Source organism: Coregonus lavaretus, assembly GCF_964263955.1.
Source record: "Coregonus lavaretus genome assembly, chromosome: 12".
Classification (NCBI taxonomy): domain Eukaryota; kingdom Metazoa; phylum Chordata; class Actinopteri; order Salmoniformes; family Salmonidae; genus Coregonus; species Coregonus lavaretus.
In genome coordinates, this window is record NC_139999.1 from 59,788,595 (window position 1) to 59,932,773 (window position 144,179).

The following is a 144,179-nucleotide window of genomic DNA, read 5'->3' on the forward strand; positions in this document are numbered from 1 at the left end:
TAGGCTACATATGTTAATATGGGCAATGTTTTGCACTTTTCTGGATTGCTTGATTGTTTTTAATGCTTTACTGGGAAGCTTATCAGAAGTAGACTTGCTCATGTTATTTATATTGGAGCTGATGGTGTACGGTGAGCTGCACACAGTGGACTTCCTACTAGGGTACACCGCCTCAGTGCTAACAGTGTAACTCTGGTTCATAGGCACATGATTACTGCATACAATAGCTGTAGGATCAACAGAGTTATTCAGGGCAGGTAGGGGGACATAAATTAAGTTACTTATATTGTGTCTGCCCCTGGGATAATGTACATTTGCAGAAGCATTATGACAACTCAGCGACACAATGGTAGGGATTAAATCAGCTGGGCTTTGGTCATTGATAAGTCATTGTCTCAACGCAGCCTTATAATGCTGTGAAAGGATCCAGGAACCCAAATGAGTTGGTTGGATCCCATCCTCCTTATAATACAAGCTTTGTTTCCAGAAGGTAATTGTCAATATATGTTACACCCACAGAGCTGCAATAGTCTCGTAGCCAGTTATGGAGGGCTAAACGTCTGCTGAACCGTTCAATGCCACGATTTAGGGAGGGTAGAGGGCCAGAAATTATGGGGAGTTTGTTGGTGTGAAGTAGTGACCCAATCAGTTCTTTAAAATCCATCGTCAGCTGTTCTGAGCTGCCCTTCATAATGTCATTGAATCCCACATGGACTATGATAGACTCAATTTCCTGATGCTGGTTTAAAATGTTTGGGAGCAGCTTATTGATGTCCTGCACTAGTGCTCCTGGATAGCACAACATTTTTGCTCCAGGGACTGAGGCATTTCTCACCATTGAACTGCCCAATACAATGGCCAGAGAATGGAATTGAGAAATCTGCCCATTCTCACCCCTCACACAATTTGTTCAACCTTTCACGGGCCCACGAGAAGCAGGATAGCATACACCCACTGCTCCTGGCGATAGGTCCAGACCTCCCACAGCAGGCAGTGCCCCTTCAGATCCAGAGAGAAGGAAAGGAGCTGAACTCGACGACGAAGCCGCTGCTGGAGTCAGCGTAATTGGAGTTAGCACCGCTGTCACAGACACAGGCAGTCCCAGCGATGAAGGTGCAGGTAGATCAGGCACTAGCTTCCAGCGAAGCTATTTCAATCTGCTCCAAACCTCTCGCTGTCACTCCCGTCCGCTTAGCAATATGCAGCTGCCTTCGGTTTCCACGACTTGTGACATGGGACCAGTGCTGATCGTAACACTCTTCTTGCTGTTCTCCGTCTACTTCACTACAAGATGGAAGAGGAGAAGCAGATGGAGACGATTTCCTTGCCAGGCAAGTTCCAGGTTGCACAGGCCATTCGGATAGGGACAGATGACAAGGCGGGGAAACATCCATTAGGCTCGAGCGGCGTCCTGCCATAGGAGTTGAGAACGAGAAAGTTCACATTTGCATTTTCCCCATAAGTTCGGGCAGAATCGAGATTTGTTTGCTAAGCATAGCCACCTCATTCCTGTAGTCCTCCACTTGCAAACAATTGCCACATTGGAACTCCGGATTGTCAATATTGTCCCGGACAAGAGCGTAATAAACACAGCTTCTACAGCGCTGGAAACTTTTGTTAGCTATTCCAGGCGAAGAGGGCTCCATTGCAACCTAGCTAGCTAGCTGACTAGTTGGTAGCAGGTGTTGACACAGGTATCCGAGTTCTTGAGTTCCAAAGTTTTCGCCGTCGAGTCAGTGTCTCCCGACAGCAGCCCATGGCATCCCTGTATGTCGGTGATCATCAAGATGTGACCGAAGCCTTGCTATACGAGAAATTCAGCCCCGCCGGAGCCATCCTTTCAATTAGAGTCTGCAGTGATATAATCACCCGTTGTTCGCTCGGATACGCCTATGTCAACTTCCAACAGCCAGCTGATGAATTAGAGAACAACATATATTTAGGCTTGCCCACATTAAGTACACGTTTTAAATACTTTAAACATTAGCTTTTTATCCAGCTCATTTATGTTTTTTAAACGTCAAATCCATATAAATCCAAATGCCTAAGCATTTATACACAGGAACACGTTCGATTGGAGAACCATCTAATGAGTGAACAAGTTCATTAAAAACAACATGTATTTCGTTTTCCGTATTAAGCACAAGTTTTAAATCAGCAAGGGATTCCTGCATAGCTATAAAATCTGACTGTAGATTTGACACAGCCAGACCAACAGTCGGGGCAATAGCATACATAATAGTATTATCCGCATATAGATTAAGTTTACAATTTACCAATGGTGTTTCTATAAATAGTGAAGAAAACAGGTCCCAAATTCGACCCCTATGGTACACATGGACATCAAGAAATTCAGACTTAACCCCATCAATCACGATGGCCTGAGTTCTGTCACTAACATAATTATAAAACCATGAACAGGCGTCAGAGCTCAGGCCTATCAAGGACAACTTATTAAATAAAATAGCATGATCAACAGTTTCAAAAGCTTTTGACAGGTCCACAAACAAAGATGGGTCTAAAGCATTGACAAGATCATTAACAACTAAAGTGGTTGCTGTAATAGTGCTATGCCCAGGCCTAAACCCTGATCGGTTTACATTCAAAATACATTTCTTAGCTAAAATAGAGTAAAGTTATACATTAACTAAGGATTCAAGAATCTTAGCTAGACAAGGAAGTCTTGAAATGGCCCGATAATTATTAAGATCACTACTATCCTTGTCATTATGGTGTGGCAGGGCTCGTGCAGTGGAGGAGATCTTTGTGGACTATACTCAGCCTTGTCTCAGGGTAGTAGGTTGGTGGTCTGTTAATATCCCTCTGGTGGTGTGGGGGATGTGCTTTGGCAAAGTGGGTGGGTATCATCGGACGGTTGGCCCTGTCCGGGGGTATCATCGGACGGGGCCACAGTGTCTCCCGACCCCCTCCTGTCTCAGCCTCCAATATCTATGCTGCAATAATCTATGTGCCGGGGGGCTAGGGTCAGTCTGTTATTTCTGGTGTTATTCTCCTGTCTTATCCGGTGTCCTGTGTATTTAAGTATGCTCCCTCTAATTCTCTCTCTCTCTCTCCCCTCCCGGAGGACCTGAGCCCTAGGACCATGCCTCAAGACTACCTGGCCTGATGATTCCTTGCTGTCCCCAGTCCACCTGGTCGTGCTGCTGCTCCAGTTTCAACTCTTCTGCCTGCGGCTATGGAACCCTGACCTGTTCACCGGACGTGCTACATTGTCCCAGACCTGCTGTTTTCAACTCTCTCTCTCTATCGCACCTGCTATTTCAACCTCTAAATGCCTGGCTATGTAAAGCCAAGTGACATTCACTCCTGATATACTGACCTGTTGCAACCTCTACAACCACTGTGATTATTGGTTTCTGGTTTCTGCCTTTTCCTAGCCACCGCGCTTCTACATCTGCATTGCTTGCTGTTTGGGATTTTAGGCTGGGTTTCTGTATAGCACTTTGTGACATCTGCTGATGTAAAAAGGGCTTTATATAAATACATTTGATTGATTGATTGAAGAGCTGATGTCAGTACTTTTTGAATATTTACTGATAATAATGTTAAATAAAAAATGTGGGTTATTAAGCCAACAATGATGGGCACTGCACACTTAAGCAGACCGGGATGCAATTGGTAGGCCCCTGTGGATTTCTTGTTGTCTTTTGCTAGCAAAACATCCAGGGCTTCTTTTTCTGTAAATAGCCTAAAAGAAAAGCTTTGACTATAATTTCTCAGATCATTCAGCAGGTTTCCCCTATCAGTATCCAGCCCAATATCATTTACAAAAACACCACTAGCCAAATACTTATGGGGACGGTTAGTCAAGATAAGGTCAATTCATGAGGAGTTTGCTAAGTTTTTTACATTAATCTGAGTGGGTTTCGTTATCAGCTGATCTCAAGACAGATATTATTAAATTGATCTGAGGCATGTGTAAGCCAATCAATATTTAGATCTCCTAACACAACCAGTTCAGATACCAGAAAGGGTTTTAAATAATCAGAAATAATACCAACAGCCTCCGCCAAAGTGGCTGGGTGGCGGTAGACCGCAGCAATAAATATATGCATATTTTGGCTTACGGACAATTTTATAACCAACAGCTCACACATTTTGGGGACAGAGATGCTAAGAGAGCATGATGCCATAAGAGAAGATAGCCACCCCTTCCCCTTTTTTTAGTCTATCACATCTGAAAATGTTGTAGACGGCAATGGCAACATACTTATCCAGAATCGAATTATTCAGTCAAATCTCTGAGATAACCAGAACGTCTGGGCTAGTGTCGTGCAGCCAGACATCCAGAAAGTCCAGTTTAGACATCAGGCTTTGCACATTTATATGTAACAGTACAAGCCCTATGCAAGATTTGAAAACAGCAGGAGGATCCATGGTGACACAACAGTCAATACATAGGATGAGCTAGCCACAATAGGCTTCCTGATTGGATTAAAAGTTGCAGAGCTAATAGTACATTTCAGGTTAATGTACACAGTATTACTATTGACAATAGCCCTATGCTTATGAGCACATGTATCTTGATATAAAACTATTAATAGCATAGGTGGAGCTAACAACAGTGGGTTCCTCAAGGGAGCTAACAGAGCTATCAATGGAAATTAAATTAACAGGCACAGAATTGCTATTTACAATACCCATATCAACATGGGAAGCTGTGGCGGAATGATATTGCTGCGATTTAATGGGAGTGAATACATTTTACATTTTAGTCATTTAGCAGACGCTCTTATCCAGAGCGACTTACAGTTAGTGCATACATTATTATTTTATATATATTTTTTCATACTGGCCCCCCCCCCCCCGTGGGAATCGAACCCACAATCCTGGCGTTGCAAACGCCATGCTCTACCAACTGAGCTATATCCCTGCCGGCCATTCCCTCCCCTACCCTTGACGACGCTGGGCCAATTGTGCGCCGCCCCATGGGTCTCCCGGTCGCGGCCGGCTACGACAGAGCCTGGATTCGAACCAATACCTTTGAGGAGCGCTACCTTGTAGTGTTTGGACAGGATCCAGGCACCCAAATGAGTAGGGTGGATCCCATCCTCCTTATAGACCATCCTCTGCTTCTGTGTAGTGTGATTTTGCATAATTGTATCTTATTGTTGACCATTTAGGGAATACATTAGTCATAAAGACATTCCAGCACTGGTTCATCTGATTCGTCAGCAGAGTGGATATCATAAAGCATTAATGGTTTGTTTATTGAACAGTGGCTTTTTATGAGGTGAATATGAAATTTGACATATTCTAGTCGAAAAAGCCTGAGATTCAAACCAACGCCTTCAGATGTAGGCTACAATCAATTGGTGAAGTCACCCACTCTGAGACATTGTATGCAGTTCAAAAGAATTGGCCCAAAATAAAAGAATTATGTAAAATATATATTCTTTATTGTAAGCGAAAGTGAAGTAATGCATACAAAGAATGTAAACCAGAAATATTGATTTCTCTGAAAATAATTTTGAAAGCATTCAGTTGATGTTTGCATCCAATCTGAAAGTTTCTTAAAAAGCGTATTTTCACTCTCGGTTCTTGTCCTTGCGATGACAAATTTTTTCCACCGTCCTTCAAGTCATCTTTTCTCTGCACCAAGTTTTTGTTATTCTTTTCAGGGGGGATGGGTGAGTTTTTCTTGGTAATAAAGGTCATGGCGATCTGCTTCTGGCAAACTACTTCCTGTTTTTAGCCGTTGGTCACCTGTGTTAGTTTTAGCTTGCAATTTCTCTCTGGTCCTTCTCCTATTTCTATTGTTTATATACAGTTGAAGTCGGAAGTTTACATACACTTAGGTTGGAGTCATTAAAACCCATTTTTCAACCACTCCACAAATTTCTTGTTAACAAATTATAGTTTTGGCAAGTCGGTTAGGATGTCTACTTTGTGCATGACAGAAGTAATTTTTCCAACAATTGTTTACAGACAGATTATTTCACTTATAATTCACTGTATCACAATTCCAGTGGGTCAGAAGTTTACATACACTAAGTTCACTGTGCCTTTAAACAGCTTGGAAAATTCCAGAAAATGATGTCATGGCTTTAGAAGCTTCTGATAGGCTAATTTACATCATTTGAGTCAATTGGAGGTGTACCTGTGGATGTGTTTCAAGGCCTACCTTCAAACTCAGTGCCTCTTTGCTTGACATCATGGGAAAATCAAAAGAAATCAGCCAAGACCTCAGAAAAAAAATTGAAGACCTCCACAGTTCTGGTTCATCCTTGGGAGCAATTTCCAAACGCCTGAAGGTACCACGTTCATCTGTACAAACAATAGTACGCAAGTATAAACACCATGGGACCACGCAGCCGTCATACCACTCAGGAAGGAGACGCGTTCTGTCTCCTAGAGATGAACGTACTTTGGTGCAAATCAATTCCAGAACAACAGCAAAGGACCTTGTGAAGATGTTGGAGGAAACAGTCACAAAAGTATCTATATCCACAGTAAAACGAGTCCTATATCGACATAACCTGAAAGGCCGCTCAGCAAGGAAGAAGCCACTGCTCCAAAACCGCCATAAAAAAGTCAGACTACGGTTTGCAACTGCACATGGGGACAAAGATCTTACTTTTTGGAGAAATGTCCTCTGGTCTGATGAAACAAAAATAGAACTGTTTGGCCATAATGACCATCGTTATGTTTGGATTTATTTTTAATTTTTTGTCATTTAGCAGACGCTCTTATCCAGAGCGACTTACAGTTAGTGAGTGCATACATTTTTCATACTGGCCCCCCGTGGGAATCGAACCCACAACCCTGGCATTGCAAGCGCCATGCTCTACCAACTGAGCTACAGGAGGCCTGGATGAAAAGGGGGGTGGCTTGCAAGCCGAAGAACACCATCCTAACTGTGAAGCACAGGGGTGGCAGCATCATGCTGTGGGGGTGCTTTGCTGCAGAAGGGACTGGTGCACTTCACAAAATAGATGGCATCATGAGGAAGGAAAATTAGGTGGATATATTGAAGCATCTCAAGACATCAGTCAGGAAGTTAAAGCTTGGTCGCAAATGCGTCTTCCAAATGGACAATGACCCCAAGCATACTTCCAAAGTTGTGGCAAAATGGCTTAAGGACAACAAAGTCAAGGTATTGGAGTGGCCATCACAATGCCCTGACCTCAATCCTATAGAACATTTGTGGGCAGAACTGAAAAAGCGTGTGCGGGCAAGGAGGCCTACAAACCTGACTCAGTTACACAAGCTCTGTCAGGAGGAATGGGCCAAAATTCACCCAACTTATTGTTGGAAGCTTGTGGAAGGCTACCCGAAATGTTTGACCCAGGTTAAACAATTTAAAGCAATGCTACCAAATACTAATTGAGTGTATGTAAACTTCTGACCCACTGGGAATGTGATGAAAGAAAAAAAAGCTGAAATAAATAATTCTCTCTGCTATTATTCTGACATTTCACATTTTTTAAATAAAGTGGTGATCCTAACTGACCTAAAACAGGGAATTTTTACTGGGATTAAATGTTAAGAATTGTGAAAAACTGAGTTTAAATGTATTTGGCTAATGTGTATGTAAACTTCCGACTTCAACTGTATATACAGTACCAGTCAAAGGTTTGGACAAACCTACTCATTCCAGGGGTTTTCTTTATTTTTACTATTTTCTACATTGTAGAATAATAGTGAAGACATCAAAACTATGAAATAACACATATAAATAATAATTGGTCATTTAGCTGACGCTCTTATCCAGAGCAACTAGGGTTAAGTGCCTTGCTCAAGGGCACATTGACAGATTTGTCACCTAGTCGGCTCAGGGATTAGAACCAGCGCCCTTTCGGTTACTGGTACAACACTCTTAACCACTAAGCTACCTGCCTGAATAATGTTGTAACCAAAAAAGTGTTAAACAAATGAAAATATATTTTATATTTGAGATTCTTCAAAGTAGCCACCCTTTGCCATGATGACAGCTTTGCACACTCTTGGCATTCTCTCAACTAGCTTCACCTGGAATGCTTTTCCAACAGTCTTGACGGAGTTCCCACATATGCTGAGCACTTGTTCGCTGCTTTTCCTTCACCCTGCGGTCTAACTCATCCCAAACCATCTCAATTGGGTTGAGGTCAGGTGATTGTGGAGGCCAGGTCATCTGATACAGCACTCCATCACTCTCCTTCTTGGTCAAAATAGCCGTTACACAGCCTGGAGGTGTGTTGGGTCATTGTTCTGTTGAGAAACAAATCATAGTCCCACTAAGCGCAAACCAGATGGGATGGCATATCGCTGCAGAATGCTGTGGTAGCCATGCTGGTTAAGTGTGCCTTGAATTCTAAATAAATCACTGACAGTGTCACCAGCAAAGCACTCCCACACCATCACATCTCCTCCTCCATGCTTCACAGTGGGGACCACACATGCAGAGATCATCCGTTCACCTACTCTGCTTCTCACAAAGACACGGTGGTTGGAACCAAAAATCTCACATTTGGACTCATCAGACCAAAGGACCGATTTCCACTGGTCTAATGTCCATTGCTCGTGTTTCTTGGCCCAAGCACGTCTCTTCTTCTTATTGGTGTCCTTTAGTAGTGGTTTCTTTGGAGAAATTCGACCATGAAGGCCTGATTCACGCAGTCTCCTCTGAACAGATGTTGAGATGTGTCTGTTACTTGAACTCTGTGAAGCATTTATTTGGGCTGCCATTTCTGAGGCTGGTAACTCTAATGAACTTATCCTCTGCAGCAGAGGTAACTCTGGGTCTTCCTTTCCTGTGGTGGTCCTCATGAGAGCCAGTTTCATCATAGCGCTTGATGGTTTTTGCGACTGCACTTGAAGAAACTTTCAAAGTTCTTCACATTTTCCGGAATGACTGACCTTCATGTCTTAAAGTAATGATGGACTGTCATTTATTTTTGATTATTTGAGCTGTTCTTACTATAATATGGACTTCGTCTTTTACTAAATAGGTGTGATGAGGTGGTATTGAAGGAGTCAGGCGCAGGAGGGTAAATCACAGAATAACATGCTTTAATCCGCAAAATACAGGTTTACGCAGAAATACTTCAAACACTCTCCAGGGCACAAAACAGGCGCATTGGAAAATACAAGGCACACGGGAAATACTCCCGTCGATACAAAATACACAAGCTCCACCGAGCTTCACTAACCTCCACAATAAACAATCACCAACACAGACAAGGAAGCAGAGGGAACACTTACAGGCTTTAATCCACAAAATGTTCTTCACTCTGCGGTCCAACTCATCCAGGCTCTGTCGTAGCCGGCCGTGATCGGGAGACCCATGGGGCGGCACACAATTGGCCCAGCGTCGTCCACGGTAGGGGAGGGAATGGCCGGCAGGGATGTAGCTCAGTTGGTAGCGCATGGCGTTAGCAACGCCAGAGTTGTGGGTTCGATTCCCACGGGAGGCCAGTATGAAAAAAAATATATAATAATGTCTGCACTCACTAATTGTAAGTCGCTCTGGATAAGAGCGTCTGCTAAATGACTGAAATGTAAATGTAAACTTACAGTGAGGGAAAAAAGAAAAAAAAAGTTGCCCACTGACAACAAAATGATCAGTCTATAATTTTAATGGTAGGTTTATTTGAACAGTGAGAGACAGAATAACAACAACAAAATCCAGAAAAACGCATGTCAAAAATGTTATAAATTGATTAGCATTTTAATGAGGGAAATAAGTATTTGACCCCTTCTTAATCAGAAAGACTTCTGGCTCCCAGGTGTCTTTTCTACAGGTAACGAGCTGAGATTAGGAGCACACTATTAAAGGGAGTGCTCCTAATCTCAGTTTGTTACCTGTATAAAAGACACCTGTCCACAGAAGCAATCAATCAATCAGATTCCAAACTCTCCACCATGGCCAAGACCAAAGAGCTCTCCAAGGATGTCAGGAACAAGATTGTAGACCTACACAAGGCTGGAATGGGCTACAAGACCATCGCCAAGCAGCTTGGTGAGAAGGTGACAATAGTTGGTGCGATTATTTGCAAATGGAAGAAACACAAAAGAACTGTCAATCTCCCTCGGCCTGGGGCTCCATGCAAGATCTCACCTCGTGGAGTTGCAATGATCATGAGAACGGTGAGGAATCAGCCCAGAACTACACGGGAGGATCTTGTCAATGATCTCAAGGCAGCTGGGACCATAGTCACCAAGAAAACAATTGGTAACACACTACGCCGTGAAGGACTGAAATCCTGCAGCGCCCACATTGAAAATGGGTCGTGGATGGGTATTCCAGCATGACAATGACCCAAAACACACGGCCAAGGCAACAAAGGAGTGGCTCAAGAAGAAGCACATTAAGGTCCTGGAGTGGCCTAGCCACTCTCCAGACCTTAATTCCATAGAAAATCTGTGGAGGGAGCTGAAGGTTCGAGTTGCCAAACGTCAGCCTCGAAACCTTAATGACTTGGAGAAGATCTGCAAAGAGGAATGGGACAAAATCCCTCCTGATATGTGTGCAAACCTGGTGGCCAACCATAAGAAACGTCTGACCTCTGTGATTGCCAACAAGGGTTTTGCCACCAAGTACTAGGTCATGTTTTGCAGAGGGGTCAAACACTTATTTCCCTCATTAAAATGCAAATCAATTTATAACATTTTTGACATGCGTTGTTCTGGATTTTTTTTATTTATTCTGTCTCTCACTGTTCAAATAAACCTACCATTAAAATGATAGATTGATCATTTCTTTGTCAGTGGGCAAACGTACAAAATCAGCAGGGGATCAAATACTTTTTTCCCTCAGTGTATACAATTACTAATGAGGGAATAAGGACCAGGTGTGTGTGATTGAAGACAAGACAAATGGAGTGATGATAAATGGATCGGCAGTAGCTAGTAAACCGGTGACGCCGAACGCCGAAACCTGACCGAACAAGGAGGGGAGGCAGCCTCGGCGGAAGTCGTGACAATAGGGCTATCTTCTGTATACCCCCCTCCCCTACCTTGTCACAACACAACTGATTGGCTCAAACGCATTAAGGAAAGAAATTCCACAAATTAACTTTTAACAAGGCACACCTGTTAATTGAAATCCATTCAAGGTGACTACCTCATGAATCTGGTTGAGAGAATGCCAATAGTGTGCAAAGCTGTCATCAAGGCAAATGGTGGCTTCTTTGAAGAATCTCAAATATAAAATATATTTTGATTTGTTTAACACTTTTTTAGTTACTACATTATTCCATATGTGTTATTTCATAGTTTTGATGTCTTCATTATTGTTCTACAATGTAAAAATTTTTAAAAATAAAGAAAAACCCTGGAATGAGTAGGTGTGTCCAAACGTTTGACTGGTACTGTAAGTGTTGAGACGGTGCATTAAATCCCTGACAAAGCGTTCTTATAGATTAAACGGAAAGCCAATGTATTCCATTGGACCCATTTCAGCCATTACCGGGATGTGTTTGACAGGTCATTACAAACATTTCCATGGTCGTGACGTTAACAGGAAAAAACGACAGGCACAAATAAGATTATGAAAGAGTCGTAAAAGGAAAGCAATCAATCCAGCGAGATTTAAGTGACAAGTGGATTTTGCACCCTTAGTTATTAGGACAGTAAAGGTTCTAGATAGAACCCCTTTGCCTCGTCTTCCAAAAAGGGTTCTTCAGATGATAACGGTTCTTGGTAGAACCCTATCTCACTCATCAGACTATTTTCAATTGAATCTGGTCTTCACAGATGGCCTACTAATATGTGGAATAATCTTAATTTAGAATGGCCCACAAAAAAAACATGTAATCCATAGGCTGCACTCGAATAGCAAATGGAAGAAGCACTTCCGGTTACGTTTTTGATAGCCTATGCCAGGTAAGCTACAACGGTTGTAAAGCGGATTAATATGCTTCATTTTAAGAATTTAGCAATGAATATAGCAGCACGAGAAAGTTGGGATCCTCTTTTAAATAGTGTCCAGTCAAAACTCTGTTTTCACACTCGATTCCGCAATGACTGGGATTATAAGAATTTATGTTTCACTTGGCTCTGTAGGCTATCGGCTCTCCAACCCTGTTCCAACCCTGTTTCTGTTTCAAGGATCCTAGGCCTATATGCTACGCTTAGAGTTATTTGGACACATATAAGCCTATGGGCTAGGCTACATGTTGCATGCGACTATGATTTTAAAAAGTTGCAAAAAAATTTGTAAAATGTACACTATTTTCAGTGAACATATATGAGCCCCCCAGAACTGGTGTTAAAATAACACTTTTGAAAGTGTTAAAGATTAAACTCTGTTGCAGTGTTCCCCATTCAACTCTTAAAGTGTTCAAATGAACTTGACTGTAGAGTAATACGTAACCCCTACAGTGTAAAACATAACACTTGATTTAGAGTAAATTGGACTCACTTTGCTTAGTGCTGAAGCAGTTATACTTTCTCAGTGTAAACAATTAACACCTATACTGTCACAGTAAATCATTTTTGGGTATTTTTTTAACACTGTTTGGTGTAAAGCCTAATTTACATATTTCCCAGGGTACCTTTTCTTTTCGAGTGAATTGTAGAGTTACCACCCATGACTGTATTTATTAGCGACAGAAAATGACTGTAAAAACGGTTAAATCCCAGTGGATTGATGACTAATTAAAAAATGGTATGGCTGAGAGGGATGAGGCAAAGAGTATGGCAAATAAGTCTGGCTGCACAGTCGATTGGCAAACGTACTGTAAATTCAGAAATCATGCAACTAAACTGAACAAAAAGAAGAAGAAACTGTACTATGAAACGAAGATAAATGATGTAAAGAATGATAGTAAAAAGCTTAAATTAAATTTTGGGCAAAAAGGCAAGCTCGGTTCATCACAAGATGGCTCATTCATCACAAATCCCACTGATATTGCCAACTACTTCAAATGATTTTTTCATTGGCAAGATTAGCAAATTTAGGCATGACATGCCAAAAGTAATTCTGAACCTACACATGCATGCATCGCTGACCAAAATATGAAAGACAAGCATTTACATTTTTTATTCCGTAAAGTGAGTGTGGAAGAGGTGGAAGAATTATTGCTGTCTATCAACAATGACAAGCCACCTGGGTCTGACAACTTGGATAGAAAATTACTGAGGATGATAGCGGACGATATTGCCACTCCTATGTGTCATCTCTTCAATCTAAGCCTACAGGAAAGTGTGTGCCCTCAGGCCTGGAGGGAAGAAAAAGTCATCCCACTACCCAAGAATAGCAAAGCACCCTTTACTGGCTCAAACAGCCGACCAATCAACCTAACAACCCTTAGTAAACGTTTGAACAGATACAATGTACAGTAAACAAATTAACAACAGATTTTCAGCACGCTTATACGGAAGGGCATTCAACATGTACGGCACTTACACAAATTACTGATGATTGGCTAAGAGAAATTGATAATAAAAGATTGTGGGAGCTGTTTTGTTAGACTTCAGTGCAGCTTTTGACATTATTGATCATAATCTGCTGCTGGAAAAACTTGTGTTATGGCTTTACATCCCCTGCTATATTGTGGATTGAGAGTTACCTGTCTAACAGAACACAGAGGGTGTTCTTTAATGGAAGCCTTTCCAACATAATCCAGGTAGAGTCAGGCATTCCCCAGGGCAGCCTAATGGGCAGCTGTCCCTTACTTTTCCCAATCTTTACTATACTGGCTCTAAGTAAAGCCTATGTGTCTATGTATGCTGATGATTCAACACTATATACGTCAGCTACCACAGCAAGTGAAATCACTACAACACTTAACACAGAGCTGTAGTCAGTTTCAGAATGGGTGGCAAGAAATAAATTAGTACTAAATATTTCAAAAACCATTGTATTTGGGACAAATCATTCACTTAACCATAAACCTCAATAAAGCGCTACTCTGCCTTCTTAACAACGCAATCAACAAGGCAGGTCCTACAGGCCCTAGTTTTGTCGCACATGGATTACTGTCAAGTCGTGTGGTCAGGTGCCACAAAGAGGTATTTAGGAAAATTACAATTGGCCCAGAACAGGGTTGCACGGCTGGCCCTTAAATGTACACGGAGAGCTAACATTAATAAAATGCATGTCAATCTCTCCTGGCTCAAAGTAGAGGAGAGATTGACTTCATCACTACTTGTATTTGTGAGAAATATTGACATGTTGAATGCCCTGAGCTGTCTGTTTAAACTACTAGCACACAGCTCAGACACCCATACATACCCCACAAGACATGCCTCCAGAGAGCTCTTCACAGTCCCCAAGTCCAGAACAGACTATGGGAGGCACACAGTACTACATAGAGCCATGACTACATGGAACTCTATTCCACGTCAAGTAACTCATGCAGGCAGTAAAATCTGATTTAAAAACAGATACAAATACACCTTATGGAACAGCAAGGACTGTAAAGAGACACATACACAAGGCACAGACACACGCATACACACACACGATAACATACGCACTATACACACATACACATGGATGTTATGTTGTAGAAACAGTGCATTCGGAAAGTATTCAGACCCCTTCCCTTTTTCCATATTTTGTTATGTTACAGCCTTATTCTAAAATTGATTAATTTATTTTTTTCTCCTCAATCTACACACAATACCCCATAATGACAAAGCGAAAACAGGTTTTTAGACATTTTGCTATGAGACTCGATATTGAGCTCAGGTGCATCCTGTTTCCATTGATCATCCTTGAGATGTTTCTACAACTTGATTGGAGTCCACCTGTGGAAACTTAATTGATTGGACATGATTTGGAAAGGCACACACCTGTCTATATAATCAAATCAAATCATGCAAATAGTCTGGGTAGCCATTTGATTAGATGTTTAGGAGTCTTATGACTTGTGGGTAGAAGCTGTTGAGAAGCATCTTGGACCTACACTTGGCACTCCGGTACCGCTTGCCGTGCGGAAGCAGAGAGAACAGTCTATGACTAGGGTGGCTGGAGTCTTTGACCATTTTTAGGGCCTTCCTCTGACACTGCCTGGTATAGCGGTCCTAGATGGCGGGAAGCTTGGCCCCAGTGATGTACTGGGCCGTACACACTACCCTCTGTAGTGCCTTGCGGTCGGAGGCCGAGCAGTTGCCATACCAGGCAGTGATGCAACCAGTCAGGATGCTCTCGATGGTGCAGCTGTAGAACCTTTTGAGGATCTGAGGAGCCATGCCAAATCTTTCAGTCTCCTTAGGGGGAATAGGTTTTGTCGTGCCCTCTTCACGACTGTCTTGGTGTGCTTGGACCATGTTAGTTTGTTGGTGATGTGGACACCAAGGAACTTGAAGCTCTCAACCTGCTCCATTACAGCCCCGTCGATGAGAATGGGGGCGTGCTCGGTCCTCTTCTTTATCCTGTAGTCCACAATCATCTCCTTTGTCTTGATCACGTTGAGGGAGAGGTTGTTGTCCTGGCACCACACAGCCAGGTCTCTGACCTCCTCCCTATAGGCTGTCTCGTCATTGTCAATGATCAGGGCTACCACTGTTCTGTCATCTGCAAACTTAATGATGGTGTTGGAGTTGTGCCTGGCCATGCAATCATGAGTGAACAGGGAGTACAGGAGGGGACTGAGCACGCACCCCTGAGGGGCCCCCGTGTTGAGGATCATTTACATTTTTACATTTTTAGTCATTTAGCAGACGCTCTTATCCAGAGCGACTTACAGTTAGTGAGTGCATACATTTTTTATATTGGCCCCCGGTGGGAATCGAACCCACAACCCTGGCGTTGCAAGCACCATGCTCTACCAACTGAAGTCCAGGATCCAGTTGCAGAGGGAGGTGTTTAGTCCCAGGGTCCTTAGCTTAGTGAGGAGCTTTGAGGGCACTATGGTGTCGAACGCTGAGCTATAGTCAATGAATAGCATTCTCACATAATTTAGGTGTTCCTTTTGTCCAGGTGTGAAAGGGCAGTGTGGAGTGCAATAGAGATTTCATCATCTGTGGATATGTTGGGGCGGTATGCAAATTGGAGTGGGTCTAGGGTTTCTGGGATAATGATGTTGATGTGAGCCATGACCAGCCTTTCAAAGCACTTCATGGCTACAGACGTGAGTGCTACGGGTCATTTAGGCAGGTTACCTTAGTGTTCTTGGGCACAGGGACTATGGTGGTCTGCTTGAAACATGTTGGTATTACAGACTCAGACAGGGAGAGGTTGAAAATGTCAGTGAAGACACTTGCCAGTTGGTCAGCGCATGCTCGGAGTACACGTCCTGGTAATCCATCTGGCCCTGCGGCCATGTGAATGTTGACCTGTTTAAAGGTCTTACTCACATCGGCTACAGAGAGCGTGTTCACACAGTCGTCCGGAACAGCTTATGCTCTCATGCAGGTTTCAGTGTTACTTGCCTCGAAGCGAGCATAGAAGTAATTAAGCTCGTCTGGTAGGCTCGTGTCACTGGGTAGCTCGCGTCTGATCTTCCCTTTGTAGTCTGTAATAGTTTGCAAGCCCTGCCACATCCGACGAGCGTCGGAGCCGGTGTAGTACGATACGATCTTAGTCCTGTATTGACGCTTTGCCTGTTTGATGGTTCGTCGGAGGGAATAGAGGGATTTCTTGTAAGCTTCAGGGTTAGAGTCCCGCTCCTTGAAAGCGTCGGCTCTATCCTTTAGCTCAGTGCGGATGTTGCCTGTAATCCATGGCTTCTGGTTGGGGTATGTATCTACAGTCACTGTGGGGATGACGTCATCGATGCACTTATTGATGAAGCCAGTGACTGATGTGGTGTACTCCTCAATGCCATCGGAAGAAACCCGGAACATATTCCAGTCTGTGCTAGCAAAACAGTCCTGTAGCTTAGCATCTGCTTCATCTGACCACTTTTTTATTGACCGAGTCACTGGTGCTTCCTGCTTTAGTTTTTGCTTGTAAGCAGGAATCAGGTGGATAGAATTATGGTCAGATTTGCCAAATGGAGGGCGAGGGAGAGCTTTGTACGCGTCTCTGTGTGTGAAGTAAAGTAGGTCTAGAGTTTTTTTTCCCTCTGGTTGCACATTTAACATGCTGGTAGAAATGAGGTAAAACGGATTTAAGTTTCCCTGCATTAAAGTCCCCGGCCACTAGGAGCGCCGCCTCTGGATGAGCGTTTTCCTGTTTGCTTATGGCCGTATACAGTTTATTGAGTGTGGTCTTAGTGCCAGCATCGGTTTGTGGTGGTAAATAGAAAGCTACATAGAATATAAATGAAAACTCTCTTGGTAGATAGTGTGGTCTACAGCTTATCATGAGATACTCTACCTCAGGTGAGCAAAACCTTGAGTCTTCCTTAGATATCGTGCACCAGCTGTTGTTTACAAATATACATAGACCGCCACCCCTTGTCTTACCAGAGGCTGCTGTTCTATTCTGCCGATACAGTGTAGCAAGCTGTATGTTATTCATGTCTTCGTTTAGCCACGACTCGGTGAAACATAAGATATTACCGTTTTTAATGTCCCGTTGGTAGGATATTCGTGCCTGTAGTTCGTCCACTTTATTATCAAGTTGGCCAATAGTATCGATGGCAAAGGCAGATTAGCCACTCGTCGCCGGCTCCTTACCAAGCACCCTGATCTCCTACCGCGATATCTCCTTCTCTTTCTACTGCGAATGACAGGGATGAGAGCCCTGTCGGGTGTCTGGAGCAAATCCCTCTCATCCAACTCATTAAAGAAAAATTATTTGTCCAGTTCAAGGTGAGTAATCGCTGATGTCCAGAAGCTCTTTTCGGTCAAAAGATACGGTAGCAGCAACATTATGTACAAAATAAGTTACAAACAATGCGAAAAAACACACAAAAGAGCACAGTTGGTTAAGAGTCCATAAAACGGCAGCCACCCCTCCGGCGCCATCTTCATGGAGGTCCCACGGTTGACAGTGCATTTCAGAGCAAAAACCAAGCCATGAGGTCGAAGGAATGATTCGTAGAGCTCCAAGACAGGACTGTGTCGAGACAGCATTGAAGGTCCCCAATAACACAGTGGCCTCCATCATTCTTAAATGGAAGAAGTTTAGAACCACCAAAACTCTTCCTATAACTGGCTGCCCGGCCAAACTGAGAAGGGCCTTGGTCAGGGAGGTGACCAAGATCCCGATAGTCACTCTGACAGAGCTCCAGACGATGGCCAGACGGAAGCCACTCCTCAGTAAAAAACACATGACAGCCTGCTGGTCTGATGAAACCAAGATTGAACTCTTTGGCCTGAATGCCAAGCGTCACGTCTGGAGGAAACCGGCACCATCCCTACGGTGAAGCATGGTGGTGGCAGCATCATGCTGTGGGAATGTTTTTCAGTGGCAGGGACTGGGAGACTAGTCAGGATCGAGGGAAAGATGAACGGAGCAAAGTACAGAGAGATCCTTGATGAAAACCTACTCAAAAGCGCTCAAGGCACATGAGACTGGGGCGAAGGTTCACCTTCCAACAGGACAACGACCCTAAGCACACTGCCAAGACAACGCAGGAGTGGCTTCAGGACAAGTCTCTGAATATCCTTAAGTGGCCCAGCCAGAGCCCGGACTTGAACCCGATCGAACATCTCTGGAGAGACCTGAAAATAGCTGTGCAGTGAGGCACCCCATCCAACCTGACAGAGCTTGAGGATCTGCAGAGAAGAATGGGAGAAACTCCCCAAATACAGGTGTGCCAAGCTTGTAGCTTCATATCCAAGAAGACTCAAGGCTGTAATCACTGCCAAAGGCGCTTCAACAAAATACTGAGTAAAGGGTCTGAATACTTATATAAATGTAATTTCAGTTTTTTATTTTTAGTGCTGTAGGGGCAACAGTGCTTGAGGATTACAATTCCAACAAAACAAGCACTGGTGACAAAACATTTTAGAACGTTTGCAGCACGTTGGTTTTCACAGCATTTATCTGTTATTTCGAGATGTGCTAAAGCTGCAGCAAGAGGGGTGAAATGGTCTATAATGCTGGACATTTCAATATGTTTAATTTTGACATTTCTGAAGTGATATTTGGCTGTAAAGGCTAGCATGGGGGACAAGTAGCTTGCCACAATGTTATTTTTTGGAAAATTCGGCTAACCTTGTAACCTACCTAAGTATAACCAACTAGCTAGCTACTAGCTAGTTAATTTTCTCTCACGATTATAAAACCAACAAACATTTTACAAAAACAGCGTATTATTGACCTAAAAGGTTAGCTGTGTAGCCCAGTCGCTAGTTTGTCCATGGTCAGTGATACATAGAGCAACCATGTACAGTCTATCTATGGGAACAACTGCAATCATTTTACAAGCAACATTGCTAAAATGAATAAAATAAGATGAACCTGTAATGCTCATCTCCTGTAGCCTAATTGTCATCTTATTTTCATACTGTACCTAAATCAAAAGGGTTGGATTTTCACATGTCAGCACTTAAAAGGAATGTACAAAATCTGGCATATGGTTTGCCTCATATACATTGTCTACTGGTATCATTTTAAATTGAGAACATACAGTGGGGAAAAAAAGTATTTAGTCAGCCACCAATTGTGCAAGTTCTCCCACTTAAAAAGATGAGAGAGGCCTGTAATTTTCATCATAGGTACACGTCAACTATGACAGACAAATTGAGGGGAAAAAATCGCATTGTAGGATTTTTAATGAATTTATTTGCAAATTATGGTGGAAAATAAGTATTTGGTCACCTACAAACAAGCAAGATTTCTGGCTCTCACAGACCTGTAACTTCTTCTTTAAGAGGCTCCTCTGTCCTCCACTCGTTAACTGTATTAATGGCACCTGTTTGAACTTGTTATCAGTATAAAAGACACCTGTCCACAACCTCAAACAGTCACACTCCAAACTCCACTATGGCCAAGACCAAAGAGCTGTCAAAGGACACCAGAAACAAAATTGTATACCTGCACCAGGCTGGGAAGACTGAATCTGCAATAGGTAAGCAGCTTGGTTTGAAGAAATCAACTGTGGGAGCAATTATTAGGAAATGGAAGACATACAAGACCACTGATAATCTCCCTCGATCTGGGGCTCCACGCAAGATCTCACCCCGTGGGGTCAAAATGATCACAAGAACGGTGAGCAAAAATCCCAGAACCACACGCGGGGACCTAGTGAATGACCTGCAGAGAGCTGGGACCAAAGTAACAAAGCCTACCATCAGTAACACACTACGCCACCAGGGACTCAAATCCTGTAGTGCCAGACGTGTCCCCCTGCTTAAGCCAGTACATGTCCAGGCCCTTCTGAAGTTTGCTAGAGTGAATTTGGATGATCCAGAAGAGGATTGGGAGAATGTCATATGGTCAGATGAAACCAAAATATAACTTTTTGGTAAAAACTCAACTCGTCGTGTTTGGAGGACAAAGAATGCTGAGTTGCATCCAAAGAACACCATACCTACTGTGAAGCATGGGGGTGGAAACATCATGCTTTGGGGCTGTTTTTCTGCAAAGGGACCAGGACGACTGATCCGTTTAAAGGAAAGAATGAATGGGGCCATGTATCGTGAGATTTTGAGTGAAAACCTCCTTCCATCAGCAAGGGCATTGAAGATGAAACGTGGCTGGGTCTTTCAGCATGACAATGATCCCAAACACACCGCCCGGGCAACGAAGGAGTGGCTTCGTAAGAAGCATTTCAAGGTCCTGGAGTGGCCTAGCCAGTCTCCAGATCTCAACCCCATAGAACATCTTTGGAGGGAGTTGAAAGTCCGTGTTGCCCAGCAACAGCCCCAAAACATCACTGCTCTAGAGGAGATCTGCATGGAGGAATGGGCCAAAATACCAGCAACAGTGGGTGAAAACCTTGTGAAGACTTACAGAAAACGTTTGACCTGTGTCATTGCCAACAAAGGGTATATAACACATTATTGAGAAACTTTAGTTATTGACCAAATACTTATTTTCCACCATAATTTGCAAATAAATTCATAAAAAATCCTACAATATGATTTTCTGGAAAAAAAAATCTCATTTTGTCTGTCATAGTTGATGTGTACCTATTAGGGGTGTAACGATTCGTTTTAACAACGATTCGATTTGTATCACGATTCGTGGTTGTCGATACGATTCAAGGACGATATTGGTTCATTTAGAACGATACGATCCGAAACGATTCAGTGACTTGAAATCGATTCAGTAACCTTTTAGCCAAAAATTCAACCAGTGTGACTGAAATGAATACCTGGATACTGGACAGTGCAGGTGAAGTTTCCTAGATTCCTGTTTCTTGTAAGGACCGCAATGGTGGCTTGATAATTTCTCGCTCGTCGGCTTCTCCTCTGTCGTCCGCCATGCTATGTTTTGTTGTCTTTGCGCCTTTGCGTTGCTGCTGGCGCGGGGCGATGACGTCACGGATAGGCAGACTGAATCGAGTAATGTTTAAAGCCTTTATCATTAAAAGTGCTAAGAAAAAACATCCATATAAAGTCTGACGTGCTTAAATCCAATGGGTTATTTCCTAGTATCGATACAATCGATTTATTACATTTTAAAACAATGTTAGATTGATATATGTTGTCCAAAAGGCCAACTCGCCGAGCACAGATCGATGTAGTTGGATCATAGGAATATAAATCGATACATCGATGTAGTAGATGGATCGTTACACCCCTAGTACCTATGATGAAAATTACAGGCCTCTCTCATCTTTTTAAGTGGGAGAACTTGCACAATTGGTGGCTGACTAAATACTTTTTTTCCCCACTGTATGAGTGAGCTTAGCTATTCATATGAGTGAGTTTAGCTAGTCTCTGCTTCAGATGACAGATGCCCATAAGGCCAGTAATGCCGTCATACTGTATGGCTGCATTGGTGATGCATGCCATATGATAAGCTGCAAAATGGATTCACATAACTGATCTACTGAGAGAGTGACAGTCAAATAAAACAGGTTGGAGATCTTACAACGAGACAAAAAGGAAATGTCCATTTGAGAATACAACACAGAAACACAGAGACATTACAGACAGAACCCCTTCCCCTCTTTATTGCAGGGTTGTAATGTGATTAATCAACATTGACACTAGTTCATTTTGAATAATTGTTTGACAAATAAAACAAGTTTAAACACTTCATCACTTGTGTGATGTTTAACTGTATTTTGTATACAACATTTGCTAACATAGGTATGCCTACACATATAATCCATGGCATACAATTTATGATATATCCTGAGTCTCTTGTGGCATTCAATGGGACCTTTCTCTTCATCTGCAAACAGGCTTTCACAGCTTTCCATATCTGAGGATAGAAAACATAACAGAAACAGGCTTCATTATACTCAAATTAGACAGCACTGAATAGTATGTTGCTATTATCTCTCTCCTCAATGTTTTCCCGTCTAGGGACTGGAACTGGAGAATCTTTTCATAATGTCCTCCCACAAAATGACCTGCCCTATCCAGTGGCCTACATTCTCCCTTTACTGACAGCTGGAGCTGCAATTTCACCCTCTCTTCCATGGCTGTTATCTACAAATGCATTTTGGGACTGTGTTTTTAGTTTATAATGATTACATCAAGATAAGCAGCTAAAAGGAAGTTAGCTAGCTGATGACATTTAATTCACTTAGCTAAACAGTGTGTAAAGTTAGATAGCAGCTCAGTTGAGCTAGCCTACAAAGTGGTCTACTGTAGCCAGCTAGCTAGCTAATAATAGGTTTATTTTTACATTTATTTTTACATTTAAAATATTTACTTAGTTCTCCCACTGCCTCTGTTTTCTGCCACTTTAAATCTTAGCTTCTTAACAAGCTTATTCGTATGCTTTTTAAACGTTAAATCATTGTCAATCCAAATACCAAGGTATTTGTATGCAGGGTCTTGTTCGATTATAGAACCATCTGATGAGCGAAGATGTATCCATCTGAGACAATCTTATGGGAACTTGAAAACATAATGTATTTAGTTTTGCCTGTATTAAGCACAAGTTTTAAATCAGTAAGGACTTCCTGTACAGCTGCAAAATTGGACTGTAGCCTTGTCATATCCAGGTCAGCAGTCGTGGCAATTGCGTACATAATAGTATCATCTGCATATAGATGAAATGTACAAATTTTTACATATTGATCAACAACATTTATATAAATGGTGAAAAGAACAGGTCCTAGTATTGACCCCAGCAGAACACCTTTATGTACTTCAAGAAATTCGGACTTAACCTCATCAATCACGATGGCCTGAGTTCTGTCACTAAGATAATCATGAAACCATGAGCAGGCGTCAGAGCCCAGGCCAATCGAGGACAACTTGTCCAACAGTATCAAATGCTTTCGACAGGTCCAAAAACAAGGCAGCACAAAGCAGTGTTCTTCAATTCCGGTCCTGGAGGGCCGAAGCACCTCTGTTTTTCATCCTCTCCTTCTAATCAGGGGCTAATTCAGACCTGGGACACCAGGTGAGTGCAATTAACTACCAGGTAGAAATAAAAAACAGAAGTGTTTCGGCCCTCCAGGACTGGAATTGAAGAACCCTGGTCTAAAGCATTAACAATATCATTAACAACTAATGTGTTTGCTGTGAGTGCTGTGCCCTGGCCTAAACCCAGATGTATTTATATTCAAAATACCATGCTCAGATAAAAAAAGAGCTTATTGCTTATTTACCAAAGATTAGAGAATCTTAGCTAGACATGGAAGGAGATGGGATGATAATTATCAAGATCACTACTATCCCCGCACTTGGAGTGGCAGTACATATGCTGTTTTCCATGCTTTAGGAATATTTCCTGATAACAAGGTTAGATTTAAGATATGGATTAATGAGCCAGCAATGAGGCAGCACACTTGAGCATACCTGGCTCCAATTGGTCAGCCCCTGTGGATTTCTTGGGCAACTTTCTGTGAATTGCCAAAATGCTAAAACTTCACTACCATTTTCCGAGTCAATCTGCAAAATTCCTAATCAGCATTTAGCCCAGATAGTAGGGATAGACGCGCTTTCAAAAAATAAAACTATGATTAAATGCATCAATGATGGCATTTTTGTCCGTAATGGGGCCAGAGTCTGAATGAATTTGTTGGGGCAGAGAGGAGGAAGCACAATCCTTCAGAGATTTGACAGTTTTCCAGAATTTAGCCGGATTCCCCTTACAATCAGAAAGAATGCTTACATAATAATCAGCTTTTCTAATTAGTCTTATACATTGATTCCTCAGTTGCCTAAAAGATTGCCTGTGTTCCTGGCCTTAGCCCAGGCAGCATTTCTCTTACGAATGACTTCAGATAATTCAGGAGTGACCAGGCATTCAATCTACTTTAACTCTCAGAGTTTTGAAGGGGGCATGGTTATCTACAATGTGTTGAATACATTTACAAAAAAGCTTAAAGCTAAATCAGGTTCAGGGATAGCTGACATATAATCAAGGTTACTAAATAAAGATAATGTAAAAAGGCTTGTTCACTAAAGTTTTTAAAGTTCCTCTTAGTGATGACACATGGCTTAGATTTATGCATTCTCACATCTCTGACAGACACAACTGTTTTTTCCAGTGGGGAAATCCCACTAGCAACATATTTATCTGGAGTATTCATCAGAATACGTTCAATCAAGGTAGATTTCGATGGAATAAATATCTTTCAGCGTATCTGACACAGGCCTCCTCCAATCAATATAAAAATCACCCATAATTAATAGTTCAGATTTACCATACTTCGATAGTAATTCAGAGAAATTGTCAACTGGATTCCAAATCATATTTTTGGAATAAGTTGCTCATGTTTACGTTCATATGCTATTTCTAGACAAGCTGGTGTAGAGACATTGGTCTTTTCAACAACAAAACTGATAGTTACGACTATGGAGTTTTGAGTTCATAAATAGTAAGACCAGTCCTACCTACAGCATTGCAACTAGTGACAAAAAAATGAAAGCAAAGGAAACCAGGCAAATCATTTTGATATATGTATTTATTTTAATATCATAATGCAAAAAACATGTTGCAAAAAGCTATATTTCAGAAAGGCTGATAGGAAAGCATTCTAAATATAATTGGCTGAATGTTGGTATGGTTAGGCTTAGACAAAAGGTATGGTCTCTTGGCTACAATTACAATGACGTATATATTTTTGTAATATAATTTGAGTTGGCTCTTTAAATTTAGTTTAATAAAATCTCATTTGAATATTAAGATAACACTGTTGACACCAACAAACTATGTACCTTTCTAAATATTTCCCCCCCCTGTAAACTAAACAAAAAACAATTGAATGTATACATTTGTGGTCCCAACAAGTTTAGCATATTCATAGCAGCACTGATTTGGCATTACAAGTTAGAAAGTGTGTTTTTTCTAATCTAAATGGTACATATGCTGCCATCACCGTCTCGCTGTATAACAAACACAAAATCAATCCCATGGCCCTATGTGTAACCCAAACAATGTGGGGCAAGAACAAAAAATTAAATGTTCAAATGTGTAGATTACACCCAAATCCACTTCTTTGGCCTCAAAAGCACATTACTAAAGCAAACCAGATACATGGCATACAGAGAACACACTCATTTTCGTAAATGGTATATTTGATAAAATAAAAATAAAATAGAACATTTGTCTTAATTATAATTGCAGACCACATTTAGATAATACATATACCCCTTTGAAAACAGCCGTCATTAGGTCGTCTCACTGTCTGAGTATGTTGTTTTATAATTTCTAGAAATAAAAAAAAGTATTTTATAATCTTTTATCTTATATTGTCAATAATCAATTATCAATAATTATTGTCAATTATCTAAAAACTCACCAACTCAAGAGTTTTTCATTTTCACATAATATTGCAGCCAAGATCCTATTTTACAAAAGCTGTGGTGTTAGTGTTGTCCCGCCATCAGTTGTGACACAGCACACTCTTGAATACAGGGAGGGTGTAATTTTAACCAGATAAATATAATTCATAGATTGGACCTATCCCTTCAGACCACTGCAATTTAGCTGGTACACCATTGAAATTGAATTGACATTTTAACGTCCAACTACTACCACAAAGACGGCTGCCGTTCCTCCCACCGTTGAATGTCAACTTGAATGGCACTGTCTATTCCTGCGGTCCTCAACTCATACCCTACGAGGTCACGAGCCTGCTGGTTTTCTGTTCTACCTGATAATTTACTGCATACACCTGGTGTCCCAGGTCAGAGTTGAGTTTGAGGGGTCTATTCGATCATCTATATTTCAACTCTGGACCTCGAAGCCAGTTGCATTTTTTCATTGTTCTAATCAGGGATTGATTTAGACCTGGGACACCAGGTGTGTGCAATTAATAGAACAGAAAACCAGCAGGCTCCGGACCTCGTAGGGTATGAGTTGAATATCCCTGCTATAGAAGATTTACAATATTATTTAAAACAATGGATATTCACGTTCTATTCAACATTCTCTGATGGGTGGATCTGCAACCATCTTTATGGTACCATTTGAAAGTTGACATTTAAACATTTTAATATTGTACTGTATTTAAGAGTATCCTGTGTCTCAACCAATGGTGGGCATAACACAAACACCTCATTTGATGTGAAATAGGGTATAAACTACATCACAAGAAAAAAAAAATGTATTTACATTTTTGTTGTTAATTGACTACAACGGTATAAAAAAACAATAACGGAAAAATGACAACCCTGTTCGTATGCTTTCAAATTACATAAAAATCAACATTTTGTCTTAATCAATGACCAAGATATGGATGTCTCATGAAGTGTGTGGGGGGGGGGGGGGGGGGGGGGGTCAAAAAAATTGCAAAATGGGCCAACTTTGTGGACCTGTATCTCTTGAACGATTGGTCATTCAGGTCCAATATTCATATTCTGACAATTTCTACCATGGGAAAATATGTACGCAAAGTTTTGTTTTCATCAACATTGGCACTTTTTGATTTAATTCATGTGGGACGACCCTATAATGTAAATACATATAAAACATATACATACCATCATACATTACATATACCATTCTCAAATCTATCATTTTAGTTTCCATTGTTTTAGGGAGGAAATAGAATAGGAGAAAGCATCTAAAACATCTGGATCAATAGCAATTTCCTAATAATTACATGGTTTTCAATGGGGGTGGTAAACAATTCATGAGAAGTTCTACAGCACTACTCTAATTAAAGGCAAGTCTTATTTCTCTTTGGTACAAAACTTTAGCAATCCATAGCATACATTCTATTGCAGCAGATAAAAATTATTTAGCATAATTTTCTAACTAATCTCCAGCATGAGAAAACCATTCTAAAGTGGATACACCACAAACATCAAAATGTGAACATTACTAGAGCCACAATATCAGTTTTGTTTCACAGTTAGCAAAGTTAGTTAACTAGCTAGAGTTTTATAGATTGATTTAGAATTAGTTAGCTATATTGCTATCTATACTGTAGCGTCTCTGCCTCCAAAAACGACTGTCTCCAGTTATGTTTACATTTTGGCATTTGTGACGTATATACTTTCCAAGCATATTAAGTGCAAGGTGGTGTGTAATATCAGCTCTCATAATGTGACATACACTATCATTAAAAACTCCATTGCATAAAAGATTAATAAGCAGTGCAAAAGGCCATGCACAAGTATTCAAGTTTGAGTGGTGGAATACCGAGTGATGGAGTGATAATGGTTATCAGCTTCAGAAAACCAAGATGTAATAAACACAATTAGAAAATGAATGTGATTGCACTGATAATGTAGAATCACCCTGCCTAACCTCGATAACGGAGGAAAGCTTCATTGAATTGAAAATAAGGATTAAATACAGTGAAGTATCAGCTGCATTTCTTTAAATGCATTAAAGCTCTCCTTTTCCACTATTTTGTAACAACCACTTCTTGAACTCCTTGTCACTTCCAGAGGAATGAAAGAAGAATATCTGAAGCAGCAAAGAATGAGAAATATCTATGACTGTAGAAAGAAAAAATTAAATGGTCATAATTGTCATAAGTTGATCAAAAGGCACAAAGAGCGTTGACAGTGTGAAATAATTATAGGATTTTCACATCTGATAGTGGGCATACTCATAACCCTGTGTGGTGTGCTGGCTCCCTCATGTGGCTAGGATTACAAAGTGCTGTAGTTCTGCTTGCGCCACTAAGCTTTGAGGGCAGGAACGTTGACTGGATCCAGTTTCAGCATCTTGAAGTAGGACACAAGTTGATTGGGCACTTCAGCCAAGACACTTTGGGCGAGGGCTTCCTTAGGGGCCTGCAGAGGGCGGAAGGACAGTGAGAAGGGAAGAGCTCCAACAGCAGGGCAACAAAACACACAAACAAACTCAAGATAGAAAAGTGTGTAAAATCTGTAAATATCTCGCCAAAGTGTTACGGAATGGTGCTACACTACCCACTGATACAATTACAGACTAAACTGATGTACACTCGTGAATCTTCTCAATTTCTCGCCAAAATGGTGTGGTACTGGTACTGACAACACACTTCACAATGACACAATCGCAGATTAAAATAAACATACATTAGCAAACTGTCTGAGGGGCACAAACTGCACAATATCCCTGGCCACGGGCTCGCCACTCAGGGACTTGAGTACACCGTCGTCTCCATCTAGCAGCTCCATGGCCTTGAAGTCTGCTTCGCCCACCCCGATGATGATGATGGACATGGGCAGCCGTGAGGCCTTGACGATGGCGTCCCGGGTCTGGTCCAGGTCCGTGATCTCGCCATCGGTGATGATTAGCAGGACAAAATATTGCTGAGGAAAGATAAAAGAGGAGGACAGAACGGTTTGTTAAATTGAATTCAGTTTGAAATTAACAAATGCGCTAGACACGGCAAATCCTTCTGCTTTCCACCGTGTGTTCATTCTGACCAAGACACTTTCTTTTCAGAACTGTTGAGTAGCCTGTATGGTAAATGTCTGATTTGTATCATCATGTTTGTACACTATACAGTGCATTCGGAAAGTATTCAGACACCTTGACTGTTTCCACATTTTGTTACGTTACAGCCTTATTCTAAAATTGATTAAAATGTGTTTTGTTTTTTATCAATCTACACACAATACCCCATAATGACAAAGCAAAAACAGGTTTAGAAATTTTAGCAAATGTATTACAAATACAAATCTGAAATATCACATTTACTTACAGTACCAGTCAAAAGTTTGGACACACCTACTCATTCCAGGGCTTTTCTTTCTTTTTTACTATTTTCTACATTGTAGAATAATAGTGAAGACATCAAAACTATGAAATAACACATATGGAATCATGTAGTAACCAAAAAAGTTTAAAAAAAAAAGAAAATATGTTATATTTGAGATTCTTCAAAGTAGCCACCCTTTGCCTTGATGACAGCTTTGCACACTCTTGGCATTCTCTCAACCAGCTTCATGAGGTAGTCACCTGGAAGGCATTTCAATTAACAGGTGTGCCTTCTTAAAAGTTAATTTGTGGAATTTCTTTCCTTCTTAATGTGTTTGAGCCAATCAGTTGTGTTGTGAAAAGGTAGGGGTGGTATACAGAAGATGAATAAGGGAGCCTACTTTGAAGAATCAAAAATACATTTTCATTTGTTTAACACTTTTTTGGTTACTACATAATTCCATGTGTGTTATTTCATAGTTTTGATGTCTTCACTATTAATCTACAATGTAGAAAATAGTTAAAATAAAGAAAAACCCATGAATGAGTAGGTGTGTCCAAACTTTTGACTGGTACTGTATTTATTTCAGACACTTTACTTTGTTGAAGCACCTTCTTGGGTATGACGCTACAAGCTTGGCACACCTGTATATGGGGAGTTTCTCCCATTCTTCTCTGCAGAGCATCTCAAGCTCTGTCAGGTTGGATGGGGAGCATCGCTGCACAGCTACTTTCAGGTCTCTCCAGAAATGTTCGAGCGGGTTCAAGTCTGGGCTCTGGCTGGGCCACTCAAGGACATTCAGAGACTTGCCCCGAAGCCACTCCTGCGTTGTCTTGTCTGTGTGCTTAGGGTCGTTGTCCTGTTGGAAGGGGAACCTTCGCCCCAGTCTGAGGTCCTGAGCGCTTTGGAGCAGGTTTTCATCAAGGATCTCTGTACTTTGCTCCGTTAATCTTTCCCTCGATCCTGACTAGTCTCTCAGTCCCTGCCGCTGAAAACATCCCCACAGCATGATGCTGCCGCCACCACCATGCTTCACCGTAGGCATGGTGCCAGGTTTCCTCCAGTCATGACGCTTGGTATTCAGGCCAAAGAGTTCAATCTTGTTTTAATCAGATCAGAGAATCTTGTTTCTCATGGTCAGTCTTTAGGTGCCTTTTTCCACCCTGGAGCCTGATCTTCCTGCACCTTTGTCGCTGGGGGTACCTGTGTCTGCGGTCGATGTGCCTACTCCTCCTCCTTCCCCTTGAAGTCGACGTCGGCAACCTTCCGTCACTGCTCTGGATCAAGCGGGGGCCTGGACCATCCTGTGAAGCGTGGGAGTATTTCCTCGTCCTTCTCGCCAGCTGTCATTTTGGGCAGCTCCATGGTAAGAAATGTGACTGTTCGTGGTGCAAAAACAATGTCCTATCCCAGAGCTCGAGTAAATTACATTACTAAGCTGCTCCCAAATGTACTACGCCAATACATGGATATTGATTCTATCATAGTCCATGTGGGTTTTAATGACATTATGAAGGGCAGCTCTGAACAGTTGAAACTCGATTTAAAAAGAACTGATTGACTCTCTGCTAGACACTAATAAAAGACCCATCAAATCTGGCCCTGTGCCCTCTCTGAATCGTGGTATTGAACGCTTTAGCAGGATTCTTTCTCTTCACAACTGGCTATGTGATTATTGCAGCTCAATGGATGTAACTTCTGTTGACAATTTCAATACCTTTTGGAAACAAAACACGTTTTATAAGGAGGATGGGATCCAACAAAATCATTTGGGTTCCTGTATCCTTTCACAGCATTATAAGGCTGTGTTGAGACAATGACTTATCAATGACCCAAGCCCAGCGCAGTTAATCCCTACCATTGGGTCGCTGAGTCATCATAATGCTTTAGCAAATGTACATTATACCAGGGGCATTGGTAGACACAATGTAAGTAACCTAATTTATGTCCCTCTAACTGCCCTGAATGCCTCTACTGATCCTACAGTTATTGTATGCAGCAATCATGTACCTATGAACCAGATGTATGCTGTTAGCACTGAGGCTGTGTGCCCTAGTAGGTAGTCCACTGTGTGCAGCTTACCATGCACTAACATGAGCATATCTATGTAGAAAAGGCCCATGGAGTTGGTGGAATCGCCATTTAATTCATAGCCACTTGCGCAGCTGGGCCAGAGCACTTTAACTCTCAACTCATTAAAAGGAGGAAATCACGAATCAACGTAAGTCCACCGAAACTGTTATCTTTCATCTGAACTATCTGTTGTGATCGGGAGAGCGGGCCATCAGTTATTGTTTATAGTTATTACCGCAGAGCGCAGCTTGGAGCGCACGCTTCAACCCTATTGTGTTATGTCAATGGACAATGATCACGGCCCTCCAGATCATCACCGGCCAATTATGCCATTGATATCTGGTTAAAATGTAACTAAATGACATGTACATATGAAGACAATCCTGGAAGGATGAAATATGAAACGTAATTATTATTTGCTAAATTGCTAAATCCTGATATTAAACAGAGATTATAGATTGAATAATTGATAACAGATCGATTTATTTGCATTATCATTCTCATGATTATGATAAATGGTTATGATCCTAAATGACTCAATCATGCTTCATATTGAATTCCTATTGAACTGAATAACCTCATGTTAATAATGTGACATTTGTGATTATGAATTGATTGGATACATGTTATTCTGTTTCCTTTGTTATGCAGCACAGACAATCTACCCAGTAAACATACCACTTTGTGGTTAAAGGAATTCCTGCCTCAGTCTCCTCCATTCCTCTCAGTCAGCTGACCCGTGACCACCTGTTCACCTTCACCATTGTCAGTCATCCTACCTGTCCAGCTACCCACACAGTTTCCAATAATCTTTCAACGGTCCTTCGAGCCGAATGATGACTGAACCAAAGACAGGTGAAAAGGAAATGGTGGAGAAGGAAGAATTGTCTCCACTGGAAGGAAGGAGAGATGAAGGAAGGAGAGATGAAGAAATAGCAGCTGAGGCTAAAGATGGGGGAAAAGTCCTGGAACAAATAAAAGATCCAGGAGCTAAGCCTAAAACACCAAAGAAGGCTTCATCCTCAACTGCCAGCAGCACCAGGAGAACCAGGCAACAAACGAGCAGACAACCACACCTGGTTATCTTAAGGATTATGTGGTGGAGTTTCCCCCCACCAAAGGGCAAGCCCACTAGGGCTCAAAGCAGCAATGGATCAACTGTACGTTTCAGCCATCAACCATCCCGTCCGAGGCAAGGACCGGAAACTGCTTTGGAACGGGAGAGTGGTCTACCGGAAGAACCCATGGAAGAGGTAACTCCCATAGCACAGGTCGACCAGCTCCCCTTAAGTCATGGGAAATCGGCAAGGCACTCTAGACAGAGTGAGAGTTCGACTGTTGGATACCCCTTTGGAAGTGGCCATGGCAGCCACCATTCACTAGCACACAGCAATTCACAGACCGCTGTCCTACAAGAGAGGATGAAACTACTAGTGCTGGAGGAAATTGAGCTGACACTATTTTTTTTATTTTTATGGACACTACACATCCAAGTACAGTGAGGGAAAAAAGTATCTGATCCCCTGCTGATTTTGTACGTTTGGCCACTGACAAAGACATGATCAGTCTATAATTTTAATGGTAGGTTTATTTGAACATTGAGAGACAGAATAACAACAAAAGAATACAGAAAAACACATGGCAAAAATGTTATAAATTGATTTGCATTTTAATGAGGGAAATAAGTATTTGACCCCCTCTCAATCAGAAAGATTTCTGGCTCCCAGGAGTCTGTTATACAGGTAACTTGCTGAGATTAGGAGCACACTCTTAAAGGGAGTGCTCCTAATCTCAGCTTGTTAACTGTATAAAAGACACCTGTCCACAGAAGCAATCAATCAATCAGATTCCAAACTCTCCACCATGGCCAAGACCAAAGAGCTCTCCAAGGATGTCAGGGACAAGATTGTAGACCTACACAAGGCTGGAATGGGCTACAAGACCATCGCCAAGCAGCTTGGTGAGAAGGTGACAACAGTTGGTGCGATTATTCGCAAATGGAAGAAACAAAAGAACTGTCAATCTCCCTTGACCTGGGGCTCCATGCAAGATCTCACCTTGTGGAGTTGCAATGATCATGAGAACGGTGAGGAATCAGCCCAGAACTACATGGGAGGATCTTGTCAATGATCTCAAGGCAGCTGGGACCATAGTCACAGAAAACAATTGGTAACACACTACGCCGTGAAGGACTGAAATCCTGCAGCGCCCGCAAGGTCCCCCTGCTCAAGAAAGCACATATACAGGCCCGTCTGAAGTTTGCCAATGAACATCTGAATGATTCAGAGGAGAACTGGGTGAAAGTGTTGTGGTCAGATGAGACCAAAATCGAGCTCTTTGGCATCAACTCAACTCGCCGTGTTTGGAGGAGGAGGAATGCTGCCTATGACCCCAAGAACACCATCCCCACCGTCAAACATGGAGGTGGAAACATGATGCTTTGGGGGTGTTTTTCTGCTAAGAGGACAGGACAACTTCACCGCAACAAAAGGGACGATGGACGGGGCCATGTACCGTCAAATCTTGGGTGAGAACCTCCTTCCCTCAGCCAGGGCATTGAAAATGGGTCATGGATGGGTATTCCAGCATGACAATGACCCAAAACACACGGCCAAGGCAACAAAGGAGTGGCTCAAGAAGAAGCACATTAAGGTCCTGGAGTGGCCTAGCCAGTCTCCAGACCTTAAACCCATAGAAAATCTGTGGAGGGAGCTGAAGGTTTGAGTTGCCAAACGTCAGCCTCGAACCTTAATGACTTGGAGAAGATCTGCAAAGAGGAGTGGGACAAAATCCCTCCTGAGATGTGTGCAAACCTGGTGGCCAACTACAAGAAACATCTGACCTCTGTGATTGCCAACAAGGGTTTTGCCACCAAGTACTAAGTCATGTTTTGCAGAGGGGTCAAATACTTATTTCCCTCATTAAAATGCAAATCAATTTATAACATTTTTGACATGCGTTTTTCTGGATTTTTTTGTTGTTATTCTCTCTTTCACTGTTCAAATAAACCTACCATTAAAATGATCATGTCTTTTTTTTCCTTTTTTATAATTTTTTTTGAGGGTAGGGGATGGATCAGCTTAATATTGCAGATAGATTGTATCTTCTATCAATGTAATTGTCTGCATCACTTCCAATCCCCCATGTTTTTTATATATATACTCCCCTTCATTACTTTTCAACCCCACCATCCTTTCCCTACTTGGAGTAAATTAGTGAACAACAATGCCCAGGGCTCTACTTCCGGTCTATACTTACTATCTACACCTTATGGACACAGTTAATTTTACAATAATTCTATATATATATATATATATATATATATATATATATATATATATATATATATATATATATATATATATATACACATCTTTTTTTTTTTTTTTTGCTCCTGAACTTCTTCTACTCTCAACCTCTCCGATCATTTTCATGATGTCCATCCGGTTTGCTTCTATATGCCATATCTTTCTAACTGTGCTCTTTCCCAAAAGCTCCCAACATACAACCTATATACTCATTATGGACACAGTATTCTTACATTATTAGCTATCTTTGTTATTATTTGTTGTTATTTGTTATTAGTCCCATCCTTCAACTCTATTCAATACCTTCCATCTATCTCTTAACACCATCCATATAGGATTTCTATTTGCCATATATATTTCAACCGTACTGTGATGTTTTACAAAAGTTCTGAACCTTTCTATTCTCATTGCTTCTACAGATTGTGAATTAAAAATAAACATTTTTTGCTAAAAGTATTTTTATATATTATTGATCGATTGACTATGACTTTTCAGATCACCCAGTAATGCTATCTGCAAGGTTAGCTCCAGGTAAATATTGCAATCCTTTAGCCATTCCTGGACCTGTGTCCAAAAACAAGCTACAAATTGACAGAACCAAAACAAATGATCTAATGATTCTGTCTCTTCACAGCAAAATCTGCAGAGCTGGGAAGATTGTATCCCCCATATAAATAACATTCTATTAGTAGCAAGAATTTTAAATAATAATTTAAAATGAAAGATTCAAATTTTTGAATCCGGTGTCGTTTTGCGTGTCAGTTCATAAACACTATGCCATGGGATCGGTACGTAAAAAATCTCTTCCCAACTATTTTGCAATCTATATGGGACGGCTGTCAATCCTTTGGTCCTTAAGTGAAACTGACATACATTTTTATTTATCACAGTTTTCCTTAACCAATGATGTTCTTTAATGCAAGGCCGACAGACAAGTTCCTTACTTTCTCCCCCTTCCACTTTCCTCTTCCACTTTTGCGTTAAGGCTGCAATTATTTGGTTATAATTTTGGGTAGAGCAGACATTTCCATATGTGTTTGTTAGCTGCATGTGCGACATTACTCCACCAGTCCTACCAATGATATCATTTACGAAGATTATACCTTTTTTAAACATTCTGTCAAAAAATAAAGGTTTTTTGTCAATTAGTATATTTGAATTTAACCACAATATTTGTTGCATTATTTGTTCTGTCTTTTCTGGAGGATTAAATTGAAATTGCAACCAACTTTCTGTGGCTTGTTTTAGAAATAGTGATATTTGGGAGATGATTTCCTTTTCAAATAACTGCAAATGAGTTGTTGTAATCTGAATAAAGCATTTTAGTGATAGGTCTAATGCTTTAATATTTAATAATTTCTGTCCTCCGAATTCATATTCATTATATAAATATGCCCTTTTAATTTTGTCTGGCTTGCCGTTCCAAATAAAATATATTTTTTTCTCATATAATTTAAAAAACTGTTCGCTAGGCGTAGGCAAGACCATAAGCAAATAGGTAAACTGGGATAATACTAAAAGAGTTAATCAGGGTGATTTTTCCACAAATTGACAGGTATTTTCCTTTCCATGGTAGTAAGATCTTATCTATTTTTGCTAACTTTCTATTAAAATGTATTGAAGTGAGATCATTTATTTCCTTTGGGATATGTATTCAGAGTATATCCACATCACCATCAGACCATTTTATTGGTAAACTACATGGTAATGTAATTTTTTTTATTTTTTAGTGATCCAATACGTAATATAGTACATTTGTCATAATTTGGTTGTAATCCAGAGAGGTTAGAAAATTTATCTAGATCCTCTATGAGGCTGTGGAGGGATTCTAGTTGTGGATTTAAAAGAAAAAATTAATCATCAGCGTACAATAACACCTTTGTTTTTAAGCCCTGGATTTCTAATCCTCTGATATTATTATTGGATCTGAATTTAATAGCTAACATCTCGATGGCCACAATAAATAGATATGCCGATACTGGACAACCTTGTTTCAATCCTCTTGACAGTTTAAAACTTTCTGAGAAATAGCCATTATTTACTATTTTACACCTAGGGTTACTATACATGATTTTGACCCATTTTATAAAGAGATTCTCCAAAATTGAAATTATTATTATATATTTATATATAAACCCCAGTCGAACTTTATCAAATGCCTTTTCGAAGTCTGCTATGAATAGCAGGCCTGGTTTCCCATAAATTCCATAGTGTTCTATTGTTTCCAATACTTGCCTTATATTATCTCCAATGTATCTTCCATGTAAAAAACCTGTCTGATTAGAATGAATAATATCTGCCAATACCTTTATAATTCTATGCGCTATACATTTTGCTAGGATTTTTGCATCACAACACTGAAGTGTAAAGGGCCTCCAATTTTGTAAATGGACTGGATCTTTATATTTTCCACTTGTATCCTGTTTCAGTAATAATGAGATCAGACCTTCTTCTTGAGTGTCAGATAATCTACCATTTACATAGGAGTGGTTAAAACATGCTAATAACGGTCCTCTTAGTATATCAAAAAAGGTTTGGTATACCTCGACTGGTATGCCATCCAACCCTGGAGTTTTCCCGGACTTAAAGTCTTTAACTGCATCCAGAAGTTCCTCCTCTGTAATTTCACCTTCACATGAGTCTTTCTGTGTGGCTGTTAATTTGACATTATCAATAGAAAAAGAATCTCTACAATTAGCTTCAGTTAGAGGAGATGGAGGCGACTGAAAAGAAAACATATGCTTAAAGTACTTTGTTTCTTCCTTCAAAATATCATTTGGTGAATTATGGGTGACTCCGTCAATTGTAACCAGTTTAATTAAGTTATTTTTGGTAGCATTCCTATGTTGAAGATTAAAAAAGAATTTTGTGCATTTTCCCCCATATTCCATCCACTTTGCTTTATTTTTTAAATATATTACACTTGATCTTTCTTGAATAAGTTTCTCCATTTCTTTTTGTTTTTCCTCTAATTTATTCTGAGCCTCTATGTTACAGTTTTTATTGCCATCTATCTGTTCTGTTAGACTTTCTATTTCCTTTCTTAGTATAAACTCTTTTGACCTAAATTGCGTTTGTTTTCGAGATGAGTACTGAATTGCATGGCCTCTAAAGGCACATTTAAAGGTGTCCCATACAATAAGGGGATTCCCTGTACCTATGTTATGTTGGAAAAAGTCAGTTATAAATTCCTTTGTTCTAATTATAAATAAATTATTATCCAATAAGCTTTGATTAAATTTCCAATATCCTCGCCCACGTGGAAATTCAGTAAGAGTAATGTATATGCCTATTATATAATGTTCCGACCGCATTCTGTCCCCTATCAACACTTTTTTAAAACTTTTGGTGCCAACGAGAATGAGATAAGAAAGAAGTCAAGACGACTAGCTTGATTCAGTCTCCGCCATGTATATCTCACTAGATCAGTATATTTAAGCCTCCATATATCTACTAGTTCTAATGTATCCATGACATTCACAATTTCCTTAAGAGCATGTGGGTGATTGTTTGTGGTGTGATTTCCTTTACGGTCCATTGAGCTATTTAAAACAGTATTATAATCCCCCACCATAATAATATTGTCTTGAATTGCTTGCAGGGTTGATAATTTATTATATATATTGTCAAAGAATTGTGGATCATCATTATTTGGTCCGTAAAGGTTAATGAGCCATATCTGTTTATGGTCCAATAACATGTTTAAAATAATCCATCTACCTTGCGTATCTATTTGGACAATTTGCACATTTGGATCGAAATTACTATTAATTAATATCATCACCCCTAGACTGATCATGTCTTTGTCAGTGGCCAAACGTACAAAATCAGCAGGGGATCAAATACTTTTTTCCCCTCACTGTATATCTGTTCAAATTATGAAAGAAGAGCATTGTCATTTTGAATTCCGTAAAGTGCGTGTGGCAGAGGTGAAAAATGTATTGTTGCCTGTCAACAATGACAAGCCACCGGGGTCTGACAACTTGGATGGAAAATTACTGAGGATAATAGTGGACGATAACGCCACTCCTATTTGCCATATCTTCAATTTAAGCCTACTAGAAAGTGTGTGCCCTTGGGCCTGGAGGGAAGCTAAAGTCATTCCGCTACCCAAGAATAGTAAAGTTCCCTTTACTGGCTCAAATAGCCGACCAATCAGCTTGTTAACAACCCATTGTAAACTTCTGGAAAAATTGTGTTTGACCAGATACAATGCTATTTTACAGTAAAACTGACAACAGACTTTCAGCACGCTTATAAGGAAGGACACTCAAATAGCACAGCCCTTACAAAAATGACTGATTGGCTGAGAGAAATGGATGATAAAAAGATTGTGGGGGTTGTCTTGTTAGACTTCAGTGCAGCTTTTGACATTATCGATCATAGTCTGCTGCTGGAAAAACGTATTTGTTATGGCTTTACACCCCCTGCTATAATGTGGATAAAGAGTTACTTGTCTAACAGAACACAGAGGGTGTTATTTAATGTAAGCCTCTCAAACATAATCCAGGTAGAATCAGGAATTCCCCAGGGTAGCTGTTTAGGCCCCTTACTTTTTTCCATCTTTACTAACGACATGCCACTGGCTTTGAGTAAAACCAGTGTGTCTATGTATGCGGACGACTCAACACTATACACGTCAGATACTACAGCAACTGAAATAACTGCAACACTTAACAAAGAGCTGTAGTTAGTTTCAGAACGGGTAGCAAGGAATAGGTTAGTCCTAAATATTTCCAAAACTATAAAGCATTGTATTTGGGACAAATCATTCACTAAAACACTAAACCGCAACTACATCTCGTAATGAATAAATGTGGAAATAGAGCAAGTTGAGGTGACTAAACTGCTTGGAGTAACCCTGGATTGTAAACAGTCATGGTCAAAACATTTTGATACAACAGTAGCTAAGATGGGGAGAAGTCTGTACATAATAAAGTGCTCCTCTGCCTTCTTTACAACACTATCAACAATGCAGGTCCTACAGACCCTAGTTTTGTTGCACCTATACTACTGTTCAGTAGTGTGGTCAGGTGCCACAAAGAGGGACTTGGGAAAATTGCAGTTGGCTCAGAACAGGGCAGCACGGCTGACCCTTAAAAGTACACAGAGCTAACATCAATGACATGCATGTCTATCTCTCATGGCTCAAAGTGGAAGAGAGATTGACTTCATCACTACTTGTTTTTGTAAGAGGTGTTGACAAGCTGAATGTACCGAGCTGTCTGTTTAAAATACTGGCACACAGCTCGGACACCCATGCATACCCCACAAGACATGCCACCAGAGATCTCTTCACAGTCCCAAAGTCCAGAACAGATTATGGGAGGCGCACAGTACTACATAGAGCCATGACTACATGGAACTCTATTCCACATCAGGTAACTGATCTTTTTTTAAAGGTAAAAATACACCTTATGGAATAGTGGGGACTGTGAAGAGACACACACGCATACATTGTGATATTGTTGTATGGTGGTATTAAACATTTTGTATTGTAGATTTGTAGTGGTGTAATAATGTTATATGATGTACTGTTTTATCTTTTTTGTTTTATTTGTAATGTAAGTGCTTTAATATGTTTGGACCCCAGGAAGAGTAGCTGCTGCCTTGGCAAATACAAAGAAGAGCTCTCCAGTAGGTGTACCAAAACATTCAAAGGCTATTTTCTCAAACATTATGTTAGAAGTTTATCAACTTTCAAAGCAGAATTACTTTCCCATTGTTCCTCAACTGTAGTGTATGATATTCAATTTTCTAGCTCGGAGTCTCTACTTTTACACACTACATTAGGCCCAGCCTATTACTAACAGTACGTTTTGACTTGCAATAAAAATAACTTTCTGACAAATTGAGAAACTTCTATCTGAAAATGTAGCTAGACTCTTACACGTATAAATGGATGAATGCTTCATGGCAGACTCAAACCATTTAACTCCGTTTTGTTTGTAGCTACATCTTGTTTGGCCAGCGTTGCGTCAAGTCACTCCGGATCACACTGACCGTGGCATGTGCAGAAAGTAGCCCATCACTTTTTCCAACTGATCTGTCGATCGCGCCTGCTAAATTCAGGGCATCAATGTTGTTGAGAAAAGAAGCAAACTTTTGTAGTTCTCGATGGCTAACGTTCTATCTTTCAAAAACAGCGCGATAGAAAGGACTGTCAACACATACTGAACAGCTCACGTTATAGACAGAAGCACATTACATAGCAGACCAATCCAAACTCATCTCCATGCATGTCCAGCCCATCCATTATCTCAACCAATCATGGCTAGCAGGAAGGTTCCTGTCTTTTTCCGTGGCTAAGCCAACTAGGCTCGTAATTTAACCATTTTATTCGTATTTATGGATGGAATACACTTTTTATTAAGGCACATGAAAGTTCACATGTTCCAGAAGGCATTTCTGCCAAAAAATGAATTGATAAAAAACACATGTTTACGTTCAAATGGCTCTCCTGTGAAGTAGTGATGTGCGACATACGCCTAGTTTCCTGAAACGAGTCACATATTTTGATCACTACATCCGATGGATATGGATACTGCTTTAAAGCAAATTTCTGCAGCATTAGTAAATATGTGATCAATACATTTCATTCCTGTGCTGTTTGTAACTACCCTGGTAGGTTGACTGATAACCTGAACCAGGTTGCAGGCACTGGTTACAGTTTTAAGCTTTTTCTTGAGTGGGCAGCTTGATGAAAGCCAGTCAATATTGAAATCGCGCAGAAAATATACCTCTGTTGATATCACATACAGTGGGGAGAACAAGTATTTGATACACTGCCGATTTTGCAGGTTTTCCTACTTACAAAGCATGTAGAGGTCTGTAATTTTTATCATAGGTACACTTCAACTGTGAGAGACGGCATCTAAAAATCCAGAAAATCACATTGTATGATTTTTAAGTAATTAATTTGCATTTTATTGCATGACATAAGTATTTGATACATCAGAAAAGCAGAACTTAATATTTGGTACAGAAACCTTTGTTTGCAATTACAGAGATCATACGTTTCCTGTAGGTCTTGACCAGGTTTGCACACACTGCAGCAGGGATTTTGGCCCACTCCTCCATACAGACCTTCTCCAGATCCTTCCGGTTTCGGGGCTGTCGCTGGGCAATACGGACTTTCAGCTCCCTCCAAAGATTTTCTATTGGGTTCAGGTCTGGAGACTGGCTAGGCCACTCCAGGACCTTGAGATGCTTCTTACGGAGCCACTCCTTAGTTGCCCTGGCTGTGTGTTTCGGGTCGTTGTCATGCTGGAAGACCCAGCCACGCCCCATCTTCAATGCTCTTACTGAGGGAAGGAGGTTGTTGGCCAAGATCTCGTGATACATGGCCCCATCCATCCTCCCCTCAATACGGTGCAGTCGTCCTGTCCCCTTTGCAGAAAAGCATCCCCAAAGAATGATGTTTCCACCTCCATGCTTCATGGTTGGGATGGTGTTCTTGGGGTTGTACTCATCCTTCTTCTTCCTCCAAACACGGCGAGTGGAGTTTAGACCAAAAAGCTCTATTTTTGTCTCATCAGACCACATGACCTTCTTCCATTCCTCCTCTGGATCATCCAGATGGTCATTGGCAAACTTCAGACGGGCCTGGACATGCACTGGCTTGAGCAGGGGGACCTTGCGTGCGCTGCAGGATTTTAATCCATGACGGCGTAGTGTGTTACTAATGGTTTTCTTTGAGACTGTGGTCCCAGCTCTCTTCAGGTCATTGACCAGGTCCTGCCGTGTAGTTCTGGGCTGATCCCTCACCTTACTCATGATCATTGATGCCCCACGAGGTGAGATCTTGCATGGAGCCCCAGACCGAGGGTGATTGACCGTCATCTTGAACTTCTTCCATTTTCTAATAATTTCGCCAACAGTTGTTGCCTTCTCACCAAGCTGCTTGCCTATTGTCAAATCCAAGATGGCGAAGTAGTGCAGTTCTGTTTTTGTCGTGTGTCTGTAAATAGCCTGTAAATACCCTGTTTTTGTTGTATTTTTCGTACATATTTCCCTATCAGACTTTTCATCCTTCTACAAAATATACTTTCCTGCAACCCGCCTCACTCAATGTGGAACGGATTCTATTATTGACTTACCTTTTATCTAGAATCTCCAGTTGAAACTAGCTAGCCAGCTAACTAGCTACTTGCTATTAGCCACAGTTAGCGGTATTTCACCCAGAACATTGGATTTTTTTTTCTGCGGGATTAATTTCATCACTGGATATTAATCACTGGATATTCGGCCAGTCTGCACAGCGCGTTATCGACCCAGAACATATCAGTTTTTCTGCCGGAATCACTGAATCACTGGACCTTTAACTCCGGATTCATCGCTACCAGCTAGCTGCAACTATATGGACGCTGTGGTCTGGCTAATCATCCTGAGCTAGGCCCATCTCCCGGCTATCTACCTCTCTGTCAACCGGACGGGACCACCTAGTGTTGACACGGAGCCCCGCCGATCCTACACGACTGGTCTGCCGACGAAATCGTCTGATGTGGTTACGACGTCGACCACCAAAATTCCATCTGCTAGCCCCGGCCCGCTAGCACACGCTAGCCGTGGCCTCTTACTCGCTAGTGCTTTAGCAGCCTCCGAACTATCCTATTGCTGTTCACCGGACCTTATGATAACTCAGCTATACAGCTGATGTCTGCTGGACTGTTCCTTTTTACGGTACTACATCCTGTTTATGTTTAGCCTCAGCCCAAACATGGTTAGCTTATTGTTGTTTCGGTTATTTCTAATTGTACTATTTCACTGTAGATCCCCCAGCCCAGCTAAACCTGCCTTAGATAGCTCCTTTGTCCCACCCCCCATACACGCGGAGACCGACTCAATTGGTGCCTCTAGTGATACTATCTCTTTCATTGTTACCCAACGCTTAGGTTTACCTCCACTTTACTCATATCCTTCCATATCCTTGTCTGTACATAATGCCCTGAATCTTTTCTACAACACCCGGAAATCTGCCCCCTTTATTCTATGTACCCAACGCACTAGAAGACCAGTTCTTAAAGCCTTTAGCCGTATCCTTATTCTAGTCCTCCTCTGTTCCTCTGGTGATGTAGAGGCTAACCCAGGCCCTGCAGCCCTCAGTATCACTCCTACTCCCCAGGCGCTATCATTTGCTGACTTCTGTAATCGCAAAAGTCTTGGTTTCTTGCACGTAAATATCAGAAGTCTACTTCCTAAGTTTGAGTTATTCATTGCGTTAGCACACTCCGCCAACCCTGATGTTCTAGCAGTGCCTGGCTCAGGAAGGCCACCAAAAATTCTGAAATTTCCATCCCCAACTATAACATTTTCCGTCTAGATAGAACTGCCAAAGGGGGTGGAGTTGCAATCTACTGTAGAGATAGCCTGCAGAGCTCTATCATACTATCCAGGTCTGTGCCCAAACAGTTTGAGCTTCTACTTCTAAAAATCCACCTTTCCAGAAATAAGTCTCTCACTGTTGCCGCTTGCTACAGACCCCCCTCAGCCCCCAGCTGTGCCCTGGACACCATATGTGAATTGATTGCCCCCCATTTATCCTCAGAGTTCGTACTGCTTGGTGACCTAAATTGGGATATGCTTAATACCCCGGCCATCCTACAATCCAAACTAGATGCCCTCAACCTCACGCAAATTATCAACGAACCTACCAGGTACAACCCTAAATCCGTAAACATGGGTACCCTCATAGATATCATCCTGACTAACATACCCTCTAAATACACCTCAGCTGTCTTCAACCAGGATCTCAGCGATCACTGCCTTATTGCCTGCGTCCGTAACGGGTCCGCGGTCAAACGACCACCCCTTATCACTGTCAAACTCTCCCTAAAACACTTTAGCGAGCAGGCCTTCCTAATTGACCTGGCCCAGGTATCCTGGATGGATATAGATCTCATTCCGTCAGTAGAGGATGCCTGGTTGTTCCTTAAAAGTAATTTCCTCTCAATCTTAAATAAACATGCCCCATTCAAAAAATACAGAACTAAGAACCGATATAGTCCCTGGTTCTCCTCAGACTTGACTGCCCTTGACCAGCACAAAAACATCCTGTGGCGTACTGCATTAGCATCAAATAGCCCCCGCGATATGCAACTTTTCAGGGAAGTTAGGAATCAATATACACAAGCAGTCAGGAAAGCAAAGGCTAACTTTTTCAAACAGAAATGTGCATCCTGTAGCACTAACTCCAAAAAGTTTTGGGACACTGTAAAGTCCATGGAGAATAAGAGCACTTCCTCCCAGTTGCCCACTGCACTGAGGCTAGGAAACACTATCACCACCGATAAATCTACAATAATAGAGAATTTCAACAAGCATTTTGCTACAGCTGGCCATGCTTTCCATCTGGCTACCACTACCCCGGCCACCAACTCTGCACCCTCCGCTGCAACTTGCCCATGCCCCCCCCGCTTCTCCTTCACACAAATTCAGACAGCTGACGTTTTGAAAGAGCTGCAAAATCTGGACCCCTACAAATCAGCTGGGCTAGACAATCTAGACCCTTTCTTTCTAAAACTAGCCGCCGAAATTGTCGCAACCCCTATTACTAGTCTGTTCAACCTCTCTTTCATAACGTCTGAGATCCCCAGAGATTGGAAAGCTGCCGCGGTCATCCCCCTCTTCAAAGGGGGTGACACTCTAGATCCAAACTGCTACAGACCTATATCCATCCTGCCCTGCCTTTCGAAAGTATTTGAAAGCCAAGTTAACAAACAGATCACCGACCATTTCGAATACCACCGTACCTTCTCCGCTATGCAATCCGGTTTCCGAGCTGGTCATGGGTGCACTTCAGCCACGCTCAAGGTCCTAAACGATATTATAACCGCGATTGATAATAGACAGTACTGTGCAGCCGTCTTCATCGACCTGGCCAAGGCTTTCGACTCTGTCAACCACCGCATTCTTATTGGCAGACTAAATAGCCTTGGTTTCTCAAATGACTGCCTCGCCTGGTTCACCAACTACTTCTCAGATAGAGTTCAGTGTGTCAAATCGGAGGGCCTGTTGTCTGGACCTATGGCAGTCTCTATGGGGGTGCCACAGGGTTCAATTCTTGGGCCGACACTTTTCTCCGTGTATATCAATGATGTCGCTCTTGCTGCTGGTGACTCTCAGATCCACCTCTACGCAGACGACACCATTTTGTATACATCTGGCCCTTCATTGGACACTGTGTTAACAAACCTCCAAACGAGCTTCAATGCCATACAACACTCCTTCAGTAGCCTCCAACTGCTCTTAAACACTAGTAAAACTAAATGCATGCTTTTCAATCGAACGCTGCTGGCACCCGCCCACCCGACTAGAATCACCACTCTCGACGGGTCTGACCTAGAGTATGTGGACAACTACAAATACCTAGGTGTCTGGTTAGACTGTAAACTCTCCTTCCAGACTCACATAAAGAATCTCCAATCCAAAGTTAAATCTAGAATCGGCTTCCTATTTCGCAACAAAGCCTCCTTCACTCATGCTGCCAAACATGCCCTCGTAAAACTGACTATCCTACCGATCCTTGACTTCGGCGATGTCATTTACAAAATAGCCTCCAACACTACTCAGCAAATTGGATGTAGTCTATCACAGTGCCATCCGTTTTGTCTCCAAAGCCCCATACACTACCCACCACTGTGACCTGTACGCTCTTGTTGGCTGGTCCTCACTACATGTTCGTCGTCAAACCCACTGGCTCCAGGCCATCTATAAATCACTGCTAGGCAAATCCCCGCCTTATCTTAGCTCATTGGTCACCATAGCAGCACCCACCCGTAGTCTGCGCTCCAGCAGGTATATCTCACTGGTCATTCCCAAAGCCAACACCTCCTTTGGCCGCCATTCCTTCCAGTTCTCTGCTGCCAATGACTGGAACGAATTGCAAAAATCTCTGAAGCTGGAGACTCTTATCTCCCTCACTAACTTTAAGCATCAGTTGTCAGAGCACCTTACCGATCACTGCACCTGTACACAGCCCATCTGAAATTAGCCCACCCAACTACCTCATCCCTATATTGTTATTTATTTTGCTCTTTTGCACCCCAGTATCTCTATTTGCACATAATATCTTGCACATCTAGCATTCCAGTGTTAATACTATTGTAATTATTTTGCACTATAGCCTATTTATTGCCTTACCTCCATAACTTGCTACATTTGCACACACTGTATACAGTGGGGAAAAAAAGTATTTAGTCAGCCACCAATTATGCAAGTTCTCCCACTTAAAAAGATGAGAGAGGCCTATAATTTTCATCATAGGTACACGTCAACTATGACAGACAAATTGAGATTTTTTTTCTCCAGAAAATCACATTCTAGGATTTTTAATGAATTTATTTGCAAATTATGGTGGAAAATAAGTATTTGGTCACCTACAAACAAGGAAGATTTCTGGCTCTCACAGACCTGTAACTTCTTCTTTAACAGCCTCCTCTGTCCTCCACTCGTTACCTGTATTAATGGCACCTGTTTGAACTTGTTATCAGTATAAAAGACACCTGTCCACAACCTCAAACAGTCACACTCCAAACTCCACTATGGCCAAGACCAAAGAGCTGTCAAAGGACACCAGAAACAAAATTGTAGACCTGCACCAGGCTGGGAAGACTAAATCTGCAATAGGTAAGCAGCTTGGTTTGAAGAAATCAACTGTGGGAGCAATTATTAGGAAATGGAAGACATACAAGACCACTGATAATCTCCCTCGATCTGGGGCTCCACGCAAGATCTCACCCCGTGGGGTCAAAATGATCACAAGAACGGTGAGCAAAAATCCCAGAACCACACGGGGGGACCTAGTGAATGACCTGCAGAGAGCTGGGACCAAAGTAACAAAGCCTACCATGAGTAACACACTACGCCGCCAGGGACTCAAATCCTGCAGTGCCAGACGTGTCCCCCTGCTTAAGCCAGTACATGTCCAGGCCCGTCTGTAGTTTGCTAGAGTGCATTTGGATGATCCAGAAGAGGATTGGGAGAATGTCATATGGTCAGATGAAACCAAAATATAACTTTTTGGTAAAAACTCAACTCGTCGTGTTCGGAGGACAAAGAATGCTGAGTTGCATCCAAAGAACACCATACCTACTGTGAAGCATGGGGGTGGAAATATCATGCTTTTGGGCTGTTTTTCTGCAAAGGGACCAGGACGACTGATCCGTGTAAAGGAAAGAATGAATGGGGCCATGTATCGTGAGATTTAGAGTGAAAACCTCCTTCCATCAGCAAGGGCATTGAAGATGAAACGTGGCTGGGTCTTTCAGCATGACAATGATCCCAAACACACCGCCCGGGCAACGAAGGAGTGGCTTCGTAAGAAGCATTTCAAGGTCCTGGAGTGGCCTAGCCAGTCTCCAGATCTCAACCCCATAGAAAATCTTTGGAGGGAGTTGAAAGTCCGTGTTGCCAAGCGACAGCCCCAAAACATCACTGCTCTAGAGGAGATCTGCATGGAGGAATGGGCCAAAATACCAGCAACAGTGTGTGAAAACCTTGTGAAGACTTACAGAAAACATTTGACCTGTGTCATTGCCAACAAAGGGTATATAACAAAGTATTGAGAAACTTTTATTATTGACCAAATACTTATTTTCCACCATAATTTGCAAATAAATTCATTAAAAATCCTACAATGTGAATTTCTGGATTTTCTTTTCTCATTTTGTCTGTCATAGTTGACGTGTACCTATGATGAAAATTACAGGTCTCTCTCATCTTTTTAAGTGGGAGAACTTGCACAATTGGTGGCTGACTAAATAATTTTTTTCCCCACTGTATATATTTTCTGTTGTATTTTTGACTTTATGTTTTTTTTACCCCATATGTAACTCTGTGTTGTTGTTTTTATCGCACTGCTTTGCTTTATCTGGGCCAGGTCGCAGTTGTAAATGAGAACTTGTTCTCAACTGGCTTACCTGGTTAAATAAAGGTGAAATAAAAAAAATAAAAAATAAAAAAAATTGTCCTGTAGCCCATCCCAGCCTTGTGCAGGTCTACAATTTTATCCCTGATGTCCTTACACAGCTCTCTGGTCTTGGCCATTGTGGAGAGGTTGGAGTCTGTTTGATTGAGTGTGTGGACAGGTGTCTTTTATACAGGTAACAAGTTCAAACAGGTGCAGTTAATACAGGTAATGAGTGGAGAACAGGAGGGCTTCTTAAAGAAAAACTAACAGGTCTGTGAGAGCCGGAATTCTTACTGGTTGGTAGGTGATCAAATACTTATGTCATGCAATAAAATGCAAATTAATTACTTAAAAATCATACAATGTGATTTTCTGGATTTTTGTTTTAGATTCCGTCTCTCACAGTTGAAGTGTACCTATGATACAAATTACAGACCTCTACATGCTTTGTAAGTAGGAAAACCTGCAAAATCGGCAGTGTATCAAATACTTGTTCTCCCCACTGTAAATAATCAAGCATTTCACACATATTATCCTGATACTGACTTAGTAGTCTATAGCTTAGTGGTCTAAAAGACACAAAGTTACCTCTGCTGCAGGGGATAAGTTCATTAGAGTTACCAGCCTCTGAAATTGCAGCCCAAATAAATGTTTCATATAGTTCAAGTAACAGACATCTCAACATCAACTGTTCAGAAGGGACTGTGTGAATCAGGCCTTCATGGTCGAATTTCTGCAAAGAAACTACTACTAAAGGACACCAATAATAAGAAGAGACCTGCTGGGCCAAGAAACACGAGCAATGGACATTAGACCAGTGGAAATGTGTCCTTTGGTCTGGAGTCTAAATTTGAGATATTTGGTTCCAACCGCTGTGTCTTTGTGAGACACGGTGTGGGTGAACGGATGATCTCTGCATGTGTATTTCCCACCGTAAAGCATGGAGGTGGTGGTGTTATGGTGTGGGGGTGCTTTGCTGGTGACACGGTCTGAGATTTATTTACAATTCAAGGCACACTTAACCAGCATGGCTACCACAGCATTCTACATCGATACGCCATCCCATCAGGTTTGGGCTTATTGGGACTATGATTTGTTTTTCAACAGGACAATGACCCAACACACCTCCAGGCTGTGTAAGGGCTATTTTACCAAGAAGGAGAGTGATGGAGTGCTGCATCAGTTGACCTGGCCTCAACCAAATTGAGATGGTTTGGGATGAGTCGGACCGCAGAGTGAAGGAAAAGCAGCAAACAAGTGCTCAGCATATGTGGGAACTCCAAGAATGTTGGAAAAGCATTCCAGCGGAAGCTGGTTGAAGGAATGCCAAGAGTGTGCAAAGCTGTCATCAAGGCAAAGGGTGGCTATTTGAAGAATCTCAAATATAAAATATTTGTTGATTTGTTCAACACTTTTATTTACTACATGATTTCATATGTGTTATTTCATTGTTTTGATGTCTTCACTACTATTCTACAATGTAAAAAATAGTAAAAATAAAGAAAAACCCTTTAATGAGTAGGTGTGTCCAAACTTTTGACTGGTAGTGTATGTTAATGTGGGCTATTTTTAGCACTTTCCTGGGATGTTTGATTTTTATTGCTTAACTGAGCTGGTCATTTTTAAGTCATTGTCTCAACGCAGCCGCGAAATGCGTGGACTGAGTCCAGGAGCCAAGATGATTTGGATTGACTCTGTATTCCTGTAGAGCATCTTCTGTTTCCAGAAGGTGTCAAAGTTATCTATAAAAGTGATTTCAACAGAGTACAGTAATCTTTTAGCCAGGTGTGTAATGCCAGTGGCCTGTTGAATCCTTCACACTCGCGGCCCAACGATGGTACCGGACCTGAAATATTTGGCTGCTTTTTGGAATATTTCAGTGCTAAAATCAGATCTTTAAAATCAATTTTCAGAAGTTCCGAGCTAGCCCTCCTGATATCGTTTGACCCCACATGGACTACGACAGCGTCAGCTCTCGGCATCTGTCGTAGAATGGTCGGAAGCAGCCTTGTAATGTCCTGTACTCGTGCTCCAGTATAGCACATGGTTTTTGGGTTTTTGCCCCAGGAACCAAGATGTTTCTTACAATATAACTGCCAATGACAAGAGCTGGTGCAATGGCTGAGGAGATCCGGCCGTTCTTTCACCTCGAGGATCTTAGGGCCCAATGAACCGGAGCCAGCTGTAGTATCCATCGTGGATGATGAATGGGCCGGAGTCTCTAGCAGCCTCACGGTCTGATGAGGGTGGGAGTTCTGAGGATCCTCCTTCTGACATACAAAGCCCTTCACCACTTTACCCACCTCCACCCACCTCTCAGACTTTCTCCCCTCCCAACCCACACGGGCACTCCGTTCCACCACAACAGGCCACCTTCTCATCCTCAGGTCGAAGCTCCAGAGCTTCGGCGACAAGGCCTTCTCCAGGGTTGCTCCTAGAACTCCCTCCCGGTAACCTAAACCGGGTTCGTATCCGAACCCCAACCCTACCCTCCCCATACACTGATACATCACATGCTTTCCCTTCATTGAGCCCACTCCTCTCTTTATTCACATTTATGTTTAGTCTCATGTTGTTTTGACTTTGGGTCCTTGAAAAGCGCAATATAAGTCCCATGTATTACATGTGTTTTAGACTATTTTCAGGTTAAGCTGAAAGAGAGAAGATATCCTTTAATGAGAGGAAGGAAGGGGAAGAGGTGTTGCATGTGGTCTAGACTCACCGATGCGTTTTTCTGCTGTGCCGCCCCTGACGCGATGCTTGCCACGTGGTTGATGATGGGGGAGAAGTTGGTGGGACCGTAGAGCTTCACCTGAGGTAGGGCCATGCGGTAGGCCTCCACAATCCCCTGTACCCCTGCAACATATCAAAACATAGGGCCACATTAGTTTGAGCTAAAACTGGTGTGTATACTGTAGGTCAGTGATACTCATTATCTGAGAAGGTTCAATCACACACATTTCCTAGGTGGCAACAGTCCGGATGTATATTGTAATTTATCGGCATAGTAACAAAATCTACAACTGTTTTTGCATAAAATGTTTTGAGGAATACTGGTAAATACATCAAATGAGACTAATTACATATTTCAATGAATTACTAAAAGGTGATTTTGATTGTGAAAATGTGCCTTACAGTGCAGGAATGTGTACAGTAGGCTACTGCTATTTCAGTACAACACATTCATTATTAAACTTTATTGAAAATATGAAGAAAAAGTGTAAAGTTGTGACATTGCTGAAGAACAAAAGTGGTTGCATAGTTATCTGTATGAAAAAGGTACACTGAACCAATGGCCTTCAATGAACAAGGACTTTAAGGGATAGTTCATCCAAAATGTATGTTTGGGTCAAATTCCTCTTACCTTGAGTTGTGTGTAGGACAGTAGTGACAGCATCCACAATAATCGGTTTTGCCACAGCCAGGAGCTAGCATGATTAGCATCGCCCACAAAAATGAATAATCCATGGTATCGATGTTAGCAAAGCTGCATTGCAAGGAGAAACTACCTAAAAAACACTTCAAACTAAATTCAGTAGTTGGTGGAGTTTGCAGGGATTTGTTTACGTGCATACTGATGAAATAATTGCTGGAATTTTGTTACTGAAAACAACACATTTTCTCCTGTAGTCTCACAGCCACATATGTTTCTGTTGTTTGCTTTAACATAGAAAATTAAGTTGTATTGCATTGTAATTTGAGTCTTCCATTGGGCACTCAAACATGGATTGACTACCAGCTGTGAACAAACTCACAGCTGGCTTGACTGAACTATCAGACCATTGGAATATTCAGATATTACTGCAAAAATAACTACATTCCCATAGGGAAAATAATATGAACAGGTTCTTCTCGAGTATCAACGCTACCAAACATAGTTTGAAGTGTTTTTGAGGAAGTTTCGGCTTGCAATGCAGCTTTGCCAACATCGGTACCATGGATTACATTCATTTTTGGACGATGCTAATAATGCTAACTCATTATGGCTGTGGCAAAAGTAAACAACTAATTATTGTGGATGCTGTCACTACTGGCCTACAGACAACTCAAGGTAAGAGGAATTTGGCCCAAACATTTTGGATGAACTATCCCTTTGTCAGTGGTAGTCAATATGCTTTGACATGATTGAAATGCATTAGAAAGGTATTGGAAAGTTCAGGAAAACATCAGGGATGATCATAAAACAATCTTTGTGTATTATCTTCTGTGGAGAATCAATTCATGTTCCCCAGTCATTCTCTGGATGCGTCACACTCCCTTCTAACGAGTCCTGCACAGCTTGTGAGTGTCATAGAGGGAAACAGACTAATAGTGGATATTGGAGGTTACTCACATAACCACGGTTCTAAGAACTAATCAGCGCATTCAGTAGACATTTGGTGTTGTTCGGTCCGTATCGAGTATGGTCCATATTTTACCGTATTGAGTATGGCAGCTGTAGGTTTATATGTAAAACATTTCAAATGGCAAATAAATTCATGAATAAATCATTATGCATCTAGGCCAACAACAGGCAGAGTATGGTTTCATTTTTTTATTTTATCTAAACAGGTTAGATCAATACACATGATGCAATAGTCATGCTGATGGACATGGATTATATTAACACACACACAAATATTTACCTTGACAGTAAGGATTACTTGGGTTGAAGTTCAGTGCAAATTCATGGGATACCTGCAGGGTTAATAACACACCGATTTACTAACTTACAAAACTTGTTTTCCTGAAATATTTACCCCTTTTATTTTATTTTATCTAACCTTGAAGTCTGGGGGCACTTGAGCTCCAAATCCAAAGGCAGGGAAGAGTTTGTCACTGAGGAAGCACATAAAACAATATGAGATTTGAGCAGACTATCACAATGACAGAGGCATCATGAAAACAATGGAGGGATGTTGTCCAGAGTAACAGGCCAAACCCGCCATGTTAGTCCATTTAGGTCCCCGCCTCTATAGAAATAACAATTTGTTAATGATCCTTACTTAGGGCTAAACATTTCCATGACCTAAATCTGCCCAACCAGGAAGTCAAGCCAAGTGCTCTTATTCATCTCAGTTGCTGTATTCATACTCCCTTTGCCTGTCCCCCAAAGTGTGCACTTCCCTCTTCCTCTCATAGATTTAACAGCATTGAACTGGTGTCAGCATTGCTGGAGAGAGTACCCACCGTATTTCTTACAACAGATTATTTATTTTAAATGCATGGGGGGTGAACAAGTGTACACTTCGAGGAGAAGGGTAGGGAATCTGAATTTAGCCATCTATTAATCTACTCACGGCCTCTCCCTCTTTGGCGTTCTACTGAGCAGAAAGAGTGTTCTTCTTACGTGTCATAGTCCTGGACCACCAGGCCCACTGACCATGTGGCCGAAAGGTACTGGTTCAGACCGTCAGGACTCAGGTAATGCAGGGACTGTGGAGAGCGAGGGTCGCCGTTTGACCCAGTGAAATCAATGCCCACCTTAGAGAAATGTAGGAACCATGAGTGATGGTGCAATTGGAACAAAAAGCTAAAAGAAATACTAATTTAAAGAAGCAATCCGGGAATGGTACATCCATTTTTGGAATTTCATAGATATAGCCATTGATTCTTAAAGAATACAACTTGTAAATGCCTCATGAGCTTAGTCTATTTGCCGTACCCCATTAGAACCCCAAACATAAGCTTGTTTTACTCAATTGTTTGTAATTGCAAACAAAGTCTGTACTCTGTCTATTTTGAGAGTGGTTACATTTCTCCAGCCCCATCCCTCAGCTGTTTACATTCGACATTTAAGTAATTTAGCAGACACTCTTATTCAGAGCGACTTACTTAGTGCTTTCATTTTAAGATAGCTAGGTGGGACAACCACATCACAGTAAGTACATTTTTCTTTAATAAAGTAGCTATCAGCAGTCTGAGCTTATTTCCATTAGTGCATTTTCAATCCATCAAACATATTGCTTGACTTTTGGACATGAGCTAGTTAGAAAGATATGGCATATAGAAGCAAACCGGATGGACATCATGAAAATGATCGGAGAGGTTGAGAGTAGAAGTAGTTCAGGAGCAAAAAAAAATATATATATATATATATAAATAATAGAATTATTGTAAAATTAACTCTGTCCATAAGGTGTAGATAGTAATTATAGACCGGAAGTAGAGGCCTGGGCATTGTTGTTCACTAATTTACTCCAAGTAGGGAAAGGATGGTGGGGTTGAAAAGTAATAAAGGGGAGTATATATATAAAAAACATGGGGGATTGGAAGTGATGCAGACAATTACATTGATAGAAGATACAATCTATCTGCAATAAGCTGATCCATTCCCCCCGAAAAAAGAAAAAAAAGAAAAAGAAAGATAAAACATAAATAAGATAAAAAACAACAAAATAAGCAAAACTTCAACCCCTTACATCTGATTGTGTCTGAAGAGCCTGCACTTACCGTAAAATTTATTTGGCATCCTCCCATGACATAGTCCAGGAATGTGTACTGTGCCTGTATCTAGGGGGAAATTACAATTTGCTTTAGAAGTATCAACTTTTTAAAAATAGGGTAAAATCTAAGGGCTAATGAAGCTTCTGTGCAATTATACTGAACAAAAATAGAAACGCAACATGTAAAGTGTTGGTCCCATGTTTCATGAGCTGAAATAAAATATCCCAGAAATGTTCCATATGCAAAAAAAGCATATTTCTCTCAAATGTTGTACACAAATTTGTTTATGTCCCCGTTAGTGAGATTTTCTCCTTCACCAAGATAATCCATCCACCTGACAGGTGTGGCATATCAAGAAGCTGATTAAACAGCATGATCATTACACAGGTGCACCTTGTGCTGGGGATAATAAAAGGACACTAAAATGTGCAGTTTTGTCACACAAAACAATGCCACAGATGTCTCAAGTTTTGAGGGAGCGTGCAGTTGGCATGCTGACTGCAGGAATGTCCACCAGAGCTGTTGTCAGAGAATGTCATGTTAATTTCTCTACCATAAACTGCCTTATGTTTTAAAGAATTTGGCAGTACGCCCAACCGGCCTCACAACCGGAGACCACATGCAACCACGCCAGCCCAGGACCTCCAAATCCAGCTTCTTCACCTGCGGGATGGTCTAATTGGCTGAGGCTGGCTCCCCAGTGGGTGGGCCTGACTCAAGTGGGTGGGTCTATGCCATCCCAGGCCCACCCATGTGAAATCCATAGATTAGGGCCGAATTAATTTATTTCAATTGACTGATTTCCATATATGAACTGTAACTCAGTAAAATCGTTGAAATTGTTGCATGTTGCGCTTATATTTTTGTTCAGTATATTTATAACCTACCTGGCAGCTCTTGACACTGATTACTCCAGAGTTTTTGTAACTCTTCTTCTTCTTCTGCTTCTCTGGATGGACACAGTCAAACTCCACCTGATCACAATGGGCAATATATACAAATTCCTCAAATACATCATGATTAGATACATGAGGCTGAAACACTTTACATTAAGCTGCTCAGCTCTTACACATGTAGTTAATATATAAAGCATATGGTAGCTATACTGTAAAGGCACAGAACAATGATTCAATTATAATCAGAAACTGGCAAAAATGTGTTTCAAATGAGTAATTAGTGAAGTTACTGTGTAGTTAGATGCAATTAATTACACAAAACAACTTTAAATTGATGTAACATGGTATCTTTACAATTTAATGTCAAGTGGGATCCATAAAAGAGACAGAAGGTTAACAGTAAGGTAAGCAAAAATGCAAGAAAAAAAGACATGGTCTCACCGGCGAACCATGGGAAGCTTTCTGCAGCTCAGACACATTAGTTTGGAAAACACCGATAAGGTCATGCGAACCATCACTATCATAATCAGAGCAGTGGACCTGGGGAAGGGGGACAGGATAGAGGGAGTTGAAGAGAGACAAAAGGACGGAGAGAGGTTCTCTTTGGCTCACCGCACGGTCTTTAGCGTCCAAAAGCTGGCGGGTAGTGCAAGTAAACTCTCCTATCATATCTGAACTGGTGTCTTCGTCCTTATCATAACAAGTGACCTGCCAGTAACGCAGACACATAGGTCAGCGGTCCCATAAGAATAGGGCTGTAGGTTATGTCAAGACAAAACACATAATTTAGTAGTCACAACATCTGTAATTCAACAGGTTCTATAGGACACCATAAGCTCTGAGAGGTCCCTACATGCTAGTGCTTGTGTAGGTCTGCTAAATGCCACGGTCTTTCAGCTATTCATACCTTGATTGGTTTGCTCATGTCACAGTTGCAGAATGTTTGCAAAGCCACAGTGAATTTCTTCCATGACGGACTCAGATTATTCTTCACAACCTAACAAAAAATACAAATAAATAAAAGAAGTGACAAATGGATGAGATCAACAAGTCACAACAAATAGAAATTACAATTGCACCATGCCAAAATAACAATACAGACCAATAAGGTGGTCATGCACGATACTCTCTCCATTAAACAAATACTACTTTATTAGAGAATGTTTCAAATGTGCTGTTCCGGTCAAAACAACTTCATCAGACAGAATTAATTATAAAAATAGGTAGCTGTATCCCGGACTGGTCTCGGAGTAGTGGTGTGGTGTGAGAAGCGGGTGTTTAAAAGAAATGCACGTGGCGTAGCCTATTTTGTTCTCTCCTTGAGGAAATGCATGGATGATAACTGCTAAATCAGTTTTAATCACATACACAACTAAACCTTTTATGAAAGCAAAACATGACAATTTATTACCAGTATTCTGTGTCATGAACATCCGATGAGTATTCAGTCTCGTAGTCATTTTCCTTGAGGAAATGCATGACTGCTAAAGCAGTTGAGTTCACATATACGCCCCAAAAAAAAGCAATTGTGATAACATGAAGAACTGCAACCAGTGTATACTAATTTTAATTTCCTGATATCATAATGTGTTGGTATCAGATGGGTATGAATGTAGACCAGGGGTGTTCAATGACAGTCCGGGAGGGCCAAAACACTGATTGGGTTTTCATCCACTCCTTCTAATAAGGGGCTCAGACCTGGTACACCAGGTGAGTGCAATTCACTACCAGGAAGAAACAAAAAAATTGAAGTGTTTCGGCCCTCTAGTAGCGGAATTGTAAAACCCTGCTGTAGGCCATTTCTGCCCGCTCACTTCGTAAATTGGCTGTCACCAGCTGTAGCCGGGCAGGCAAACCCATAAGTCGGCCCTTGAGCAAGCTTGCTATTGGTGTTCAGAAACTGGACATCGACAAGTTTTATCTTTGACCTTGCCCACAGTAGTCTACACAACCGAAATTAAACGTGATAGATGTAAAATGTTCACAACACGTTAAGATGTTAAGATACATGCAATGTTTTTCCAATGTATGAGTGATTTTACGACAAGTTCATTCTGAGTTTCACCAACTTCGATGCGCCTTCCTCTCTACAGCCGTGTCCGCCCAAATCTCTGCACTCACTGGCAAGAACTGACAGAAAGTCAAACCAATTACATGTGCGCAATTAGCCTACTTTCTTTTCGAAATAGCCAGTCTATACTCGACATATTGGGTTGCAGCTACTCCAAACAAATATGGTGATAAGTACCTCAGTTCTGTGAACTAGCTGCCACTTGCCGTCATCTCCTTGTTTAAAGAATTCAAGGAATGGATCAGATTTCCCAAACAAGTCCTGCAATAGAGACAACCATGAGCACTGGGGAATAAATAATGGGCGGGAGAGAATTCAGAACACTTTTTATTACTCCTTAATAAAGTAGGCCACTTTGCATTTGCAAAGACTGTGCACTGAGAAGTGCCTCAATTGTACCTTCTTATCCAGGCCTTTAGCCTCCACCTCCAGCACTATGGCCCTGTTATCCTTTATCTCCTCAGCAGTAATCTGTAAAACACACACACAATTAAACACAAATTAGAGAATTCATATGATGATCTCAAGACAATGTTTGCATTAGCCTTATGTTTGTTAATATTTACATAAGTAGGACCATTTTACATTTACACAGCCAGTTAAATACTTACAGTAATGGTGCCTTTGCCTGCAGGCTTCCCCTTCTTCAGTTGTAGAGGTCTGGTAATTTTCTTGCTGGACACAATCTGAAAGGCAAATGGTTGATCGTTGGAGGCACACCATAATTCGTAGAGCAGTTCAAGAACATTGGGTAAAGTTTATACTTGAGAAAATAAAAATGTACACAAATGTATAATAATGATGGCGGACTAATTGGTCCACACATTCATATATCCTCACCTGTCCCAGTGTGCACTCAAAACCCCCCAGGAAGTCATCATCATTCAGATTGACAGACTTGTTGTCTACGTCATAGACACCCAGCTTCAACTTCTGCACCTTCTCAAAGTGGTAGTCTACGAGCAGCTTCTTGGAGAACTCAGGGTCCTGGCAGTTTTTCACCTTCTCCGTGCGGTCCAACTGTATAGTGAACCAGAAAACATATTCATGAACAAATAGGCCATTTGAGTGTATACAGTGAGGTCCGAAAGTATTTGGAAAGTGACAATTTGTGTCTCTGTACTCCAGCACTTTGGATTTGAAACGATACAATGACGGAGATTACAGTGTAGGCTGTCAGCTTTAAATTTTAGGTTATTTTCATCCATATCAGGTGAACCGTTTATATATTACAGCACTTTCTATACGTAGACCCCCCATTTTAAGTATTTGGACAAATTAACTTATGTATAGTAAAGTAGTCAAATGTTTTGTATTTGGTCCCATATTCCTAGCATGCTACATCAAGCTTGTGACTACAAACTTGTTGGATGCATTTGCAGTTTGTTTTGTTTCAGATTATTTTGTGCTCAATCGAAATGAATGGTAAATAGTGTCATTTTGGAGTCACTTTTATTGTAAATAAGAATATAATGTTTATAAAACACTTAATGTGGATGCTACTAGGGATGTGACAAATGGAAACATTTACTTAGCCATTTTATTATCGGTTTTCCGTTAAAACAATAAGAAAGATTCATAAAATTCCATGTGAATTCACAATGCAGCTGCGCTGCTGCCAGCAATGGCATCAAACCATGTTTTATGTATTTGATACCATTCCACCCATTCCGCTCCAGACATTACCACGAGCCCGTCCTCCCCAATTAAGGTGCCACCAACCTCCTGTGGATGACGTACTGGTGGAGTGTTCACTCCAAAATAATTGATTCCTCCACTCCTTGCACATCGATCCCCGGTGTTGAGTAAAGAGTCCTAAGACTCAATATATTTGGAATGGAGGAGACTGATTAGTTGCAGTACTTCCGAGAACACAAACACTCACATCCTTCATAGCAACCTAGCGAGGGACGGAGAGAGAGGGGAGGGACACAGTAAAGGCAGGTCAGCCACCAGTCAGGCAGTCAGAACCGTGCACTACACCTATCCATCGGCAATCAAAAGCTGTGTCCAGCAATGGAATGCTGTATCTTTCCATTTCTTGGCATGCAATGTCTCGCAACTTCAGTAAAGCTTGGCCTATCATTAATGAAAAAGGCTATTATACACGTGTTACATTCCCCAGCAAGAAAATCAAAAATGCAGCTCAAACAGAAGAGGGAACTAACAAAGAGTCACTGACCAACAACTACAACGAAACAGGTGGGGTTTTAGGAGGGGTTCTGAAAGACACTCATGGGGGTGTCTGAAAGTTGACTAGCAACAACAACTGGAACCTAAAAGACCCACCATGAGCACCCACTACATTTGCCCAAGAAGAGGCAAACAAAAGAAAAACCCACACCAAAAGTTAGACAGGAAGCAAATAAAAAAAGGTGGTGCAAAACAAAATCAGATAAAGGATTGTTAGTCTATACAGTGGGGGAAAAAGTATTTAGTCAGCCACCAATTGTGCAAGTTCTCCCACTTAAAAAGATGAAAGGCCTGTAATTTTCATCATAGGTACACGTCAACTATGACAGACAAATTGAGATTTTTTTTCTCCAGAAAATCGCATTGTAGGATTTTTTATGAATTTATTTGCAAATTATGGTGGAAAATAAGTATTTGGTCACGTACAAACAAGCAAGATTTCTGGCTCTCACAGACCTGTAACTTCTTTAAGAGGCTCCTCTGTCCTCCACTCGTTACCTGTATTAATGGCACCTGTTTGAACTTGTTATCAGTATAAAAAGACACCTGTCCACAACCTCAAACAGTCACACTCCAAACTCCACTATGGCCAAGACCAAAGAGCTGTCAAAGGACACCAGAAACAAAATTGTAGACCTGCACCAGGCTGGGAAGACTGCATCTGCAATAGGTAAACAGCTTGGTTTGAAGAAATCAACTGTGGGAGCAATTATTAGGAAATGGAAGATATACAAGACCACCTGATAATCTCCCTCGATCTGGGGCTCCACGCAAGATCTCACCCCGTGGGGTCAAAATGATCACAAGAACGGTGAGCAAAAATCCCAGAACCACACGGGGGAACCTAGTGAATGACCTGCAGAGAGCTGGGACCAAAGTAACAAAGCCTACCATCAGTAACACACTACGCCGCCAGGGACTCAAATCCTGCAGTGCAAGACGTGTCCCCCTGCTTAAGCCAGTACATGTCCAGGCCCGTCTGAAGTTTGCTAGAGTGCATTTGGATGATCCAGAAGAGGATTGGGAGAATGTCATATGGTCAGATGAAACCAAAATAGAACTTTTTGGTAAAAACTCAACTCGTCGTGTTTGGAGGACAAAGAATGCTGAGTTGCATCCAAAGAACACCATACCTACTGTGAAGCATGGGGGTGGAAACATCATGCTTTGGGGCTGTTTTTCTGCAAAGGGACCAGGACGACTGATCCGTGTAAAGGAAAGAATGAATGTGGCCATGTATCGTGAGATTTTGAGTGAAAACCTCCTTCCATCAGCAAGGGCATTGAAGATGAAACGTGGCTGGGTCTTTCAGCATGACAATGATCCCAAACACACCGCCCGGGCAACGAAGGAGTGGCTTCGTAAGAAGCATTTCAAGGTCCTGGAGTGGCCTAGCCAGTCTCCAGATCTCAACCCCAAAGAAAATCTTTGGAGGGAGTTGAAAGTCCGTGTTGCCCAGCGACAGCCCCAAAACATCACTGCTCTAGAGGAGATCTGCATGGAGGAATGGGCCAAAATACCAGCAACAGTGTGTGAAAACCTTGTGAAGACTTACAGAAAACATTTGACCTGTGTCATTGCCAACAAAGGGTATATAACAAAGTATTGAGACACTTTTGTTATTGACCAAATACTTATTTTCCACCATAATTTGCAAATAAATTCATAAAAAATCCTACAATGTGATTTTCTGGATGTTTTCTTCTCAATTTGTCTGTCATAGTTGACGTATACCTATGATGAAAATTACAGGCCTCATCTTTTTAAGCGGGAGAACTTGCACAATTGGTGGCTGACTAAATACTTTCCCCCCCCCCCACTGTAAATAAAAATCGGGAGAGCCAACTAAAGGCATTAACCCTCTGCATCTATCATGACAACTGCAACACTGGGCCAGTCACTCTTAAATAGCGGTAGCAGAGAGAACAATCTATGACTTGGGTGACTGGAGTTTGACACATTTTTGGGCGTTCCTCAGACACCGCCTAGTATATAGGTCATTGATGTCAGGAAGCTTGGCCCCAGTGATGTACTGGGCTGTACGCGCTAACCTCTGTAGCGCCTTACGGTCGGATGCCAAGCAGATGCAATACCAGGCGGTGATGAAACCGGTCAGGATGCTCTCGGTGCTGCAGCTGTGTAACTCTTTGAGGATCTGGGATCCCATGCCGAATCTTTTCAGTCTCCTGAGGGGAAAAGGTGTTGTCGTGCCCTCTTCACAACTGTCTTGGTGTGTTTGGACCATGGTAGTTCGTTGGTGATGTGGACACCAAGGAACTTGAAACTCTCGACCCGCTCCACTACAGCCCCGTCGATGAGAATGGGGGCCTGTTCGGCCCTCCATTTCCTGTAGTCCACAATCATCTCCTTTGTCTTGCTCACATTGAGGGAGAGGTTGTTGTCCTGGCACCACACTGCCAGGTCTCTGACCTCCTCCCTATAGGCTGTCTCATCGTTGTCGGTGATCAGCCCTACCACTGTTGTGTCATTGGTGTTGGAGTCGTGCTTGGCCATGCAGTCTTGGGTGAACAGGAAGCACAGGAGGGGACTAAGCACACACCCCTTAGGGGCCACAGTATTTAGGATCAGTGTGGCAGATGTGTTGTTGCCTACCGTTACCACCTGGGGGCAGCCCGTCAGGAAGTCCAGGATCCAGTTGCAGATTGAGGTGTTTAGTCCCGGGGTCCTTAGCTTAGTGATGAGCTTTGTGGGAACTATGGTGTTGAACGCTGAGCTGTAGTCAATTAACAGAATTCTCACATTAGGTGTTCCTTTTGTCCAGGTGGGAAAGGGCAGTTTGGAGTGTGATTGCGTCATCTGTGGATCTGTTGAGGCGGTATGCAAATTGGAGTGGGTCTAGGGTTTCCGAGATGATGTTGTTGATGTGAGTCATGACCAGCATTTCAAAGCACTACCGACGTGAGTGCTATGGGGCGGTAGTAAATTTAGGCAGGTTACCTTTTCATTTTCATGGGCACAGGGATAATGGTGGTCTGCTTGAAACATGCAGGTATTACAGACTCGGTCTGGGAGAGGTTGAAAATGTCAGTGAAGACGCTTGCCAGTTGGTCCACGCATGCTCTGAGTACACGTCCTGGTAATCAGTCTGGCCCCGCGGCCTTGTGAATGTTGACCTGTTTAAAGGTCTTGCTCACATCGGCTACGGACAGCGTGATCACACAGTCGTCCGGAACAGCTCTCATACATGCTTCAAATAAAATGTTAAAATCACATTTTATTTGTCACATGCGCCAAATACAACAGGTGTAGACCTTACCGTGAAATGTTTACCTACAAGCTGTCAACCAACAATGCAATTCAAGAAATAGAGTTAAGAAAATATTTACTAAATAAAGTATAAAATAAAAAGTAACAATAAAATAACAATAATGAGGCTATATACAGGGGGTGCCGGTACCAAGTCAATGTGCGGGGGTACAGGTTAGTCAAGGTAAGTCGTACATGTAGGTAGGGGTAAAGTGACTATTCAGTGCTGCTTGCCTCGAAGCGAGCATAAAAAGGCATTTAGCTCGTCTGGTAGGCTTGCGTCACTGGGCAGCTAGCGGCTGGGTTTCCCTTTGTAGTCCGTAATAGTTTGCAAGCCATGCCACATCCGACGAGCGTCAGAGCCGGTGTAGTATGATTTAATCTTAGTCTTGTATTGACGGTTCGTCTGAGGGCATAGCGGGATTTCTTATAAGCATCCGGATTAGTGTCCAGCTCCTTGAAAGCGGCAGCTCTAGCCTTTAGCTTGGTGTGGATGTTGCCTGTAATCCATGGCTTCTGGTTAGGATATGTACACACGGTCACTGTGGGGACGACGTCGTCGATGCACTTTTGATGAAGCCGGTGACTGAGGTGGTATACTCCTCAATGCCATTGGATGAATCCCGGAACATATTCCAGTCTGTGCTCGCAAAACAGTTTGGCATGGGTCCTCAGATCCTCAAAATGTTCTACAGCTGCACCATCGAGAGCATATTCTTCTCGAGTATCAACGCTACCAAACATAGTTTGAAGTGTTTGAGGAAGTTTCGGCTTGTATTTTTTCCATATATAGACACACCCTGTGTTTTAATAAATGCATTAAGCTTGTCTGATTGCTTTAAGTTTATGGTTTGATGAAATAAGACAAATGCCTTGAGGGCGCCAGAGATCTAGAAAACCAGAAGAAAAAAAACCTTAACCTGACCCAATTATTCTCCTCCCGCTCTTGCTGGCTTTCGCAGATTCTGCCATTACTCTCCTGAAGTTGCCGGTAATAGGCTACACGAGGAGTCGGCAACCTTTCTCATATGGAATGCCAATTTATCTTACCATTTGTACTGATCTGCGTGCCAGTTATGATTTTCATATGCACATTTTCGTGAAACAGTTTCATTAAATTTGTTATAACTTCTTCATATCTCAAAATATCTCATTGTCATGTGGTTAATCAAAATTCTATCCAAATCTAAACAAATAAATGATACAAACCTAAAAAGTAACTTCTATTGCCATTGCCAACTATGTAAAAATAGCCTACATAAAGCCAACAAATAAAAACATTGCAGCCTGCAGGTAGAAAATATCCTGATAAAAATAAATATCCTATAAATCACATTGGCTACACATGGCCTGTCCGCAACGAACTTGAAACGTTGAATCAACTATTAACTTGGGTCCAGCGGGAAGCTTGCGCTAGCGAACTTTCAACATAAAATATTCTGGGACAGACACAGCTGTAGGCTATTTGCGCAAGGCATAAGAAGCAGTGCTTGACTTGGGCAGGAGCTCACCGGATTTGACATTTTGCCCGTTCACGCTGAGTGGTTATCGAAAGGGAGAGAGCTGGAAAGATTTTTCAAATACATTGAGGAACTATTGTAATTCTCAATGGATGTAAAAACAGACTTTGTTTGCTTGCTCTTTGAGGTGAAGAAAACATTACTTTGAGAAGCTCCACAGCTCATTAGTGGTGGTGCGTTAAGCCAATCAGAAATACTATCAGATTCCCAAATGGGCACATTTATATGCCTACAGGCCTACTTCTATGCGTAATCAGGTGCACATCCTTACTCAACATTGACAAGAGCGCTCCAAACAAAAGACAATGACTAAATTCACTAAACTCGTAAATGGAATGAAATAAACCAAAACTTGTTTCTCACAAGTGTAGCATAGGTTCTGCAAACAATGTGTCCACTCTGTCAATGATAACGGGAAGACTGTAATAATAATTGAATGTATTAACAGAAATTACCATAACAAACATTGTAGATTAGAAATTATAGGAATTAATGGTAAATGTACTACTGGTGATATATGTAATGGGGAATTGATATACACTAACAATCAAATGCAAACCATTCACACAATGAAGTTATGAAACAGTGAATGTGCACAAATTGGCGGGAGAGAGCGCATTCTGGAGAGAGAAGTGTATTGTGCATCTGGGCGCATGGTCAATCTGACGTCTGCATTGGCCATGCAGCATTTACGGTGATATGGCCTCAGCAGAAGTCAGGGCATTCATTCTTCTTGAGCTTCGCGGAGCAGTGCAGAGCTGTTGTCAAGGAAGGGAGTTTGTGTTTTCAACAGGATGTACTACTGTCAACCAAACATTTCAATGCGCATCGTTACAAAATTTGGGAGGCGCATGGCAATACGGTACGGAGCTCGATTTAGACTCTGCATGCCTCTGGAGGCTCCACAATTGCGTCACACCCTCCATATAGACCCTACGACCACATTTACGGATTTACGCATATATATAACTGCTCGACTAAAACAATCTAGGTCGACCAACAGCCTAACGACCAAACAATTGACAAGTCGACTAATTGGGGTCAGCCCTACCAGTGAAACTGAATTACATTCACTCAGAAATGTAATTCCTCTGCTGGAGGTTATAAACACAAAACAGGACATATTTGCATATGTTATGGTCTTGTGAAGGCTGGCTGAATTCTGCCAAAGACTATGCTATTTTATCTCAACATGTCTACAGATTCTCCCTTCTCCCTGTTTTTGTTTGCTTGGAAATGTTGAAACTGGAGACTTATCTCAAGAAACTGTGTAACCAAGTATTAATAGTGGCTAAGATATGCATTGCCAATATTTGGAAGGTTGGTTATCCTCCCACAAGGTCAAGTTATGCATCACTAGCTTTAATTTATTACCAGATTAAGGTTATACTGGGCAACTTTCATAAGGTCTGGATGCCCTATATGGAATACAGTAAAACTAAAGGAGTCTGTATTGAAAACATGACCACGTCAGGGGAGATACCTATTTAGGCAATCCCTAGCTGTTGGGCTGCTCAGTCCTGGCCCCGGGGGTCTGCCGTCCTGTGGGTTGTCACTTTGGTCTTGGCCTAACACACCTGAAACCAATAATGAATATTTCACTAAGATCCTAAAGCTGAGTGTGGTGGGTTGGGTTGGGGCGCTGCAGGGTGATGAACCCCTAGGAACAGGATGGGGTGACCCAGCTACATTGTGTGCAAGTAGAAAGAGCTCTACAGTACTATTAATCCTATGATATTTATTATATGAAGGGATTTGCTGTTTCTGTGTGTTAAATGTATTTTTGAGGTGTGTTTTTTTTGTTTCCAAATCATTCCCCTTCGGAACAAAAAAAATTAAAAGGTGGGAACTGGGAAGGAACTTGTGTTGGGAGAGAGTTGAGTTATTGACTAGACTGGTGGGGGTCGGGCGTACAGGCGGCTCGAGCAGGCTGGTCGGTCTGGCTGAATTTTGATATAGAGGATGTTTTAATAAAGACAATCAAAATTCTTTGTATTTTTTCAGGAGTTGTTCATTTGTTAGGGTATTGGTTGAAGGTGCAACACAATACGTATTATTGAATTACCTTTGATCTAGTTCAGTCTTATTAAAATCACTTAAACATTTCATAAATGATCTCTTACCTAGCTTGATGACTGTGGGCATTTTTGCTTACTTTTTGTTCTAAATAGTGACGGCATATTGGACTGTGTGAAAATGCAGGAAATTAGCTTAAGACCACCCCGCCAGGTTATGTTCCCCCCACTTCTAAAACCAAAGTGGCGCCCCTGAGATTCACTACACGGAACAACAGATAGTCCCAAAACAAAATCAAGGAAGTTTGTTCTGAAGAGTCTGTCCTATATATGAGAGATATAAGAAACATCAGGAAACTTTTATTTTTTTACATGTATTTAACGCCTTATATTTGGCACTAAACAGTCTCCATATATACTTCAGACGAGTCTTGAGGCCTGTGGGCGTCCTAGAGCAAAACAACATGTACGCACTCGTGAGATCTCACCTTTCCACAGGGGGGTCATATTAGTGTCTAGCCCAAACCGTTCGGACGTTACAGACGATTTTGTGAGAATAACGTTTTTTGGGATGTCTCATGGTCTGACAAACACCGCTCTAGCTCTGTCACCTTTCACCACAGATGCGGAAGTGCGACATATGCGGATGCGGTTGAGACACATCCAATGCAAAAAAAACATCTTTAGCTTAAACTGACAGATTTTTATAGGGATTTTTTTTAAACGCCAATTAGATTTCCGCGGGGCGCGGACACCGACCTTAGGGATTTAAACAGCATGACCATTACACAGGTGCACCCTGTGCTGGGGACAATAAAAGCCCACACTAAAATGTGCAGTTTTGTCATACAACACAAAGCCACAGATGTCTAAGGTTTTGAGGGCGCGTACAATTGGCATGCTGACTGCAGGAATGTACACCAAAGCTGTTGGCAGAGAACTGAATGTTAATTTCTGTACCAGAAGCAGCCTCCAACGTCGTTTCAGAGAATTTGGCAGTATATCCAACCGGCCTCATAACCGCAGACCACGTGTAATCACGCCAGCCCAGGATCTCCACATCCGGCTTCGTCACCTGCAGGATTGTCTGAGACAAGCCACCTGGACAGCTGATGAAACTGTTGGTTTGAACAACCAAAGAATTTCTGCACAAACTGTCAGAAACCGTCTCAGGGAAGCTCATCTACGTGCTCGTTGTCCTCACCAGGTTCTTGACCTGACTGCAGTTAGGCGTCGTAACCGACTTCAGTGGGCAAACACTCACCTTTGATGGCACAGCCATTGAAGGAGTGGGACAACATCCACAGGCCACAATCAACAGCCTGATCAACTCTATGCGAAGGAGATGTGTCGAGCTGCATGAGGCAAATGGTGTTCACACCAGATACTGACTGGTTTTATGATCCACACCCCTAATTTTTTAAGGTATCTGTGACCAGATGCAAATCTGTATTTCCAGTCATGTGAAATCCATAGATTAGGGCCTAAAATATTTTTTGAATTGACTGATTTCCTCATATGAACTGTAACTCAGAAAAATCATAGAAATTGTTGCATGTTGCGTTTATATTTTTGTTCAGTAGAGGTTGCTCTACCATAAGCAGCCTAGAACATCTAAGATCGAATCCTACTACACCGGATCTGACACTCGACAGATGAGGCAAGTCTTGCAAACTACCACGGATTACAAAGGGAAACCCAACCGAGAGCTGCCCAGTGATGCGAGCCTACCAGATTAGCCAAATGCCTTCTATGCTCGCTTCGAGGCAAGCAACACTTAACCATGTGAGAGCACCAGCTGTCGCGGATGAATGTGACTATGCCCTTGAAACAGATTAACATTCACAAGGCCGAAGGGCCAGACGGATTACCAGGAGGCGTACTCAAGAGCATGTGCTGACCAGCTGGAAAGTGTCTTCACTGACATTTTCAACCTTTCTCTGACCCAGTCTTGTAATGCCTGTTTCAAGCAGACCACCATAGTCCCTGTGCCCGAGAACGCCAAGGTAACCTGTCTAAATGACTACCGCCCCGTAGCACTCACATCTGTAGCCATGAAATGCTTTGAAAGGCCATCATCCCAGAAACCCTGGACCCACTCCAATTCACATACCGCCTAAACAGATCCACAGATGATGCCATCTCTATTGCAATCCACACTGCCCTTTCCCACCTGCACAAAAGGAACACCTGTGTGAGAATTAGGGCTGACCCAATTTAGTCGACTGGTCGATTGTTTGGTCGACCGAGATTTCTTTAGTCGAGCAGGCGCAATTCCTATTTTATTTTTCATGGTGCACTAGACACCTGTCTGATTCGCACCTGTCTCAATGGACTAATCCATTGCGGAGGCCACGGGGATGGCACAGTCCATCACTCCAAGATGTGATACTGAAATTGTATATGGTTATATTATGTGAAAATAATGGAACACTAATAAATCTAATATTTTATAACAAATGCACTTTCTCCCGCGTTGAATACGGTCGCTGTCAGCGGTTCCGAAACAATCTTGTGTGCCGTAGAATTGGTGCCTTTCCCTAAGCTGCTATGTGCATAATAGCAAAGTTAACCAGCATATTGGGATTGAGAACAATGCGGTGGAGGCAGCAGCAGCAGAGACAAGGAAACAGCCCTTGCCTTAGCCTAACTGTGTAAGAAAATTGAGGAGAGCGGAAACCCCAATTTAATTATGTCTATAAATCAATAGCCTAACTGTTAAATGTGCCTGGCTTTATAAATCATCCATATACAGCGCATTTGGAAAGTATTCAGACCCCTTCCCTTTTTCCACATTTTGTTACAGCCTTATTCTAAAATGGATTAAATTATTTATTTATCTCATCAATCTACACACAATGCCCCATAATGACAAAGCGAAAACAGGTTTTTAGAAATGTTTGCGCATATATATATATATAAATAAATATTTACATACACCACAAGTCAAAACTTTGGACGCACCTACCTCAATCAAGGGTTTCTTTATTTTCTTACTATTCTTTACATTGTAGAATAATAGTGAAGACATCAAAACTGTAGCTCAGCTGGTAGAGCACGGCGCTTGTAACGCCAAGGTAGTGGGTTCGATCCCCGGGACCACCCATACACAAAAATGTATGCACGCATGACTGTAAGTCGCTTTGGATAAAAGCGTCTGCTAAATGGCATATTATTATTATTATTATTATTATAAAATAACACATGGAATCATGTTGTAACCAAAAGTGTTAAACAAATAAAAATATATTTTATATATTTGAGATTCTTCAAATAGCCACCCTTTGCCGTGATGACAGCATTGCACACTCTTGGCATTCTCTCAACCAGCTTCATGAGGTGCTCACCTGGAATGCATTTCAACTGGCAGGTCTGCCTTGTTAAAAGGTAATTTGTGGAAAATTTGTTCTTTCTTATTGTGTTTGAGCCAATCAGTTGTGTTGTGACAAGGTAGGGGTGGCATACAGAAGATAGCCCAATTTGGTAAAAGACCAAGTCCATATTATGTCAAAACAGATAAAATAAGCAAAGAGAAACAGTACATTATTTTAAGAAATTAAGGTCAGTCAATATGGAACATTTCAAGAACTTTGAAAGTTTCTTCAAGTGCAGTCGCAAAAACCATCAAGCACTATGATGAAACTGGCTCATGAGGAACGCCACAGAAATGGAAGACCCAGAGTTAACTCTGCTGCAGAGGATAAGTTCATTAGAGTTACCAGCCTCAGAAATTGCAGCCCAAATAAATGCTTCACAGAGTTCAAGTAACAGACACATCAACTGTTCAGAGGGGACTGTGAATCAGGTCTTCATGGTCGAATTACTAAAAACAAACCACTACTAAAGAATACCAATAATAAGAAGAGACTTGCTTGGGCCAAGAAACACGAGCAATTGATATTTACTTGTGGAAATGTGTCCTTTGGGCTGGAGTCCAAATTTGAGATTCTTGGTTCCAACCGCCGTGTCTTTGTGAGACGCAGTGTGGGTGAACGGATGATCTCCGCATGTGTAGTTCCCACCGTAAAGCATGTGGTGTTATGGTGTTGGGGTGAGTTGCTGGTGACACTGTCAGTGATTTATTTAGAATTCAATGCACACTTAACCAGCATGGCTACCACAGCATTCTGCAGCGATACGCCATCCCATCTGGTTTGGGCTTAATGAGACTATCATTTGTTTTTCAACAGGACAATGACCCAACACACCTCCAGGCTGTGTAAGGGCTATTTTACCAAGAAGGAGAGTGATTGAGTGCTTCATCAGATGACCTGGCCTCCACAATCCATCGACCTCAACCAAATTGAGATGGTTTGGGATGAGTCGGACCGCAGAGTGAAGGAAAAGCAGCCAACAAGTGCTCAGCATATGGGAACTCCTTCAAGACTGTTGGAAAAGCATTCAAGGTGAAGCTGGTTGAGAGAATGCCAAGAGTGTGCAAAGCTGTGGCTATTTGAAGAATCTCAAATATAAAATACATATTTTGGTTACCACATGATTCCATGTGTTATTTCATAGTTTTGATGTCTTCACTATTATTCTACAATGTAGAAAATAGTACAAATAAAGAAAAACCCTTGAATGAGTAGGTGCGTCCGAACTTTTGACTGGTACTGTAAGTATTCAGACCCTTTGCTATGAGACTCGAAATTGAGCTCAGGTGCATCCGGTTTCCATTGATCATCCTTGAGATGTTTCTACAACCTGATTGGAGTCCACCAATTGATTGGACATGATTTGGAAAGGTACACCTGTCTATTTAAGGTCCCACAGTTGACAGTGCATGTCAGAGCAAAAACGAAGCCATTTGGTCGAAGGAATTGTCTTTAGAGCTCCGAGATAGGATTGTGTTGAGGCACAGATCTGGGGAAGGATACCAAAAAATGTCTGCAGCATTGAAGGTCCCCAAAAACACAGTGGCCTCCACCATTCTTAAATCGAAGAAGTTTGGAACCACCAAGACTATTCCGAGAGCTGGCCGCCCGGCCAAACTGATCAATCAGGCAAGAAGAGCCTTGGTCAGGGAGGTGACCAAGAACCCGATGATCACTCTGACAGAGCTCCAGAGTTCCTCTGTGGAGATGGGAGAACCTTCCAGAAAGACAACCATCTCTGCAGCACTCCACCAAATCAGGCCTTTATGGTAGAGTGGCGAGACGGAAGCCACTCCTCAGTAAAAAGGCACATGACAGCCCGCTTGGAGTTTGCCAAAAGTCACCTAAAAGACTCTCAGACCATGAGAAACAAGATCCTCTGGTCTGATGAAACCAAGATTGAAATCTTTGGACTGAATGCCAAGCGTCATGTCTAGAGAAAACCTGTCACCATCCCTACGGTGAAGCATGGTGGTGGCAGCATTATGCTGTGCAGATGTTTTTCAGCGGCAGGGACTGGGAGACTAGTCAGGAGAGGGAAAGATGAAAGGAGCAACGTACAGAGAGATCCTTGATGAACACCTGCTCCAGAGCACTCAGGACCTCAGACTGGGGTGAAGGTTCATCTTCCAACAGGACAACGACCCTAAGCACACAGCCAAGACAACGCAGGAGTGGCTCTGGTACAAGTCTCTGAATGTCCTTGCCAGAGCCCGGAATCGAACTTGATCGAACATCTCTGGAGAGACCTGAAAATAGCTGTGCAGCGACGCTCCCCATTCAACCGGACAGAGCTTGAGAGGATCTGTAGAGAATAATGGGAAAACCTCCCAATATAGAGGCTGTAATCGCTGCCAAAAGTGCTTCAACAAAGTACTGAGTAAAGGGTCTGAATACTTATGTAAATGTGATCTTTCAGTTTATTTTTATAAATTCTGTTTGGTGCCTAATGTTTTAAAAGTTGGGAGCAGTGTGTGTGTGTGGGAGAGAGAGAGTGGTGTGTGTATGTTTATGAGAGTGAGGGAGAAAGAGTGTGAAGAGTAAAGAAGGTTTCATGCAGTGTTTTCCCCTTACTGACAATGACATGCAGTTCATTATGCATGTATATTCCTTCCTCCCATTCCTCCAGCCAAATCACAGGTAGGCCTTTGCAAATATTAGCAAATCAGCCATTCTATGCAGCATTCAATTATACACTGAACAGTGTGAAGTTAAATTCAATGTGTTGTATTGAGTAGAAGTGTGAATTTCAGTGACAGCATTTTAGAGAACGTTTAGAAAACAGGAACAAGTGTGTGGGTGACGGGGCGAACAGGATATTAGGCCACTGATTTTTCTTTCCCCCAGCATGGTATGGCGATACTACTTGGTATCGTGGAACTTGGCCTGCTATCGCATCATTTGTAAAATGTTGGTATCGTGAAAACACTAATTTACATACTTAGGACACTTTGGATATGTCCCTTGACCCCACCTGACATCCCTTACTAAAACATTTGTAATGTTCTAGCTGTTGTGTCTATCAATCCCATTTTTCCCCAAAACGTTTTTGACATGTTGTAGAAGCCTTCTGATGTGTTTCCAGCTCTTTTCAGCAATAATTGACCTATAGCTTGTCCACGAAAGAATACTTTTAAAACATTGTTTCAATAAAAAAAAATTAATGGCTACTCTGTGTGTGCTTGATCTGAACTGTGCCATTTCCTATCCACGTTCTGACCATTTCCTTATAATCTCCCAGGTGTTTTCTTTCCAATGATACCAAGTTTATGCACGTCATTATCACACAGTTGAAGTCGGAAGTTTACATACACTTAGGTTGGAGTCATTAAAACTTGTTTTTCAACCCCTCCAAAAATGTATTGTTAACAAACTATAGCCTTGGCAAGTCGGTTAGGACATCTACTTTGTGCATGACACAAGTCATTTTTACAACAATTGTTTACAGACAGATTATTTCACTTATAATTCACTGTATCACAATTCCAGTGGGTCAGAAGTGTGCATACACTAAGTTGACTGTGCCTTTAAACAGCTTGGAAAATTTCAGAAAATTATGTCATGGCTTTAGAAGCTTCTGATAGGCTAATTGACATCATTTGAGTCAACTGGAGGTGTACCTGTGGATGTATTTCAAGGCCTACCTTCAAACTCAGTGCCTATTTGCTTGACATGGGAAAATCAAAAGAAATCAGCCAAGTGTAGAAAAAAAAGTGTAGACCTCCACAAGACTTGGGAGCAATTTCCAAATGCCTGAATGTACCACGTTCATCTGTACAAACAATAGTACGCAAGTATAAACACCATGGGACCACGCAGCCGTCATACCGCTTAGGAAAGAGACGCATTCTGTCTCCTAGAGATGAACGTACTTTGGTGCGAAAAGTGCAAATCAATCCCAGAACAACAAAGGACCTTGTGAAGATCTATGACCACAGTAAAACGAGTCCTATAGACATAACCTGAAAGGCCGCTCAGCAAGGAAGAAGCCACCGCTCCAAAACCGCCATAAAAAAGCCAGACTACGGTTTGCAACTGCACATGGGGACAAAGATCGTATTTTTTGGAGAAATGTCCTCTGGTCTGATGAAACAAAAATAGAACTGTTTGGCCATAATGACCATAGTTATGTTTGGAGGAAAGGGAGGTGGTGCTCGCAAGCCGAAGAACACCATCCCAACCTTGAAGCACAGGAGGTGGAGGCATCATGCTGTGGGGGTGCTTTGCTGCAGGAGGGACTGGTGCACTTCACAAAATATATGGCATCATGAGGAAGGAAAATTAGGTGGATATATTGAAGCAACATCTCAAGACATCAGTCAGGAAGTTAAAGCTTGGTCGCAAATGGGTCTTCCAAATGGACAATGACCCCAAGAATACTTCCAAAGTTTTAGCAAAACGGCTTAAGGACAACAAAGTCAAGGTATTGGAGTGGCCATCACAAAACCCTGACCTCAATCCTATAGAACATTTGTGGGCAGAACTGAAAAAGCGTGTGCGAGCAAGGAGGCCAACAAACCTGACTCAGTTATACCAGCTCTGTCAGGAGGAATGGGCCAAAATTCACCCAACTTATTGTGGGAAGCTTGTGGAACGTTTGACACAAGTTAAACAATTTAAAGGCAATGCTACCAAATACTAATTGAGTGTAACTTCTGACCTACTGGAAATGTGATGAAAGAAATAAAAGCTGAAATAAATCACTCTACTATTATTCTGACATTTCACATTCTTAAAATAAAGACAAAGGAGCTTATCGTGGATTACAGAAAACGGAGGGCCGAACACGGCACACATTCGCCACACACACACTTATCACATACGCTTCTGCTACTGTCTATCTATCCTGTTGCCTAGTTACTTTACCCCTCTCCCTACATGACCAGAAGTATGTGGACACCTGCTCGTTGAAAATCTCATTCTAAAATCACGGGCATTAATATGGAGGTGGTCCCTCTTTTCTGCTATAACAGCCTACACTCTTCTGGGAAGGCTTTCCACTAGATCTTGGAACATTGCTGCAGGGACTTGCTTCCATTCAGCCGCAAGAGCATGAGTGAAGTCGGGCACTGATGTTGGGTGATTAGGCCTGGCTCGCAGTGGGCATTCCAATTTATCCCAAAGGTGGTCGATGGGGTTGAGGTCAGGGCGCTGTGCAGGCCAGTCAAATTCTTCCACACCAATCTCGACAAACCATTTCTGTATGGACCTTGCTTTGTGCACAGGGGCCTTCCCCAAATTGTTGCCACAAAGTTGGAAGCACAGAATTGTCTAGAATGTCATTGTATGCTGTAGCGTTAAGATTTCCCTTCACTGGACTAAGGGGCCTAGCCCGAACTATGAAAAACAGCACCAGACAATTATTCCTCCTCTACCAAACTTTACAGTTGGCACTATGCATTGGGGCAGGTAGCGTTCTCCTGGCATCCGCCAAACCCAGATTCGTCAGTCGGACTGCCAGATGATAAAGCGTGATTCATCACACCAGAAAACGCGTTCCAATGGTGGCGTCTCCAGCAGACGCTTGGCATTGTGCATTGTGAGCTTAGGCTTGTGTGCGGCTGCTCGGCCATGGAAACCCATTTCATGAAGCTCCCGACGAACAGTTATTGTGCTGACGTTGCTTCCAGAGGCAGTTTGGAACTCTGTAGTGAGTGTTGCAACTGACCAGACCAATTTTACGCGCTACGCACTTCAGCACACGGCGGTCCCGTTCTGTGAGCTTGTGCGGCCTACCACTTTGCGGCTGAGCCATTGTTACTCCTAGACGTTTCCACTTCACAATAACAGCACTTACAGTTGACCGGGGCAGCTCTAGCAGGGCAGAAATTTGACGAACTGACTTGATGGAAAGGTGGCATCCTATGATGGTGCCACGTTGAAAGTCACTAAGCTCTTCAGTAAGACCCTTTTCTGTCCATATTTGTCTATGGAGATTGCCTGGATGTGTGCTCGATTTTAAACACCTGTCAGCAACGGGTGTGGCTGAAATCGCCGAATCTGCTCATTTGAAGGGGTGTCCATACTTATGTATATACAATGCATTCAGAAAGTATTCAGACCCCTTCACATTTTCCACATTTTGTTACGTTACAGCCTTATTCTAAAATGGATTATATTGAGTTTTCCCTCATCAATCTACACACAATACCACATAATGTCAAAGCAAAAACAGGTTTAGACATTTGTGAAAATGTATATATAAAAAAAACGGAAATATCACATTTACATAAGTATTCAGACCCTTTCCTCAGTACTTTGTTGAAGCACCTTTGGCAGCGATTACATCCTCGAGTCTTCTTGGGTATGACGCTACTAGCATTCCACACCTGTATTTGGGAGTTTCTCCCATTTTTCTCTGCAGATCCTCTCAAACGCTCAGGTTGGATGGGGAGCATCGCTGCACAGCTTTTTTTTTAGGTCTTTCCAGAGATGTTCGATCGGGTTCAAGTCTGGGATCTGGCTGGGCCACTCAAGGACATTCAGAGTCTTGTCCCGAAGCCACTCCTGCATTGTCTTAGCTGTGTGCTTAGGGTCGTTGTCCTGTTGGAAGGTGAACATTCACCCCAGTCTGAGGTCCTGAGCACTCTGGAGGAGGTTTTCATCAAGGATCTCTCTGTACTTTGCTCAGTTCATCTTTCCGTCGATCCTGACAAGTCTCCCTGCCACTGAAAAACATCCCCACATCATGATGCTGCCAACACCATGCTTCACCGTAGGGATGGTGCCAGGTTTCCTCCAGATGTGACGCTTGGCATTCAGGCCAAAGAGTTCAATCTTGGTTTCATCAGACCAGAGAATCTTGTTTCTCATTGTCTGAGAGTCCTTTAGGTGCCTTTTGGCAAACTCCAAGCGGGCTGTTGTGCTTTTTACTGAGGAGTGGCTTCCGTCTGGCCACTCTACCATAAAGGCCTGATTGGTGGAGTGCTGCAGAGATGGTTGTCTTTCTGGAAGGTTCTCCCATCTCCACAGAGGAACTCTGGAGCTCTGACAGAGTGACAATCGGGTTCTTGGTCACCTCCCTTACCAAGGACCTTCTTCCCAATTGATCAGTTTGGCCAGGCGCCCAGCTCTAGGCAGAGTCTTGGTGGTTCCAAACATCTTCCATTTAAGAATGATGGAGGCCACTGTGTTGTTGGGGACCTTCAATGCTGCAGAAATGTTGTTACCCTTCCCCAGATCTTTGTCTCGACAGAATCCTGTCTCGGAGGTCTACAGACAATTCCTTCGACCTCATGGCTTGGTTTTTGCTCTGACAAGCACTGTCAACTGTGAGACGTTGTGTGTTTCTTTCCAAATCACGTCCAATCAATTGAATTTACCACAGGTGGACTCCAAATCAAGTTGTAGAAACATCAAGGATGATCAATGGAAACTGGATGCACCTTAGCTCAATTTCAAGTCTCATAGCAAAGGGTCTGAAAACGAACATTACCAGTCAAAAGTTTGGATACATCTCCTAATTCAAGGGTTTTTCTTTATTTGTACTATTTTCTACATTGTAGAATAATAGTGAAGACACAAAAACTACGAAATAACACATATGGAATCATGTAGCAACCAAACAAGTGTTAAACAAACCTAAATATATTTTATATTTGAGATTCTTCAAAGTAGCCACCCTTTGCCTTGATGACAGCTTTGCACACTCTTGGCATTCTCTCTACCAGCTTCACCTGGAATGCTTTTCCAACAGTCTTGAAGGAGTTCCCACATATGCTTAGCACTTGTTTGCTGCTTTTCCTTCACTCTGTCGTCCGACTCATCCAAAACCATCTAAATTCGGTTGAGGTCGGGGGATTGTGGAGGCCAGGTCATCTGACGCAGCACTCCATCACTCTCCTTCTTGGTAAAATAGCTCTTACACAACCTGGAGGTGTGTTGGGTCATTGTCCTGTTGAAAAACAATGACAGTCCCACTAACACTTTTTTGGTTACTACATGATTCCATGTGTTATTTCATAGTTTTGATGTCTTCACTTTACTTCTACAAGGTAAAACATAGTCAAAATAAAGACAAACCCTTGAATGAGTAGGTGTGTCCAAACTTTTGACTGGTAGTGTATGTAAATAAGGTATTTCTGTTTATTTTTAATAAAATTTGCAAAAATGTCAAAAACCTGTTTTCGCTTTGTCATTATGGGTTGGTGTGTAGATTGATGAGGACATTTTTATTTATTTAATCAATTTTAGAATAAGGCTGTAACGTAACAAAATGTGGAAAAGGTCAAGGGGTCTGAATATTTTCCCAATGCACTGTATACGGCTAACATGAATGACGTTCAGCTCAAGCTTTGAAACACTCCTTTTTGGAAGTGAAGAATATTGCCATAAAGAAATATGCAGCTCCCCCCAAAAAATTGGGTGATCAATAATATTAACTGTTTACTTTGCAAGCATACCAGCAATGAGGCATCATGCAACATTTACTAGCATAGACCTATGGTCTTTTGGCATGTCACAATTGCTTAACACTTGCATTTGGAATTTGTTAAAATTAATTATTACTACATAATCAAAATATGTTTAGGACAAAATAATGATAACAACTGTCAGGTAGTCTCAATAAATAGACAAAGATCTGTAGTTGAACAAGTGATTGCATGTATAGATTATTTTTTACTTGACTTGAGAATTAACTTGAAAAGACTTTGCTCGAGACTCGACCCGTTCTACTTGGGACTCGACTTGAGACTCAGACCTTGTGACTAATAATATTGACTTGGTCTCACTTCTGTTGTAGCCATTGCGTGCTAGGAATATGGGACCAAATACAAAACTTCTGACTACTTTAATAAGTGAATTTGTCCAAATACTTTTGGTTCCCTAAAATGTGGACGAAAAGTGAAGTAATTTCTGAACAGTTCACCCGATATGGAAGAAAATAGCCTGAAATGAAAGCTGACAGTCTGCACATTAACCACATAGTCATTGTATCATTTCAAATCCAAAGTGCTGGAATACCGGGGCATTACACAAAAAGTGTCAGTGTCCAAATTCCTTTGGACTTCACTGTACGTTGCCAATTATTAAAATGTTTAAATTAGTTAGACTTGCTTCTCCCTACCTCGGTCCACTTGTCATCCCCGATGCTCTGCAGCAGCACGCAGAGTGGGTCGGACTTGGATCCAACGTCTTTGTCGAGGAGATTGCTGCACGAGATGGAGAGCTCTATTTTTGACACACATTGAGTAGCCATCTGAAAAATACAGGAAGAGAAAATTAGATTTCGGATCAACTATGACTGTATATCAAAAGCTACAGTCTGCAGCTAAAAACATTTACAACAACGGGGTCCCTGCCACTTGTTTTGGTATATACAGCTAAGGGATGGGGCCAGGGAAATTAAAATCCTCTCAAATTCATAGATGACGTCAAAGACATTGTTAAAAAAAAATATTTGAAGCCATTTACATTCTTGTTGTTTGTAAACAATTGAGTAATAAACCCTTATATGTTGGGTTATGATAAAGAAAAGACAGTTGAACTAAGCCCATGAGACATTTACAAATGTTATTCTTCAGGAATCAATAATATCAAGAATTGAAATGACCATTAACAGCTTCCATTATCCCAGGCTTTGCTATAAGGTATACTGCTCAGTAAAATGGCAATTTTGCAAATGAGAGAGTCTCACCTAGGTCGGCATAGAGAAAATGAAAACTGGACAGGTTCTTAGCTAGCAGATTGTAATGGGCTAATGTGATGCTCCATTAGCCGTTACAGGTTTGGTACTGTTTGGCGTAGCACAGATAATTTTATTTTAACCTTAACTTGGCGATACTTCCTCAATTTCCATTTTGGAAGACAACCAATGTCTTCTAAATGTCCATGTCTAGTCGCAGGGGGTTTTGTTTGAATTCAGAAAATGTGCCATTATTAAATTAAATAATTGTTGCACTGTAAATTAAAGGAATGGGTGTATTTTGGGTGTATTTTTCCCTTTAAGCATGTGGAGTAATGAGTAGGATTCTGTGTTTTCACATACAAAAGTGATTGCTTTTGAAAAACGTTTAATCTGCCTTCCCAATGAAAACTAGTTTGAAAATTCTAACATACATTTTATGGAAAAGAGATGTGTCTAGATGACGCACCATGCTGCCTCCCTCACTGCTTTTGCCCATTCACGTCACGGGCCATAGACTAGTGCCCCATGGCTCTAATCTTGTTTGGACCCCAGGAAGAGTAGCTGCTGATTGAGACAGGTGAGTGTCGTCATGACATGCGGCACACTTTGGGGTGAACACTCAATGTCTCAATCAATGACAGAACATTTTAAATAGACAAGATGGAGGCATACACATTGTTGGATTACTTCATGGAGCAAAACAAATATTTAATTTAATAACAGATCATTTTCAAAATTCAAACGAACTCCCTGCAAGTAGACATGGACGTTTAAAAGACAGTCGTCTTTCAAGTCGGGAATTGAGGAAGTTAAGGTTGGTCGAAAATTCTCTGTGCTACGCCAAACAGTACCTATCTAATAACGCTTATCAGCCAACTGGAACAGAGTAATGGTCTGACTAGGAGATATTTGTTGTGTGTGTGTTGTGAACAACATTAGCGTGAGCAACAATCGTGGAATCGGCGGTTCGCCCATTGAAACTGATGCAAACTGATAAACTTTGACAGGATTGACTGGTCCTTCTGCTACCACATGGCAAGCGGAGCGCGAAGTCTGAGACCAAAAGGTTCCTGAACAGCGTCTACACCCAAGGCATTAGATTGCTAAATAGTTAACCAAATTGCAAACTATTTTTGCCTCTGCACACACACTTGACTCTTTCCACACACTCACACATACTTACACTCCAACACATACATACATACACACAGGCACACTGTCGCCACACACATCACATACGCTGCTGCTAGTGTCTATTCTCTTGTTGCCTAGTCACTTTACCCCTACCTATATGTACATTTATACCTCAATTTGGGTCCATTAAATGGGGCAAGACTGTACATTGCAGTATGAATGTCCAATACGCAAAATAGACTGAATTGTGAGGTGATTTCCCCCAGTTAAGTCCCACAGTAAGAGCTACGACTCTAATATTTGTGTAAACTCTTCACAGTTGTGTTCTGTGGGTGTCACTGAGCAGGCTCATACCCCATTTAAATGGACCCAATATCTATAGGTAAGGCCCTACATTGCAATATAAGCATGCCCAATTGCAATTCTGAAGTCTATACATCCACAGTGCGATTTCAACTGATTTTTCTTTGTGTCAAATTAACTAATTTGTCTTTTGTTGAATTTATAACATTCCAAACTTGTTTAGCATTATTGTGTCATCATTCCACTATTTTCATCCGTTTGCATCCGTTTTTTATTTTGAAGGCGAACTGCAGATTCCACTATTGTTGCTCAAGTCAGAGATGCCATGTCCTGTTTTCCTGAAATTGGGCTACTTTGAAAACGATGTTGCGGGTGAAAATGTATTGGTCGCGGGCAATTTCTAAGTTTCACAGTAGCATTTCTCTTTAAAATATATGTTACTGTGACCTGCTGCTGACTGTCAGGCAGCGAGGCAGGCTGTTACTGAGTGTTTGGTGGGGAGGGCTGGGTGTGTGTTGAGAGAGCACTACAGCTAATGGCTGAGTCACATGAGCGAGAGGAGAGAGTAGCACGCGCACACGTCATCACAACGTTTTACCAGTTGTAGGTAGGCTATTTAGATTGTCATTATGGAGACAGCTACAGTACCAGTCAAAAGTTTGGACACCTACTCATTCCAGGGTTTTTCTTTATTTTTACTATTTCTACATTGTAGAATAATAGTGAAGACTTCAAAACTATGAAATAACACATATGGAATCATGTAGTAACCAAAAAAAGTGTTAAACAAATCAAAATATATTTTATATTTGAGATTCTTCAAAAAGCCACCCTTTGCCTTGATAACAGCTTTGCACACTATTGGCATTCTCTCAACCAGCTTCATGAGGTAGTCACCTGGAATGCATTTCAATTAACAGGTGTGCCTTGTTAAAAGTTAATTTGTGGAATTTCTTTCCTTCTTAATGTGTTTGAGCCAATCGGTTGTGTTGTGACAAGGTAGGGGTGGTATACAGAAGATAGCCCTATTAGTTAAAAGACCAAGTCCATATTATGGCAAGAACAGCTCAAATAAGCAAAGACAAATGATAGTCCATCATTACCTTAAGACATGAAGGTCAGTCAATAAGGAACATTTCAAGAATTTGAAAGTTTCAAGTGCAGTCTCAAAAACCATCAAGCGCTATGATGAAACTGGCTCTCATGAGGACCGCCACAGGAAAGGATGACCCAGAGTTACCTCTGCTGCAGAGGATAAGTTCATTAGAGTTAACTGCACCTCAGAAATTGCAGCCCAAATAAATGCTTCAGAGTTCAAGTAACAGACACATCAACATCAACTGTTCAGAGGAGACTGCGTGAATCAGGCCTTCATGGTCGAATTGCTGCAAAGAAAACACTACTAAAGGACACCAATAAGAAGAGACTTGCTTGGGCCAAGAAACTTGAGCAATGGACATTAGACATGTGGAAATTTTTCCTTTGGTCTGAGGAGTCCAAATTTGAGATTTTTGGTTCCAAACGCCATGTCTTTGTGAGACGCAGAGTAGCTGAATGGATGATCTCTGCATGTGTGGTTCCCACCATGAAGCATGGAGGAGGAGGTGTGATGGTGCTTTGCTGGTGACAGTGTGTGATTTATTTAGAATTCAAGGCACACTTAACCAGCATGGCTACCACAGCATTCTGCAGCGATACGCCATCCCATCTGGTTTGCACTTAGTGGGACTCTCATTTGTTTTTCAACAGGACAATGACCCAACACACCTCCAGGCTGTGTAAGGGCTATTTGACCAAGAAGGAGAGTGATGGAGCGCTGCATCAGATGACCTGGCCTCCACAATCACCCGACCTCAACCCAATTGAGATGGTTTGGAATGAGTTGGACTGCAGAGTGAAGGAAAAGCAGCCAACAAGTGCTCAGCATATGTGGGAACTCCAAGACTGTTGGAAAAGCATTCCAGGTGAAGCTGGTTGAGAGAATGCCAAGAGTGTGCAAAGCTGTCATCAAGGCAAAGGGTGGCTACTTTGAAGAATCTCAAATATAACATATATTTTCATTTGTTTAACACTTTTTTGGTTACTACATGATTCCATAGTATTGATGTCTTTACTATTATTCTACAATATAGAAAATAGTAAAAATAAAGAAAAACCCTGGAATGGGTAGGTGTGTCCAAACTTTTGACTGGTACTGTATGTGAGAATGCTGTCATTGACTACAGCTCAGCATTCAATACCATTGTCCCCTCCAAGCTTGTCACCAAGCTTAGGACTCTTGGTCTGAACACCTCCCTCTACAACTGGATCCTGGACTTCCTGACGGGCCGACCCCAGGTGGAGAGGGTAGGCAACATCACCTCTGCCACGCTGACCCTTAACACAGGGGCCCCACAGGGGTGTGTGCTTAGTCCCTTCCTGTACACCCTGTAAACCCACAACTGTGTGGCCATGCACGACTCCAACGCCATTATCAAGTTCGCTGATGACACAACGGTGGTAGGTCTGATCACCGGCGACAATGAGTCAGCCTACAGCGAGGAGGTCAGTGACCTGACAGTGTGGTGCCGGAGCAACAACCTCTCCATCAACGTCAGTAAGACCAAGGAGCTGATTGTGGACTACAGGAAACAGGGGGGCGAGCACGCCCCCAATCCACAGGTAGCAGTGGAGCAGTTAGACAACTTCAAGTTCCTCAGTGTCCAAATCACTAACGACTTAAAATGGTCCAAACACACACACCCACAGTCGTGAAGAATGCTCGACAGTGCCTCTTCCCCCTCAGGAGGTTTAAAAAGTTTGGCATGGGCACTCAAATCCTGAAAATGTTCTACAGCTGTACCATTGAGAGCATATTGACTGGCTGAATCACTGCTTGGTATGGCAATAGCACCGCCCTCGATCGCATGGCGCTACAGAGGGTTGTGCGGACAGCCCAGTACATCACTGGGGCCCAGGTCCCTGCCATCCAGGACCTCTATATCAGGCATTGTGAAAAGAAGGGCTGGAACATCGTCCAAGACTGCAACCACCCAAGCCATAGACTATTTTCTCTGCTGCCGCACGGCAAGAGGTAACGGCGCATCAAGTCTGACATCAACAGGCTCTTTAACAGCTTCTATCCCCAAGCAATACGACTGATAAATAGCTAACAAAATAGCTTCACGGACTACCTGAGTTCACCTTGTATTTCAATATTTGCCCTGTCTCTATGCACACTCACAGGGCCCTACATACTCACACACACTGTCACTCCAACACACACTCACTCCATCATTTGCTCACTCCCACATAATATGTACATACATTTATACTGACTCTACACACCCACTCACATACAAGCTGCTGCTACTGTGTTTATCTTATATCCTGTTGCCTAGTCCCCTTACCCTTATACATATCTACTTCAATCCCTCCAGTATCCCTGCAAATGTAAATATGGTATTTGATCTAACTTTTTAAATATTTCCTGTATATGCTTACTTGAATGTGTATTTCATATTTCCTATTCTTATTTCTTGTGGGGGGGTTTCTAGTAATACATTGTTATTCATTATTGCATTGTTGGGTTTTGAGTTAGCAAGAAAGGCATTTCACTGTACTTGTGCATTAAAACTTGAAACTAAACCAGTTCATAATATCAATAAGGCACCCAGGGGGTGTGTGGTATATGTGGCTGTATCAAGGCACTCTGCGTTGAATCATGCTTAAGAACAGCCCTTAGCCGTTGTATATTGGCCATATACCACAACCCCTTGTGCCTTATTGCTTAATCATAGCAATCAAACGAGTTAAATCCACATCAATTGATGGAAAATGATCTGGGGAGTTTAAAAAGAGCTAATTATATTTTATCTTGCAACATATTCAAATTCCTTTATTATGCCATAGCTCACAATTATTATGAGTGAAATCAAATTTTGTTTCTAACGTCGTTACAAGTTACTATGACATTCCATCTTAATTTCCTCGAAAACATTTCCTCGAAAACGTTATGGAAAAAGGGTTTAGTGTATAAATATGGCAACTCTCTTGCGGTGAAAAAAAATGTTGGGCTAGTTTTCAGGCCTTTTGGGTGGGTTTTGAGTAGTCATCGTGCTAAAAACCCTGGCTCACGCTAATGTTGTTCACAACACACTGGTACTGTATATTTACAATAAACTACATACTTCCTAGTTCACAGCAAAAGTTCAGCTGTGAATCAGACAACCTGCAAACTACCAGACGCTCATTTTACAGTAGAGACTCGACTTGGAGAGAACTTTCTATGAAGTTAACCAAACCTTTTTTCATAAAAACAAAACAAAAAAACATATATACATCCCAAGTGCCCATTACGCCCATAATACAACAATCAACGGATTTGCATGCTCGCCTCGAACTCAAATCTAGCAGAGGTTTACCTTAGAAAAAGAAGTACGCTACAAATATTACCTTGTAGCACGAAACGGAATATCGGGTCTCTTATGAAACAGTTGTACTTGTAACCGCACCCTGCTTTAACACGAAATGTATGTCGAGTCGAGCAAATATTTCCTTAATCTGCAATGACAAAAAGGTGTGGCAGATGGTCACGTGAGCTTGATAGCTCAACATTGGATGATCAGCCACCATAAAAAACGTTCCTATTGGACAAGAGACAACGTCACTCACGCTCTGCCCGCAGTGCAGGGGGAAGGGTCCGTCCTTGTGACGTCCCTACCCCCCATGGAAGTCGTTGAAGTTGAACATGTTTAAGGTAAATATTTGTATATCTGTAGTTAAGGTAAGGGTTAAAGTTAAGTAAGGGACGTCCTAAGGATCCCAGATAGCACATAGCACCGTGCAGGAAGTAACTACACACATTTCCCGGTTGTCACTAGTTACCACAGCCACAAAGGAAACATTGCCTGTATCGTAAAAAGTCATGAAAACCAACATTTGCTTTTTGGTCTTAATTTAAGGTTAGGATTAGTCATAAGGTTAGCAATGTGGCTAGGGCTAAATTTAGGGGTAGGTTTAAAATAAATTGTAGAAATAGGCGGTGTTTATCTATTTGTGGCTGTGGTAATTAGTGACGACCGCATACCCCTTGTTCAAGCTGCACACAGTGAGAGAGTGAATGATTTTGTTGTAGAAATATAAAAAATATAGCCATTTACAATTACCCTATACATCCGAGATACAATGTTAACGTATAAACTCCGTTCAATAAACAGCCATTAACCACCGTTGGAAACGGAGCTAACTAAACCAAGCGATACACATACATTTGTTAATCATTTAATATTATTATGATTTGCCTGTACAATATCTATTTTAGTGTCACTAGATCACTTATGCCTTGCGAATTTGCAAATGAATATGTTACTAGCAAGGCTGTATTTCCTATGTAGGCTAACATTCCCACTTCGAGCTGTAATTTTTGCTCTCAAATTCTGGCTATCTATTTCTCCACACCTATACATTTGATACATGCATTTTTACCCATATCCTTGGACAGAACGCCTATTCAGCTCAAATGATGATACAATCCTGTAGAACAGACAGTACAGCTCACTCTGAAGTTCAGCACATCAATTAATAAAAAAACAAGTATAGGAACTAAGTAAATGAATAGCCAGCAACACTTTAGTCTTAGCTGTTCACTGCATCACTGAATGATTCTTCTAGATGATAATAATGTAGCCATTTACAACCCAATACATCCGTTCTTCTAGTGTTGTTGGCCTATCAACTGCGCTCAATAAACAGCCATTTGTAGATTTGATTGAGACTTTGGGAACGACACAAATTAGGCAAATCAATCGGAGATACTTTTTACTGACAAAAAACATGCATCAAAATGAATTTGAAATTCAGTCAGTTGGAAGTGATGGAACCGTGGCTTATTCTGCACAAGGCTGTGCTAGCGTCCCAAGTCAGATTCACTCTGGATTTGGGATTGTGTGGTCCTCTATTATATCAACAAAGTCCAGCTATATGGCAATTTCTGATATAGCCTACTGCTTTAGATTACAATCCGGTTAACGGCTTGATTTCAAAAGTGTGAGATCAGATGGTAAAAGCAGGAATATCGTGAAGTCCAACCACAATAAATCATGTCCAGCAATACTTTGCCTAGATATTAGAAGCATAATGCCACAAATACTTAATCTATTACACACCATGTCACCTCGCACAATTCATAAATATAACTAGTACTTACCTTTGCATGCAAATCCAACAGTAAACCAAGTGGCTCTGCAAGTGGCTCTCATTGCCTTATACCTGACAGTTTGGTACCCAAAAAGTAGTGTAATGCATCATATTTAACAAGTAAAATCCAGAAGCACACTCAGTGACTTTTAAAGGAAGCAAACCAAAATAGGCATGTATGAATACTGAATGACAGTTAAGTCCCAACTTGCTTTGCATTGCAACTCAGCAGCTCTATCCATGTGCTCTCTTTAACAGACAAAAAGGCATCTTCCAGGCCATATCAGTTTCTAAATATGCTTTATGTTCATCAGCATGTTCAAACCAAGCCCTAGGTTGTCATGTATGTCCACAACACAACCCACCATTTCATCCCAGTGCAACTAGGCCTTTCTCAATCTGTGGACTCATTAGGACTAAGTGAGAACTGCAGATAACCCAAACATAAAAACACACAGCATTTCACTCTTTTTTAAAAATATTATGAAATAAACAACTTATTTGATGTGTAGCCTATAGAATTACTCTTCCTGATTCATAGAAACCATTTTTTTTTAAATAAAGGCTGTATACGTTTGACACCACTTCAAACCAAAATAAAATTAATGTTCAGAGAACTCATATGAATCAGTCAAAAACTTTCCATTAAACCGCATGATAAAAACAAGGTACATTTAGGTTTAGCGGTAGGCTAGCTTGTAAGACACAAGACACAGGTGTTATCTTAGCCTTCTAGTAGGCATGTTTGCCACTAGCATCTATAGTGGAATTGAAAGTGGGCCTTGTGACAGTACACATTTATTCCACTCTTAAAAAACACACACACAATTTATGAACATAATTATATGCAGTGCTCTATCTGGAAAATGTTTGTGCAGAATATTTTTTGTTGTTGATCATATCAACAGTGGACTACTGAACAAAATACCCCCAAAATAAATTGATTCAAGTGATCCTTAAAGGGACATTTCATATGTGAAAATGGCACATTTCTATGTTTTGTAGTAAAAAAGATAGAGCAAGATAAGTGTTTTGCAATGACATCATCAACCAATTAGTAAGGAATTAGGCAATGCCTACCTTTAATTGGTTAAAATCACACAATGCACTCCAATGATGTCATTGGAAACACTTATCTTCCATCTTTTTTACTACAAAACATAGAAATGCGCCATTTTCACATATGTTGGATGTTGGGGTGGTGCTGGAGATGATGACTATGAAGTTGAAAAAAAGTTTTACATTTCCTTTAAAAGGCAGGGGTGTCCAACTCAGTTCCTGGAGGGCCATGTATCTGCTGGGTTTTGTCCTTTCCTTTCAATTTGTTTCCAATTAAGATCTAGACAACCAGGTAAGGGGGAGTTCTTAGCTAATCAATTACCTTAATTGATCAATCAAGTACAAGGGAGCAGCGAAAACCCGCAGAACTTGGCCCTCAAGGACTGGCGTTTGAAGTGCTTTAAAGGCTGGTTTCCCAGACAGATTAAGCCTGGTCCTGTTCTAAAAATAATTATTAACAGAGAATTGCCATTGAATGGGCATTTTAGTCCAGTACTAGGCTTAATCTGGGTCTGGAAAACCGGCCCATGGGTTTCTTGGTAAACCCAATCAAATTTCCCATTCAACCATATATGTTCACTTGCAAAACCTAGATATAGCCTATATTACCCTTTAAGTAGATTAAACAGCTAAACGTAGGCCTAACTTAAAGGCCCAGTGCAGTCAAAAACGTTTCCTGTGTATTATATACACATTTCCACATTGAGGTTGGAATAACATTTGAAAATGATAATGCCCTTTTCCCCCGTAAGAGCTGTTTGAACAGATGGCCTGAAATTTCAACCTGTTTTGGTGGGATGGCGTTTTGGCCTGCCTGGGGTCATTCCCAGCCGGTAAATTAGTTAGACCAATAAGAAAGTTCCAAAACAGCTAGTTTTCATTTTTCCCCTCCCCACTCCCAGACAGTCCTAGCAGAATTATTGTTTGAGAAGTTGCTCTTTGTTAAGAAGCTATTTTTGTTTATTTTTTACCATTTTAATTGAAAACAATCACAGTAAGGTACTTAATTGTTACCCAGGAATGATTTGAAAACTGTTACATTGGGCGTACATGATTTCATACCTGGAACGTTTGGTAAAATCTGTGTGCCTTCCCAAAACTATTTTATTGTTCATACAGAAATTCAGCAAGCAAGTGAAAAAGCATTGGAGAAAAATAGAATGGCTTGTAAATCTATGTCAGGAATGTCATTTTATTGACAAAAGTGTAAGCTAAACAGTATATACACTTGTGAAATAAGTTGGAACGTCCCCAAAAATATCAAACATAAAAGTGTATCTTGTTAGACAACACTACAAAACTAAGACATTCCAAATAGTATTTACATCTTTGCAAAACAGCTCATATTCAAAAAGAGTATATCGCAGTGGGAGGGTTGACAGATACAGAAAGTTCTAAAGAGCACTGCAGACCATTAAACCAAATGCAATGTTCAACATCTTTTTCTCAGAAACAAGCAGTACAATTTCTCACACAACATAGCTAGCAACAACATTGACATTTGCATTTATTAACAGTGAAAAACAGCATAGAGCAAATAAGCAAATGCTTTACCCATGACACAATGAGTGTTCTCTGTACTAACACCATGCATGGCAGCATTTGGCGAGTACCCCCTTTAGAAAATCATCACAAAGAGAATGTTAAATCTATGGAAGAAATACACGAACACAAAACGTGTCAGGGCATTTGAAAATAATACATGCTTCCAAGTGAAAGTGACATCTCAGCACAGCAATAACAGACTATCCTCTTACTCCAACCATATCATTTAGCCTTTAGAAATGAATTTCAAGGCTCTTGCTCTAAATATGATTGGACTCAAGCTACATCAACATGGCAACAGTTGGCTTTTCGCCATTTTGAAAATTCAAGCATCCCACTTTAGTTATCATATTATACATCCAATCAATATAGCAGCTTTCCATTTTATTCCTACGCTACTAACAACTTTATAACTTTGGTAAAGGAACTAAAGATGGTTGGGAGCTTAAATGCTAAATCCTAAATGCAAGTTCTTTGCATTAATGAAACCGGCTGTTTCACTTCATTATTATTGGTAGAGGGGAACATTGGAGTCTTATCCTAGGGTTATTTTCACTTTCCTAGCCCCAATAGGCCTATCATTTAAATCCAAGACAGCAGATGATGCCTCCTCGTGTGACTCAAAGGCAACCATTGCCTCGCCAGTGGGCAGGCCCTTTTCACTGAACTGCTGACAGACTGAACCAGGCAGTACTTGATACCCATAAAAGAAATCTAGGATCTCATCGACTGTTACGGTGAAAGGCATGTTTTGGATCTTTACAATGGTAGGTCCACGAGGGTTACCCGGGCCTCCGGTTGACTGCCCTCTCAGAGGGTCAGGGCCAGGGCCCAAGGCAGACTGAGGGCCCCCTTCTGATCGCCCTTGGCCACCTCCTCGGTTGTTGTTATTGTCGCCTCCAATCTTTCTAGAGCCATTGTCAAAAGGTGGCATGCCCCTAAAGCCCTCTGGCCCAAAGCCAGGTGGGCCATGGTTGCTGCCTGGTCGGAAGCTTGGGGGTGCCAGAACTGCTCCAGGCAAATGACCAGCAACCATGGGTGGGGGAATGCTAAGGGCTACATTCTCTAGACTTGCTGCAAGTGGGGGTAGAGGAGGAGGGCCCACTAGTCCATTACCTGGGACAGTAAATTGAGCAAAAGGACCACTGCCTAAATTGCCTACAGTGTTTCTGAGGAAGTTGAACTCTTCTCCTGTCATACCAGCAAAGGGGTGAGCTTCGGCTTGAACAGGATTCTGTGCCTGAGCATGGCCGTGTGCCTGGCCTTGAGAGTTCCCTTGGAATTTCTGGCCTCTCTTAACCTGTGGTGGTGGGTTTCTCTCGATTTCCTTCATCTGCTCAAAGGTGACCAAATGCACAAAAGCATCTCTGCCATTTAACTTCTGCCTGTGTAGTCTCTCAGCATTTAGCGCATCCTCCTCTGCCCTGAACTGCACAACAGCCTGACCTAGACCGTTACCACAGCTGTCAACCAGAACTTTAAGACTTTCCTCAAATACCGCAATGCCTTCTAGAAACAGACGGACATCTTTCTTTGACACATTATATGGAATATTTGAGATGTGAGCACAGTTTCTAGGGATCTTGCCTGATTCAGAGTTGTTTTTCTTATCACCACCCTGCATCCTTTGACGAATGGAATCAATCTTTTCAAACATAGCTTTCTTACTTATTGGGTGAACTTGTATGAATCGGCTTCCCATATACTGCATGTGACAGCCGAGGGCAACTTTGTAGTCCATTTCATTTTTTAACTGGACAAATCCCTCACCTGTAGCTCGGCCAGTGGGTCCATAAGCAATGTAAATGCGGTCTTCCACAATGTCCAGGTTTTTGAAAAACTCACATATCTGTTTGTTTACTGCTTCGTAGGGCAGGCCTTTCAGGTAGACACAGAACTCCTTGTTGTGAGGGGAGCGAGACCTTGCATGATCTCTGGATGACGGAGACACTGAACTCATGTTGCCGCGGCGGTGCTGGTCTTGGGGCACGTTACTGGATTTTGAGTGGGCTTGCCCTCCAACCTCGTTGCCACCACTGCTGACACTCATCCACTGCCTCTCTGTGGCCGGAGAGATGTCCACGTACCTCTGCCCTAACATTCCGCTGCTTCTTTTGAACGCCTCAAAAGTGTCCTGAGGGGAAAAGAACTTGGCCAGGGCCCTGCCGCTACTCCGGCCAATGTTGTCCCTGACCAGTCGGATGGAGTCCACCCCTAACCCACAGAAAAACTCCCTAATATCCATTTCAGTAGCTGAGAAGGGCAGGCCTTGAAGGTGGACATATAACTCATCTGAATTACCTATTGCTGCCTTCATGTGTGCCTGGAGATTTAACAGAGGGTTCATATGGCCGACAAACATGTGATTTGGGGTTCCTAGAGGCAGCCCTGAGGCCAATCCACCAGGGGGTGGGACGCCTGGGTTGAATGGCGGCATTGATCCCATGTGGGACAGACTCATGGGAAGGACAGGGGGGCCATGGGTTAAAGGTGACACAGTGGGAACAGGAGGCACAGAGGACACTGGTGGTGGAAGTGGCATGGGGGGTATGGAAGGCATGGGTGGCAGGGATGGCATGGTTGGCAAAGGGGGGATAGGTGGTGGTACAGAGTTGAGGGAAGACATGGCTGTTGTCATAGTGGATCCCATGGTGAGATTTGGGCTGCTGAAGTTGTTGCTGAAACTGGGGGGCATGTTTCCCATGCTAGCGGTGGCAAACGTGGACACATTTTTGTTGCTTATAGTTTCATGTGCAGAGGCAGCTGTGGTGACTGTGGCTGGTGTGGTGTTGCTGAACCCTTGTAAAGTGTTGGGTAAACTGCCCCTCCCACATGTGTTGACGGTGGGGCCTGGTCTGCTACCGTTTCCTGCCACTCCCTCTACATTGCCCGTTTCAAAACGCCTGCGGCTAAGCTCGATCATATTCTGCATCTCGGTCTTGCTGCTCAGCAAAAGTGACACTTTAGAACCTTTGATTGCTCCCCCTGTACGCATCATGCCAAGCCTGGCATCTTCATCTGTGGCGAAAACAATAAAAGCCTCACCATGTTCACCCCCTACAATATGCACCCCACCATCTGGGATGGTCAATCCAGAGAAGAAATGGCGAATGTCCATGGTCCCCGCCACTATCGGGAGACCCTGCAAGCGGATGACCACAGCCATGCTGCTGAGGAGAAACAACACACACCTGCAGGTGAAAAAAGGCAACCACTGTAAGACTAGAGGAAAGAGCAATGAACACACAAGACAAAAAAAGCAGGAGAGAAACCATGATTTAGAAGATGGCTTATGTTTGGATATATTCGATGAGAGTCCAATGCATCAAGAGAAATTCAAAATACATGTGCAAGTATTAGGCTCATCACCACTCTTACACAGCCATCCACACATTGCTTCATTCACCACATACATCAGCCGGCTCAAGGACATTATGTAGGCCCTAGGTCTAACAAGAAAATCTTGAATGGAGAAATGTTGCTCATAGGCCTAAATCTTGCTCATAATTATACCCAGAGAACCACACATTTCAATGCAATTTAGGCTTGGGCGGTATACCGTATAGCCACGGGATGGTTTTTCAATACCGTCAAAACAATTTCTTTGACGTTTTTTTTAACATACATTTGAATATTTGTAGCTAGTTTACCTGCAGTCAACTTGTGCAATACGTTAGGAGAAAAAGAAGATTGCGTACTTCATTTCACCGGTCACATAATTTTTCATTATGAAGCTTACCGGTAGTCCCCAGTCACGTGGTGTTTGTTTACAAGCACAGCGACGAGAGACCGGAGCCTTGTGAGTCACTCACTGTTGTTAAGCACACGCCAGGTGATCTAGTTACTGTATGGAATTCACAACTAAATGTTTGCCAGCTAGATATTGTATAAATATTAAGTTAACTGTCTAAAATGTTGTAAATGCTCTGCAGTTGTGCATTTGGTTTGCTAATTTAGTAGCTAGTTAGCTATCTGTCGGATTACAAAGGCTCAGTGGGGTTTGAAAATAGCGCCCCTTGTGTTCAGTATTACCTAATATCCCAGTATGGTACAAGGTCGGTATAAAAAGGTATGACAATCTGGATACCGCTCAAGCCTAATGCAATTATTTTCATAAAACTACAGTGCATTCGGAAAGTATTCAGACCCCATCCCTTTTTCCACATTTTGTTACGTTACAGCCTTATTCTAAATTGGAAAAAATTAAATCCTCATCAATCTACACATAATACCCATAATGACAAAGCAAAAACAGGTTTTTATTTACATAGGTATTCAGACCCTTTGCTATGAGACTCGAAATTGAGCTCAGGTGCATCCTGTTTCCATTGATCAACCTTGAGATGTTTCTACAACTTGAGTGGAGTCCACCTGTGGTAAATTCAATTGATTTGACATGATTTGAAATGGCCCGGAGAAGATGGCTGCCATTTTAAAGCCCTCTAACCAATTGTACAATTATGTGTGATTTTTTCGCGTTATTTGTAATTTATTCTGTACATAATATTTCTGCCACCGTCTCTTATGACCAAAAAGAGCTTCAGGATATCAGGACAGCGATTACTCCAATTTTTTCTTCAACGAGTCGGACGCAAAGGATATCCTACAGACACCTGACAAGGCCCAAATCCCCGTCATTAGCATTAGAAAGAGACAGAGATATCGTGGACGAAGGTCGGGGTGCCTTGTAAGGATCCGACGGCGAGCGAGTAAACTGCCTCTTCCATCAATCCTATTAGCCAATGTTCAATCATTTGAAAAGAAATTGGACGACCTAAGATTAAGGTTATCCAACCAACGGGACATCTTATGTTTCACCGAGTCGTTGCTGAACAACGACATGGAGAACATACAGCTGGCGGGATATACGCCACATCGGCAAGATAGAACGGCTGACTCCAGTAAGACAAGGGGTGGAGTTCTGTGTATATTTGTAAACAACAGCTGGTGCATAAAATCTAACACTAAGGAGGTCTCGAGGTTTTGCTCGCCTGAGGTAGAGTATCTCATGATAAGCTGTAGACCACACTATTTTTCGTAGCCGTCTATTTACCACCACAAACCGATGCTGGCACTAAGATTGCCCTCAATGAACTGTATAAGTAAACAGGAAAACGCTCATCCATAGGCAGCGCTCCTAGTGGCCGGGGACTTTAATGTAGGGAAACTTAAATCCGTTCTACCTAATTTCTACCAGCATGTTAAATGTGTAACCAGAGGAAAAAAAACTCTAGACCACCTTTACTCCACACACAGAGACGCGTAAAAAGCTCTCCCTCGCCCTCCATTTGGCAAATCTGACCATAACTCTATCCTCCTGATTCCTGCTTTTCAGGAAAAACTAAAGCAGGAAGCACCAGTGACTCGGTTAATAAGGAAGTGGTCAGATGACGCAGATGCTAAGCTACAGGACTGCTTTTCTAGCACAGATTGCAATATGTTCCGGGATTCTTCCGATAGCATTGAGGAGTACACCATATCAGTCACTGGCTTCATCAATAAGTGCATCGATGACATCGTCCCCACAGTGACCGTACGTACATACCCCAACCAGAAGCCATGGATTAAAAGCAACATCCGCACTGAGCTAAAGGGTAGAGCTGCCGCTTTCAAGGAGCGGGACTCTAACCCGGACGCTTATAAGAAATCCCGCTACGCCCACTGACGAACCATCAAACAGGCAAAGAGTCGATACAAGACTAAGATTGAATCGTACTACACCGGCTCTGACATTCGTCGGATGTGGCAGGGCTTGAAAACTATTACAGACTACAAAGGAAGCACAGCCGCAAGCTGCCCAGTGACACAAGCCTACCAAACGAGCTAAATCACTTCTATGCTCGCTTCGAGGCAAGCAACACTGAAGCATGCATGAGAGCATCAGTTGTTCCAGATGACTATGTGATCATGCTCTCCGTAGCCGATGTGAGTAAGACTTTTAAGCAGGTCAACATCCACAAGGCAGCGGGGCCAGACGGATTACCAGGATGTGTACTCCGAGCATGAACTGACCAACTGGCAAGTGTCTTCACTGACATTTTCAACATGTCCCTGACTGAGTCTGTAATACCAACATGTTTCAAGCAGACCACCAGAGTCCCTGTGCCCAAGAACAAATAGTTAAACTCTCCTTTAACATAACATAACAGTACATTCAAAAAGTAGTTAATGTCTCAACCTGCCTAAATGACTACCGACCTGTAGCACTCACGTCTGTAGCCATGAAGTGCTTTGAAAGGCTGGTCATGGCTCACATCAACAACATTATCCCAGAAACCCTAGACCCACTCCAATTTGCATACCGCCCCAACAGATCCACAGATGATGCAATCTCTATTGCACTCCACACTGCCCTTTCCCACCTGGACAAGAGGAACACCTACGTGAGAATGCTATTCACTGACTACAGCTCAGCGTTCAACACCATAGTGCCCTCAAAGCTCATCACTAAGCTAAGGACCCTGGGACTACACACCTCCCTCTGCAACTGGATTCTGGACTTCCTGACGGGCCGCCCCCAGGGCGTAAGGGTAGGTAACAACACATCTGCCACACTGATCCTCAACACAGGGGCCCCTCAGGTGTGCGTGCTCAGTCCCCTCCTGTACTCTCTGTTCACCCATGACTGCATGGCCAGGCACGACTCCAACAGCATCATTAAGTTTGCCTACAAAACAACAGTGGTGGGCCTGATCACCGACAACGATGAGACAGCCTATTGGGAGGAGGTCAGAGACCTGGCCGTGTGGTGCCAGGATAACAACCTCTCCCTCAACGTGATCAAGACAAAGGAGATGATTGTGGACTACAGGGGGGAAAAAGAGGACTGAGCACGCCCCCATTCTCATCGACGGGGCTGTAGTGGAACAGGTTGAGAGCTTCAAGTTCCTTGGTATCCACATCCCCAACAAACTATCATGGTCCAAACACACCAAGACAGTCGTGAAGAGGGCACGACAAAGCCTATTCCCCCTCAGGAGACTGAAAAGATTTGGCATGGGTCCTCAGATCCTCAAAATGTTCTACAGCTGCACCATCGAGAGCATGCTGACTGGTTGCATCACCGCCTGGTATGGCAACTGCTCGGACATCGACCGCAAGGCACTACAGAGGGTAGTGCGTACGGCCCAGTACATCACTGGGGCCAAGCTTCCTGCCATCCAGGACCTCTATACCAGGCAGTGTAAGAGGAAGGCCCTAAAAATTATCAAAGACTCCAGCAACCCTAGTCATAATGTGACGAGTACTGAGGATAAGAAGAGGCAGGACGCAGATGCAGGAATCAACAAGGTAAAGGTTTACTTCACAACGAAAGAGAATAACAAAGAGCGAGTAAACGACAAAACGCTAACAAATTACACACAACAATGACTGAACAGTTCAGGGCTATATACTGGAATTCGGGAGCCTCACTGCGGTGGCGGTCAGCTTGGTCCATCTGCCGGCGAATGGTCCTCTGGAGACGGACATGGGCGGCGTCCCAGACCTGTCCGGCCCTGCAGAACCACTCGTAGACAGCGGGCGCATCGGTCTGGCTGGGTGTCCAAGGGGCCAGGGCCGGCTGGTACACCAGGACACATTGGAAGGGAGTGAGCCCAGTGGAGGAGTGAACGAGGGAATTGTGGGCATATTCTGCCCAGGGAAGAAACCTCGGTTCAAGACGATGTCCTGTTGGAATAGGACCTCAGCAACCTAGAGAGCAGAAGGAAGACCAGTTAGTGGCAAAAGACGGCATGATTTTGAGAACTGATCTACGACCACCATGACTGTGGTGAAGCCGTCAGAACGTGGGAGGTCTGTGACCAAGGTATGACCAGGTATGACCAAGGTCGCTGAGGCACTGGTAGAGGAACTAGTTTGCCTGCCGGGGCGTTTCGAGGTGTCTTTGTTTGGGCACATACGGAACAGGAGTTGACATCAGTAGCCAAGTTGGGCCACCAGTATTTTTGTGATAGAGAATGCAGGGTGCTCGTAACACCGGAGTGCCCTGCCGTAAGGGTGGTGTGCGCCCAGATCAGCAGGCGGTCACAGACACTGGTGGGTACATACACGTGCCCCGGAGGGGCGTTGGCAGGCGCTGGGTCCTTCTGAGCCGCCAGGCGGATGTCTTCGTCCACATCCCAAACGACAGGTGCAACGATGAGATACGGGAGCAGGATAGGACCCCCCAGATCCTTCCTTTCTCCGGTATGGTGCATCCTGGAGAGTGTGTCGACTTTCACATTCTGGGATCCTGGGCGGTAGGACAGAATGAACTGAAAGCAAGTAAGAAATTGGGCCCACCTGGCTTGACGAGAGTTAATCCGATTCCCTGCTCGTATGTGCTCCAAATTCTGGTGGTCAGTAAGAATCCGGAATGGATGGACTGCGCCCTCCAGCCAGTGTCTCAATTCCTCCAGAGCAAGGACCACCACCAACAGCTTCCCGTCTCCAACTCCATAGTTCCTCTCTGTGGAGGTAAGCTTTTTAGAGAAAAAGGCACAGGGATACATTTTCTCTGGCTTACCTTGTCGCTGGGAGAGGACCACACCCACGCCCTCCTCAGATGCGTTCACTTCCAGGATGAAAGCACAAGATGGATCTGGGTGTTTTAGGATGGGCGCTGTGGTGAACCTTTCCTTCAGCCTCTTGAAGGCAGCGTCAGCCTCAGGGTTCCAGGCCAGCTTCTGAGGCCCACCCTTAAGGAGAGAGGTGAGCGGGGTGGCTATGGAGCTGAAGGACCTGATGAAACACCGGTAGAAATTGGTGAAGCCCAGGAACCTCTGTAGGCCCTTGGTGGTGGTGGAGACTGGCCATGACCTGACGGCGTCAGTCTTCTCTCTTTCCATGAACACCCCCTGAGGACTGAACTTGTATCCCAGGAAGATGGCCTGTTGGTGGAATTCGCATTTCTCCCCCTTCACCAACAGGCTGTGTTCCTGGAGGCAGAGTAGGACAGCTCTGACGCCCCTGACGTGCTCCTCGAACGTAGCCGAGTAGATCAGGATATCGTCGATGTACACCACCACCTGTCTACTCAGCATGTCTCGGAACACGTCATTGACGAAGGACTGGAACACAGAAGGTGCGTTGGCGAGGCCGTAGGGCATGACGCAGTATTCATAGTGGCCTGAGGTAGTGCTGAATGCCATCTTCCACTCGTCTCCTTCCCGGATTCGGATCAGGTTGTAGGCACTCCCCAGGTCCAACTTGGTAAAGTACCGGGCCCCTCGTAGCTGCTCGATGGCCGACGTAACCAGAGGGAGGGGGTACCGGTACTTGGTGGTGACTGCGTTCAGCCCCCGTAGTCAATGCACGGCCTCAGTCCGTCTTTTTTGGCCACGAAGAAGAAGCTGGCGGAGGAAAGAGAGGTAGAGCGTCTGATGAACCCCTGTTTCAGGGACTCCGCCACATACTTCTCCATGGCCTCAGTCTCCGCCATGGAAAGGGAGTAAATGAGACTCTTCGGGGGGTGTTGTCCCTCCAGCAGGTCAATGGCGCAGTCCCAGGGCCTGTGAGGAGGGAGACACTTAGCCTTTGATGAAGACAAGAAATCAGAGAGATCTGCGCACTCATGTAGAATGTTGGGCTGTAGGGCGGACTCCGGACTCTCCACTGACGTGGAACAAAAAACCACCGGCAGGCAGGTCTTCCGGCATGAGGTGGACCAGGCTATGATCCTCTTGGTGATCCAATTGATGGCGGGGTTGTGTAGTCTGACCCAGGGCAATCACAAGACGATCCGGTGAAGGGGTGACGTGACGATGTGGAATGACAGCTCCTCGTGGTGCTCCGGTAGTGTGGGAATGGTGATGGGGAGAGTGACGTGCGTAATGGTGCCTGATCCAAGTGGTTTATTGTCCAGCGAGGTGACATGTAGCGGAGAAGGCAGTGGCACGGTGGCAACCCCCATTCAGAGATCAGCTCCCTATCTACAGTGAGGGAAAAAAGTATTGGATCCCCTGCTGATTTTGTATGTTTGCCCACTGACAAAGACATGATCAGTCTATAATTTTAATGGTAGCTTTATTTGAACAGTGAGACAGAATAACAACTAAAAAATCCAGAAAAATGCATATATGCACATTTATTTGCATTTTAATGAGGGAAATAAGTATTTGACCCCTCTGCAAAACATTACTTAGTACTTGGTGGCAAAACCCTTGTTGGCAATCACAGAGGTAAGACGTTTCTTGTAGTTGGCCACCAGGTTTGCACACATCTCAGGAGGGATTTTGTCCCACTCCTCTTTGCAGATATTCTCCAAGTCATTAAGGTTTCGAGGCTGACGTTTGGCAACTCGAACCTTCAGCTCCCTCCACAGATTTTCTATGGGATTAAGGTCTGGAGACTGGCTAGGCCACTCCAGGACCTTAATGTGCTTCTTCTTGAGCCACTCTGTGTTTTGGGTCATTGTCATGCTGGAATACCCATCCACTACCCATTTTCAATGCCCTGGCTGAGGGAAGGAGGTTCTCACCCAAGATTTGACGGTACATGGCCCCGTCCATCGTCCCTTTGATGCGGTGAAGTTGTCCTGTCCCCTTAGCAGAAAAACACCCCCAAAGCATAATGTTTCCACCTCCATGTTTGACGGTGGGGATGGTGTTCTTGGGGTCATAGGCAGCATTCCTCCTCCTCCAAACACGGCGAGTTGAGTTGATGCCAAAGAGCTCGATTTTGGTCTCATCTGACCACAACACTTTCACCCAGTTCTCCTCTGAATCATTCAGATGTTCATTGGCAAACTTCAAACAGACCTTGCGGGCGCTGCAGGATTTCAGTCCTTCATGGCGTAGTGTTTTACCAATTGTTTTCTTGGTGACTATGGTCACAGCTGCCTTGAGATCATTGACAAGATCCTCCCGTGTAGTTCTGGGCTGATTCCTCACCGTTCTCATGATCATTGCAACTCCACGAGGTGAGATCTTGCATGGAGCCCCAGGCCGAGGGAGATTGACAGTTATTTTGTGTTTCTTCCATTTGCGAAAAATCGCACCAACTGTTGTCACTTTCTCACCAAGCTGCTTGGCGATGGTCTTGTAGCCCATTCCAGCCTTGTGTAGGTCTACAATCTTGTCCCTGACATCATTGGAGAGCTCTTTGGTCTTGGCCATGGTGGAGAGTTTGGAATCTGATTGATTGATTGCTTCTGTGGACAGGTGTATTTTATACAGGTAACAAACTGAGATTAGGAGCACTCCCTTTAAGAGTGTGCTCCTAATCTCAGCTCGTTACCTGTATAAAAGACACCTGGGAGCCAGAAATCTTTCTGATTGAGAGGGGGTCAAATACTTATTTCCCTCATTAAAATGCAAATCAATTTATAACATTTTTGACATGCGTTCTTCTGGATTTTGTTCTTGTTATTCTGTCTCTCACTGTTCAAATAAACCTACCATTAAAATTATAGACTGATAATTTCTTTGTCAGTGGGCAAACGTACAAAATCAGCAGGGGATCAAATACTTTTTTCCCTCACTGTATAAGGTTCCCCGCTGATCTGGAATCTATCATTGCAGTGGAAATGGAAGAGAAAGAATAACCAGTCACCGTTATGGGAACTAAAAACAATGTTTTTGTGATAGGAGATGACCTAACACTCACGAAGCGGCGACGGGATTCATACCGCCTAGATAGGGAGCCGCCAGGAGACCTGTGGTCCATGGTGGTGTAGGGGGTGCTGCCCACCTCCATGGGTGAGGACTCGGAAGCAGGGTGGCTTCCATAGCTCAGATGGGGTGAGCGTCGAGGCTCCAGGAGGTGTTGGGAACGCCGTCGGTCTCTCAACATGTCGTCAAGATGGATGGACGTGGCGGTGAGGGTATCAAGGTCCATCTCGTCGTCCCAACATGCGAGTTCCATCTTGATGTCCTCCCGTAAGCCCCTCCTGAAGGCCGTGCGCAGAGCACGCTCATTCCAGCCGGAAGACGCTGCCACCGTGCGAAAGCTCAGAGCGTACTCGGACGCGGGCCCCTCTCCCTGTTGTAGCTGGAGGAGACGCTCACCCCCGTCCTTTCCCTCCGTGGGATGATCAAACACTGCCCTGAACCGAGCGAGGAAGGTGGAGCAGGGAAGCGCTGCGGCCTCACCCCCTTCCCAGACTGCCGTGGCCCAATCCAGCGCCTTCCCTTTAAGTAGCAAAATCACCAGCACTATCCTGGCTTGGTCAGATGGATATGCCCCAGGCTGACACGCCAGATAAAGGGAAACCTGTAGCAGGAAGCCGCTACATTTAGTAGTAGTTTTACCGTCATAGCGCTCTGGTAGGGCGAGGGGTCCCTCAGAAGTTGGTGATAGCACGGGAACAGGTGGACTGGGTGCACTCGCCGCTCCCTGAGGTGGAACCGGAGCGCTGGGCAGATTATGCAGAGTTTGGAGCACTTCCTGCATGGCGGCGTTCAACTGGGCAAGCTGCTGCTGGTGCTGGTCGAGGCACTGGGGAACTCCAGGAGCATTACCTGCTGCATACATTTTCGTGATAGGTGTGTAATTATTATTATTTATGCATAGTCACTTTAACTCTACCCCACATGTACATATTACCTCAACTAACCGGTGCCCCCGCACATTGACTCGGTATGAAAAATGTATGCACTCACTAATTGGAAGTCGCTCTGGATAAGAGCATCTGCTAAATCATTTTTTTAAATAATGTACCGGTACCCCCTGTATATAGCCTCCCTACTGTTATCTTATTTTACTGCTGCTCTTTAATTATTAGCTATTTTAAAATGTTTTACTTAACAAGTTTTTTTAAACTGCATTGTTGGTTAAGGGCTTGTAAGTAAGCATTTCACTGTAATGTCTACACCTGTTGTATTCGGTGCATGTGGCAAATAAAATTTGATTTGATTTGGAAAGGCACACACCTGTCTATATAAGGTCCCACAGTTGACAGTGCATGTCAGAGCAAAAACCAAGCCATGAGGTCTAAGGAATTGTCCGTAGAGCTCCGAGACAGGATTGTGTCAAGGCACAGATCTGGGGAGGGTTCCAAAAAATATCTGCAGCATTGAAGGTCCCCAAGAACACAGTGGCCTCCATCATTCTTAAATGAGCTGGCCGCCCGGCCAAACTGAGCAATCGGGGGAGAAGGGCCTTGGTCAGGGAAGTGACCAAGAACCCAATGGTCACTCTGACAGAGCTCCAGAGTTCCTTGGTGGAGATGGGAGAACCTTCCAGAAAAACAACCATCTCTGCAGCACTCCACCAATCAAACCTTTATGGTAGAGTGGCCAGACGGAAGCCACTCCTCAGTAAATGGCACATTACAGCCCGCTTGGAGTTAGCCAAAAGGCACCTAAAGGACTCTTGAGAAACAAGATTCTCTGGTCTGATGAAACCAATATTGAACTCTTTGGCCTGAATGCCAAGTGTCACGTCTGGATGAAACCTGGCACCATCCCTATGGTGAAGCATGGTGGTTTTTCAGCGGCAGGGACTGGGAGACTAGTCAGGATCAAGGGAAAGATGAACGGAGCAAAGTACAGAGAGATCCTTGATGAAGACCTGCTCCAGAGCACTCAGGACCTCAGACTGGGGCGAAGGTTCACCTTCCAACAGGACAACAACCCTAAGCACACAGCCAAGACAACGCAGGAGTGGCTTCGGGACAAGGCTCTGAATGTCCTTGAGTGCCAGAGCCCGGACTTGAACCCGATCGAACATCTCTGGAGAGACCTGCAAATAGCTGTGCAGCGACGCTCCCCATCCCACCTGACAGAGCTTGAGAGGATCTGCAGAGAAGAATGGGAGAAACTCCCCAAATACAGGTGTGCCAAGCTTGTAGTGTCATACCCAAGAAGACTCGAGGCTGTAATCGCTGCCAAAGGTGCTTCAACAAAGTTTGGAGTAAAGGGTCTGAATGCTTATGTAAATGTTATAAAAGTTTTTTTTATTTTTATAAAGTTGCAAAAATTGCTAAAAACCAGTTTTTGCTTCGTCATTATGGGGTATTGTGTGTAGATTGATGAGGAAAAAATAGAATTTAATTAATAGAATAAGGCTGTAACATAATTGTTTTTAGGAAAAGTCAAGGTGTCTAAATACTTTCCGAATGCACTGTTAAAACAACTTCCAATTGATCAATCTGATGCATCATTAGGCCCATGTCCAATACATTTCAGGTGGAAGAAGGCGCATGAATTTAAAAGGTTGAGTAAGTCGTTTTAGAAGTTTACAGGGTGCATTACTTACCAACAACAGCTGCAAATCCTAATAAAACTAAAACACATTTTGAAATAGACTTTCCTTGCTTTATTTGACTACGCCATCTTGAATCTAGATAATATGTTTTGGTTCAGAGTGCAGAATCTATTAAGGGGGGGGGAGTCCCGGAGGGTTGGGAGGCAATGTCGGGATAGCGTGACAAATTCGCATGATTCTATGCTAGATTCAGAACAAACAATTAGCACGACAGCTAAAATGGCTTTGAGAAAATCTGATCTCAGCTAATATGGAGAAGTATCTAACAAAAATAACTACATTCTGGCATTCACAAATTATAAACTATTTACATTCAATGTAAATGTGGGTACATTTGTGGACTAAAATCTTACTTACTAAACGTTTTAAAATATAAATGTGACAATATGTTATAATTGCAATGCAGTATCCCTAAGCTATTGGATGACACGGTCATCTCAGTAGCAACTGGTAAACATAAACAAATGCATTTATGAATCATTTAAAATTCTGAGAGGACCAGACACAAATTAGGCCATGTATTATCGCGACACCAACAACATTAAAACACTAAAGGTGCAAGACAATTAGCCTATGCGTAGACTCAAGTCTCAAGCATTGTTCAGAGCAGGTGTTGGCCAAAACAGCGTATTAAAAAGCAAGTAGAAAGAATGTGGTCAACAGAAGGAGGTCAGGTCATGAAGTGGAGACATTGACTTGGGGCTTGTGGATAATGTGGTATCTTACCAAAGAAAGCCACCAACATACCATGATCTCCCTCTAAACCACTCATACCTTGGTAGGTCATTCTCAGCTCTCCTCACCTTCAGAGGTTTCCAAAATAGAGAACACTATCTCAAAAGGGACACTAGCCCAAAAGGGAATCAATAAGGTCAATGAATATAGCCTAACAAAGCTAATAATTACTGGTAAAAACCATAAAGAGCCCACAGGAGGTTGTGAGGGTTGGACTGGAAGTCAGTTGAATTAGACTATGTTCAGGACATATTCACAAGCTTACCTGTAATAATAAGTGGTGCTTCGTTAAAACTGTGGCACAGGATATCCAAGCCAATCCTGACAGCAAGCAATTTAAATCAATTCTACACTGTAACAAAAGAATAGGAAATGGAAGCAAAAACATGAGCAAACAGCAGGCAAATGTAGGCATCCTTAGTGAACAGTACAACACACTCTTGATTCAGCCCCATATCAGCTTTTGTTTTGCAACAGGAGAAATGCAGTAAATTGGCATCAACAATAAGAGCACAAAGTCTTTGAAATGGCTGCCTCGCCAAAAAGCCATACACTTAATAATTCATATATTTCACAAAGATTATGCATCTCATAATTTCTCATGTTGACATTAAAAATGAAAATACATTTCATTCATCACAGAAATCCATAAGAGCGAATTAAACTTGCATGCCATTGAACAACTTGAGCAGTGAAATACAAGATTCCCTCAATAGCTTATACTTTCTATTTTCTAAAGTGTTCTATGTAAAATGATCTAAATGATATGGTCTACAAACGTAAATAAGGTATAGTAATATGGTAGTGGACCAGTCAGTTGGAGGACTAATTCTCATCTCCCACCAAACACATCATCTGATCATGATTATCAGAGACTCTGAAGCCTAATACTTGAACATACTATGGACAAACCTAAATCAGGTCTGCTGCGTCATCAGTCTCGCACTGAGGATTGTATTCAGACCCTACCCCATGAAAAACATAAGCCTGGGCCTACACTAAAATCTAGCCTCGCATATTCCTTATTTTTTATGCAAAATGCTAGAGAAAAAAACAACCACCTGCAGATGTGTGAACTCAAAGCTTCAGCACATTACAATATCTCACTTGTGTGGGAATCTATCCACCAAAAATACAGGGGAAAATTGTCACTCCTGTGAGAGCACCAACAACCTGGTCCACATCAGCAACAATGGACAATAAGTGAGGTCATCAACTGTGGTTGTCCCACCTAGCCATCTTAAAGTGGCAATCCACAGTTGAAACAATAACAAAGCAGCACCTCGCCTCTATTTTGGGAAAAGGCTGAGGAAAGGGCCTGGAGAAATGTAACCTGAAAATAGCTGTGCAGCGACGCTCCCCATCCAACCTGACAGAGCTTGAGAGGATCTTAAGAGAAGAATAAGAGAAACTCCCCAAATACAGGTAATGCCAAGCTTGTAGCGTCATACCCAAGAACACTCGAGGCTGTAATCGCTGCCAAAGGTGCTTCAACAAAGTACTGAGTAAAGGGTCTGAATACTTATCTAAATGTGATATTTCTGTGTTTTATTTTTAATAAATTAGCAAACATTTCTCAAAACCTGTTTTTGCTTTGTCATTATGGGGTATTGTGTGTAGATTGATGAGGGGGAAAAACGGTTTAATCAATTTTAGATAAAGGCTGTAACGTAACAAAATGTGGAAAAGGTCAAGGGGTCTGAATACTTTCCGAATACACTGTACATATGAAATGAATAAAGCAGTATGTAAACATTATTAAAGTGACTAGTGTTACATTATTAAAGTGATCAGTGATTCCATGTCTACAGTGAGGGAAAAAAAGTATTTGATCCCCTGCTGATTTTGTACGTTTGCCCACTGACAAAGAAATGATCAGTCTATAATTTTAATGGTAGGTTTATTTGAACAGTGAGAGACAGAATAACAACAACAAAATCCAAAAAAACGCATATCAAAAATGTTATAAATTGATTTGCATTTTAATGAGGGAAATAAGTATTTGACCCCTCTGCAAAACAGGACTTAGTACTTGGTGGCAAAACCCTTGTTGGCAATCACAAAGGTCAGACGTTTCTTGTAGTTGGCCACCAGGTTTGCACACATCACAGGAGGGATTTTGTCCCACTCCTCTTTGCAGATCTTCTCCAAGTCATTAAAGTTTCAAGGCTAACGTTTGGCAACTCGAACCTTCAGCTCCCTCCACAGATTTTCTATGGGATTAAGGTCTGGAGACTGGCTAGGCCACTCCAGGACCTTAATGTGCTTCTTCTTGAGCCACTCCTTTGTTACCTTGGCCGTGTGTTTTGGGTCATTGTCATGCTGGAATACCCATCCACAACCCATTTTCAATGCCCTGGCTGAGGGAAGGAGGTTCTCAACCAAGATTTGACGGTACATGGCCCCGTCCATCGTCCCTTTGATGCGGTGAAGTTGTCCTTTCCCCTTAGCAGAAAAACACCCCCAAAGCATAATGTTTCCACCTCCTCTGAATCATTCAGATGTTCAAAGGCAAACTTCAGACGGCCCTGTATATGTGCTTTCTTGAGCAGGGGGACCTTGCAGGCGCTGCAGGATTTCAGTCCTTCACGGTGTAGTGTGTTACCAATTGTTTTCTTGGTGACTATGGTCCCAGCTGCCTTGAGATCATTGACAAGATCCTCCCGTGTAGTTCTGGGCTGATTTCTCACCGTTCTCATGATCATTGCAACTCCACGAGGTGAGATCTTACATGGAGCCCCAAGCCGAGGGAGATTGACAGTTATTTTGTGTTTCTTCCATTTGCGAATAATCGCACCAACTGTTGTCACCTTCTCACCAAGCTGCTTGGCGATGGTCTTGTAGCCCATTCCAGCCTTGTGTAGGTCTACAATCTTGTCCCTGACATCCTTGGAGAGCTCTTCGGTCTTGGCCATGGAGGAGAGTTTGGAATCTGATTGATTGATTGCTTCTGTGGACAGGTGTCTTTTATACAGGTAACAAACTGAGATTAGGAGCACTCCCTTTAAGAGTGTGCTCCTAATCTCAGCTCGTTACCTGTATAAAAGACACCTGGGAGACAGAAATCTTTCTGATTGAGAGGGGTCAAATACTTATTTCCCTCATTAAAATGCAAATCAATTTATAATTTTTTGAAATGCGTTTTTCTGGATTTTGTTGTTGTTATTCTGTCTCTCACTGTTCAAATAAACCTACCATTAAAATTATAGACTGATCATTTCTTTGTCAGTGGGCAAACGTACAATATCAGCAGGGGATCAAATACTTTTTCCCCTCACTGTATAGGGCAGCAGCCTCTAAGGTGAAGGGTTGAGTAACCGGGTGGTAGCCGGCTGGTGAAGGCTATTTAAGTCTGATGGCCTTGAGATAGAAGCTGTTTTTCAGTCTCGCGGTCCCAGCTTTGATGCACCTGTACTGACCTCGCCTTCTGGATGATAGTGGGGTGAACAGGCCGTGGCTCGTGTGGTCCTTGATGATCTTTTTAGCCTTCCTGTGACATCAGGTGCTGTAGGTGTCCTGGAGGGCAGGCAGTGTGCCCCCGGTGATGTGTTGTTGGGCAGACCGGACCACCCACTGGAACGTCCTGCGATTGCGGGCGGTTATACAGTCCGACAGGATGCCTTCAACTGTGCATCGGTAAAAGATTGTGAGGAACTTAGCGGCCTAGACTAATTTCTTCAGCCTCCTGAGGTTGAAGAGGCGCAGTTTCGCCTTCTTCACCACACTGTCTGTGTGGGTGGACCATTTCAGATTGTCAGTGATGTGTACTCCGAGGAACTTAAAGCTTTTCACCTTCTTCACTGCAGTCCGTTCAATGTGGATAGGGGCGTGCTCCCTCTGCTGTCTTCTGAAGTCCACGATCAGCTCCTTCATTTTATTAGCGTAGAGGTTATTTACCTGGCACCACTCTGCCAGGGCCCTCACCTCCCTGTAGGCTGTCTCGTCATTGTTGGTAATCAGGCCTACTACTGTTGTGTCACCTGCAAACTTGATGATTGAGTTGGAGGCGTGCGTGGCCACGCAGTCATGGGTTGAGCACGCACCCTTGTGGGGCCCCTGTGTTGAGCATCAGCAAAGTTGTTGTTTCCTACCTTCACCACCTGGGGGCGGCCCGTCAGGAAGTCCAGGACCCAGTTGCACAGGGCTGGGTGCAGACCCAGGGCCCCGAGCTTAATGATGAGCTTGAAGGGTACTATGGTATAGGTATTCCTCTTCTCCAGATGGGATAGGGCAGTGTGCAGTGCGATGGCGATTGCATCGTCTGTGGATCTATTGGGGCGGTATGCAAATTTAAGTGGGTCTAGGTTGTCAGGTAAGGTGGAGGTGATATGATCCTTACCTAGCCTTTCAAAGCACTTCATGATGACAGAAGTGAGAGCTACGGGGCGATAGTCATTTAGTTCAGTTACCTTTGCTTTCTTGGGTACAGGAACAATGGTGGACATCTTGAAGCAAGTGGCGACAGCAGACTGGGATAGGGAGAGATTGAATATGTCCGTAAACACTCCAGCCAGCTGGTCTGCGCATGATCTGAGGGCTCGGATAGGGATGCCATCTGGGCCGGCAGCCTTGCGAGGGTTAACACGCTTAAATGTCTTACTCATGTCGGTCACAGAGAAAGAGAGCCCGGTGGCACTGTGTTATCCTCAAATAGGTCGAAGAAGGTGTTTAGCTTGTCTGGGAGCAAGACTTCGGTGTCAGCTTCGTGGCTGGTTTTCCCTTTGTAATACGTGATTGTCTGTCGACCCTGCCATCTACGTCTCGTGTCTGACCCATTGAATTGCGACTGCACTTTGTCTCTGTACTGACGTTTTGCCTGTTTGCTTGCCTTACAGAGGGAATAACTACACTGTTTGTATTCAACCACATTCCCAGTCACCTTGCTGTGGTTAAATGTGGTGGTTCGCGCTTTCAGTTCTGCACGAATGCTGCCATCTATCCACCGTTTTTGGTTTGGGTTGGTTTTAATAGTCACAGTGGGAACAACATCCCCTATAGGAAGGGAGGAGCAGGATGGAGTCGTGATCTGATTTGCCGAAGGGGCCATCCCAGAAGAGGAAGTAACAATGGTTGAGAGTTTTTGATGTGCGAGTACTACAGGCAATGTGTTGATAGAACAATGTGTTGATCGGTTATAGTCACAGCCTCGGGATATGTGGTTTCCAGTGTAGTTCCTTGAGGGCCGTCATGGTATCGGCTTGAGGGGGAATCTACACGGCTGTGACTATAACATTTACATTTACATTTTAGTCATTTAGCAGACGCTCTTATCCAGAGCGACTTACAGTTAGTGAATACATATTTTTTTTATACTGGCCCCCCGTGGGAATCGAACCCACAACCCTGGCGTTGCAAACGCCATGCTCTATCAACTGAGCTACATCCCTGCCGGCCATTCCCTCCCCTACCCTGGACGACGCTGGGCCAATTGTGCGCCGCCCATGAGTCTCCCGGTCGCGGCCGGCTGCGACAGAGCCTGGATTCGAACCAGGATCTAGTGGCACAGTTAGCACTGCGATGCAGTGCCTTAGACCACTGCGCCACTCAGGAGGTATAACCGAATATACTTTTCTTGGGAGGTAATAGGGTCTGCATTTGATTGTGAGGTATTCTAGGTCAAGTGAAGAAAAGGACTTGAGTTCTTGTACGTTATCACAATCACATTATGAGTAGTTAATCATGAAACATACATCACCGCCTTTCTTCTTCTTCACAGAGAGTTCTTTATTCCTGTCTGCGTGATGTACTAAGAACCCAGCTGGCTGTATGTACGGGGACAGTATATCCGGAGAGAGCCATGATTCCGTAAAACAAGAGTATGTTGCAGTCCCTGATGTCTCTCAGAAAGGAGATCCTCACCCTGAGCTCGTTTATTTTATATTCCAGGGACTGAACATTAGCGAGTAATATACTCGGAAGCGGTGGATGGTGTGCCTCCCGAGTCGGACTACAAATCCACTCTGAATACCTCTCCTCTTCTTGGAGCAGCCTCTGGGATAAGTTCAGTTGCCCTGGGGGGTACGAACAAAGGATCCAATTCGGGAAAGTCATATTTCTGGTCGTAATGCTGGTGAGTTACCGCTGCTCTGATATCAAAAAGTTATTTCTGGCTGTATGTAAGAACACAAAAAAACATTCTGGGCTAATAATGTACGAAAAAACTCAATACTGGAAAGTTGCTTAGGAGCTAGAAGCAGAGCTGCCATGTCTGTCTGCGCCATCTTTATATACAATGGTGCCACTGGACTCTCAGCTCAACCGCTGGAGTCGCTATGGAGTGAATTTGGGGGGTGAATGTAGCAGATGGGGATCTGTGAAACTCACTCATCAGCCCCTTGTGCAATTGAAGAAGGCCTTTTTCAACAGTGCAGTGGGTTGGAAAACTTCAGGAGGGCAGTCACGAGTGTTTGCGAGGCAGAGGTCCTGAGTTCGAGTCTCGGTATGAGCTGAATCAGGGGGAAGCGGTACTCAATAAGAAAGCAGCATATCGTCCTTTACACAAACTTCCTGAACTTATCCCTATAGGCTTTAGCCAAGTGGGCTAACACAGTCTTGTGACATGCAGGAGACCTGGTTCGAACCCAGTCAGTCACAAGATTAAATATGGAGTGGAAAGGCTATCTACATTTTTTTTGTGACATTCCCTTCTATAATGTCCTGGCGAGGCCTGTGGTCATCATGCCACATTAGCTTCAGAAAGGGCCAGAAGCTTTTGTTTACCATAGACAGTTTGATTCTATATGTGCTCCTCTACCTTTCCTGGCTGGCAAAGTACCAGGATGTTGTCTCTGGTTTTGAATCTGAATTTAGAGAACTGAATTTGAAAACTGAATCGGAATGCATCCGAGAAGATTAATATATTAAACTTTTATCAACTTTAACTGATTGTTTGTAAACTTGATACAGACAATGAATGTAATATCTACCATATTGAAACTTAATATATAAAATAAAATAAAATAAAAATCAATATTTAATTTGAATATTCAATTAAATTGAAATCACATTTTAAAACTGAATGCAATATTCATTCAATTCAGTTTCAAATCATGAAATAGAAGTTCAATTTATGAATTCAATGATTCAATTTGTGCATTACAAATTAAAACATTACATTCAAATTCAATATCCTAATACAAAATTTTAAATATGCAATTCAAATACAATTTCTGTCGCTCCATAAGGGACCTACTTGAATTTGTCCAATATAAACTTATTTTAGTTGCAAAACCGTTTGGACTAATGGTTACACCATTGTATTCATTACGCCAATTCCGTTGTAAAACGTTTCCAACAGAAACCGTTTCCAATGAAAACGACTTTCTATTGGACACATTCAGGTAGGTCCCTCCCCGTTTCGTTTCCTCTGTTTGTTTCCGTTTGGATCTTAAACTGTGAACGGTTTCCGTTGCAAGGCGTAATGAATACACCCCTGGACTGCTCTATCCATGGTTGTTGTACCCCAATCCCTGCACACATGGGGAAGTTGATGAAATAGCAATGGAATTGCATGCGCACGAAACGCTGTCAACATGAACGAGACTTCATTGTAAAACACATTTGCCAGTAACGTAACTAAAAGCTCAGTCTGTCACAGTACAAAGCAGTTGCCAAATCTGAAGGGCTGCAGGAAGACAGCAAATTCTGCAAGGCCACAGTTAGACCGCAGAAAAATTATATCCAGTCATTTCTCATTACTTTTGCCATTATCCATTTGGCTGTGCACCACATTTTACTTGAGCAAGGGCGTCATGCTAGCTAGCTAGTTGGATTGATGTTAAGAGCAGACAGCCAAGATGGCGCTGGTTCTGCAATGAGAACCCATTCTCCGACCTAAAAGCTAGCTAGTTAATTAGCAAGATGGGTAGCTAGCTAGCATAATTTGCTAAAGACGGAAAAATTGCCCTTCAACGTAGTTCTTCAGACTAGTAGCTACCTAGCGAAACAACACGAGAACAGCAAACCCAAATGTTTAGCTAGCTCGTTCCCAAAACATTTCTAAAGCTCAGGAAAAGCCTAACGCAAGTAATACTAGAGTGAAATAGCCTGTTGTTCGCTGAACACATAGCTAGCTAACGTTACCCCATTAGGGCAGGCCGACCAGCTCAAATGCCACCCCCCCAAAGAAATATATAGCTAGCTAGCCATTCTAGCTGACGCTATCGTCACCCCATGTCTGACTGCAGGTTTGTATTTTCACTAATCTATAACAAGCATTTCAATATTACGGTCTCTGTACTTGCATTTGTCTGCTGTGTTTTTATTTGGTCCTTACCGAAATATCTGTTTACAGATCTTTATTTTATGGTGCGTCCTCTCCACCCTCTTCACTCGCTCTTCTCTCTCTGCTCGTGTAGATTTTTTTATAAAAAATAAATGGACACTACAATATTCAATTCAGGCAAGAACACATATTACAAAAACCACCGTACACAAAATTCTAAATCAAATAAAAAGATGACATCACATTACATCATACATAAAATATTGCATTATAATATTCTACAGTACAGATACTTCTGTTACTATGTAATTTGAGGGAATGTACATATATAGAATTTACTCATTAGTATTGAAATTAACAATAATCTAGCTTCTTATCAATGTTACGAAAATAAATGTAAAACATGTTTTTGCTCAAGGTAAAGTTAAAACAGATTTATTTGAGAAATATATAAGATCATCCCAGAATTTGGATATTACATTGAAAAAATAACTTCTAAATAGAGGCGTTTGTTGGATATACACTGAGTGTACAAAACATTAGGAACACCATCCTAATATTGAGTTGCACCCCTTTTACCCTCAAACACCTCAATTCGTCAGGCATGGACTCTACAAGGTGTCGAAAGCATTCCACAGGGATGCTGGCCCATGTTGACTCCAATGCTTCCCACAGTTGTGTGAAGTTGGCTGGATGTCCTTTGGGTGGTGGACCATTCTTGATACACACAGGAAACTGTTGAGCGTGAAAATCCAACAGTGTTGCAGTTCTTGACACACTCAAACCGGTGCGCCTGGCACCTACCACCATACCCCATTCAAAGGCACCTAAATATTTTGTCTTGCCCATTCACCCTCTGAATGGCACACATACACAATCCATGTCTTCTTCTAGATTGGGTTTGGCGGACCACATCCAACTTTTAAGGTGCATACTCCGTCACCTTCTGTACTGGAGTGTGAGGCCAGTCACGGCCTACCTACATTAAATTCTCTTCATTAGTCCTGTTCCTCTAAGAAAGTAAAATAGAGCCCTAGACACCACTTCCTTCCCCTTTCCTCCACCCACCCACCCACCACACCACCCAAACCCCAACCCCGTCCAGCCTCTAACAGTTTCACACAGTCTCTCCACATCTACGTCATACAGTTCACAAAATATCAACACATGCTCCTCCGTTTCCTCCACTAAACACTCATTACAGACCTGTTTCATGTCTCCCTATCATCCACGTGGCTTTCAAACCTGTGTTCCCAAACTTCCTCTCCTACATCCCATACTCCACACCTCTTCCTTTACAGACCGGTGCAAGCAATACAATTGCCTCCCCTTACTACTAGCATCCCACTCCCTTTACCAAAGATCGAGCCCTTTTGCCGGGATCAAGGAATTGACGTCCCTGCGGCCCAGCGGGACCTGAATATCTACCCCCTCTCTCCTCACAGCACTCTTAGCCACCACATCGGCCTTCTCATTACCCTCCAGACCCACATGGGCGGGAACCCAGCAAAAGTTTACCACCACTCCCATCCTCTCCAATCCCATTAACAGCACCATCATCTCCCCTATCCAACCTGCCCGTCCGTCTTCACACTACTCAACACTGCAGCCGAATCAGAGCAGATCAACACTCTGAGTGGTTTCACCTCCTCCACCCATCTCAAATCATGGCCATCAACTCGGCCGCATTCACTGACACATAATACATACTCTTGACATTGAAATCTGGAATATACACCCCCACCCTACCACTGACTGCATCCTTTGAACCATCTGTATATATACTTATAAATGAATAAAACAGATTATATATCAATCCATGTCTCAAGGCTTAAAAATCCTTCTTTAACCCGTCTCCTCCCCTTCATCTACACTGATAGAAGAGGATTTAACATGTGACATCAATAAGGGATCATAGCTTTCACCTGGATTCACCTGGACAGTCTATGCCATGGAAAGAGCAGGTGTTCCTAATGTTTTGTACACTGTGTATATTATTTAGCACCTTCTAATGGACCTCTCTAGCCTTGTTTGGTATACAAAACCTGTAAGGCATTAACCATGCTTTTTTCCAATCTATGTCTTCAATACTGAGTTCCAATAAAACTTCCCTGTTGGGGTGACTCTCTTTTTACAATGAAACACCTCTCTTAATTGTTTGTTACCACATCTTGGATCATATTTTATTTATTATAAATATCCATTCCTCCAACTAAACATTCATGGTCAAGTCTCAGAATCTCAGTAGATCCTATATGGCTTCTCATTAGGCGAATAAGTCCATTGGGGATCGCGTTGATCACAGCACCAAATTATGTATTTATAATGGCAGTGGGAAGTCATATTTAGTAATGAAATTGTTACAGTTTAAGTCGGAAGTTTACATACACCTTAGCCAAATACATTTAAACCCAGTTTTTCACAATTCCTGACATTTAATCCTAGTAAAAAGTTCCTGTCTTAGGTCAGTTAGGATCACCACTTTATTTTAAGAATGTGAAATGTCAGAATAATAGTAGAGAGAATGATTTATTTCAGCTTTTATTTCTTTCATCACATTCCCAGTGGGTCAGAAGTTTATATACACTCAATTAGTATTTGGTAGCATTGCCTTTAAATTGTTTAACTTGGGTCAAACGTTTCGGGTAGCCTTCCACATGCTTCCCACAATGATTTGGCTGAATTTTGGCCCATTCCTCCTGACAGAGCTGGTGTAACTGAGTCAGGTTTGTAGGCCTCCTTGCTCGCACACGCTTTTTCAGTTCTGCCCACTAATTTTCTATAGGATTGAGGTCAGGGCTTTGTGATGGCCACTCCAATACCTTGACTTTGTTGTCCTTAAGCCATTTTGCCACAACTTTGGAAGTATGCTTGGGGTCATGTCCATTTGGAAGACACATTTGCGACCAAGCTTTAACTTCCTGACTGATGTCTTGAGATGTTGCTTTAATATATCCACATAATTCTCCTTCCTCATGATGCCATCTATTTTGTGAAGTGCACCAGTCCCTCCTGCAGCAAAGCACCCCCACAGCATTATGCTGCCACCCCTGTGCTTCACGCTTGGGATGGTGTTCTTCGGCTTGCAAGCAGCCCCCTTTTTCCTCCAAACATAACGATGGTCATTATGGCCAAACAGTTGTATTTTTGTTTCATCAGACCAGAGGACATTTCTCCAAAAAGTAAGATCTCCCCATGTGCAGTTACAAACCGTAGTCTGGCCTTTTTATGGCGGTTTTGGAGCAGTGGCTTCTTCCTTGCTGAGCGGCCTTTCAGGTTATGTTGATATAGGACTCGTTTTACTGTGGATATAGATACTTTTGTACCTGATTCCTCCAGCATCTTTACAAGGTCCTTTGCTGTTGTTCTGGGATTGATTTGCACTTTTCGCACCAAAGTACGTTCATCTCTAGGAGACAGAACGCGTCTCCTTCCTGAGCGGTATGACGGCTGCGTGGTCCCATAGTGTTTATACTTGCGTACTATTGTTTGTACAGGTAAATGTAGTACCTTCAGGCGTTTGTAAATTGCTCCCAAGGATGAACCAGACATGTGGAGGTCTACAATTGTTTTTCTGAGGTCTTGGCTGATTTCTTTTCATGATGTCATGCAAAGAGGCACTGAGTTTGACGGTAGGCCTTGAAATACATCCACAGGTACACCTCCAATTGAGTCAAATGATGTCAATTAGCCTATCAGAAGCTTCTAAAGCCATGACATCATTTTCTGGAATTTTCCAAGCTGTTTAAAGGCACAGTCAACTTAGTGTATGTAAACTTCTGACCCACTGGAATTGTGATACAGTGAATTATAAGTGAAATAATCTGTCTGTAACAATTGTTGGAAAAATTACTTGTGTCATGCACAAAGTAGATGACCTAACCGACTTGCCAAAACTGTAGTTTGTTAACAAGACATTTGTGGAGTGGTTGAAAAACGAGTTTTAATGACTCCAACCTAAGTGTATGTAAACTTCCGACTTCAATTGTATATGTATATAGATTACCTGAGTGATCAAAGAGATCACTCAGGTAATCTGTACCACGAGCATGCCAATTTTCAAAAAATATACTTGTTTTTTTATTATAATGAAGTAGCTCATTATTCAAGATTTTGGTTTTGAGGGGAAGGGTTGTGTACGAAGCTCAACTTCCATGCCAACAGAGCTTGTTCATGACGTTTTGATAGTTTTATGGGCAATTTGGATGGAGAGTAGTCACATGTTAACAAATTCTAACCAACAATCTTCTCAAAGACATTATGTGGAATGAAGTACCAAATGGAGTCAGGCGCAACGATACACCTCTTCATCCAGTTAACTTTAAAAGGTATTATTTACATTCAAAAAGTCTAACATATCAAACCCTCCTTCTGCTTTCTTCCCAGCTATAACTGCTTTCTTAAGATTTTTATGCTTATTCTTCCAGAAGAAATTCACAAAGGCTTTGTTAATGTCTTTGCAAGTAGTTCATGGACAAATAATGAAAGTGCAGGGTATATGAAACGAGACAACCCTTCTGCTTTCACCAAAATAACTCTGCCTAGTATAGACAGGTCTCTTTGTAACCAATTATTGAAAATGAGCTTTGCTGTCTTAAGTCTGGGTGAGAAATGAATCTGCTGTCTGACAATGTAGTTTTTGGTAATATGAATACCCAGATACCAACACTGTCTCTAACAGGAATATTACCTATTGTAGTTTCTACATGATCATATACACAGAGAACATCACACTTTGAGACGTTCAACTTTAAATCTGTAACAGAAAATAAATCAACAGTGTCAAGTGCTTTGGAAATGTGATCTTGGCTTTACAGGAACATTGTCAGCCAACTGTGAGATCCTAACCTCTCCCAAACATTGATAGACCTTTGATGTCTGGGTCATTAAGGATACTTAGGGATAATAATTCCACGGAAGTCAAAAACAGAAAAGGTGAAATTCCGCATACCTGGCGAACCCCACGTTTGATATAGAATATATTTGAGGTTTTTGATTGTACAATTACTGAACTATTAATGTCCTTATAAAACATTGACAGTTTTCATAAAATTTCCCCCAAACCACATTGATGGTCAATGGTATCAAATGCCTTGTAGAAATTTAGAATGAAATTAACAGCATCTGCTTGTGTAGCTAGCAAGTCAAATGTTAGTCTCGCTCTCTCCTTAATAATAAAAAAATATACACTGCTCAAAAAAATAAAGGGAACACTTAAACAACACAATGTAACTCCAAGTCAATCACACTTCTGTGAAATCAAACTGTCCACTTAGGAAGCAACACTGATTGACAATAAATTTCACATGCTGTTGTGCAAATGGAATAGACAACAGGTGTAAATTATAGGCAATTAGCAAGACACCCCCAATAAAGTAGTGGTTCTGCAGGTGGTGACCACAGACCACTTCTCAGTTCCTATGCTTCCTGGCTGATGTTTTGGTCACATTTGAATGCTGGCGGTGCTTTCACTCTAGTGGTAGCATGAGACGGAGTCTACAACCCACACAAGTGGCTCAGGTAGTGCAGCTCATCCAGGATGGCACATCAATACGAGCTGTGGCAAGAAGGTTTGCTGTGTCTGTCAGCGTAGTGTCCAGAGCATGGAGGCGCTACCAGGAGACAGGCCAGTACATCAGGAGACGTGGAGGAGGCCGTAGGAGGGCAACAACCCAGCAGCAGGACCGCTACCTCCGCCTTTGTGCAAGGAGGAGCAGGAGGAGCACTGCCAGAGCCCTGCAAAATTACCTCCAGCAGGCCACAAATGTGCATGTGTCTGCTCAAACGGTCAGAAACAGACTCCATGAGGGTGGTATGAGGGCCCGACGTCCACAGGTGGGGGTTGTGCTTACAGCCCAACACCGTGCAGGACGTTTGGCATTTGCCAGAGAACACCAAGATTGCCAAATTCGCCACTGGCGCCCTGTGATCTTCACAGATGAAAGCAGGTTCACACTGAGCACATGTGACAGACGTGACAGAGTCTGGAGACGCCGTGGAGAACGTTCTGCTGCCTGCAACATCCTCCAGCATGACTGGTTGGGCGGTGGGTCAGTCATGGTGTGGGGTGGCATATATTTGGGGGCCCGCACAGCCCTCCATGTGCTCGCCAGAGGTAGCCTGACTGCCATTAGGTACCGAGATGAGATCCTCAGACCCCTTGTGAGACCATATGCTGGTGCGGTTGGCCCTGGGTTCCTCCTAATGCAAGACAATGCTAGACCTCATGTGGCTGGAGTGTGTCAGCAGTTCCTGCAAGAGGAAGGCATTGATGCTATGGACTGGCCCGCCCGTTCCCCAGACCTGAATCCAATTCAGCACATCTGGGACATCATGTCTCGCTCCATCCACCAACGCCACGTTGCACCACAGACTGTCCAGGAGTTGGCGGATGCTTTAGTCCAGGTCTGGGAGGAGATCCCTCAGGAGACCATCCGCCACCTCATCAGGAGCATGCCCAGGCATTGTAGGGAGGTCATACAGGCACGCGGAGGCCACACACACTACTGAGACTCATTTTGACTTGTTTTAAGGACATTACATCAAAGTTGGATCAGCCTGTAGTGTGGTTTTCCACTTTAATTTTGAGTGTGACTCCAAATCCAGACCTTCATGGGTTGATAAATTTGATTTCCATTGATAATTTTTGTGTGATTTTGTTGTCAGCACATTCAACTATGTAAAGAAAAAAGTATTTAATAAGATTATTTCATTCATTCAGATCTAGGATGTGTTATTTTAGTGTTCCCTTTATTTTTTTGAGCAGTGTATATAAAAATATTGCTCCACAAGGTTGGGATTCAAATTCACACATTGAGATGAGGCAAAAACAATTCTCAATTTTCTCCTTTACCGTGACATGAAACCAGTGTTACTGTTAATAACCTCATTAGCATGCTGCTTGCTGTATGTTCACAACGTATAATGATCCATTAACATTTACATTTACATTTTAGTCATTTAGCAGACGCTCTTATCCAGAGCGACTTACAGTTAGTGAATACATTTTTTTTTTTTTTTTCATACTGGTCCCCCGTGGGAAACGAACCCACAACCCTGGCGTTGCAAACGCCATGCTCTATCAACTGAGCTACATCCCTGCCGGCCATTCCCTCCCCTACCCTGGACAACGCTAGGCCAATTGTGCGCTGCCCATGAGTCTCCCGGTCGCGGCCGGCTGCGACAGAGCCTGGATTCGAACCAGGATCTCTAGTGGCACAGCTAGCACTGCGATGCAGTGCCTTAGACCACTGCGCCATTAACTAAATGGAATGTAGCACATACTACATAAACAAACCATTTTGTAACTTGCTGACAGTCATGAAATCCAATGGTCAATGCTGCTGAACTACTTAAAGGCAGGAATGCGCTACCGCCCCACTGCTTGTGTTGTGTGCTCGGTTATTAGTATCACTGTCCGCCCCAGCACCATGGTGAAACAAAAACAATAACAAAGTTGCTGGGGCGGACAGTAATATTATTAACCATGTGCACAACACAAGCAGGGTAGCGGATTCCTGCATTAAGAGCACATCATTTCTGTAACAATAATAATACTTTGTCAAATACAAAAGGAACAAATTATTCAGGTCTGCCAATACAAAATATACTTATAGGCCTACACTAACATAAGTCAGGAAGTTGTGCGTGTTTCTAGACGGTATAAATCATTTCCAGTCATCACAGGAGTGGCATATTAGGCGGCAAGCTAAACAAGTTCAATATTCACAATGCTCTTAGGTATGTTTCCTGAAGGCTTTCTCTAGTGCTGCGTCCACTTAATGCTCTTCAAATCGATCCCTTCTTGCACCATCTCCCACAAGGGGCTGAAAAGTTGGAGAACAATGAAGACATTGAGACCTGTTAGAGTGCATTGATAATGTTGCAAATTAACAGGCTAATATATAGTATTCCATTAGCTCAGGGATGGGCAACTTTGATGGGGGCCACAAAAAAAAATCAGAACTGATGAGGGGCCGTAGGGGTTGCAGGTCTGCGTACCCATATCCATACCCACACATGCAGTATGCCTTTTGGGTGCCCTAAGCGAAATTTGAAGTTTAGAGTTAATTTCCTGCAATTCTTCACATTTTGCCATGGGGCGGAGAGAAGATTTTAGCAATTTTATAACTAATTTCATGCAATTCTACTCATTGTGCCATGGGACGGAGATAAGATTTTAGCAATTTTATAACTCATTTCATGCAATTGTACTCATTGTGCCATGGGACGGAGAGAACAATTTGCAGTTTTACAGCTAATTTCCTGCAATTCTACACATTTTGCCATAGGGTGGAGAGAAATGTTTGCAGTTTTTAATAATATCTGACAGAGTGATAACAAAATGTATGGGGCCCCCCGGCCGGTAATTGGACCATGATTGAGTCACGGTATATCTGTGCATTCAAATGGCCATCGATAAAAAAGCAATTGTGTTTGTTGTCCGTAGCTTATAACTGCCCATACCATAACCCCACCACCACCATGGGGCACTCTGTTCACAACGTTGACATCAGCAAACCAAATCACTCGCCCACACGACGCCATACATGCTGTCTGCTATCTGTCCGGTACACATGAAACCTGGATTCATTCGTGAAGAACACACTTCTCCAGCGTGCCAGTGGACAAAGGTGAGCATTTGCCCACTGAAGAGTTACGATGCCAAACTGCAGTCAGGTCAAGACCCTGGTGATGACGACGAGCACGCAGATGAGCTTCCCTGAGACGGTTTCTGACAGTTTGTGCAGAAATTCTTTGGTTGTGCAGACCCACAGTTTCATCATCTGTCCGGGTGGCTGGCCCCAGATGATCCCACAGGTGAAGAAGCCGGATGTGGAGGTCCTGGGCTGGCGTGGTTACAGATGATCTATGGTTGTGTATTTGACGTACTGCCAAATTCTCTAAAACAATGTTGAAGGCGGGTTATGGTTCTCTGGCAACAGCTCTGGTGGACATTCCTGCAGTCAGAATGCCAATTACACACTCCCTCAAAACCTGAGACATCTGTGCCATTGTGTTGTGTGACAAAACTTCACATTTTAGAGTGGCCTTTTATTGTTCCCAGCACAAAGTGCACCTGTGTAATGATCATGCTGTTTAATCAGCTTCTTGATATGCCACACCTGTCAGGTGGAGGGATTATCTTGGCAAAGGAGAAATGCTCACTAACAGGGATGTAAACAAATTTGTGAATAACATTTGAGAGAAATAAGCTGTTTGTGCGTATGTTTTATTTCAGCTCATGAAACATGGGGCCAACACTTGACATGTTGCATTTATATTTTTGTTCAGTATATTTAGGTTAAAAGGATACCTATGTCTTCGACAGGCTGCCTCACACCAATCTCATTGTTCACTGTCATCAGACACCAAACTTGTGTCTGGATGAATTGTTTCCTCCAGTAGCTATAAACTATTTCAACATTTTAAGATCAGCATGTGGGGTATTTAGGACATGCAAACATATTGAAGAAATAGGCTATGAGAACTTACAATCAAGTTACCTGGACAATTGAGCTTATTCTTAGTACAAGAAAGCAGTAGTGGATTTATACAATGGGGCTCTATAAAACATTGCACATAGAACAAATGTTTAGATTAAACAACCAAACAATTAAGCTTGCCTGTAGGTAAACCAGGCCCTTAGTCTTCACAGGAAGATAGATTATGTCAAAGCCCTTTGCCTCCAAGACTCGACAGGAGGCCAGCACACACTTATGCTCCGTCTGAGTGGTGTTAACGTGCTTCTTCTCGGCCTTGTAAAACCGGGCCACACCCTAGGAGGAAAGCATTGTGGGAAGAAACAAAAACAGACACTCAGTTCCTTTTCCTCTCAAGTGTTATCATGGTATCTTAATTTACAAATACATGATACAACAGAACAGTTGATCGACCTTAGCTCCTTCTTATGTCTTAATCTTTTCATCAGCTGGCAGTTCTTGGCATGTATTATTCACCCTCCCAAATCCTTGCCAGAGGCCAACCTTGCTCTTAATCTGACTGCTAAAGCGGTACAAGAGGGACTTACTTTGAGTGACATATTATTGGATTCAGTGGCACCACTTGTGAACACGATTTCACGAGGATCTGCAGCAATCAGGTCTGCCACTTGCTGTAAGGATAAATCAAAGGAAGATATTTTAGCACCTGACATCATTGGATGACATGATGCAATAGCTGGTCAATTAATTGTCATTCAATTACCTTTCTAGCTTTTTCCATTGCACTCTCACTGTTCTGGAGTGAGGGTAAACATAACAATCCTCTTTATTGGGAAGCATTGCATCCTGAACTCTTGGATCCTAGAGTCATGAAATAAAATATATTGAGTCTGTGGTGGTTGCAATACTCAAAGATGACATTTCATTGAATCGAATTAATAACACCCAATGATTTACCGATTTTATGACACCAGTTTTCTACAATTATCGTTGGAGAGGCTAGAGGCTGGTAGATACAATACCATTGGTGTTGTTGCTTGAAAATCCATGTACAGAGGTCGCAGCTCATTTCTCCAGTTCTCTACTTTTTATAAATTATGTAAAAACACCACAATATTGACATTTGTTATTAGGGTCCAGCAAGCACACACATGTCTGTGTGAATTAATTGGCAAATGTCTCATGCATTCAGGGCAGAAAGACACTGTCATACTGATGTGATGATGGCATAAAAGTCGGGGAACTGGTGCTAGCAGATTTGAATGGCTAATGTCATGCTCCATTACACTGGCGTAACACAGAGAGAATTTAACAGTACCTAACTAGCTATCTAATAACGCCTATCAGCCATCTGGAACAGGTCTGATTAGGCAATATTTTAATAGCTAGCCTAGGGAACTGGCTAACGTTAGCTTGCTGCGTCATCGAATGACCATCATTCGCTAACTACATTTACATTTTAGTCATTTAGCAGACGCTCTTATCCAGAGCGACTTACAGTGAATACATTATAATTTTTTTATTTTTTATACTGGCCCCCCATGGGAATCGAACCCACAACCCTGGCATTGCAAACGCCATGCTCTATCAACTGAGCTACATCCCTGCCGGCCATTCCCTCCCCTACCCTGGACGACGCTGGGCCAATTGTGCACCACCCATGAGTCTCCCGGTCGCGGCCGGCTGCGACAGAGCCTGGATTCGAACCAGGATCTCTAGTGGCACAGTTAGCACTGCGATGCAGTGCCTTAGACCACTGCGCCACTCGGGAGCGCTAACTAGGCAAGCTAACGTTAGCCAGTTCCCTTGCTATTAAAATATCGCCTAGTCAGACCAAGATACAAGATGACAAGTAGCTAATGAAACATTGTGTAAAAACCTCACGTAATATCAGCTACCTCTCTCAACAACATTCACAGCACTTTCAGCATAGTGTTCGGTGGCTTGGGAGCCCTCGCACGGATCTCAGAAGCTTCGCCGTAACAGTCTTGCTCATCATCTTCACAATTGGGCAGTGTTGCCAACTCGTCAGTAAGGAAAGTAGCTATTGGCTGTCCTAAAAGTCGCTAAATGACGGCATCACCTAATTTTCACAATTGGCCATGTGCATGTAGTTGTGATGGACGCTGTAGGAGAGAGGAATAACGTCGTGGGAGAGACAAAAAGTGAGTAAAAAACACCCTACATTTACATCCCGCCCTGAATTTAAGCCAGGGCGGGATCAGCCAGCGGTGGCTTCCCGCATTCGCGATTCATTTGCAGTCTGGACACGGAGGGGTGAACATCTCCTGCTCTGACTGCAGCTGGGAGGGACTGCTGCGCAAGGACTGGGCCGCCTGTGAGTGCTTTGGGATGGGGGCGGGGCCCACGGCAGCACCCGCTGCTCGTTGAGAAGAGTAAGAATGATACGTGCTTTCACATCAGTCTCCAATAACACCAGAAAAAGTCGCTAGATTTGTCGCTAGTCGCATTTTTGAAAATGTGTCACTAGAGAGGTCTGAACACTCGCTAAATATAGCAACATTTCTTAACTAACAATAATCATACAATAAAACAGACTGAACAAGTGTAAGGCCTAGATTCAATCAGATCAAACGTTAACCGGCGATAGCCGACACCCGCATAGCTGATGTTTTGGCGGTGTCTGAGGTGTTACTTCGTTGGATCGGTCAAATCGGTAAGCAGCTGCTCTTGATCGTTGTCACGAAACTACACCCGTCCTACTTGCGTTCCAAGTTTGAGAAAGTCTAGGCTATATAGATATAATGACGCTCAAATTCAAAATCATTAAATGAAATAATTAGGATTTCTATCAGCCTAATCGAGGTGTAGATTACATCTCAAATTCCAGTGTTCAAACTTGTAAACAGGGCTGCATGAGATTTCTGTTAATGCAACTCTGTGCTGCCAATGGCAATGTCCGCTTTAGTTATAATGCCAGGAGACGCTTGTGGATTTGACAGCTCTAACACAGTTCCACCTCTGACCCCGCCAAAACAACCGCTATGCAGATTTTGGCTAAAACGGATGTGATTGAATAGAGCCCCAAGTGAGGAAGAGTATGCATGTGCGTATACATGTACACTACCTGTCAAAAGTTTGGACACACCTACTCATTCAAGGGTTTTTCTTTATTTTTACATTGTAGAATAATAGTGAATACATCAAAACTATGAAATAACACATATGGAATCATGTAGTAAACAAAAAAAGTGTTAAACAAATCAAAGTATATTTTATATTTGAGAATCTTCAAATAGCCACCCTTTGCCTTGATGACAGCTTTGCACACTCTTGGCATTCTCTCAACCAGCTTCACCTGGAAGGTGTTCCCACATATGCTGAGCACTTGTTGGCTTCTTTTCCTTCACTCTGCGGTCCGACTCATCCCAATCCATTTCAATTGGGTTGAGGTCGGGGGATTGTGGAGGCCAGGTCATCTGATGCAGCACTCCATCACCCTCCTTCTTGGTAAAATAGCCCTTACACAGCCTGGAGGTGTGTTGGGTCATTATCCTGTTGAAAAACAAATGATAGTCCTACTAAGCCCAAACCAGATGGGATGGCATATCGCTGCAGAATGCTGTGGTAGCCATGCTGGTTAAGTGTGCCTTGAATTCTAAATAAATCACTGACAGTGTCACCAGCAAAGCATCCCCACACCATAACACCTCCTCCATGCTTTACGGTGGGAAATACACATGCAGAGATCATCTGTTCACCCACACCGCGTCTCACAAAGACACAGCGGTTGGAACCTAAGATCTCCAATTTGGACTCCAGACCAAAGGACACATTTCCACCAGTCTAATGTCCATTGCTCGTGTTTCTTGGCCCAAGCAGGTCTCTTCCTATTATTGGTGTCCTTTAGTAGTGCTTTCTTTGCAGCAATTCGACCATGAAGGCCTGATTCACACAGTCCCCTGTGAACAGTTGATGTTGAGATGTGTCTGTTACTTGAACTCTGTGAAGCATTTATTTGGGCTGCAATTTCTGTTATCCTCCGCAGCAGAGTTAACTCTGGGTCTTCCATTCCTGTGGCGGTCCTCATGAGAGCCAGTTTCATCAGAGCGCTTGATGGTTTTTGCGACGACACTTTAAGAAACTTTCAAAGTTCTTGAAATGTTCTGTATTGACTAACCTTCATGTCTTAAAGTAACGATGGACTGTCGTTTCTCTTTGCTTATTTGAGCTGTTCTTGCCATAATATGGACTTGGATTTTACCAAATAGGGCTATCTTCTGTATACCTTGTCACAACACAACTGATTGGCTCAAAAGCATTAAGAAGGAAAGAAATTGCACAAATTAACTTTTAAGAAGGCACACCTGTTAATTTAAATGCATTCCAGGTAACTAGCTCATGAAGCTGGTTGAGAGAAAGCCGAGAGTGTGCAAAGCTGTCATCAAGGCAAAGGGTGGCTATTTGAAGAATCTCAAATATAAAATATATTTTAATTTGTTTAACACTTTTGTTTACTACATGATTCCATGTGTTATTTCATCGTTTTGATGTCTTAACTATTATTCTACAATGTAGAAAATAGTAAAAATAAAGAAAAACCCTTGAATGAGAGGGTGTGTCCAAACTTTTGACTGGTACTGTATGTGATAATTACCTGTATCACCTGTCGCTGCTGCTGTAACAGGTGCAGGGGCAGACGGCTGCAGCTGTGAGGGCTGTGGTTGAGCTAATAGGGGTGTCAGATCTAAAAGAGAGAGGAACAATTTTCATAAGTGAAAATAATTATACAACAAAACAGAGTGAGTGTGTGTGTGATAATTACCTGGACCACATCACACTGCTTCAAGTCTACAGCCTCTGGAAGTTCCAGTGTGCCACTCCAGGCCTGGAACAGCTTGGTGGAAACAATGTCACCTACCGAGCCTGGTTGTCAGATCTGAAAGATAGGCACAATATTATTTTTATGACAAAGCCTTGACTACACTAAAACCTACATTAAGTGTGTGTGGCAACCGCGCAGCAGACTACATTTTTCAAACTGCTCATTGTACTTGCCATCGCAATCTGTGGTGTGTGTGATCTGTGTTATTGTGACTCAACCTGACCTTACTGTGTGTCAACCTGACCACATCCTTGTAGTAAGACATTCAGTGATTAACTTTGGGAAAAAGTGTACAGTAAAAAGGATGTCAAATATTCATATCTGGATTGACAAGTTTGCTAAATCATATGTTACAAAACCTCTAGGGCTTAGTCTAAACAAATTAAATAGAGGATGCTGGACCTTGCCTCAGGGCTACCTGGCCTGATGACTCCTGGCTATCCCTGTCCCCAGTCCACCTTGTCGTGCTGCTGATCCATTCTCTGCTGTTTCTGTCTGCGGCTATGGAACCCTGACCTGCTCAGGACTCACCGGAAGTGCTACCTTGTCCCAGACCTGCTATTTGATCCTGTCTCTCTCTACCGGACCTGCTGTCTCAACCTCTAATTGCTCAGCTATGAAGAGCCAACTGGCATTTACTCCTGAGGTGCTGAACTATTTTACCCTCTATAACCACTGTGATTATTATATGACCCTGCTGGGGGAATATGCACATCTTCCTGTTTACAGCGTTCCCTATGGGGAAATCAGACCAGCGCCACAAAACCAACCAGTGGCCGGAGTTATATTACATCCGGGTTGGTTTAGAAACCCCATTGACAATGCATAGGAAACGGTTTAGGGCCGTTTAGCTAAAGAATCCCAGGCTGCCGCACAGGGGCCGCGGGCGCGGACAAGCTGTGATGCCCCATGTATACTAGCACCCACGCGGTGAAACACCGCTTCCCATTCATTTTCAGTGGAAGGTGGCGTGGGAAGCTGTGAAAAAGTTAATATTTTCCCAACTTTATGCAAATCACCAGCGGCGACCATTGGGCGTTGACCAATAATATCGAGTGGTTCCCATGATGAATTTGATGCCATATGACCCAAGACTGGAGACTTTCATGAGCAAAGATGGCTGACATAAATACTAGGACCCATGGGGTGACGCACAATTGGCCCAGCGTCGTCCAGGGTAGGGGAGGGAATGGCCGGCAGGGATGTAGCTCAGTTGGTAGAGCAAGGCGTTTGCAACGCCAGGGTTGTGGGTTCGATTCGTATGCACTTACTAACTGTAAGTCGCTCTGGATAGGAGCGTCTGCTAAATGACTAAAATGTAAATGTAGGATGGAAGCAAATGTAAGTAATTAAACGTCATAACGAATCATGCAAATAATGTACAGTTGAGAGGAATGTGTTAGTTAACGAAGAGACAAACGATTATGCATATTTTTTTGTCATAAAGTTAATTTACGAAAATCGCTATTCAGCAAGCTAGCTGATTAGCTAACATTAGCTAGCTAGCTGGCTAGCTTTATTAGCGTTGTGACATGAGTATGAAATTCTAATTCTGGTTGTTTAATGTTTTAGGGACTCCTGAAACAACCAGCAAACCAGGCTGTCTTCTTGTGAAACAGTGGATGTAAAGAATCTAGCTAGCTAAAGCATTTACTGCAAATTGAATGTACAATTTTGTAAGCTTGCCTTGCTGATATGTGCTATGCAATGCAGCTGAAGTAACGTAGCTAGTTAACTATTTTCTTGCTTATTGTGCAGTGGAGGATAAAAATACCTGTATGGTCATCTATGAACATTTAAACGTCTTGAAGAGCGATCTGGCCTAAATGGCTGTACTCTTTTAAAATCTCCACCAGCACAACCAGAAGAGGATTGGCCACCCCTCAGAGCCTGGTTCCTCTCTAGGTTTCTTCCTAGGTTCCCACCTTTCTAGGGAGTTTTTCCTAGCAACTGTGCTTTTCGTCTGCATTGCTTGCTCTTTGGGGTTTTAGTCTGGGTCTCTGTATAAGCACTTTGTTACAACTACTGATGTAAAAGGGGCTTTATAAAATACATTTGATAGATTGCTTGTATATGCTTCTATTCATGTCAGTAAATCTAAATATGACATTGAGTTATCTTACATTTCCTCAATAGGAAATTGTACCTTAAGCCAACACGTTTTCCTGGTCTTTCCTGCTGGGGACAGGGGGCTTCAGGTTTGGGAATGGAGGTCCTAGAGAATTGGAATATTAACAATAATTAGTGTCCACAATTATGAATGAATGAAATTCAATTTGGGTTAGCTGTGTATCTCATATGATTGAGAATTGCTGATGATATACTGTATAGGTCTATTTTCTTTAGAAAATCTGCCACGGAACCACACAATTCAATTGTTACTGAAGTCAAACCCTTGATTGAAAACAAGGGAAGTTGGGCAGAGCAATGGCAGCGCCATGTGTCGATCCCACACAGTATGCAGTAACATGGCGCCAGAGAAGATGGCTGCCGTTTTACAGCCCTCTAACCAATTGTACTATTACGTGTGTTTTTTCGCGTTATTTGTAATATATTCTGTAAATAATGTTTCTGCCACCGTCTCTTATGACCAAAAAGAGCTTCTGGATATCAGGACAGCGATTACTCACCTCGTATTGGACTAAGATTTTTTCTACAACGAGTCGGACGCGAAGGATATTCTACAGACACATGACATTGGCCCAAATCCCTGTCATTCGCATGAGAAAGAGACAGATATCGTGGATGTAGGTTGGGGTGCCTTGTAAGGATCCGACAGCGAGTGAGTAAACTGCCTCTTCCATCAATCCTTTTAGCCAATGTTCAATCATTTGAAAATAAATTGGACGACCTAATATCAATAGGACATTAAAAACTGTAATATCTTATGTTTCACCGAGTCGTGGCTGAACGACGACATGATTAACATACAGCTGGCGGGATATACGCTACATCGGCAGGATAGAACGGCTGACTCCGGTAAGACAAGGGGTGGTGGTCTGTATATATTTGTAAACAACAGCTGGTGCATAAAATCAAATACTAAAGAAGTCTCGAGGTTTTGCTCGCCTGAGGTAGAGTATCTCATGATAAGCTATAGACCACACTATTTACCAAGAGAGTTTTCATCTATATTTTTCATAGCTGTCTATTTACCACCACAAACCGATGCTGGCACTAAGATTGCACTCAATAAGCTGTATAAGGCCATAAGTAAACAGGAAAACGCCCATCCAGAGGCAGCACTCCTAGTGGCCGGGGACTTTAATGCAGGCAAACTTAAATCCGTTCTACCTAATTTCTACCAGCATGTTAAATGTGCAACCAGAGAAGAAAAAAAAAACTATACACCACCTTTACTCCACACACAGAGACGCATACAAAGCTCTCCCTCGCCCTCCATTTGGCAAATCTGACCATAACTCTATCCTCCTGATTCCTGCTTATAAGCAAAAACTAAAGCAGGAAGCACCAGTGACTCGGTTAATAAGGAAGTGGTCAGATGACGCAGATGCTAAGCTACAGGGCTGTTTTGCTAGCACAGACTGGAATATGTTCCGGGATTCTTCCGATAGCATTAAGGAGTGCACCAAATCAGTCACTGGCTTCATCTGTGAAGCGTGATTTGAAGAGTCAGGCGCAGGAGGGTAAATCACAGTATACCGAGATTATTCCGTAATACAGCGTAACCAGTCCAGTGCGCAAAATAGGCGCACTGGAACAAACAGGCACACGGGGGAAAATACCCCGGCAATACAAAATACACTGAGCTCAACCGAGCTACTATCTCCTCACAATAAACAATCACCCACAAGGACAAGGGGGCAGAGGGAACACTTATACACATACTAATGAGGGGATATGAACCAGGTGTGTGTAATAGACAAGACAAAACAAATGGAATGAGGAGATATGGAGCGGCAGTGGCTAGAAGGCCGGTGACGATGAACGCCGAAGCCTGCCCGAACAAGGAGAGGAGGCAGCTTCAGAGGAAGTTGTGACATCACCAATAAGTACATCAATGACGTCGTCCCCACAGTGACCGTACGTACATACCCCAACCAGACGCCATGGATTACAGGCTACATCCGCATTGAGCTAAAGGGTAGAGCTGCAGCTTTCAAGGAGCAGGACTCTAACCCGGACGCTTATAAGAAATCCCTCTATGCCCTCCGACGAACCATCAAACAGATAAAGAGTCAATACAGGACTAAGATTGAATCATACAACACCGGCTCCAACGCTCATCGGGTGTGGCAGGGCTTGAAAACTATTACAGTCTACAAAGAAAAGCACAGCGGCGAGCTGCCCAGTGACACAAGCCTACCAGACGAGCTAAATCACTTCTATGCTCGCTTTCAGGCAAGCAACACTGAAGTATGCATGAGAGCATCAGCTGTTCCGGATGACTATGTGATCACGCTCTCCGTAGCAGATGTGAGTAAGACTTTTAAGCAGGTCAACATTCAAAAGGCCGCAGGGACAGACGGATTACCAGGACGTGTACTCTGAGCATGCGCTGACCAACTGGCAAGTGTCTTCACTGAAATGTTCAACATGTCCCTGATTGAGTCTGTAATACCAACATGTTTCAAGCAGACCACAATAGTCCCTATGCCCAAGAACACTAAGGTAACCTGCCTAAATGACTACCGACCTGTAGCAATCACGTCTGTAGCCATGAAGTGCTTTGAAAGGCTGGTCATGGCTCACATCAACACCATTATCCCAGAAACCCTAGACCCACTCCAATTTGCATACGACCCCAACAGATCCATAGATGATGCAATCTCTATTGCACTCCACACTGCCCTTTCCCACCTGGACAAGAGGAACACCTACGTGAGAATGCTATTCATTGACTACAGCTCAGTGTTCAACACCATAGTGCCTTCAAAGCTCATCACTAAGCTATGGACCCTGGGACTAAACACCTCCCTCTGCAACTGGATCCTGGACTTCCTGACTGGCCGCCCCCAGGTGGTAAGGGTAGGTAACAACACATCTGTCACGCTGATCCTCAACACGGGGGCCCCTCAGGGGTGCGTGCTCAGTCCCCTCCTGTACTCCCCGTTCACCCATGACTGCATGGCCAGGCACGACTCCAACACCATCATTAAGTTTTCCGACGACACAACAGTGGTAGGCCTGATCACCGACAACGATGAGACAGCCTATAGGGAGAAGGTCAGAGTCCTGGCCGTGTGGTGCCAGGATAACAACCTCTCCCTCAACATGATCAAGACAAAGGAGATGATTGTGGACTACAGGAAAAAAAGGAGGACTGAGCACGCCCCCATTCTCATCGACGGGGCTGTAGTGGAACAGGTTGAAAGCTTCAAGTTCCTTGGTGTCCACATCACCAACAAACTATCATGATGCAAACACACCAAGACAGTTGTGAAGAGGGCACGACAAAGCCTATTCCCCATCAGGAGACTGAAATTATTTGGCATGGGTCCTCAGATCCTCAAAAAACAGCTGCACCATCGAGAGCATCCTGACTGGTTGCATCACCGCCTGGTATGTCAACTGCTTGGCCTCCGACTGCAAGGCACTACAGTGGGTAGTGCGTACGGCCCAGTACATCACTGGGGCCAAGCTTCCTGCCATCCAGGACCTCTATACCAGGCGGTGTCAAAGGAAGGCCCTAAAAATTGTCAGACTCCAGCCACCCTAATCATAGACTGTTCTCTCTACTACCGCACGGCAAGCGGTACCGGAGCGCCAAGTCTAGGTACAAAAGGCTTCTTAACAGCTTCAACCCCAAAGCCATTAGACTAATCATGGCTACCCGTACTATTTGCATTGCCCCCCCCACCCCACCCCCTCTTTTAGGCTGCTGCTACTCTGTTTATTATCTATGCATAGTCACTTTAACTCTACCAACATGTACATATTACCTCAATTACCTCGACTAACCGGTGCTCCCGCACATTGACTCTGTACCATTACCCCCTGTACATAGCCTCCCTACTGTTATTTTATTTTACTGCTGCTCTTTAATTATTTGCTATTTTTATTTTGTACTTATCTATAACTGCATTGTTGGTTAAGGGTTTGTAAGTGAGCATTTCACAGTAAGGTCTACACCGGTTGGATTCGGCGCATGTGGCAAATAAAATGTGATTTGAAAATGTGATTTGAAGCTTCAAACTAAGGCTTCGGTGTCTTCTGAGGTGTGGGTTCAAATCCCAATGTTGTTGTTGAGGTTGTCCTTGTTAATGCTGTTCTTCAATACCGGAATCTTGATTACTTGTAGGGCCATGCACGAGAAAAAATAACAAATGTTTTGCGACGAGGTTGGTGTTCCAATTCTCATGTACAGTCCTTTGCCAAGTCCTGCGCTCTAGCGGTGGCAGTTGGCCCTTCTACCAGTGGTTGGTAAAGTCAAAACCTTTCAGTGCCATGCAAGGAATAACTGTTGCACAACATGGATAGGATTCAAACCCACACACGCAGAGCACAATGGATTAGCAATCCATCGCCTTAACCACTCAGCCACCTCATTCAGTGCAAGACCAGTGGCAGTCACCCCTCCAAACAGTTGTTGCTGAAGTCAAACCCTTGATTGGAAACAAGGAAAGTTGGGCAGAGCAATGGCAGGGCCATGTGTCGATCCCACGCAGATGTTTAACAAATTTGTAGTATGGCTGAGCAGTCTGAAGCACTAAATTAAGGCTTCAGTGTCTTCAGATGTGTGGGTTCAAATCCCACTGTTGAGGTTGTCCTTGTTAATGCTGTTCTTCCATATGTAAATCTTGTCAGTCGTGCTAAGATTTAGCAGGGTTTCTATATTCATGTTGGGCCATGCAAGAGAAAAACTAACAAATGATTTGAGATGAGGATGTTATTCCAATTCACACGTGCAGTCCATCGCCTTCACCACTCAGCTACCAAGTCATGATCTCCAGCAGTGGCAGTCTCCCATCCTACCAGTTGTTGCTAAAGTCAAAATATTTCAGTGCCTGTCTTGTGTTCAAAACACTCTCTTAACCACGTCTTAGTAATGACCAACACATCTGGATTGGAGCTGTTAACCCACACTTTCAATTGATCAATTTTAGGTAATAAGCTTCTAGTGTTAACGTACAGAAAATCCAGGCTTTTACGAGAGCAGAAGTCAGTGAAACAGATATCAGAGCACAAGTCAGAATTGGCCCTAGCAACAGTAAATGGGCCAGGGTGTACATGCACATTTCCAGATATCTATCATCAGCAGTAATACAATCAGGGCACGGCAGTGGACAGGGAGAGCTCTGCAGTGTTGATTTTATATGACATTTGAATGTGCATCAGATGGCAACAAGATCATACTGTATAGCAATTTCATCAGGTAACATGAATACAAAGCCAGCGAGAAGTGGTTAGAATAGGATGGGAGGCCAAGAGTCTGTGTAACCAATAGAGAGTCCTAAGTGTGGGAACAAACATAGTCTGTCCCATGGTTGGGTAAACAAGCAAGTTCATAGTCAACAAAGCACGCAGGAGTCATGAGGCAAATAGCATAAAGCACAATAAAAAAATATATAACGACTTGGGGCTAGCCATTGTAAGTTCAAAGAGTCACTCGCCCCAACAAGAACTTGAGAGAGTAGCTCTCTATGAGTCAATGTCACGCCCTGGCTCTGGGGACTCTTAAATGTTGACCCAGGGTGTGGATTTTTCTATGTTTAGTTTTCTATGTTTTTTGTTCTAGATCGTTTAGATCTATGTTGGCCAGGGTGGTTCCCAATCAGAGGCAGCTGTAGCTTGTTGTCTCTGATTGGGGACCATACTTAGGCAGCCCATTTGGCACTAGTTAATTTGTGGGATCTTGTTCCGTAAAGGTTTGTGTTGTTGTAACCTCAGGACTTCACGTATCGTTCGTTTTGTTGTTTTGTTCGTGTGTTGTGTACTAAATAAAATGTACGCTTATCACGCTGCGCCTTGGTCCGTATCTTCCTGTAACGATCGTGACAGAAGATCCCACCATAAGAGGACCAAGCAGCGTGCCCAGGAGGACAGGATTGCGATGTCTCAGGTGGGCAAATGGTGGTCCTGGGAGGAGATATTCGCGGGGAAAGGGCCATGGGCAAAGGTGAATGCCCAGGCAGGAGAGGAGAAACGGCGCCAACCGTGCCGACGAGGGACACGCGAGAGGCAACCCCAAGAAAATGTTTGGGGGGGGGGCACACGGCGTGGACGACGGGGCAGCAGGAGGCAGCTACAGGGCGAATCTGCGGACTAGGAGAGGAGGCCACCAGGTTACGGGGGCTATTGGTCAGAAGGGAGAAGGAGAGTGTAGAGGCACGGCGAGAGGAACTGGTTAGGCAGCAGAGGGAGCGGAGGTTTATAAGGAAACCCAGTCCCGCTCCTCGCACCAAGAAAGTGGTGTGTGTCACCAGTCCGGTCCGGCCTGTTCCTGCTCCCCGCACCAAGCCTGTGGTGCGCGTCGCCAGCCCGGGCCGGCCTGTTCCTGCTCCCCGCACCAAGCCTGTGGTGCGCGTCGCCAGCCCGGTCCGGCCCGTTCCTGCTCCCCGCACCAAGCCTGTGGTGCGCGTCGCCAGCCCGGTCCGGCCCGTTCCTGCCCCTCGCACCAATCCAGTGGTGCGCGTCGCCAGCCCGGTCCGGCCTGTTCCTGCTCCCCGCACCAAGCCAGTGGTGCGCGTCGCCAGCCCGGTCCGGCCCGTTCCTGCTCCCCGCACCAAGCCTGTGGTGCGCGTCGCCAGCCCGGTCCGGCCCGTTCCTGCTCCCCGCACCAAGCCAGTGGTGCGCGTCGCCAGCCCGGTCCGGCCCGTTCCTGCTCCCCGCACCAAGCCAGTGGTGCGCGTCGCCAGCCCGGTCCGGCCTGTTCCTGCCCCTCGCACCAAGCCAGTGGTGCGCGTCGCCAGCCCGGTCCGGCCCGTGCCTGCTCCCCGCACCAAGCCAGTGGTGCGTGTGTCCAGTCCGGCACGGCCCGTGCCTGTTCCACCGGTGCCTGGTCCGGCCCCGGTCAGCGGCTCCACTCCGGAGCCAGAGCAATCCGCTCCACCGGTGTCCAGTCCAGCTCCGGCCAGCGGGGCCAGACCAGACCAGGGGCGCAACGGGGGGGTGGAGAGAGAGTGGTGGTCACGCCCGGAGCCGGATCCGCCTCCGAGGCGGAATGACCACCCGGCCCCTACCCTCTTGTGTTTGTGTGACGCGGTCGCAGTCCGCGCCTTTGGGGGGGGGGGTACTGTCACGCCCTGGCTCTGGGGACTCTTAAATGTTGAGCCAGGGTGTGGATTTTTCTATGTTTAGTTTTCTATGTTTTTTGTTCTAGATCGTTTAGATCTATGTTGGCCAGGGTGGTTCCCAATCAGAGGCAGCTGTAGCTCGTTGTCTCTGATTGGGGACCATACTTAGGCAGCCCGTTTGGCACTAGTTAATTTGTGTGATCTTGTTCCGTAAAGGTTTGTGTTGTTGTAACCTCAGGACTTCACGTATCGTTCGTTTTGTTGTTTTGTTCGTGTGTTGTGTACTAAATAAAATGTACGCTTATCACGCTGCGCCTTGGTCCGTATCTTCCAGTAACGATCGTGATAGTCAAGTAGGCTATAAAAGTAAGAGATTAATTAACTAGTATAGGCCTACTATTTATTTTAAGTGTTTCTGAGTAAACTCACATACTAAGCTTCACAAGTTAATTAGCATACCTACAATTCCGATCAGTCCAAAGTCTGCGCTGTGTGTGTAAGTGCGTGTGTGCTGGAGGCGAGCGAACCTTTCAGTGCAATGTAAAGGAGCAAAGAAAGAATGTTGGAAGATCGGATTCGAACCCACATGTGCATAGCACAACGGAATAGCAGTCTTTAGCCATAACCCCTCTGCCAACTCTTCCTGTGCCCTGCTATTGGCAGTCGCCCCACCGAATAGTTGTTGCTGAAGTTAAATCCTTGATTGAAAACAAGGAAAGTTGGGCAGAGCAATTGCAGCGCCATGTGTCGATCCCACGCTGACTTTAACAAATGGGTAGTGCGGATGCGCAGGCTGAAGCGCTAAACTAAGGCTTCGGTGTCGGTTCAAATCCCACTGTTGAGGTTGTCCTTGTTAATGCTATTATTCAATAACTGTTGGTCTAAGTTTTTGCAGGATATCTATATTCATGTAGGGCCATGCAAGAGAAAAAATAACAAATGTTTTGCGACGAGGTTGGTGTTCCAATCCACACGTGCACTCCATCGCCTTCACTACTCAGCTACCAAGTCCTGCCCTCTAGCGGTGGCAGTCGGCCCATCTACCAGTGGTTGGTCATGTCAAAACCTTTCAGTGCCATGCAAGGGAGAAAATAACAAAATGTTGCGAACCCACACATGCAGAGCACAATGTACTATCAGTTCATCACCTTGAACAATCCGCAACCTCGTCCCGTGCTTTATCAGCGGCAGTCGCCCCGCCTTCCAGTGGTTGCTAATGTCAAAACCTTTCAGTGCAATGCACGACGAGGATGGGACTCAAACACACACATTCAGAGCACAAAGAATAAGCAGTCCATCGCCTTAACCACTCGACCATCTCATCATGTGCTCTACCAATGGCAGTCTCTCCTCCTAACAGCTGTTGCTGAAGTCAAACCCTTGATCAGAAACATGGAAAGTTGGGCAGAGCCATGGTAGGCTGATGTGTCGATCCCACCCAGACATTTAACCAATGGGTAGTGTGGCAGAGCGGATGTTCAAGTCAAAACCGTTTAGCGCCGTGGGCAAAGTACAAATGTTGCGTGACGAGGATGGGATTCAAACCCACACATGCAGAGCAAAATAGCAGTCCATCTCATTAACAACTCAGCCACCTCGTCCTGTGCTCTACCAGTGTCAGCCGCCCCTCCAAACAGTTGTTGCTGAATTCAAACCCTTAATTGGAAACAAGGAAGGTTGGGCAGCGCAATGGAAGGGCCATGTGTCGATCCCACCCAGACATTTAACAATTGGGTAGTGTGGCTGAGCAGTCTGAGAACGCTAGATTAAGGCATCGGTGTCTTCGGACGTGTGGGTTGAAATACCACCGTTGTTGATGAGGTTGTCCTTGTTAATGTTGTTCTTCGATACCTTTATCTCATCAGTCACTGTAAGATTTCGCAGGGTTTCTATATTCATGTTGGGCCATGCAAGAGAAAAATAACAAATGTTTTGCGATGAGGATGGTATTCCAATCCACAAGTGCAGTCCATCGCCTTCACCACACACCACCGACAGACATGGCAGCTCTGCTTCTAGCTCCTAAGCAACTTTGCAGTATTTTGTTTTTTTGTGTGTTATTTCTTACATTATTAGCCCAGAACGTTTTTTGTGTTATTATATTCAGCTGGAAATAACTTTTGGATATCAGAGTGGCGGTAACTCACCAGCATTACGACCAGGAATACGACTTTCCCGAATTGGATCCTTTGTTTGTACCCCCCAGGGCAATTGAACTTATCCCAGAGGCTGCTCCAAGACGCTGTCGGCGGAGAAGAGGTATTCGGGGTGGACTTCTAGTCCGACTCAGGATGCGGGCACACCATCCACCACTTCCGATTATATTACTCACTAATGTTCAGTCTCTGGACATTAAAAAAGACGAGCTCAGGGCGAGGATCTCCTTCCAGAGAGACATCAGGGAGTGTAACATACTCTGTTTCACGGACTCATGGCTCTCTCAGGATATACTGTCCCATCCATACAGCCAGCTGGGCTCTCAGTTCATCAAGCAGACAGGAATAAAGAACTCTCTGGGAAGAAGAAAGGCGGGGGTGTATGTTTCATGATTAACTACTCATGGTATGATTGTGATAACATACAGAAACTCAAGTCCTTTTGTTCACCTGACCTAGAATACCTCACAATCAAATGCCGACCGTATTACCTCCCAAGATAATTCTCTTCGGTTATAGTCAGAGCTGTGTATATTCCCCCTCAAGCCGATACCACGATGGCCCTCAAGGAACTACACTGGACTTTATGCAAACTGGAAACCACATATCCTGAGGCCGCATTTATTGTAGCTGGGGATTTTAACAAAGCAAATTTGAGGAAAACACTACTGAAGTTCTATCAACACATTGACTGTAGTACTCGCTTAGGAAAAACACTAGACCACTGCTACTCACCTTTTCGAGATGCCTACAAGGCCCTCGGAAAATCAGATCATGACGCCATTTTGCTCCTCCCGTCCTATAGGCAGAAATTCAAACAGGAAGTTCCCATGCTAAGGTCTATTCAACGCTGGTCTGAACAATCGGAATCCATGCTTCAAGATTGTTTTGATCACGCGGACTGGGATATGTTCCGGTTAGCCTCTGAGAATAACGTTGACGTTTAAACGGACCAGCTGACTGGAGTGTTTATGGACATAGTCAATCTCTCCCTATCCCAGTCTACTGTCCCCACTTGCTTTAAGATGTCCACCATTGTTCCTGTACCCAAGAAAGCAAAGGTAACTGAACTAAATGACTATCGCCCCATAGCACTCACTTCTGTCATCATGAAGTGCTTTGAGAGACTAGTTAAGGATCACATCACCTCTACCGTACTGCCCAATAGATCCACAGACGATAATATCACACTGCCCTATCCCATCTGGACAAGAGGAATACCTACGTCAGAATGCTATTCGTTGTCGGCCTCCAGAGTGGTGCAGTGGTCTAAGGCATTGCATTGCAGTGCTAGAGGCTTCACTACAGATCCAGGTTTCAGAGGACGCATGGCTCTCGACCTTCACTGAGTCCGTAAGGGAGTTGCAGTGATGGGACAAGACTGTACCTACCAACTGTGGAGAAAATAGGGGTAAAATACATACAAATAAGAATGCCGTTCATTGACTATAGCTCAGCATTTAACACAATAGTGCTCATCATTAAGCTCGGGCCATGGGTCTGGGGCCCTGGGTCTGAACCCCGCCCTGTCCGACTGGGTCCTGGACTTCCTGACGGGCCACCCCCAGGTGGTGAAGGTAGGAAACAACACCTCCACTTTGCTGATCCTCAACACAGGGGCCCCACAAGGGTGCGTGCTCAGCCCCCTCCTTTACTCCCTGTTCATCCATGACTGCGTGGCCACGCATGCCTCCAACTCAATCATCAAGTTTGCAGACGACACAACAGTAGTAGGCCTGATTACCAACAATGATGAGACAGCCTACAAGGAGGAGGTGAGGGCCCTGGCCGAGTGGTGCCAGGAAAATAACCTCAACAAAATGAAGGAGCTGATCTTGGACTTCAGTAAATGCCCCAATCCACATCGACAGGACGCAGTGGAGAAGGTGGAAAGCTTCAAGTTCCTTGGTGTACACATCACTGACAATCTGAAATGGTCCACCCACACAGACAGTGTGGTGAAGAAGGCTCAACAGCACCTCTTCAACATCAGGAGGCTGAAGAAATTCAGCTTGGCCCGTAAGACCCTCAAAAACTTTTACAGATGCACAATTGAGAGCATCCTGTCGGGCTGTACCGTACCACCTGGTACGGCAACTGCACCGCCGCAACCGCAGGGCTCTCCAGAGGGTGGTGCGGTCTGCCCAACACATCACCAGGGGCACACTGCCTGCCCTCCAGGAAGGCCAAAAATATCATCAAGGACATCAACCACCCGAGCCACGGCCTGTTCACCCCACTATCCTCCAGAAGGCGAGGTTAGGGTGCGGTTAAGGTTAGGGTAAGTGTTAGGGTAAAGGTGGGGTTAAGGTTAGTGTTAGGGTGGGGTTTAGGATGTCGTAGGTCGTTCTTTCTTTAACACGTTGCGTTATAGATGTGAGTCCCTTGACGTGTGGTTGGTTGATTGGTTAGAGGGCTTACAGAGGGGAGGCGGGCGTGTGTACCGGTGGATGTGAGGAGGCTGTGTTGCTCCCTCGTGGGCGAGGGATGCTGTTGGACCCGTGGTTTCGGCAACCCCTTGTCCCCGCTTGAAGAGTAGGGTGGGTGGGTGGGCGTGTGTGTTGCTCCCTCGGTGGCGAGGGACGCTGTAGGGCCTGTGGTTTCGGCAACCCCTTGTCACCGCTTGAAGAGTAGTGTGGGTGGGTGGGTCGAGTTGTGTTGCTCCCTTGATTGATGTTGATGGAGGGCCCATGGTTTTGGCAACCCTCAGTCTGTGGCTTGGGTCGGAGACATGGTGGGCCCGTATTTTTCGGCAGCCTCAGGTGTCCGACGTGGGCGGGAACCCTTTCAGGGCCCGGGGTTGCGGCAACCCTTTGTCCCCACCCAGGCCGGAAACCCCGTAGGGCTCATGGTCATGGCAGCTCGAGAAGGTTGCAGGGCCCATAGTTTTGGCAACCCTGAGTATCATGCTGTCGTCGTATGTGGCGGAGACGTTGAAGGGCCTGTGTTTGCGGCAACCCTGGGCGCTAGCTTGTTGGGTTCCCCTTTTGTGTGGGTGTTGGTTATAGCTGCTCCCACAATGGCTAGTGAAGCGCAAGGGCCTGTGGTTGCGGCCGCCCCTAGGCGCTAGCTAGTTGGGTTTTCCCTTGTGTGGTGTTGGTTAGAGCTGTTCCCACAGTGGCTAGTGACCCTGCAGGGTCAGTTGTTGCGGCCGCCCCTGGGCGCTAGCTTGTATGAGCTATGTAAAACTCAAATTAAAAGAGTAGCCATAAGGAGACCTTTCCGACGCCAGGGTGGAACCCGCATTCCTTAAAGCAACATCACAGGTCTAGAAAGGCCCCAGCCACGATGCGTTTCTGCCTATTCGGCTTCCTCAGGTGGCAGGGAGTAGAAAAAAATTGAGAAAAGGTGCAAAAAGGTGCAAAAAGTTGGTACTTGGGGTAAACCGTTCCCGACTATAGAGGTGTGTGTGTGTGTGTGTGTATGTATGCATGTATGTATGTATGTATGTATGTAGCGAAGGTCTTACCACATTTTCTGTTGTCTTGGTTGGTCGTTGCTGCGGAGGTCCGTTGTCTCTGTGTCCCTCGACGTAGTGCTAAGGAGTGTGGAGAAATGTGTTGCTTATATAGGGCTAGTGGGCGTGGCCCAGGTGTTACGGACTGTTCTGATTGGTCTGTTCGGTTGCTATGCCGTGTGTGGCAGAAAGGGGAGCGGCCGATTCGTCCAATCAGGTTGCACCTCCCTCGTTGTCACCAGATCGGGTGGTCAATGTCAACTGGAGATCAGGTATTAACCTGTGTGTAACAGTGAGGAGCGGTGTGCTCCCCACTGTGTTCTTTTAGGTTCGACTCACGTTGTTGGGTAGCGAAGGGTTAGGCTCCTAAGACAAGAACATATAGCATGGCAGCAACACATGACAACACAGCATGGTAGCAACACAACATGACAACAACATGGTAGCAACACAACATGGCAGCAGAAAACATGGTACGGTTAGGGGGTTAAGGTTAGAGTTAGTGTTAGGGTTTAGGGTAAGGGGTTGCTGTTAGGGTTAGGGCATGATAGGGTTAGGGTAGGGTTAGAGTTAGGCACAACATGACAACAACATGGTAGCAACACAACATGGCAGCAGCACAACATGGTAGTAGCACAAAACATGGTACAAACATTATTGGGCACAGACAACAATACAAAGGGCAAGAAGGTGGAGACCACAATACATCACGAGAAGCAGACACAACTTGAGAATATAGGACAGAACACACACCCCGACAAGAGGAATGACGAAATAGAGATAAGGTTGAGGTTAAGGTTAGGGTAGGGTTGGGGTTAGAGTTAGGGTTAGAGTTAAAGTTAGGGGGTTGAGATTAAGGTTAGGGTAGGGTTGGGGTTAAGGTTAGGGTTGGAGTAGAGTAGAATTAAGGTTAGGGGGTTAAGGTTAAGGTTAGAGTTAGCGTTAAAGTTAGGGTAAGGGGGTTAGGGTTAAGGTTAGGGTGGGATAGGGTTAGGGTTAGGGTGGGGTTAGAGTTAAGGTTAGGGGGTTGAGGTTAATATTAAGGTTGGGGTTAGGGTTAAGGTTAGGGTTGGAGTAGAGTAGAGTATAATTAAGGTTAGGGGGTTAGGGTTAAGGTTATGGTTAGGGCAGGATAGGGTTAAGGTTAGGGTAGTGGTTAGGGTTGGAGTAGAGTAGAGTTAAGGTTAGTGGGTTAAGGTTAGAGTTAGCGTTAAAGTTAGGGTAAGGGGGTTAGGGTGGGGTTAGAGTTAAGGTTAGGGGGTTGAGGTTAAGGTTCGAGTTAGCGTTAAAGTTAGGGTTAGGGTAAAGGGGTTAGGGTTAGGGTTAAGGTTAGGGTTAGGGCAGGATAGGGTTAAGGTTAGGGTAGGGGTTAGAGTTAAGGTTAGGGGGTTAAGATTAAGGTTAGAGTTAGTGTTAAAATTAGGGTAAAGGGATTAGGGTTAGGGTTAGAGTTAGGGTTAGGGAGGTCCTTGGCAATCTCCTTCATCTTGTCTTGTCTCCAGGTCTCTGGGTGCCAATCAGCATGGCCAGGATCATCAGGCGCTGGTCGAGGTTGTGGATTTAGGAACGTTACCAGGGGTGCCTGGACGAGAAAGGTCGTGTCAGGATCCCCTTTTGGGCCTGTTCTTGTTGTTACGGTTAAGGGGGATGGGGAGCAAATCAGACCTCTAGGGGTTGACGTTGATGGTGGACTGAGTTCCCAGAGCCCATCAACATCAGACATGGGAGTCAATGTGGGTGGTGTGTAAAACGGATTCTGACTCCTCATGGGCCGCTTCGGGGGGTTTGTTGGGTACTGGCCCCTCCCCCCTAGTCAATCAGGTTCAGGTCAGAATAAATGGGCCATTTTATCATTATGCCTTTAACTTTCCTATCAGCCCTGTGTTCTGCTTCTCTTTCCCATTTCGTGAAATCATCCCAATCTATCCTACTTGCTTTGCCTTTCTTGGTTGTCTCAATCCTGCACAGGGGCGGTGTGTTCAATAGGGCGATATGGGCGACGCACTGCCAAACGGGAAAAGGAAGGG

General features: G+C 43.3%; 2 protein-coding genes across 6 annotated transcripts; both read right to left on the reverse strand.

The window, feature by feature from the left end:
- Positions 1–26,770: 26,770 nt before the first annotated feature.
- LOC311139077 (copine-3-like) lies at positions 26,771–85,672 on the reverse strand. Of its 4 annotated transcripts, none has more exons than XM_084173947.1 (16): positions 85,561–85,672; positions 79,129–79,260; positions 58,533–58,712; positions 58,304–58,378; positions 58,092–58,163; positions 57,870–57,953; positions 56,529–56,618; positions 56,063–56,161; positions 55,613–55,699; positions 54,732–54,791; positions 53,629–53,762; positions 53,063–53,117; positions 52,925–52,976; positions 51,022–51,155; positions 28,381–28,617; positions 26,771–28,113 (listed from the first exon to the last, which is right to left on the reverse strand). In XM_084173947.1, the coding sequence occupies exons 2-16, from the start codon at positions 79,258–79,260 to the stop codon at positions 28,000–28,002; spliced, it is 1,605 nt and encodes a 534-aa protein (XP_084030073.1). In that variant the 5' UTR covers positions 85,561–85,672; the 3' UTR covers positions 26,771–27,999. The 4 variants fall into 4 exon arrangements, with proteins under 4 accessions (XP_084030073.1, XP_084030075.1, XP_084030076.1 ...); XM_084173949.1 differs by lacking the exon at positions 56,063–56,161 and adding an exon at positions 56,234–56,329; XM_084173950.1 differs by lacking the exon at positions 56,063–56,161 and adding an exon at positions 56,234–56,329 and having other exon boundaries at positions 85,530–85,641.
- Positions 85,673–89,534: 3,862 nt separating this feature from the next.
- LOC311139075 (RNA-binding protein 12-like) lies at positions 89,535–113,184 on the reverse strand. Of its 2 annotated transcripts, XM_084173945.1 has the most exons (3): positions 113,105–113,184; positions 105,095–105,181; positions 89,535–93,098 (listed from the first exon to the last, which is right to left on the reverse strand). In XM_084173945.1, exon 3 carries the CDS (start codon positions 93,071–93,073, stop codon positions 90,443–90,445), a length of 2,631 nt encoding a protein of 876 aa, XP_084030071.1. In that variant the 5' UTR covers positions 93,074–93,098; positions 105,095–105,181; positions 113,105–113,184; the 3' UTR covers positions 89,535–90,442. The 2 variants fall into 2 exon arrangements, with proteins under 2 accessions (XP_084030071.1, XP_084030072.1); XM_084173946.1 differs by lacking the exon at positions 105,095–105,181 and having other exon boundaries at positions 113,105–113,174.
- Positions 113,185–144,179: the final 30,995 nt, after the last annotated feature.

Bases quoted from the DNA above. Each gene is read 5' to 3' on its own strand.
- LOC311139075 (XM_084173945.1), bottom strand. From the start codon at position 93,073: ATGGCTGTGGTCATCCGCTTGCAGGGTCTCCCGATAGTGGCGGGGACC.
- LOC311139077 (XM_084173947.1), bottom strand. From the start codon at position 79,260: ATGGCTACTCAATGTGTGTCAAAAATAGAGCTCTCCATCTCGTGCAGC. The intron at 58,164-58,303 runs GTAAGTATTTAA...TGTGTTTTACAG, and splicing joins CAGGCAAAGGCACCATTACT to ATTACTGCTGAGGAGATAAA. The intron at 51,156-52,924 runs GTAAATATTTGT...GATATGTTGCAG, and splicing joins AAGTAATCCTTACTGTCAAG to GGGTACAGGGGATTGTGGAG.